The 144,179-nt window shown below is 40.8% G+C and overlaps 4 protein-coding genes across 4 annotated transcripts; 2 read left to right on the top strand and 2 right to left on the bottom strand.

Annotated features, from left to right (window-relative positions):
- The first annotated feature begins 3,957 nt into the window (after positions 1-3,957).
- On the top strand, positions 3,958-52,962 carry LOC149288207 (A-kinase anchor protein SPHKAP-like). Its single transcript, XM_089491968.1, has 11 exons — positions 3,958-4,056; positions 6,796-6,906; positions 37,992-38,051; positions 38,813-38,947; positions 41,911-42,163; positions 43,231-46,807; positions 47,422-47,595; positions 48,064-48,150; positions 49,740-49,789; positions 50,444-50,628; positions 52,819-52,962. The coding sequence occupies exons 1-11, from the start codon at positions 3,958-3,960 to the stop codon at positions 52,960-52,962; spliced, it is 4,875 nt and encodes a 1,624-aa protein (XP_089348094.1).
- A 7,016-nt stretch (positions 52,963-59,978) lies between these two features.
- Positions 59,979-81,822, bottom strand: DAW1 (dynein assembly factor with WD repeats 1). The gene is made up of 13 exons (XM_089492080.1): positions 81,783-81,822; positions 80,231-80,303; positions 79,573-79,717; positions 73,695-73,753; positions 73,062-73,184; positions 72,441-72,540; positions 68,902-69,009; positions 67,390-67,496; positions 66,840-66,942; positions 64,552-64,666; positions 63,349-63,425; positions 60,767-60,929; positions 59,979-60,013 (listed from the first exon to the last, which is right to left on the bottom strand). Exons 1-13 carry the CDS (start codon positions 81,820-81,822, stop codon positions 59,979-59,981), a joined length of 1,248 nt encoding a protein of 415 aa, XP_089348206.1.
- Positions 81,823-89,195: 7,373 nt separating this feature from the next.
- LOC149288205 (thiamine transporter 2-like) lies at positions 89,196-95,628 on the top strand. The gene is made up of 5 exons (XM_089491967.1): positions 89,196-89,345; positions 93,099-93,873; positions 94,238-94,430; positions 95,242-95,383; positions 95,509-95,628. The coding sequence occupies exons 1-5, from the start codon at positions 89,196-89,198 to the stop codon at positions 95,626-95,628; spliced, it is 1,380 nt and encodes a 459-aa protein (XP_089348093.1).
- Positions 95,629-97,490: 1,862 nt separating this feature from the next.
- Positions 97,491-137,252, bottom strand: LOC149288204 (arf-GAP domain and FG repeat-containing protein 1-like). The gene is made up of 14 exons (XM_089491966.1): positions 137,086-137,252; positions 117,763-117,856; positions 111,977-112,092; positions 110,948-111,110; positions 107,996-108,161; positions 105,949-106,071; positions 103,609-103,797; positions 102,342-102,420; positions 101,789-101,862; positions 101,256-101,339; positions 100,090-100,191; positions 99,214-99,381; positions 98,024-98,115; positions 97,491-97,550 (listed from the first exon to the last, which is right to left on the bottom strand). Exons 1-14 carry the CDS (start codon positions 137,250-137,252, stop codon positions 97,491-97,493), a joined length of 1,677 nt encoding a protein of 558 aa, XP_089348092.1.
- Positions 137,253-144,179: the final 6,927 nt, after the last annotated feature.

Here is a 144,179-nt window from a genome sequence, read left to right as displayed (position 1 = left end):
GGCAATCCCCAACCTGACACCCTAGGCCCATTCGGACAGAATATGCCACTGATCATAGATCTATCATGATTTAGCCTGCTTGGAACCAAGTTAGTTCTATAATAATATAATATAATAGTTCTATATATAATTTAACCCTCACCCCTCATAGGTATCATGTTTCTTTCCTCAAAACATAAAGCAGGCTAAAGTGATAGAGGAGCGAATAAGTGGGACATTAAAAGATAATGTACTTTTGTGCTGCTACTTATTGCAACATTTTGGAAGCTTTATTTTACAGATCAGTTATATAATTACCTGATATAATGGCACCAAGGCAGCCTCTGTAGACATTGATCATTGTGTAATTACAATTTTACAGTTAAAATGAAACATTTCCTTAACTTTTACAAGCAAGCCAAACCCGATATTACTGAAGATATATGAACCAATCCAGATGGTTATCTTATCATAATGGTTTTAACACAGAAATCCAAATTAGTCATTTTTTAAAGATATTGTTAACTAAATTACCTTTGTATGGATTTTCCAGTGCTTAGTAGGGTGCCATTAAAAAGTAATTTTGGAATATTATAAAATCAGATCCAGACTGTATGATCTGTATTCCCCCCAACAACCTGGCAAATGAATAGAAACCCTACACTGTGCACAGTTGAATGAAAAGTTACTTTACCTACAGTCTTTTAATTATTTGTTTCGGCTCACTTGGCCCCATTCCTCTCCTCATTCATAGACTTGGAACCTCACCCAGACTTTCTGGGATCACATTCAGCACTGAATTAATGTCCGTATGAATCTGTATGCACAAGTCTAGTATCTGCCTCTCCTGCATACTCTCTAGTCTCATAATGGTAATATCCTGGAAATCTCTTGTCAAAAGCCTACTACTTTATGATAGTACACAGAATCTTTTTGGAGTGTGCTGCTTTATCAATACCACACAGAACAGTGTTCTTGTTTTCCTTGTTTTCTTGCTATTTCTATAAATAATTTCAATTAAGTCTTCAGATCTACGCAGTTTCCTTTAAGCTATATGGATCTTTATGTCTTTTTTTTTTTACTTTGCTTCGTAAGACTACAAGTATGCTTAATTAAGTTCTCTTTGAAGGAGTCATGTTTTCTTTTTTGCTTTGTTTTTGGACATGCTTGATTTCCAAGTTTAAGCCTTAATGAATTTAATTGGCTTTATTGGTCCCATATGCATTGCCTGCTTCAACCTAACCTACAATGTAACAGTGTTAGTTCAAAGGTCTCCTATATTGAAAGGGAAACTAATCACGTTCTATCCATGTAAGCTATGAACTGATCACCCAAAGTAAATCACCTCGGAGTACTGCAGGCACTGTGTTAATAATAGACTTATGACAAATGCAGTAACCAAGGCCTGCTCATCAAACAAACTCCTCCAAATATCGATGATGTGTCTCATAAACTGGCTCAGGCTAAGTCAGTTGCTCAGTAACAAGGAGCCAAGTATGGTGTGCTATCTAGTCTTGTCTAAAACATATTTACTCAATATGAACCCAATCCCTACCATTCCTGAACCCAAATACTATATGGTTTAAATTCTAGGAAAAAAAACATCAAACCACTCAAGATACAAACAACTTTTACTTATTCTTAATTTGAACAGGGAATAGAATTCAACTTTACGTCTGCATTAGCATAAACAGACTACTTAGTTTCACATGACTGATTCTTTTTAATATTTGCTGCTGTCAAACTCATCAACCTTTGGAATGAATACAGACAGAATTCCTCTAATCGGTCACACTGCAGTACATCACAGAATTCCTCTAATAAAATGTATAACGGTGTAAATGGAATCATTGCATCAGAGAACAGTGAAAGAACTACCATTGTTCTGCAAATTACCATCATTGCAGAGACTAAAAATGAAGAATAAAATATATTTTATACATATTGCAAAGAACATAGAGATTCCTTAAGGTCATACAGTATCTATTCTGATGTGCTTAAGTGGACTAGCTAATTGGTATGATCAGCATATATTCCATATTTGTAGCAATAATATGTAATTTGTGCCTTGATCCACACTAGAAATAGAAATATCCCAAGAAATATTTGGGGGTTTATTTAAGATAAAATGTATGAGAAATTGGTTGATTATGAATAGAACAGGGTACGAAAAATGTTTATGAATCTTTGAAAAGTATTAATAACATAATTTTTTAAAGTGAATTTTATGTTTAAAAAATATTTCCCTAATTTAAGTGGAACTGCAAGTTTAGAACAGAAAAAAATGCCAAATCTTTAAAATGAAAGTTATTTGGGGGGTAGGTATTTCCCCCCTTCTAAATTGACCCACTGATGGTAAGACTGTAGTTTTTAGATAGTCTCGGTATACAAAAAATATTAGAGATATGAGGAGCATTTAAAACATAAGAAACAGAAACATAAACCACACCGTATTTAAGTGAGTCTCTGCCTAGACGCTTACACCGGGCAGCACCACCAACACCCTCAGAGGTACTGTCCCACAGAGGACCTTCTCCTCATCTGTCGGTCTTCTATCACATCTTATCCTGCAACTGTACATTAGTAAGAATTAGTTCACATGAAAAAGATAGTATAAAGGGCTGCAGTAGTAAAACTGGCTCCGTTTCAAGCCAGATCTCCCCTCTCGGCTGATTTAAAGCTGTGATGGACTAGGGAGGCCAATTGCCCAATAGAGCAATCAAACCCTTATGAAGCAGCCCAAGGGCAATCCCCAACCTGACACCCTAGGCCCATTCGGACAGAATATGCCACTGATCATAGATCTATCATGATTTAGCCTGCTTGGAACCAAGTTAGTTCTATAATAATATAATATAATAGTTCTATATATAATTTAACCCTCACCCCTCATAGGTATCATGTTTCTTTCCTCAAAACATAAAGCAGGCTAAAGTGATAGAGGAGCGAATAAGTGGGACATTAAAAGATAATGTACTTTTGTGCTGCTACTTATTGCAACATTTTGGAAGCTTTATTTTACAGATCAGTTATATAATTACCTGATATAATGGCACCAAGGCAGCCTCTGTAGACATTGATCATTGTGTAATTACAATTTTACAGTTAAAATGAAACATTTCCTTAACTTTTACAAGCAAGCCAAACCCGATATTACTGAAGATATATGAACCAATCCAGATGGTTATCTTATCATAATGGTTTTAACACAGAAATCCAAATTAGTCATTTTTTAAAGATATTGTTAACTAAATTACCTTTGTATGGATTTTCCAGTGCTTAGTAGGGTGCCATTAAAAAGTAATTTTGGAATATTATAAAATCAGATCCAGACTGTATGATCTGTATTCCCCCCAACAACCTGGCAAATGAATAGAAACCCTACACTGTGCACAGTTGAATGAAAACTACACAAGTTACTTTACCTACATTCTTTTAATTATTTGTTTCGGCTCACTTGGCCCCATTCCTCTCCTCATTCATAGACTTGGAACCTCACCCAGACTTTCTGGGATCACATTCAGCACTGAATTAATGTCCGTATGAATCTGTATGCACAAGTCTAGTATCTGCCTCTCCTGCATACTCTCTAGTCTCATAATGGTAATATCCTGGAAATCTCTTGTCAAAAGCCTACTACTTTATGATAGTACACAGAATCTTTTTGGAGTGTGCTGCTTTATCAATACCACACAGAACAGTGGAATATCCTCTTGTGTTGTTAAATTATGTCTGAATTTGTCCACCCATGGGCAAATGTAGCAATCAGCCCTTTTACGATGCCTCTTGACCTCTACAAAGGCCTTACTAGTGCTGCTATCTGTACAACAAAAAACCTATCTATCTTGCATGTATTAATCCTATATATGTTTTTGTGGATCTACAGGGATTTGGTGAGTTTGGGGACATTTTTTTTGAAGTTACATTTCATCTAATACTAATCTCTGCTCAACTTTCAGTAACGTTGACCTGACTGCAATGTATGGAAAGTGTGACAATTATGGGAGCAGCGGGGGCAGCAGCATCATGGATACTTCCATTAGTAACCTGGGAAGCTCTATCACAGCTTGTAAGAAGGTAACTACTACATTTCCACACACATAATATTTATTAGTTTATGCTTCCACACACATAATATTTAATCTAGCATAAGAATTGTTAACATGTAATGCAATGTAAGTTTGTTAAGGTCCAAACATTTTAGGAGCCATGAATTTAGGCTCCTGGAAGAAGTTGTGGTCTGATATACCTGGAGTGGTACAGGTATATGGTGCATGGTTTCTGATGACATGTTTTACATGTAGAATTTTCAATTACATGCTTATTGTAAATGACTAGTCCATCAATTGATAGGCTTAATTTGGTTAGAGAATATTTTTTTATCCATACATATGTATAATAGACATGTGCAACTGGACCAAAAATCATTCTGACATACATTTTGTTTCATTTTTGGTCCATTCCTTTTAGGACAACTAAATTTATTTCCTGTCCTTTTGGGTTCGGTTGAAATTCAAAGGGCTTTTTCCAACTGGAAATAACATTTGTTGTCACTCATCCTCACTCACACACTCTCACACTTTCATTCACTGTCACTCACACTACATTCACTCTCCTTCACGCTCTCTATAAATATCTCCCTACCTTTTCCCTTGACCACTTCTGTGACTCCTGCATTCTTTTGTCATCCACATTATAATCCAGACAGTTTTGCTGAGAAAGAGAGTTTCCGAAACACTTGTCTTTCTCCACAAATCCATCTGCAATATTCTGTCCTCTTCGAGCACTTCTGCAAAAGGGTGGAGCCACAGCACGCCCCTCGGGAACAGCCTCTCCCCTATCCTCTAATCAGAAGAGAAAGGTGTGTGCAGAGGCTCTGCCCCTTTGCAGAAGCCCTCCGGGAGGCTATGTTGACAGAGCTGATAACATGAAGAAGTGGATGAAGAAAGAGCAAAGAGCTGTGGAAAAAATGACAGGGACACAGAAACGGTCAGCGGGTAGGGGGCCATTGAGAGAGAATGGTACAGGTAGGTCTCAAATCACATACCAGAACAATGACTTTACATTTCAGATTATATCTTCCTAGAGGCAGTTTACAATAAGAAATATGCTTTTTCCAGAGCTGCTTAACAATAATTGTTCCTACAAAAAAAACCTGTAATTCCATCTCCATACCTTGCACCTGTGTATTCAATGCCACTTATTTAAGTATCATGCGCATGGAGAGACGTTGACTATATATAGTTGAAATAGCCCTGGGGCCGAAGCTTGAATTAGCGTGTGTGTCTTGTCATTTTGGACATGGCTCCAATCCATCCCAAGCTTATTTGCTTTTTAATAACCTGTAATTAAGCTAGAGTAATTGAGTTAGATGAAATTTCATGCCTGGGTATGCAAAGTTCTTATTTGGAAGGCAAGCCACAATTACCGTATTTACTTCTGTTAAATATCTGTAGGATGTTTCTCCTGTCACCTCTTTCAACATCATGTCAGTGGTAACTGTAACAGGACTACATTTTTTTAGTGACCCATTTTTGATTTGGTAATCTCAAATGTGCAAGCTCCCCTTAGTTTGCACATTCTAGATTACCCAATCAAAATTCTTACACCTATAAACAACACAGGCTATTTTCTCATTTAATATTTACTATAAATTACTTTAGTTTTTCTGTTGTTCTTGGTGGGAAATGCAATCCTATTGCGTCACATTTTAACCCCTTAATGACAAAGCCTGTACATGTACGGGCTCAAAATGCATTGTTTTCAATGGGTTTAGGGACCGCCCATTGTCCTTACTGCCTCGCTATTATACAGCTCTTATAAGAAGATGTCCTACCCATTAAATAACGATAGAGACACAATATAGTAGATCAATGAAGAGAGAGTTCAATGTGATGACAAGATTTCAATGAATTCAAAATAAACGTTTTACTCAGCAGTCGTAGTGTCTTTTATTTCACAAGTGACAACATGTCAGTCCTCAAAAGGACATTTATCAAGCCATCAAAAAGTATAAAGAAAACTGTGTAATTTTATAGGCAAAAGCATCATACATCTGATAATTAGGGCTGGGATATCACCAAATTACCTACCTCATTCTAAAGTGACATTGCAATCCTTAAAGTGTATTGTACAGCGCTACGGAATATGATGGCACTATATAAGACAATAAATAATAATAATTAAAGTGACAACAAGAACTCAAAATCACAATAAAACAAATCAATATGAATAAAGTGTACAAATATATCAAAATAACAAATAATCATGTGTATACATTCAAATGTCAATCTCATATCCATATACATCCAATATAGTGTAATTGCGTTTGTGTAAAACGCATTAAGGTTCATTAAAAAAAAGCAAAAAGAAGATAATAGTGTGAATTAGCATGTTTTGTGAAAGAAAGGCAATTCATGAACAATCATTCAAGTGGTTCTAGAATTACACTTAAAGGATTTAAATATAATAAAGCCCAAAGGCCACAGCTCATTGGAATTTCACGTAGATTTGCTACCCTGGCTGCAGCCCCCTTGGGTGGCAAGTGGTGCTCACTTAATAGAACAACCTGCCCCATATGCAATGATATTTAGGCATTTATTGTGTAATTTAACTTCACACATAGTGCTGGGTATCAGGACTGACACATAAAGGCACCATTTATTGCCATGTCTTCTGATCCATAGACAGAGTTATAATGAATGATGAGAGGAGCTGCCAGTTATTTTATGTTTACTATCCTCAAGCTGTGACATTCATGTTCATTCTTTTGACATGTGGAGTTGATAGTCCATCTCCTCTTCTTTGCTTGCTCAGGTTTTATGCACCAATCGACCTTCAGAGTCTTTGGAATACTGGCTGCAGAACTCCAGGAGCTTGTGTCGGGTCGGCCTGGTAGAAGAAAGGCTAGAAGCGATCTGCCCGTCTGTAAGAAATTCTCATATACATTTTCAAAATATTTATACCATCTGTAATTTATTGCACAATTATTTTTCACAAATTTTTAGTAAACAATGGAAGCATTAAAATTACAGGTCGACATGGCTAGTATACAGCTTAACACCGGGGGGGTCCACTCAATATTTCCCCCTTCCTGATTGAGGAAGGCATAGAATACGGTGCCTCTGTATCTGCAGATCTCTCTTCTCCTGATCCCCGCCAGCCCAATTTAAACACATGAAAAAAGTGCATTAGTATCAAACAGAATGGGTAGCATGGGATCTGGTAGCAGGGGCGTAACTAGACGCCTCAGGGCCCGGGTGCGAGAATCTGTTAAGGGCCCCCCCACCCCCCCACCCCCCCCAAAAAAACATGATTTTTACCCAACAATTTTTTTTCAACTAATTCAACAAATTCAATTTACATATTGAATCATAACCAAAGAAAAAGGGGCGCATGTACAAAGGGCATAATCCAGGGGTGTCCAAGTTTTTTCTGCAGTGGGCCACTTCATCAGAATTGTATATGTGCGCGGGCCGCACTCATTTTTCACTGTGACAAAAAATATGGCCTTTAATAAAATATGCAGATTAAAATAAAGTAAAATGACACAAAACCTTTACTCTTCCTCTCACTGATTTCTGGGCCTTGAAAGTTTTGCGACTACAAATTCAGGATTCCCTAGATTTATTCTAGGGATGAACTAAAATGAAAATTCTGGACCAAAACATTCAGGGTTCACTTAGCCAAAACCGAAAATGACCCCCACCTTTAAAAATAATAAAAACGCACATGTTTAATAAAAGTAGGTAACACGCAATTGGACAAAATTAGCAATATGACTTGGCATGATAGGAGTGTGATTGCTGTTAGCCTAGGCAACCAGTAAATGCTGGTACCTAGGCATGATGGGACTGTGCTCGCTGTGATTGCTGTTAGCAATCACACTCCTATCATGCCAAGTCAGCCAGTACATGCTGGTACAGGGTGGCTGTAAGTGATGTGCAGACCCCATACTGCTGGCAGCATCAATACACAAGGGGGGCAGCTAGCCAGGTTTCAGCATGTACTGGCTGACTTGGCATGATAGGAGTGTGATTGCTAACAGCAATCACAGTCCCATCATGCCTAGGTTCCAGCACTTACACATCCATCCAGTAAATGCTGGAACCTAGGCATTATGGGACTGTGATTGCTGTTAGCAATCACACTCCTATCATGCCAAGTCAGCCAGTACATGCTGGTACAGGGTGGCTGTAAGTGCAGACCCCATACTGCTGGCATTATCACTACACAAGGGGGGCAGCTGGCCAGGTTTCAGCATGTACTGGCTGACTTGGCATGATAGGAGTGTGATTGCTAACAGCAATCACAGTCCCATCATGCCTAGGTTCCAGCACTTACACATCCATGCTATCACACACACACACACATTTATTCATATAATCATTAATTCACAGATTCATTCCCTCAATCACACACACTCATTCAAACACCCTCCCCACCCCCTTACCTGTACTGCAGCTCCCTCGATGCCGCTCACAGACTTCAGCAGGGGGCGCAGCCTCCCTCTGCCTTCTCTGCTAAAGCACAGAGGAAGTAGGAAGTCACGTGAACTCCGCTTCCTCTGTGCTGTCCAGAAGACCCTCCCACAAGTAAGTAGCAGGGCTTGAGGTGCGGCTCGTGTAAGATCGGTTGCCCTGGCTGCCGATCTTACGCGGGCCGCACCTCGAGGTCTCGCGGGCCGCATTTGGCCCGCGGGCCGCATGTTGGACGCCCCTGCCTTATTTAAAAAAAAAAAAAAAACGTAAAAAAGATTTCGGGCGGCCCCTTGGCTTGGGCCCCCCTGCCGCCGGGGCCCGGTCGCAGTCGCGACCCCTGCGACCCCGGTAGATCCGCCACTGTCTGGTAGTTACAGTAATTGTACAGTAAATGTTATAGCTATCTACATTGGCTACATGTAAGCAAGCTTGCATTGGAGCAGATGGATCTTGGGGAACAGCATATTGTTTTCCATAGCTTTAATCTGTCCATATTCTTTGTCATTTCCAAAATATATTTGTATGCGTTTTTGCGTCTTGTTTAGCACACACAAGCAGGCACATCTGTTCTTTCAAGTTCAAGGGTGTGGATTGCATAGCAAAACATAACAGTGTTTGTAGTTTACCCCCCGTGTTTCTCACTTGCACCTGCAGATATAGTGGTGCAGGGCCAGATCCTGGTGGGGTATCAGCCTAAGGGACTTTTTGTGAAAGTGGGACCCTAGGCTTGATAATTAGGGTCAGGTTCATGCTATGGAAGGTATATAAACCCTCATATCGACCTAGTTCACTAACAATAAATAATACCCCTGGAGTGACTTATTACCTTTGGGAGATAATTTCCCCAAACAGTGCCAGTTATAAAGAAGCAGAGATCCTCTAACCATCCCCTAGGTTTTAATTCCAAAAGGAAGTGAGGACTTCTAGACTATGACCTCTAGGTAAAGGTCAAGTACTTATGCATGTTAATGGGGTAACACCACCTTTCTTGTCACTTCTCAGTCATGTCATGATGGAAGTTTCACAATACCACTTTAACTTCCTATAGATCAATGGAAGTCATAATTATTATTGTGGTATATTGGCAGAGGAAACAACAAGTCACTGGCCTTGGTTCCTCATCTGAATCTGTTGTAGACTGATAATAAAAGATATTCATGAGGCTTTGTTTTCATTTTGTTAGCTAAATCCCTTTATGATCTCTGGGAATTGTATGAAGATAGAGACTTATTAAGTACAGTGTTGGAAAAATGGTCTAGCCTAGACTAGGCTTTATATAAATGATTCATGCTGTACGCTTCCATTAACACAACTGAGGGAATCCTCTAGGAATACTGGTGGAATGATCACTAGTAAAGTAACAGTAAGCAAAATATGTTTTGTAATGATCACAGGATATACAACAGCCCTCCAACTACAAAATTGGAAAGACAAAGGGGAATACTGCATTCAGCGTGTTAGGTAGAGTATGGAAATTGTGGATTGACTATTTACTTATGCAGCTGTACTCTGGTCAATAAGAGCCAATGTGCAACATTGTATTTCATGGGAGAGGATGGAGATGAGGGAGTTCTACTTTGAGGTGCGGACCATGTTCTATGAAAAATATTTGAATACTATTTACTAAATACTGTTAAATACTATGGTATACTAGAGGCTTGACACTATGATATAGTAGATCAAACGCTGCTGGATACTGTGGTATACTAGACAGTGTAAGCATGACATTGATGTACGACCTCCCTCTCATACTTACCCTCTGCCATGGTGGTCCAGTGGTGTGAGAGGGGAATCTGTGCCTCTTGTGGGCCATACAGTGGTAATTGCTAGAATATAACCTCATAACCTGGATCTCTGAATTGTTTAGGGCTGCAACTAACGATTATTTTCATAATCGATTAGTTGGCCGATTATTTTTTCGATTAATCGGATAAAAAAAATGAATGTACATTTTTCATTTATTTAAAATAATTTAATAAACAAATTATGTTAAATACAAACAGCAGAATATTTCTTGTCTTTATTTCCCAACCAGCCCCCCCAATTTATGCACATTTGAGCCCAGGCTTGCCACGCTGCCTCCCCGACATGCCACGCTGCCTCCCACATATGCCACTCCACGCTGCCTCCCACATATGTCACTCCACTCTACCCCCACATATGCCACTGTGCCTGATACGCCTTATACCCCCTGATACACCACTCCATCCTCCCCAGACATGCCACGCTGCCCTCCCCACATATGCCTTATATACCGTATATGCCTTCTACCCCCAGATAGGTCACTCCATCCTCCCCAGATATGCCTTATACCCCCCTCATAGTCCCCTCATAGAGTCACAGACCTGTTCACAGCACACTGAAACCATACTTTTATAAATAAGTACTGGGTTAATCTTCACTGCTCCCAGGATTTAGATTCCCCTTAGTCTGCCCCCCCCTTTACCTCTAACTGCCCCTTAAGTTAACTTTATTAAATTAATTAAACTAACCCTCAGTCCTCCTCATTAAATTAACCCTAAACACCCCATTAACCATAACTACCCCTAAATTAACCCTAAACACCCCATTAACCACAACTGCCTCAAATTAACCCCAAACACCCCATTAACCACAGCTGCTCCTATATTAACCCTAAACACCCCATTAACCATAGCTGCCCCTAAATTAACCCTAAACACCCTATCAACCATAACTGCCCCTAAATTAACCCTAAACACCCCATTAACCATAGCTGCCCCTAAATTAACCCTAAACACCCCATTAACAATAGCTGCCCCTAAACACCCCATTAACCATAACTGCCCCTAAATTAACCCTAAACACCCCATTAACCATAACTGCCCCTAAATTAACCCCCACCTCCCCTAACTTTCAGCAGCCCAAATATTAATTTTATACTTACAGTTAGATGAGTGTCACAGCCATGTGGTTCTGGCCTTCTGGGAGAAGGAAGGGGCGGGGCCAGTTGTCACAGTGATTACAGAGAGGGACTGGTAAGTAGGAGCTGCTGCTGTGAGTCACTGAAACGGATTATATAATGAGGAGTATTTTTCAGAGCGTTTGCTCTGAAAAAACCCTCATTTTATAATCGATAAAAATCGATTCAACTAATCGATAATGAAATTCGTTGGCAACGATTTTCATTATCGATTATTATCGATTAGTTGTTGCAGCCCTAGAATTGTTTGGATTCATGATAGGTAGCAGGTGCGGGCAACTTTCTGCCCCTTTCAAAGTGACATCCTAGGCCAGGTCAACTCCTTTCAAACAGTTATGGTAAACACCATTACAGAAAGAAAAAACTAAACCTTAATTTGTTATTGCTGCTTGAACTATTCAATGGTGTCTGTGGTGACCGCTTGTCACATATTACACCAAAATAACTTTATACGCTTGTCACATATTACACCAAAATAACTTTATACACAACCGCCCTTACGAAAAAAAATTACTGCAGTTTTTCTGAAGTAATACTGCAGTTTTTTGGACATGAAAAAACTGCAATACTGCACTTTTACTGCAGTATTACTGCACATTTACGGCAGTTTTACTGCATTTGTACTTCACTGTACTGCAGTTTTACTGCAGTTATTTTTGTACGGAAGTACAAATGCAATAAAGCTGTAGTATATTGAAGTACAACTGTAGGTTTGCAATATAAAAAAAAAAGTGCAGTAAATGTGCAGTAATACTGCAGTACAGTGAAGTACAAATGCAGTAAATGTGCAGTAATACTGCAGTAAAAGTGCAGTATTGCAGTTTTTTCATGTCCAAAAAACTGCAGTATTACTTCAGAAAAACTGCAGTAATTTTTTGTAAGGGCGCCAGTGTGTTTCCATTCAGTTTACAATGTGCTAGAACTCCAAATGGTAGCTCCTAACATCTGTCAAGAGTTCTCCTGTGATACCATCAAAATTTATGTATTTTCATGTATATTCATGTATTTTATGTTGCTATACAACCAGGGCCGCCATCAAGGGGGTACACCCTGAGAGAGCAGCGAGACCGGGGCCCCTGCTTGGCCACAGGACACACCCAGTGGGTCAAGTAATGTGCGTTATGAGACACCGTAGTAGTAGAGATTGGAGTAAAGGAGGCCCTTACAACCCCTCTGTACATACTGATAGGCCGCGATGTGGGCCGCAGTTCCTCAGGCCCAAACACGCCGAGTCTGAGTGTGGAATGTGATGTTGTTTCCCAGCACTCAGAGAAAGTGTGTGAGGACCTTGAGGGAGCAGTAGAGCTGGCACCGGCCTTCCCCCCTCCTGAGCCAACAAGGGTAGATTGTGCGTGTGTAAGTATAATTAAGTGTGTTGCTGTATCTGTGTATGTTAGTATGTGTGTGTGTAAGTATGATACTGTGTGTAGGTGTGTTACAGTTTATGTGTATGTTAGTATGTGTAAAAGAATGTTAATATATTACTGTGTGTATCTGTTTTTATGTGTGGTAGTATGTGTAAGTATGTTAGTATGTGACTGTGTGTGTGTAAGGATGTTAGTAAGTATGTTCGTGCATTTAACACTTGTATACTTTTTTTTATAATTTATAACGTGGTAGATTACACGACACAGTACACAGTTTGTATTTCTCTGTTATAGCTGTCCGCACCCATTTATTTATTACTTGCCCCTGAAAAAATAGGTTTAACACTAACATACTGCGAGAGAAGTCATTACCAACATAATAATGTTGTTACAGAGGAAACATGTCACGTTTAATAGCAGTGGGTTTTTTTGACGTGTGGTTCCTGTTAGTCGGTGAGAATATTCTGTTCTCATTAAAACTGCTTGTTAAGTAACCAGGTCTAAGCATTTTGCTGATTCTGTATAACATTAAACACATGCATAAAATGACACATTACACTTCAGCACCTTTAGGGAAATTAAGTACTAGATGAGCTATTATAGCTATATGCCACAGCATAGGAAACTTTAGTTAGAATCACCCATCTTCACCCCTCACCCCATGTTTTTTTTTTGTTTTGTTTTTAGATTTTGGTGATGGCACATTTAAAATAGAACTCCCTAGGAGGTTACTGTTCTCACTGAATGCAGCAGTATTTTTACACAAAATAAATTTACTTCAAAAATAGCGTCTTCCTGCGTCAAGGAAGGAAGGGGCATCAAAAGCGAACAATACAAACAAATCACCCCTCTGTCACTGAAAGGGTTATATTGCGCCGTCAGGGGACATTGGGTTATGTCAAAAAATGGTCTTATGACCATACTAACTGGTGGCATTAACAGCTGGAAAATTCTATAGGGTGCTATGATGATTAGATGATGATTATCATGAGGCCCCATTTTTTTATTAGTATCCCGTGCATCTTTTTTAAAGGGCATCGTTAAGTACTGGCAAAATTTGATTAGTTTACAATGGAAACGAGATGCAAATAATGTTATTTAATACCGTTTTAGTGGCTCTCTCTGATTCAACTTGTCGGAAATATGAATGTCAACAGTGATATGCCCCATCATTGATGTAGGGACATAGAAACACAGCAACATCGAATTTGATGTTTGAAGTGAGAACCATTCGGCCCGTCTAGTCTGGACATTACTTTCTGATGTAGAGAATCAGACCATAATCAGTCCTTGGTCTCATGTTAGATTCAGGACAGCTTTATGCCTATTATGCTACATTTTGATAATTACATTTTTATAAACTCCATATATACTGTATGTATATGCACTCAGTTCATATATTCTAGTGTTCTAGAATTTCTTTCTATGACTTAGTCATTACTTTTATGGTTCATTGACACCAGGGACTTAATGCTGTCATCATGCGACCTCCAGACTCCCTGACATGTCTGGACCTTTGCAAGACAGATTCCCCCAGTGGCCATAACTTTTATCACCGACTGAATAATAAGAGGTGACAGGCGGAAGTTATATGTAAGGGCACAGCCCTGAAAAATGTCACCGTGATCTTGAGACCAAGATAGGAGGGATCTACATTCAGCTTTTAGACTTTATGGCTGGATTTTTATGCTGTAGGAATGAAATTGGAGCATCTACGGATTGGGGGATACCATCAAACTCTTAACTTTTCAGATATACACAAGTTGTTCTTTCAACTCCTTACGTTCACGATACGTATTAAAGGGTCAACTTTAGGGAAATTCATCCGCACAAGTAACTTCATTGGTCCTGTTTAATGCATAATGCATTAATGTAGAGAAATTTCTTCTATTCTCTATTAGACTATCCATTATACAGGGCCAGTTCACTTTTTAATGCAGTATGCTTGCCCCTCATAATGCATAATTAAGGGCGGTGGTATATTTGTCCACCCCACAGCATGCAACCTTGTGCATTGTAGAACCAAATCTAACAACTATTACTTGTCAATGTCAAATCCGCTGGTCATAGAACAGATTTTGACATAAATACGTTTCCATTATGATTCCATTAAAATGTAAATGGGGTCTTAATGTGTCCTCATAAAAATGAAATACAGTAATATAATGTGGTAATATTATTTAATGCAGGGTTTATTTTACCATCACTGTTTACAGGCAATTGTGCATATTTAATTGTATCAAGGTGAAAGGAAACCGCCAGTATATGTGCTCACGTCTGATGGTATAACGCACACACTGAGCACTTCCACCGTAGTGTTGCTCTTGAGGTAGTCAGCTTGGAAACTGTGATATAAGTTAAGAATTTATTCCATATTCTGTGGCATGTTTGAAGTGGCATATGACATTTAAAGCTTTTCAAATTAATTATATAGAGGCCACTTCAGTATGGATGATGTATGGCTTTGTGATGTTGTATGCAACGCGTGTATAATATTTGAAGTTTTGCGTAGGAGTCAGGCCCAGACTGGGACAAAAAATAGGCCCGGGCATTTAAGCCAGAGCAGCCCATTTTTATTTATTTATTTATTGTTAAAGCCCACCCTTCATGTACCATCTTTGCACTTACTCATTCACACAAATCATTAACACATTCATTAATGCAGTCTCACAAATCATTCAAGCAATTCATCCACACATGAATTCATTATTTGTCATATGCATTCACACAATTCATCCACACATTTATTCATTCATTCATTCTCATACGCATTCACACTACCCCTTCTCCCCATCTTATCTGCCCCTTCTATGTTCCCCCTTTTCACTATGTACCCCTTTCCCTACTTCTCAATATGTATCCCCTCTCCCCATTTCTCACATCTAACCCTCCTCTGCCCCTTCTCACTGCACCCCCTCCCTCACCCTACTTACCTTGTTGCTGGAGCAAGCAGCAACTGCGACCGGGACCGCGGCAGGGCCGGATTGACTTAGGGGCAGACGGCAACTAAGGAACTGGCAGACAAACTCAGAAAAGCCAAGGTTATACACTGTAAAATCAAATTGAGGTACACTAGGGTGAGATGGAGGCATAAATTAAGAACAGTCCTCACTCATAAAAAAGGATGATCAATAGTTCTGACTGGGTGCCAAATCAGGACACATTGACGTAAGTCCAGACGGAGTCCAGAGCCGGGTAAAAAAACAGAATACACAGATAAAGCAGGTGCAGGAAGTACAATGCTCCAGCAAGTGAGCCTGGGAGCACCCCTGGTTATTAAAAGGCCCATAATTACCTGATGGGCCTCATGTGTGACAGGAACCAGTGGCAAAATGGAAAGGGACATGAAGAAGACATAAATCCCATTGACCACAGAGCCTCCTGTAGATGAATAGTCAGCCATGCTCAGTGTTACTAGTTCAAGCCCAGTGGTTCCTGAGAACAGTCTTACAATTTATCCTAAAGATGTTCAACAGGGTTGAGTTCAGGGCTTTCTGCAGCCACTTGAGTTCCTTCACAACAGACTCGTCCAGCCATATCTTTATGGACCTTGTTTGTGTCTTTGTATGTTGGATCTTTTGGTGCTTCATAAATATATCAATTATTCTGGTACTAATAATGGTCCACTAAATTGTAAGAACATTTAATCACAAGTAAGTTTAATCGGGACCTGTAAAAAAGGTCCATATTAAGAAAGTGAAGTGCAATGACATTATTCATTTCTAAGAAATTTGCAGAAATTTCAAAGTGAAACTTCTGATCAGCAATTTATATTTAAAAAACAGTGAAAGCTGGTGCATTTTATTGTTGTAAGGGTGGCATACCAGCTGTTGGGTTTGTGCAACCCACAAACTTCCTATCACCCTAAATGTGTCCCTGGTATAAGACTCCAAGGGTTATAGATTTCAGAACACACCATTCATTCTCTGTAGCCCCCAGGCAGATCTCTACCTCTAAATTATTAACAAAGGTTAGAGTCATGGTCGCTGCAGATCACCAAAAAAGATCACCACGGGATACCGGCATCTAGTGCCGCCTTCTAAATATTAGCGTCACTTCTCTTTGTATATATGGTATATGAATTCCTAACTTTCTCACAGGTAATTCAAACTGGGATATCTTTCAGCCTAGCATGTTTGGTTCCTATAAATATTGGTTTGAGAACAGTTTTACACATTTAAGGGATCATGTAGCATCTTTGTGCTAATATTCTAAAGACTCAGGTTTTCTTATTTGGATGGCTTGACTATATACCTTTAAGCAAACTCGATATTTACAGAAATATAGAATTGATGCGTTGGAGTGAAGAGGCACGTGACATCCAGGTGGATTTAATGGCACATTACTTGAGCATAAAAACAGGAGAAAATCATGTGTTTTGTAGCAATCATCTTGTCTAAAGTGACTTTTGCGTGGGAAGGGCTTTACAATACCTTGGTCTAGCAAACTAAAAGGTTAATTTATTTCCATTCTTCCAAAAGAGGGGTTATGGGGTCTGTGTAGCTCGATACATACAGAAACGCATGAATTTATGCACAGGATTTTCTTATGTTTGATGTTTTTACATAAATTTCGCAATAGCAATTCAGACGTGCTTAGCATCAGCATGTTGGTTATGAAGACATAATGGCAAAATAGGGAACATTTCATATGATTGTTGTGTGCGAAAAACTATGTTGTTGCTTAGCCCCGGTAGGTAACGGAGTCAAAATGCATCGTAGCTGGAGTGCCAGCAGTTCCATGACACATAGAATTACATAGAATTACTAAGTTATTAAGATCAGAACTTTAGTGATCCCCCAACTAATCACATGCTGGGAGATTCATCAACCAGTGAAAGGGAGAAGGCAAAGAAGAGAAAATATGTGAAGGATTGCATTGTTGGGGCAGCATGAAGAAATTGGGAAAAGGGGAAGAAAAATCACCCCCTTGGCTCCTGGGATTTAAGGAATGTGGAAATCCGCACTGAACGAGATGCAGCCAGTGTTTCGGTCTGGCTGGATTTCCCTGACTCCAGCCCCCCCCCCCCCCCCGAGTGGGCTTATTGAGTATCATTTGGTGTATCTTAATGTTTGATGTTTTCATACAGCCAGTATGCTAAACAGGCTGGAAAATTTCTTACGCCATATTGAATATTTATGCCAGCTAGCAGCTGCAATGTGTTATGAAGGTTTTGGTATGGCACTATGAGACTGTATAATTTACTACAGAGCTATGTCTGGCAGTATTATGTGAATCTAAGCACAGCTTTAATCATACATTTCAAGCAGGATTCACTCTCTCATTACCACTAAAGCAGTAGAGAACCTGCAGGGTTCCCCAGGGTTGCAGCTCTCATGTGGACCTTCATATCTTTCTAGTGGTCTAGTGGGAGGGCAGAAAGAACCATGACTCGCTCTGCTCCTTCATTTATTCATGTAGTGAAGATATCAATGCGATTGTAAGACCGATTAACCTGTTCCTTGCCACCAGACTACCCATTATCTGCTCAAGATACCTCCACCCATTATTGATTTTGGTATACGAAAGACAGCAGTGTTTGGGAATTTGAAATTGTTCTTATATGGGAATCACTTAGTTACACATCTTAGTATGAAATGCAATCTTATTTTATAGGATAAGACTAATAAATTGTGACTACTAAAAAATTACAAATTTAAATTCCATGATAATTCTGTTCATTTCCGTGTCATCGTTTTCAGAAGCTCAGGGCCAGCTTATTACAAGAAATGTTCATCTTCTAACATACTTGGTTTTTTTTTCTCCTGTCGTAAACACAGTGCGCAAAACCAATTAGCTTATGTGGCTGTGTGATGCATTTTAACGAAGATCGGTTCCAAATCTGTGTTTGGTTCTTATCGCATGCTGAGTGTCAAAGTGCCGGGCCTGTGATTGATGATTTTTCCAATGCACATTTGAATGTTATGGAGTAAATTTAGACATACGGAAAAGCAGAATAACAGGCTGGGAAAAAAAAGCATGACAGAAGAAAGAAAGGGTCCTAAAAAAAATGCATATTTCTAAAAAGAAGGAAGATTGACTTTTAAAATGATTATTCAAATGAGGAAAATGCTGCATAAAGGTTAACGATGGCCTCATACAAATTTCTTCTTTTGCGATGAATTTCACAGCTGACGTCAACATTGCTATAGTTTGCAAAAGATCGGCACAGCTGTTTTTACGCAAATTAATGTTTAATTAATGTATTACAGGCTGCACTCTGTAGGGGACCTACAAGCCAAGCTAAACAAATAGCAAATTTCATGGGAATTGTGTACTAGTCTGCTAGTGTAATTACACAGATGTTTCTCCCTGAGTAAGAATCTCGAATGAAATGTATCATGATTCGTACAGAAATCTGGTGACCCTTAGGTCAGAGATGTATAGCTGGTGATTGGCAAACTTGGAAAAAGGAAAGCTCAATTCCTACATAAGCTTGTCCATCTTTAGTATAATAGGTTACAAAATGTCATTGTATAAAATTAGAATATTCTATTTTTTGTAAAGGAATGGTCCTGTGATTTTTTGGTTTTGATATTACGGTACTTTTGAATGGCCTACCAGCTCCACCAGCAAATGCTCTACAGAGTGTTTTTGAATGAAGCATTCCGCAGACCTGGTGCACCTTGCGTGCCAGATGGATTCCAGCACGTTTCAAGATGTGATAAAGCGTTCAGTATCAGAAATAACACCTACAGTACTTCTATTTGCATCTTTTTCAGTTCCAGAAACGTAGACCCTTTTGATGGAAATACATGTAGCATTAGTTCATATACATTGTTCTCCTCCCCAGTGACCTACAGGATACCTACTGTGAATTCCAAAGTCCATGTCTTATTTAACCCTTTATCCCTTGCTGTTGGGGATACCTGTTACTTCATGCAGCTAGTGAGATTGGCCGTGATGACATGCATGGCATGTCCGCCTCCATAGAAGTTATGTTATATGAGCAGCAAAGGATAATTATGTCAATCTTGACAACTAAAAAGGCAAGCACCAGAACAAGGTGCAACTATAGTATACAGCACATTCTATATAATTTAAGGTGTGTAGCATGATATATTATTTGATTATCTGTGGTGGACCCCTTTAATGTTGATATAGTTCATTGATGCCAGATAATGATAAGTAAAATGCTTTGTACTTACTGACGTTAATTATCATGTGTTAGTTATCTCCGAGGTTCATGCTCCAGCACTATATAGGGGTGATCAACATGTAGAATTAAAAGGACTACAACTCCCATGATGCTCATGTAGTACATTTTAAGAACTGTTTCGATGTTGAGCTTCACAGTGTCGAACATTGTTGTTGAAATCCTGTACTCAATCTTATTTTTACTTTTCTAAGTAAGGAAGTTGATGCAGTTATATAATGCCATTGATTTAATAATTGCATCTCCCTATGCATATCTCAACAGGAGACTTACGAGTTGGTTGATGCTTGACGTGAATACTTAGTGCCCAATTTTCCTGTGCTTAAGACTCAGTTATGCTAATTAATATAAGAATATGAAGGTCCTAGGGGGGATTATATGTAATCCGAGAAGGGATTCTGTAGTTTGCCAGCATTTTAATAGTGAAAATACTTCAAACCCGCTTGTCCTGCAGGATTAAATGCTACTGATAGTCATCTTAATTAACAATCCATTTTACATCAAGAAACATTAGTTGTTTAGGGTTACAGACGATAGCAGAATCATGTGACCTTCTCAGTCGCCAAGAAATACTTTCTCTTTATTACAAGACGATCGCATCCTGTTATATTTTCCATGTCTATCTTAAACTGAATCTGCATTTGCATCCCTTGACCAACACAGCTAGCCTTTTTAAAAGGTTTGCATGACCTTACCAAAGCTAGCCTTGATTGGATGGAGCCAGTCCACTTTTCGATATGTGCTTTGATCCATTATGCCTCATGTGTTTTGCTTACAGTATCTTCAATATAATTAGGACAATATGGACTTCCATCTTTATTGGGCAACATTTCCCATCTATTATTCTTATATCAAAAGTTTTGTTATTTACCTGTAAAACATGCAAACAAGTCAATTGTCACTTTAATTGTTAAAGTTCTGAGCAATAATTTTTAGTCTAACAATGGAATTGGGTCATACTTTGTATTTTTTGTTGCCCCCGCATTGCTTCTCATCTTCCCACCAGTTCCTTTGCGATAGATATGAGGAGGTATAGGATACTGGATTAGCTTGCAAGCACCAACATTGACAGCTAAATGAAGCCTTTGCCTTACACACTAAATCTCCTTACTTGTCAAGTGGCACACAGAGCAATTGGATTTATTTGATTTGATGATAGAACAACATGGATTTCTAGTTTTTTGTTTTTTTAATTGCTGACATGGTCAGCTGGCACCAGTAAAAAGACTGCAAGTCTATAAGCTATAACTCTTTGTCTTTTTTTTTGGTATGAGGTCCAGGGCTTGTTGGTGGTTGCATGTGTGTATGGATGTGTGTGTAAGTTATCCTTTAAAGCTCCAAAACCTTTTTTGTGTTCTAACTCTAAAAGTTGACTTGTTTTTTTCTCCAGAGCTACTTCAATTGGCTTGATTCCCTGTTGCCACCTTTAAACATTTCCCTATTCCTGAAGATTTTTATTTGCTTTCTACATTCTGCATTTTTGCTTTCGTATACACAGATGAAGGGCAATGACCTATTGTTTGATAAAGATGTATAAATTATTATCATACATCATTATTCTACTTGCTGTAACACCACACATTAACATGCAATCTGGTACCATACAGTTATGAAAACACGTACACACTCTCCCCCTTCCGCTAGGGGCCGCTAATTGTAGGCTCACCCCTGACACCATACGCTGACACACACACACACATGCTCATACCATACATTTTAACAGGAGTAGGGCTGCAACTAACGATTATTTTCATAATCGATTAGTTGGCCGAGTATTTTTTCGATTAATCGGATAAAAAATGAATGTAAATTTTTCATTTATTTAAAATAATTTAATAAACAAATGATGTTAAATACAAACAGCAGAATAAAAAAAACTTTGATAAAATGCATTTCTTGTCTTTATTTCCCAACCAGCCCCCCCAATTTATGCACATTTGAGCCCAGACATGCCACGCTGCCTCCCAGACATGCCACGCGGCCTCCCAGACATGCCACGCTGCCTCCCAGACATGCCACGCTGCCTCCCACATATGCCACGCTGCCTCCCACATATGCCACTCCACGCTGCCTCCCACATATGCCACTCCACTGTACCCCCACATATGCCACTCCACGCTGCCTCCCACATATGCCACTGTGCCTGATACACCTTATACCCCCTGATACACCACTTCATCCTCCCCAGACATGCCACACTGCCTCCCAGACCTGCCACGCTGCCCTTCCCACATATGCCACTCCACTTTACCTCCAGATATGCCACTGTGGCCCCAGATATGCCTTATACACCCTGATACACCACTCCGTCCTCCCCAGACATGCCACACTGCCCTCCCCACATATGCCTTATATACCGTATATGCCTTATACCCCCGGATATGTCTCTCCGTCCTCCCCAGATATGCCTTATACCCCCCAGATATCTCATAGTGCCCTCATAGAGTCACAGACCCGTTCGCATCACACTGACACCATACTTTTATAAATAAGTACTGGGTTAATCTTCACTGCCCCCAGGATTTAGATTCCCCTTAGTTTGCCCCCCTTTATCTCTAACTGCACCTTAAGTTAACTTTATTAAATTAATTAAATTAACCCTCAGTCCTCATCATTAAATTTACCCTAAATACCCCATTAACCATAACTACCCCTAAATTAACTCTAAATACCCCATCAACCACAGCATCCCCTAAATAACCCTAAAGACCCCATCAACAGCCCCTAAATTAACCCTAAACACACCATTAACCACAACTGCCTCAAATTAAGCCCAAACACCCCATTAACCATAGCTGCCCCTAAGTTAACCCTAAACACCCTATTAACCATAACTGCCCTTAAATTAACCCTAAACACCCCATTAACTATAACTTCCCCTAAATTAACCCCCACCTCCCCTAACTTTCAGCAGCCCAAATATTAATTTTAAACTTAGTTAGATGAGTGTCACAGCCATGTGGTTCTGGCCTTCTGGGAGAAGGAAGGGGGCGGGGCCAGTTGTCACAGTGATTACAGGGAGGGGCTGGTACGTAGGAGCTGCTGCTGTGAGTCACTGAAACGGATTATATAATGAGGAGTATTTTTAAGAGCGTTTGCTCTGAAAAAACCCTCATTTTATAATCGATAAAAATCGATTCAACTTTTGCAATGCCTTGCAGAATGGCATGTGTTTTCACACATATATTTTGCTGTAAGTAGCATTACTCTTAGTTTTTTAGTGTATAGAACTGTAAAATGTACTAAGAAAGTAAACAACAAAGTCTTGCTTGGACACTAGTGGAGAGTAACTCTATTCCCTGGGAGAATTTTACATATAAAAACATATAAGAGACGGAGAACAGATACACATATTTTAAATATACTTTTTGTAGGACATATGAGTATGTTCTTCTATGTATCTACAATTCTCCAAGCTACAACATGTAGCATTGCGCTATAGGTCATATTTCCCTAGATCTCTTAATAAACAGACCAATAGTTTGAACTGTTAGGATCCCCACCCTTGTATGCTAACTCTCAAATAACATTATCAGATACCAATAACTTCTGATCATGAAATCAAAAAGGCAGAATAAAGGGGGACAGTGCCCTGACCAATCTGCCCGCCAAATATATGTGCACTTTAGAGATGAATTAACCCAATCCAGGAAGAAGCAGGTTGAATCAAAATTGGCCAGCTACCAACTGAATGCCAGGTTTAATGTCAATATAATTAACCACCAATCTGCAGTAGGCAGTGGCTTATAACAATATAAAATATCTGCTTGTCGATATCATTCCGTCAGCAGATTATATCAATAGCAACCCCTTCTCCACAATGTGTTTTTTCATATTTTAAAATTGATAGGAAAGTCAAATTGTGTTTAATGCATTCATAAATGTAAAAATCTAATCGTTGTAAGGAGTGCAGTTCTGCAAGCAGGACTTCTGTACAGCGTTCGTGCTGCAGCTGTGGTTTTGCTAACGTTCATGTCTGACTCTGTCCATGGTGCTGACAGGAGTGATGTATCGCTAGAGAGATATGCCTTGAATATATACAATGATAAAGATCCTTTATGCTTGAAAAGACTTAAAAAATGTAAGTTTTTGAATAATTGAGTGTGTATGTGTGTGTGTATATATATATATATATATATATATATATATATATAATCAGTACCGTGGATGGGGCTAGATAGGGCGGATTATTGGACAGTCTATGGCACCTGCGGTCTATGCAGGATAGTTTCTAGCATTCAATGTCATGAACAGGGCTAAAATGATCAGGGGCAGCTGATTTTAGCAGATAACCAAGTAGATCTATCCCTAGGGTGGATTATTGTGATAGTTTATCTATGGCCCCTTAGTTTGTAAGTGTAGTACATTCTAGCACATCACAGTCAAAACTGAAAGCAGATGGCAAATTTAGGGCAGTTTCCCAGAGGGATGAAGTTTATTAGATTCAAGGGGGAAAACAGTTGTCCGGGCTTACCAAAATTATTTCATTTATCGTATTTCTCACGTATCATACATATATCCCTCTTTCAGTGCTGCTACAAATATCCAAAGGGAAAACCCTTGCTTGAAAAGCATTAAGTCCCTGTCTCATCTTTGTTGAAGCATTGGGATTTGCCTTGATCTGACCATATAAAAATAATGTAAATAATTTCAATTTAAATACAATAAAGATATTTGAGTATTTCTGAGCTTCAGCTTTTATATTGTTCTTAAAATGCCATGTCTGTTTTTTGACGTGTATCTGGAATCTCTCTAGAGCAGAGAGTTAACAAAGTCAATTCCTATATAAGTCATACAATCAGTCTTTGAGTGACAGAAGAGCCAAAGCACCATGACAGGTCACGGTTTGTCATTTATCAATGTGATACATGTCCCGACTACCAGGATAGCAAACGGTAAACAGCACCATTATTGCAGCCGTGCATCTCCCAGCATACAATCTCCACAACAAAGATATAAAAGGCCTACAAATATAACTGCAAAACCCTTATAAATGTCTATATAGCTGCATTAAAATGTGTTCTTTTTGCCACCAGCTGGCCCATGTGATGGGAAAGGGTTAAATGGTTCACAAAGTAGGCAGTAGAGCACTATGGTTACATAATTCTTTCAGTTAGTAACAGATTTGTGCACGTTAAGGTGCCAGAACGTCACTCATCGCAGTCTGTGTCCCTGTACCTTTCTCTCTGAAGATGTGTTTTGAAATCTCCCCATCTGTTTACACCGAGGATGGGGAAGAACGCCTGCTGCCTGCAACCTCTCCTGGAGTCATAAGAACAGAGCCAGAGGTTTTGTATGTCTGTGGTGGGGAGCTCACAATATCAGGTGGCATTTGTAGCCCTGGGCATGATTGTTTCCAAGATCTGCTGTCGTTTCACTCCTTGGCACACGTACAATTAAAGATTTTTAGGGCATGGAAAATAATTGTAGCTAGTAGCCTCCAGCTACTTACCTACTCCGTTACCCTACCAATCCTTCTTTATGGCATCTCTATACCAGCTTTACTACTCTCTTTCTAGAGATTAATGATCACAACATCCGAATTCCATTGTCAATTAAATTAGAATAACAGTGGCTTTTGACTGCAAAATTGAATGTTCTCTGTTCAGGCAACGCTTTGTTCAGGCAAAGTAGTTACTGGCTTAACTATGGCTATGAGTGGGTCCCTGGGCTAATAGTCATTACAGTTACAGTTCTCTCTCTGGAGTTGCAAATAAAAATAATTACAGAGCAAATGAAACAGTGAATTTGTGAATCAGGAGTGGACTCACCACAGCTTTAAGAACCTGGGTGCAAGTAGGTTACAAGGTATATATATATATATATATATATATATATATATATACACATATATAATATGAATATAAAACCAGTCGCATAACAAATGCCGGAGGGGCCTGCGAGACTTATGGTGGGAACACCCAAGATCCTTTTTATACAGACATACCAACATACACACATCTGCCTTTGTTGGCTGAGGAGAGTCTAGTAGCATACTTACACACATGCACACACTAACATACTAACACTCAGATATTCACATACACACAGACTTTAGCATACTTACACACAGTAACACACTTCATACATTCAGTAACACTCTTCATACATTCAGTAACACATACCGTGTAACACACTTACACACACAGTAACACGTACTCACACAAAATTACTAACATAAACTTATGCAAAAATATTCATACATACACAAAGTAACACACTTACACACAGTAACATACTTACACAGCGACACACTAAGAAGAGAGCAAACCACTGCCCCCCCACACACATCATGGTCCTGCTTCTGAGCGCTGTGAAATTACATCATATTTCAGGCTCAGTCATTGTGTTTGGACCAAGGGAGTTTGGCCTTCAGACCCAGCACTATGCCCTGGATTCTAGCTTTTTAAAGTTTTTGTTCCACTTTAATTGCACTTTGACATTAATTGCACATTGGAGTAAAATCAAATGAACTTTAGCAAATCTGGCATAATGTACAATTGTTTTCCCTGAATCTTTTATCACATATTTTTTTATATATATAAAAACCCATCAGTGCCTGTTAGACTTTTGCACATGGGCCAAATTCAAACACATTTTTCATTTGATTTTGGATATCAATCTCATTTCCTGACATTTCTGTTCTGATAAAGTTTGGAAGTTTTTTTAAAATTTGGAAGCGATCTTCTTTATAACGCACTCATGCTCTGGCATACTCTTTCTCACACTCTTTCTCCAAATGTATCCCCACCTTCTCCACAGCTCTGCTTCTTTTATCTTTTGTGATCCACTTCTTCCAGATGTGTTCCAGATGGCCAGGGTAATGCAGTGGATCACCAGAGAAGAAAGGTGAACGAAGACACAAAAAATAAGAAGAAAGAGAAGAAGAAGAGAACAACAAGCAGAGCTGTGGAAAAGGAGACTGAGAAAGTAGGGAGACATTGAGAAAGAGAGAGAGAGAGCGAGAGAGAGAGAGAGCGTCACAGAGATTCAGTGCAGAAAATGAAATGCAAATGAAAATTCACAGCTTTCCTCTTAGTTGTTTTTTTGAGTTTTTGGTGAGGGTTGTTTTCAGACCTTCATATGAAAAAACTAATTTTTCCAGTTTTCTTAAAATTCATACAAATCTGAATGCACAAGCTACTGCCTGTTTTTGTGACACATGACAATTAAGTAATCCCAGCAGGGGCTTGAGCTTTCATCAGTACTAGGATTGATGCTTCTAATACTTTACTGAGTGTTAAAGTCAGCAGTGTATGCGTGTGGTATATGCTAGGGACTTCAATTTGTTCCTTTTTAGTCTTTTGCTCTCTAAAATTGAGAGAGTTTCATAAATGTTTATGCAATGCCTCGGCTAATAAGTACAAGATTTCATACCCCACTGATTATGTAGCAGATAAGAAGATCCTGCTGAAACCTCCAATTATCTGCAATTATTTCTGGTACAGTTTCTGCAATTTCTCTTTTTCTGTTTTAATGCTGTGTAAGAGGACTACAGAGTGGGTAATTTTGTGTTTTGATTGTTCAGCATTAATAAATTGCAAGCCCGTGATATAATGGCAATTCTGGCCTGACCAAAGTAATTTGATTATCCTACAAGCAACTTACATTTTAGCTTGGCTTCTACAAAACAGAAAATCTGCCGTATTATTTTAGAAATCAAAACTATAAATCACCTAGTGTTTATAGAACAGAATTTACTTCGTCTTTGACCAGCAACATTATATTGTTTCCTGTATTTTCATACTGAGATACAAACCAAAGTAGAACAAATTTAGATGGTATGTTTATATTACAATATGAAAAATAATGAACTGTGGCAGTTTTTCAAAAAATACTGCACATTTTAGTGAAGTCACGCTTAGCTATATGTTTTTTTTCTATTGAAATGGTACTCTTCGACATATAAAGAGATAGCGAAATGGAATTATGCCCATGTGATGTGAGCAGACCCACACATGACATCGCATATCATAGCTGTCTTGGCATAAGGGACTCAACTGCATATCACTCAAGTGTGCTGTTTTAGGAGGGTCAGGGCAGATTTTCAGGTACAGTCCTGTGTTTGTGGGCAAAGGGGATGATGGCGTGGATGGAGGATGAGAGGTAAACATAAGGAAGGTTGATTTGTGTCGGGTTTAGTAGTCGGAGCCCAATATGCAAGGCTTGAGACGTGGATGAATCAAAAGCGAGGTACCGATAGGGATGAGACGTAAACGAAGTCAGGATAAGCAGAGGTCGGTTCAGGCAGCGAAGGTTCAGACACGATAAGGAAAGCGAAGGGTCAATATCCAATGAAACAATGATAAGGAAGCACTGACGTATATACGTAGAGAGCACAGTTGTGTTCCGGCCGTCCTGAAGATCACCAGGCCGGGAAGAAGACCGCGGCATCGTCAACGGCGGGGAGTGAGCAGTTCTGCCACGTCGGACCCCTCTTCGTACGTCGCCATATCGGCGGTGTGGGTCAGAAGGGACCAAGGTGAGTACAGCGGCGGGGACCTGACAGTGCCCCCATCCTAGGATGCCGCCTCCGGAGGCATGTGGTACCCGGTTTGTCCGGATGATGGAGATGAAAACGATGGATCAGTTTGGGAGCATGGACATCGGTGGCGGATTCCCACGTTCTTTCTTCTGGTCCGTATCCCTTCCATTGTATGAGATATTGTAAGGATCTTCGTCTGATACGTGAGTCCAGAATCTCCTGCACCTCATATTCGGGTTCCCCTGTTATGATGACCGGAGCCGGAGGCGTGGAGCCCCTAGAAGGATAGGGATCGGGAACAGCCGGTTTCAAGAGCGATACGTGGAAGGAAGGATGTATCTTGTACCAATCAGGAAGATCTAGTCGGACCACCACTGGAGAGACGAGTTTCTTTATTGTGAAAGGACCGATGTACTTGGGACCCAATTTTCTGGATGGACAAGACAGTTTCAGATGCTTAGTGGATAACCACACCTGTTGGCCTATCTTGTACTCGGGTGGTGTTTGTCGTTTCCGATCGGCATATCGTTTATACGACAGTTGGCTTTCACGTAGTGTTTCATGTGCCCGTTGCAGGTGGCGAGCCAGTTGACGTAATCGCTCTGTTACGTCAGGAACAGAAGTGAGCGGTGGAAGGCCAGGGAGGCTATTGGGATGGTATCCATAGTTGAGAAAAAAGGGGGAGGCACGCGTGGAGTCATGTCGTCTGGTATTGTAGGCAAACTCCGCCGTGGTGAGCAGTTCTTTCCAATCGGATTGGAGGTACGTACAGTAGCAACGAAGGTATGTCTCCACGGTCTGGTTTGTTCGCTCTGTTTGACCGTTCGACTGGGGATGGAAAGCAGTGGAAAGGTCTACAGAGATGTTCAACGAGTGACAGAATGCTTTCCAGAAACGGGAGGTGAATTGCGTGCCTCGATCGGAGAGTATGGATTCGGGTATGCCATGGAGTCGGAATACGGAGTCAAGGAAGAGGGTGGCTGTTCTTTTGGGCCATTTTTGTCAACCGATCGACCACAACCATGATTGTGTTGTATCCTTGTGAGTCTGGGAGGTCTATGATGAAATCAACCGTGAGATGGGTCCACGGTTGGGATGGAATAGGTAAGGGTTGTAACAGTCCCGCCATTCTGGAGGTAGCAGTCTTGGCACGGTTACAGATGGCGCAGGAAGTGACATATTTCCTTATATCGTGGGAAAGAGAGGGCCACCAGAAATGGCGTTGAATGTTATAGAGGGTTTTTCTTTGTCCGCCGTGCCCTGCTGTGAGGGCATCGTGACAATGTTGCAGCACAAGAGGACGTATGGGTTCAGGAACATAGATTTTCCCATGTGACAGGGGATATCCTTCTGGTGAGGTCGGGAGATCAAGGGAGGAAGCAGCTTTTTGGATATCCTGCAAGAAGTGGGTCGTGACACCCATGAAGTGATGTGTTTGCAGTATTGTCTCCTCTTGTTTGGGTTTTGCCTCTTCTGGGGCATGCATCCTGGAGAGGGCATCTGCTTTTTGATTCTTTGAACCAGGACGATACGTGACATGAAACGTGAAGAGGGAGAAAAACAGAGCCCAACGTGCTTGACGGGGATTGAGACGTTTGGCGGTTCTGAGGTACTCTAGATTCTTGTGGTCTGTATACACCGTGACGGGGTCTTTGGCACCTTCAAGAAGATGCCTCCATTCTTCGAAGGCTCTTTTGATGGCTAGTAGCTCCTTATCACCTACGTCGTAGTTGGATTCGGCATCGGTTAATCTTCGTGAATAAAAGGCCACGGGATGTAGGAGTCCTGTGTCGCAGTCTCTTTGTGATAGCACGGCCCCGGTTGCTATGTTGGATGCATCCACTTCGAGGAAGAAGGGTCTTTTGGGATCTGGCAAATGGAGTATGGGAGCCGAGGTGAAACGATGTTTCAGGGTGTTGAACGCCTTTTGGGCGGCTGATGACCAACACCATGTGACGTCCTTTTTTGTGAGATAAGTCAAGGGTTGGATTGTCTGTGAGAAGTTCCGGATGAATTTCCGGTAGAAATTAGAAAACCCCACAAAGCGCTGTACTTGCTTTTTATTTTGTGGTATCGGCCATGAGAGGATTGCCTCTACCTTGCGGGGATCCATTTCAACCTTGCCAGGTCTGATTATGAAACCCAAAAACTCCACACAATCCGTTTCAAAAATGCACTTTTCGATCTTTGCGTATAGGTTATGTTGTTGTAACCTTTTCAAGACCTCTGTCATATGGAGAAGGTGGGTATGTAGGTCCGGGGAGAAGATGAGGATGTCGTCCAAATACACCACTACGTACTGATCGAGGAGATCTCTGAAGATGTCGTTAAGGAAATGCTGGAAGGAAGCAGGGGCATTACATAGTCCATAAGGCATGACCAAATATTCATAGTGCCCATATCGGGATCGGAACGCAGTCTTCCACTCATCGTCTTGGCCGCATTCTAAGCAGATTATATTCACCTCTGAGGTCTAGCTTGGTGTAGACGGTTGCGGTTTGGAGGCGTTCCAGGAGTTCAGGAATGAGTGGCAGGGGATATTTATTTTTTATGTTAATATGATTCATCTCTCTGTAATCCACACATGGACGTATGCTGCCATCCTTCTTCCCCACAAAAAAGATGCCGGCTCCTGCTGGGGACGTAGAGGATCTGATGAACCCTTTCTTTAGATTTTCTTGAATGTATTCCTTTAAAATGTGTAATTCCTTTTCTGCCAATGGGTATATTTTGCCATATGGTATGGGTGCTCCAGGCAGGAGATCTATAGGACAATCGTATGGTCTATGAGGTGGCAGGGTCTCTACCCCTTTTTGTCGAACACATCTTTATATTGTTCATACGCTTTGGGTAGCATGATCTCTTGTCCTTTTTTCATATTCATTTCCAATATGGAATTTATGAAACCATTCGGTGATTGTCCTCTATGATAGTTACAGACGGATGAGGAGAAGGTTAAGGTGCCTGTTGACCAGGTAATGGTAGGGTCATGGAGGCGCAACCAGGGTATCCCAAGGATAACAGGGAATAGCGGTGAGGGAACCAGATCAAATGAGAGCAGTTCGGTGTGCTTCCCTATGGAGACTTGGATAGGTGCGGTTTGTTTAGTGAGGGGACCCGTTTGCAAAAATGACCCATCTACGACTTGTATGCGCAAAGGATTTATTTTATCATGCACAGGGATGGACAAGGCATTGGCTATGTGGACGTCGAGGAAACATCCGCTGGACCCGGAGTCGATCATAGCTTGACATTCATAGGTGTTCTTATTCCACTGCAAGGAAAGAGGAACAGATAAGGGAGGCGATATGGCGGTCAGAGTAGATGGCATGATAGCAAGGTCATCTGGCTTACCCCTGTTTCTTGCCTTTCTAGGGCAGGATTCAACTGTGTGTCGACAGTTACCGCAGTAGAGACAAAGATTCTCTTGCCTTCTGCGCTGTAATTCTGCTGGCGGAAGCTTGCCTTGAACCAGACCGATTTGCATTGGTTCTTCAGTCTGGACTGGAGAACGAGAAGCAGAAGGAGAGTAAGTAGCCGAGGAATATCTCGGTGGTGCAGTAGGTGTTGTGGCTTTTTCTTGGCGTCGTTCCCTAAGACGTCGGTCTAGCTGGATCGCTTGTTGGATAAAAGACTCCAATGATTGCGGAATTCCAAAATGAGCAAAGTCATCTTTCAAGGGTTCAGACAACCCTAAACGAAACTGGTTGATCAATCCATGTTCATTCCAGCGTGTGTCAACAGCATACCGTTTGAAGTCGGTGATATAGTCTTTTACGGGTCGACGACCCTGGCGTAAAGCCCTGATAGCAGACTGAGCGGTTTCTTGTCGATGCGGGTCATCATACATGGAGGACATGACTGTAACAAAGGAATGCCAGGTCGAGACACATGGATCATTACTGCGTAGGAGGTCGTGGGCCCATTCTTGTGGAGGCCCAGATAGGAGGGCAATCACAGTGCGAACTTTTACAGCATTGGAATGATATGTGCGAGGTTTCAGTTCAAACAGGACTTCACATGCCATGATAAAAGTCCGATATTTGGTTCTGTCACGCGTGAAACGTTCTGGCAGGGGCACCTGTGGTTCTGGGTTGGTTGTCAGTTCCTCGAGTGGGTTTACAACCCGCACAACCGGGGGTGGTTGTGGGAATCCAGGTGTAGGGGCCGCAGCTTGGGCCTGCAGATCATGGACGGCTTGGGTGAGGGTGGATACCTGTCGTGTCAGGTTATCCAGTACGTCAGCCAGCTCAGCGAGCTCCATGGTATGGCTCAGATATTCTGTCGGGTTTAGTAGTCGGAGCCCAATATGCAAGGCTGGAGACGTGGATGAATCAAAAGCGAGGTACCGATAGGGATGAGACGTAAACGAAGTCAGGATAAGCAGAGGTCGGTTCAGGCAGCGAAGGTTCAGACACGATAAGGAAAGCGAAGGGTCAATATCCAATGAAACAATGATAAGGGAGCACTGACGTATATACGTAGAGAGCACAGTTGTGTTCCGGCCGTCCTGAAGATCACCAGGCTGGGAAGAAGACCGCGGCATTGTCAACGGCGGGGAGTGAGCAGTTCTGCCACGTCGGACCCCTCTTCGTACGTCGCCATATCGGCGGTGTGGGTCAGAAGGAGGACGCGGCGTGGGACCAAGGTGAGTACTGCGGCAGGGACCTGACAATTTGTGACACACATACGCATGCCTAGGAAACTGGGACAACAGTCTAGGAAATTAAGGGGAACTTTTAATCTTCCCCAAAGCCAATTTCTCAGGTATTCTGAACTTTACAACCCCATTGTGTGACACACTATGTGCTATGATGTATTACCTAGACCCTATCCTATGGGTGGTTGTGGTAGAGAGAGATGCTTGACTCTGCCACTTCCTTCCCAGCACCAAGCACCTGAAATGTTTTGGGGGAAATGTAGTAACTACCGTCGTTTACTGTTCCAGTCAAACTGCTTGCAAATGTTTATATATCAGTACAAATATTTTATTTATGTCCTGCCACCACAGGCTACTTCAAGTTTTTACTGCCCCAGTATAGGTGCCCTAGCATACCCTACAGATGCCTCTACATTGACAGCAGGTACAAAATATGCTTAATATCTGAAGATCTACGTTATAGGAAGCAGTATAGGGAACACAATATTTATATTATGCTTTAACTCTTTTGCATAGGATGGTGTTGTGTATACCAGTTGGTGGTCTCCACTATTTGCTACTTGAATGTATGTGTATGTCAAAACCAGCATTTCTTTAACGGAACATAAAAAGTCTATAAAAAGACTAGAGCCTTGAGCTATAGAAAAGGCATAGCATATACACAGAGTTCATGTACCCCTTTTAGCGCATTAGGCAGATGTCTCGCTCTCTATATGAACAGTTAGCATATGTCACAATGTACGCCTTCCTAGAGAACTGGTAGTTCAGCAGTACTTCTCCCTTAACACATTTTAATGCATTTGCAAAACTCTCGATTTTAATGTTCTTCCAGGGGTGTAAAATCTTAACATTCCTCACCCGTGCATACGCTCATTGTTCTTCCCCCTGGTAATAAGGTAATAAGTGTGAGGGTCACGTGCACCGCCATCAGAGTGCTTAAATCACCATATGTCATTGGGGCCCCTGCAGTGAGGACGGTATTACTACGGATGCTCTTGCTATAATAACAGATGGTCCATCTCGACTTGCAGACGTTTGCTAAAAGAAGATTGCATCTATTTGCAAAAAAAAAATCATTGTTATGTGGAATAAATTACCTGTACTCCTGCTAGTGGCACCTATATTTATAGCTTACTCCTTTTTTTATTTTTGACAACATTTGGGGCTTATTCCACAAAGTAAAAGTTAAAGTATCAGCACAACTGATTAAATGCAGATATCTTACAAGGAAATCATGTGAGTGACCTGACCATCACCCTGCATAAAGAAGGTGATCTTCCAAAACACAAGCATCAACTTAGGCAAGAATAGTGTCCGTCTTCTACAACTCCTGCCATGCCTTATAAGTGTAGAGCAGGCTGTACATGATGAAAAAGAAAGAACAAACAGTGAAGTCATGCTCATTGCTCAATAGTATATAGGTATAGGAAAGGCTGAACTTGATGGACGCATGTCTTTTTTCAGCCTATATAACTATGTAACTATGTAACTATGTAATTTCCTTTTAATTAATGGTAATCTCTGTCCATGCAGAAGAAAGCAAACCAACTGCAATTAAAGTAATTCAACAAGTAGGTTCTGTTAAGCTAAAGTAGCTAATTTGTATCCTGATTCCCTTGATACAAACTGATAGAAAAAGTTGTCAGTTATGTTAAAATGTATACCCAGGTATAAGCAATGACATTCCTAGTGTATTTATGCCTAGCAATGCCAACCAAGTACACTATCTAATGCCAACCCTTTATAATACCCCTAAAATGGGTTCTGCTTGTGGAATATCCGACCCGGCTAGCTGAGTGATACCTTTTATATTGAGGGGTATCTGGCTACCTGCAGCCACATCTAAATGTTAAAGTCAAAATAAATTCAATGAATTTACCCTTTTTTGGATTTCCAGTAGATTTGCTGGATATAAAAATTAGCATTTTTATATCCAGAACCAAGATGACATTATGTAGAAATGTTTGTTACATTCTAGCATAGTTTATTGCTTAGAGGCGCATTAAATTTTAAAAAAACAGAACTTAGTGAGCCATAAACATTGTGCCTATAGGCACATAATATAGAAATCTGGCCCTAAAACCACTGAACAGCAAATTCTACTCTGGGGCTCTGTAACTTGCATTGACTTGCCAGAAACTCAAAAAGAGGCACCAAAGACTAAAGCAGAATAGCACACAAAGAGACTGGTAGATTTTTTTTCTACCTGTTTAATATTTATTTGCGTTATATTAAACCTTGGGTAATTCAAGATTATACATTCCAATATTTTTATGGAAAATATAAATTAAACCAGAGGACAGCTCTTGAGCGATTTGAAAGTTCAGTAAAATTACTAGTGACTACATAGATCTATGAAAAATGAGGTTATACAATTACAGCCTAACAGTGTAATGTAACATTTGATCATTGTCAGGAAGGCGAGAGGGCACCATCCCGGCGTTAGAGAGCTTCAGAGAACACCAATTAAAATCTAATCAGTGTCAACAAATTAAATGTTTATACAGCTACTGCAAAAATGTCTGCTGACAAATGCTGTACACTGTTTTCATCAAGCACCTTTCTTTAGGGGAAAAAGATTGGGCTATCTGCGCATGGCGGCAGGAAGAGCTGGGAAGGAAGTGGCAGAGCCAAGCACCGCTCTCCACCACAAGTGTCACACAATGGGGTTAAAAAGTTCAGAACGCCAGAGGAATTGGCTTTGGGGAAGATGAAAAGTTTCACTTAATTTCGTAGACTGTCCCAGTTTCTTAGGCATGTGTCACAAATCTCCACGCTAGCGATAACATGTGATAATATACGTGTAAACAGCGGGATGTGTATTTAACCTGCCAACAGGCCCTCAACAGTCTTTGCCGCCGGCCTCCTCTAGTAATACCAAATGGTCCCTTTTGGAGGGACATATAGGTATGGAGGGGAAAATGTGTCTTATTTAACCCCAAAAAGACATAGACACACATGTGTGTGTTAATGTTCTATATATATATATATATATATATACGTTTATAGGCCCTCTTCCTCCCAGTTTCCTCATGCTCTGCAAAGTGTTTCTATGTGTAACATTTATCAAGGATTTATCAATCTTCATTCTGCTTAGAAGGCTAACATGCCAAGGGCCCTTTAAATGTAGGTTAGTTTTTGGATTATTGGGATTATTTAGGATTATTATACGGTGAGGTATTTTGCATGAAAACAGAATCTAAATGAAATTGTGCATTTTAACTAAATTCATCTTTTTAATCCTAATAAGTACATTGTAATTGTTGTGAACATCCTGGTTTTTTAACAGTTTATGGTATATAAGCCACTCTGCTTAGAGGTGATGCTGTGTACCTACCACATTTTCCTTCACATAGCCTTTCCTTGCATGTTTTCTGTGCATATATTGAAAGAAATAAAAAAGGTTCATATCCATTTTTATGTTAAATATGGGGTTTAATCATAAAAAATAACCAGATAAGTGTACTTCCGGAGCAAGTGGTGAACACAATTTGCATAATGACTTGGTGGTTGAGATTGCAGAGCACCTTACAGGAGATGTGACACGCGGGGAGGCTTTCATCATGTAACAATATGCCACTTTACATATGACAGGGGAGTTGTATGCACATGTTTAAATCTATGCACATTGTATCACATAAAATGTAACGGCAGCTTTTCTGTGGCTAACAGAGCAGTACGTGACGCGCAGAGGACAATATAATGCTAATGTGGCTCAGTCTGTAACACACAATGTAGCAGTGCTGGGAATATATAACATTACAAAATGTGTGTCTTTATAACACACAATAAAATATAAGGGTAGCATTCTAACACATGCATTTTGGGTTACACAGTAGAGTTCTAAAATAATATAGTGTTGCAGTGTCAGTGTGTGATTGTAACATACAATGTTATGTTGTAGTGTCTGTGTGTGATTGTAACATACAGTCCTATGTTGTAGTGTCTGTGTGTGATTGTAACATACAATGCTATGTTGAAGTGTCTGTGTGTGATTCTAACATGCAATGTTATGTTGTGGTGTCTGTGTGTGATTCTGACATACAATGTTATGTTGTGGTGTCTGTGTGTGATTCTGACATACAATGTTATGTTGTGGTGTCTGTGTGTGATTCTAACATACAATGTTATGTTGTGGTGTCTGTGTGTGATTCTAACACACAATGTTATGTTGTAGTGTCAGTGTTTGATTCTAACATACAATGTTATGTTGTAGTGTCTGTGTGTTTCTAAGACACAATGCAGTGCTAGTGAGTGATTCTAACATATAATGTTATGTTGTGGTGTCAGTCTGTGATAGTAACGCAACATCATTGTGAGACACTAGTGATGGTAATATTTTCTGTCTAGCTTTGTCCCACGCTTTGACTACATGTACGTGTATCAAACATCCCTATCCACCTTTTCTTTAGGGGGCACACATTTCCCTTTAATATTTCACAGCTAACTCAGGACTCAAAGCCTATTCTGCCCCTTGTCTGCCCAAGTGAAACAACATTTGTTTTAGGTCATCTAGGCTATGCATAAGTGCCAGGACTGACATCCTTTAGCAAATGGCACTATCTCATTCTGGCCTAAGAGGACGGCCTAAAACCAATACCATGAGCACAGTAGTGACCCAGACATAGTAGAAACGTTTGAGACCTTATATACCCCGGTGGCCACATGTGGGATTGCAAGTAAAAACACAAGAAATTTGGCAGTCTCCCATAAGTTTGAATCATAGCAGGACTTTGGCGATAGTGACCCTGGCCCTCTTGTCAGTCCTCCCCTGCTTGTTCATTAAATGTACACTTTAAGAATAGTGCGGAGTGAACTCTCCATTTAACTCTTTCCACTCAGAGCTTACATCTTGTGTTATTATCTACTTTCTCAGCCTGCAAGCATTGAAAAAACAAAGCCATTCTCTGATTTCTCTTCTAGATTTGTTTTGTCAGCCTCAACATTGCAGAGGAGGATTCAAGCAATCCAGCTTTACAAAAGGTAAATCATTTTATCATACCCTACTAGAGTTAAAACCTTAAGCCCAAGGCTGTGTTTGGATATAAATTTAATTAAACCAAACTGTGATTGCAGATTCACTATAATGAGAGATGAAATTAAAAACAAGATGTCACCAGGTAGAATGTATGAATAATGTGTTATGAGCAAAGAGAACTCACAAAGGAAGATAGTTGATAAGAGGCCTGGAATCCCTGGATTGTTATGACAGTATAGACATCCATTAATGGATTACAAACTGATGTTAAACATGGTGGGAATCCCAAAGTATATATATATAAATCTACCAATTTCAACCAATATATAAGGAGGTAGTAGGCTTGAGGACTTCCTTGGGTCTCTTGTTTCCAAGGAAATATTTGCTTATTACCTATCAAGGTAACAGCAGAGTGGATATCATGAAAGTGGAGAACAGAAGCACCAGAACTGTAGTCTTCTTAGAAATAAACCTTATCCAAAGGGTCCCGCTGCAGTAGTCACTATAACCCAACTACTGGTTATAAGTCATAAAATTCATGACTCTTATAACTCTCAAAAAATAAAAATTGTTACAGAAAGGCAACATTAATGCCATGTTGTAGAGAATGTCATAGAGAATGGAACAAGCTGTAAATGTATTCAGTCGGTGTAAAATAAATCATTTTAAACGGTGTATTTGTTACACTTAAATCATTTTCTACACTTTTTATAATCTGTGCAGTCCACAAAAATATATTTAATTAAGATGCACATTTGTTGTTTAGAAACTGACAGAAGTATCTCCAGATCTCCCCAAATTAATGAAATCCGTGAGAGGACAAGAACTGAGGGAAAATGAAATTGTTCTGTTGAGTGGGCTTACATCGGGGAGACTTTGGCCAACCGTTGAGAACCAACAAGTAAGTGAAACTTTTTCCCCATTAGTTCATGGCCTCCGATCATCCTGTGACAAAACATGTTCTTTTTTTAAAACAGGACAGCCATGTTTATATTGCTCACCCACCCTTTATCATTTTTATTTGGAACACCACTCCAATTTGCCTACCATTCTTCAAGCATTTAACATTAAACTGTACCAGACGTTCACTTAGACCACTTTACAGATGCTTGTAGTAGTTCTGTTCGTTAAAAATATCCTAAAACTGCTCACAAGCTGCATGTTGCTCCTATTTTATTGTGTGACCCCTTGGCTATACGAAAATGTATAGGTCCTACAAAAGTAATTATTTCTAGTAACGTTTGCCCCTTCCAGCATATGCTTACAAAAAGTATGTAGCTGTCCATCTTAAATACTTTACCAAAGCTGCTCTCTATAAAATGCAAAAGCATTGATGATTGCAAAAATGTTTGAAGATTTTAAGATGAAAACATTTGTACATCATTGCATATGCCTGACTCCAATTACTTACACGAGTATATGGATTATAATAGAATATAGATTCATTTATAAAACTGTATCATGCCATGCCTCCGAACATATTAAAGGGCCAAAGTGCTTCAGTCGGTGTGGTTAGAAGGACTGCTAGGGTGCAGATGCTTTCCTTGGACTTTTAATGTGATTTTGTTTCCTATGGATGGCTATATATGAAAATGAGTAAAGCATTCTTGTGTCTATGGGCTGTAGACTACATTAGATAAACCTAGAATTCCTAGGAAATCTTAATCTGGCCTGACAATGAGCATGATGATCAGTTGATCATTATTATTTAAACCTGGTGACACATGTCTCAGGACACATAGATATTCTGCTAGTTGTGATACAAAACCACTTTGACCCACGTCTGCGGTCATCTACAAAGAAAAATACCTCTAAAAGGCAAATGTGCCTGCAGCAAAAGAAGGGTTAAAAAGGCAAAATACCTCCCACGTGCAGCAAATACAGCGCAGAATACACAATAGCTTTTTATTCTAACCTTTACTTTGTGCACCAATCCACAAACATGCTTTATCTGTCACAAACATGCTAGTTTCATCTAATCATTTGTTCTATTCCATTTCAGCAAAATCTATTCTTCACACCTCGTAATTTCCCGTCAATAAATGCCATTATTTATTTATTTATTTTTTGAACGCCGGAACAGACCATTACAGTTTATTTTCACATGCAACACTGCTCTAAAGCCATCACATCAAACAAAAGTGAATTCCCTAAATAGCTTCCGCTAAACACTGGCCCATTATCATCTTCAGCTATTTATTTACCGATTAGGTAAGACGTTTTTATAAATATCCCCAGAATGTTTACAAAAGGTCCATTTTACTTTTATCTTTTTGATTAGCGTAATTAAACATAATTCTCATGGGAACAAATCATAAAGTACACATTTTTAATATTTACTCTATTAAAAAAAAAGCAATTGAGAAATATTTGTAGGAAGCGCTAAAAGGCTGCCCACGCATTTGATTGTATTTACAAGAGAAAGCGTGTGTGCTTGTGTACACATCAAGGTGCAAAATATATTTTCTCTGAAAAAGCCTCAGATTCAAGATATCTTCATCAAACTGGGCCAATCTGGACCAGGTGTGATGGTGGACAGAAGGTCATCCAGTGCATTGTCATGCATTTGATTATCTTGTTTCATCTATCCAATTTATGGTGCCCTGCTGCAAAAAAATGCGTGGCACCAAAGGGTTGTAATGAGTTTTTTTACGATCTATGGATTGCTGAAGTTTTATTACCGTCTCAAACTCTAAGAGGGATTTATCGGAAGTCTCATTTGAAGGGGAATGTCCATCAACTGCAGTTTGATAAATTCAAAGCAGCTTGCTGGAATGGCATATTTACATTTTTACACGTATCACTCTATCGTGACATATGTAGAGAGATGCAGAGTCTGGAAAACTAAGACGCGGTGGGCTTGATTCTATTAGTTTTCATTGCGTCTGGCCATTCTAATTTGGAAACTGCCCTTGGTATTAGTAATTCTTTTCCAGTCTTAGACATAGAGGTCAAAAGAACAGTGTAGTGTTTTTTTTATTTGGCACTGCAAGGGATAATTTCCACATGCTGTTACATTAAGAGTTAATTTATCCGTGCTGCATAGTATTGGACGATATGCACTTGTGATTTTTAGTGATTGTGATCACGCATCACATGCATGTAGATCTGCTTTGAGTGGGTCTTAAATGACTCCCAGAAATGTACCGATTTAACACGTGTTAACTTTCAGGTATTGGAATAGGATAGCAAATGCTTTCTTTACACGTTACACGTTAGTACTGGGGATAGTTTGTAACAGCATTGAAAACCGACAGTTCACAACCATCGTTGGCTGGCTTTTTTGCCAATGATGGTAACAGAGTCTAGTGTAGTGTAAGGGAGACTTGCAGATCCTCTAAACTCGAGATGCTAAGTTTCATTAAAAGAAAACATACATATTTAGAAACATATACAGGCAAACACATATAGAAACAAGGCACAGATGGCCGGTAGGATTCTGCCACCAGGGGCTTTACTCCCCAAAAAATAATTGTGATGTCAACAAAAAGCAGCATCTCGCAGACAAGATTTGTTAATCTGCTGGCTCAAAAACTTAATCTACCCAAGTAATTCAATTTTATATATATATTTGCAATTGACATCACACTGAGGAACAAACACCCATAATATTGATAAAGCAGTGTTTCTGAAGCAGGTTTCAGTCTTTGCAGATAGAATAAGAATGCAATAAATTATCCATCCCAGCGAGATCCTCTTTTGTTCATTAATTATCTCAGCGGGATCACTGATGACTTTTGTAACGAGAATAATAAAGTGTAAATGAATATGTTACTAAACATTATTTGTGTGATTATGTAACTGAAAGAGAAAAACATTTTCACGAATGGAGTTTTAATTAATGTACGTACCAACCTTTCCCAGGTTCATTGGCCGACTGATGTCTGCTTGTCGCAGTTTGGGAAGGATCTCTTTGAGAAAAATCCTAGCTGCATAATCTTGGAACTGAATAAATTTATACTGGGTCTGGAGCTGGCACAAGAGAGTCACCTGCAGCCTGATACTTCTCCTCTCCAAGCCGAAGATGATACAAACTGCTCGGTATCATCTATAGAGGAAGATTTCCTGACTGCGTCTGAACAGCTAGAGGAAGACAGTGAAGGTGAAAACAGGAGAGGTAATCTCAAGATTTTACTTTTTCTCCCATGCTTATATACAGAAAAACATTTTTAGCAGGACATGCAATGGTCGGCTTCAGGGTGATTTTTTTTCTCTTTTAAAGTAAATGTTACTAGGTCTTGTGACTTTGGACTGTCACTCGGAGTTGAGGAGGCTTAAGTATCCTAGGAATTCCCCAAATTCTGATATATGCTGATGAGTGCATTAAACTCTTTAGAAGGTCATCAGGAAAACAGAGCGATACTCAGCTGCATGCCAAGTTAATTTTATGTTTAGCCAATGAAATGCACATTTTGTTGAAGAAGGCGACACAGTCAAATGTCAACCCATCTTAATATTTATTAAGCTAATACAGTTCCCAATCAGTCCTGGCTGTCACTGCTAGCCTTAATAAATAATTTCTTGGTCAGATTGGTGGCCGGTTTTTCTCCTTGCCTGTCTGAAAACAGTAATCATATTATATTCAGGCATGCAAGGGAGCTATACGAAATAAATACACGGAATGTAAAATAACAAAGTGGGCAAACTTAGCCTATTTTGTAGAAAAATGAGATAAGAAATTGTCCTTTAGTGTCATGTCACTGTTATCAAGCTTAAAACAACTGCTGTTACCTATTAATGTACAGTAAATTGCCATCTTGACCATTTTCATCACCTTTTATTCGGTGTTATGTAGACTGGTATACATTTGAAAATACATATATTCACACATATACAATATATATATATATATATATATATTGCTATCTTTAACAAATAAAGCAATTATGACACATGATCCAAGTATTTAGTATTGGAGTATTTCTAAGATCACATGCCAAGAACCTTTGCTGTATTTTTTCTTTTCATTCCATGTTCTACAGCTTCTTTAATGTCAGTATTATAATATTTATGAATTTTAGGGCACTTCTGAAATACCAACTTGAAAAGTCAAACCAAACAGAAGTTTAAAGAGAAAAATATGTAGAGTGCTTTTTGTGATCATGTATTACCCTTAAAAATATAAATCCTTCATTACCAGAAAAGTTTTCTGCTAATTACTTTTTTATGTATGTTTAAATTTAGATGCTCTTGAAGAACTCAAGAATAATATACACAAAGGAGAACATTTTCAGATTGAAAAGCTTAAATGGATGCAAAACCAAAAAGAAGACAAATCAGAAAGTCGTCACACAGATGGCAATGTCCTCTTTGAACAGGACATTGAGTTGGATATGACTGGAATCAAATTGGAATCAAATGCTGAGAAGCTCATGCAACAAAAAGAGTGTATTGGAGAGCATCATGTAAGAAGACCTTCTCTTCATACGGGGACCCCAGGTGATACAGATTGTATAAATAAAATAAACAAAAGTGTTCATGAGCTGTTCAAGGAAGAAGCACTCAACAAGAAGTCAGAAGACACCAATAATCAACATGTCAAGGATTGTAATGCTGATGACTGTACAGAATCTTTTGATGATCCTGCGACCACAGGTCAGTACGCAACAAACCTGGCGGAATGTGTCTTACAGGATGCATTCATAAGGCTATCTCAGTCTGATACTACTTTCACCAAAGAGGCTGCTGTCAGTATCTCAGCAAATGACTCTGTGCTCAAGTCCAAAGTACAGTCTCCTGTTGCCTCTCGCCCATGGAATGAGCTTCCCAAAATTGTGATAGTACAGAGCCCAGATAGCTATGATAATCCAACAGAATGGACTGATGATACTCACTGGCAAGAGCAAGAGAATCCTATAGATGTTTTAGAACATTGGTCAGATAAGAATGTATCTCACGGTCAAACACATAGCACTTTGGAAGTGGCTTTGGCGTGTGCTGCATCAGTTATTGGAACAATCTCCAGCCCTCACACTGCTGATAGATTTAAAATGGAACAAGGAGAATATGAGAACACCGATGAGAAAGACTCTGGAGAGGAACAGCCTCTAGAAACAGCTACATTTCCAAGTGTTGTTCTTGGCGAAGAATATTCTGTGCCATCTGCTTTATGTGGAATGACTCAAGTGGCAAGTGCTGTAGCTGTTTGTGGTTTAAGTGAACAAAAGCAAGCCCTTTATCCGTCAACATCCAACGTATTGTTGGCAGCAGCTGACACCTCTACAGCAGTGGCTCTACACTGTAGCATTGCATTGGGTAGCAGCATGGAGAAACTCAAAGACAATATTGCAAAGGTTTTGCTTAAGGAAGCAGCTTTGGTATTAACCAGTCCAAACACATATAGGAATGTTGGGGAGTTTATAGAATCTATCAATGAGAGGCTTCTGAGTAGTGTAAGCTCTTCCAAATTGACACATGTGGATGATGTTATTAACCATGATTTGGCCCATAATTTATCAGATGCTATACTGCGGCATTCTGCAGATGAAGCCAGCCAAAGGTTACAAAGTACTGACAGTCAGGCTTGTTCCAAAACACAAGGTGCTTTTGTGGCAACCACCACTGAGCTACTGTTTAATGTGATGCATTTTACCTGCAAGAAGATGAGCGATCTTGTGCAGTCGGGGGACTTGCCCTTTGACCTGGATGATAAAAGCAAACGTGCAATCTCAGAGAATGGAGAGGGTCATCTTGATCATTTTATGAATTTATCAATGGCTCACAGTCCATTGGATCAGTGGAATGGAAGCCAGTCAACAGAGAAAAATAATGAACATAGTGCAGATAAATTTCCTAAATGTGATATGGCCGATGATAATACACTTCCAAAAGAAATGATTTGCAATAACAACCAACTAGAAGTGAATGCAAAAAACCCATGTAGTAAACAGTACATGAAAAGGGAAAGTTACAGACGCCGCCATAATGAGCACAGAGTTGTTTTAGGCAGGGACAGCTCTTTTAATCTAGATGAGAGTAAATGTTCTACTGAAGACCAAAGCTCCATGGAAGGAATGATAAATTCTGGAAGCCAGGAAAAGCTGTGCTATGATATCAGTGTATCTAAAGACTTTCCATCAAATTTATCAACATTGAATAATTACATGTTGCATCCCTCTCAAGCAGCCATTACACTGAAACACCCAGCCAATAATTACTGCTTGACAGACTTTGCAGATGATTTAGCAGAAACTGTTGTCTCTATGGCCACTGAAATAGCAGCTGTTTGCCTGGAAAACTCTCACGGCAAACAGCCTTGGTTTTGTGCCTGGGCGAAGGGTAGCGAGTGTCTGATGACATCTTGCAGAACAATGAAAAGGAAAAAAGATGTGTCATCTGGTGGAGCAGTAGTCAGAAGACACCGGCCACCAAGACTTAGTGAAATAAAAAAGAAGACAGATGAACATCCCGAGCTGAAGGAACGACTGATGAACAGAGTGGTAGACGAGTCCATCAACCTCGAAGACACCACAGACCCAGTCAGTGCATTTGCTAATGAAGTGGCTTCAAAAATTCTTAATCTAACAGAGTCATCAGTGGGAGAGACCATATGGCAAGGACAAAATGTATCAAGAAACAGATTACACTGTGACAGGTGGAGCAGAGGCAAAGCTTCTAGTTATGAAAGCATACCGGAAGAAGATCTGGATGCCAAGAATCTTTTCAACACGTTGGGCCCGGGAAGCTTGTTGGGACAACCATTTAGCAGAACCAGTTCAGTTTCTAAGCAGTCCAGCTGTGAAAGCATCACAGATGAATTTTCAAGATTTATGGTCAACCAAATGGAAAATGAGGGAAGGGAATTTGAACTTTTGTTGGACTACTATGCTGGAAAAAATGCAAACAACATCCTGAACTCAGCATTGCAACAGGTCTCCAGGAGAAACAGCCACTTGAATGTGAGATCAGCCTGCGTCTCCAAGCAGTCTAGTACAGAAAGTATAACAGAAGAATTCTACCGATATATGCTAAAGGAAATAGATAAAGAAAACAAGGACATTTTAGGAAGCCAGAAAACTGCCGAATGGACAAGCAATCTTATGCCTCCCTCACCACGCACACCATTTTGTTTTCGCCAGTCTTCCATGCCATGTAACAGATCTTCAAGTGCACGGTTAACCGTAAATGCTCCCATCAAAGCAAACTCTCTAGATGGCTTCTCGAGAAGTGGTTCTCGTGACTTCCTTCACCTGCAGCCGGTCAGTGCCATTTCTTCCACAAACCTGTGCAAGTCAGATTCCTGTCTGTATCAAAGGTGCCAAACAGATCAAGCCACAGACCTGTTAATCCATGAAACATGGTCCAACTCCATTGAGGCACTAATGCGCAAGAACAAGATCATAACAGATAGTACTGATGATGATGAGGTAGACCTATCACCCAAAGGATCACCAGCACACGTGGACAGTTACGCTAACAATCTGGCTGCTGACATTTTTCAAAGTGGAAAATCTCAGATTATCCTTCAGGATTCCTTTGATGGCACAACAAATGGAAATGTTAATTGTAAAAGTACACCCCCAGCTCAGTATAAGCACACTGACAGCTTTGAGACGGTAAACATAACGACAAATACATCTCATTCTGTCTGCCAGCCTGGCCCATATGCTGGCCATAGGGGGGTCCCGCTGATACAGATAGAAACAGACCAAAGGGACACAACAGAAGAAGATGCGGAAGGGGGCACTCTGGAAGTTCTCTGCTCCAAAGTCTCTTCAGAACAAGATGTTGAGAGAATCACGCCTCCTCCTGCAAGTGTCAGGTACCAGCACTGTCTCTGTTCGTTCATGCTTTGGCCTAGAGCTGAGCAAGCTGGGGTGGCCATGAGCTCAATCTGGATTTACATGTCAGTAGTGGTCGAGTACTTGCAACTAAAACACCTCCTCCCTTTCTGTTTTTGGTCAGACACACACAAGGAATCTTGCAAAGTTTGTGCCTGGGGTCAAGTCCATCCCCTCTTCCACTTGTGCCACACCACAGCCAGCTTGCTCACCACTTGATGGCTATTAAAGAGAGAGGGATAGATAGATAGATAGATAGATAGATAGATAGATAGATAGAATATCAAAGTTCCACTGAGCTAGAGGGAAAGAAATGGACAGTTGGTATGCAACATTTACTACTGAACATATATTCCCATGCTTAGCCTATCTTTAATCAGCCAAAATCATCAGTAATGACATAGACGAGAGTAAAGAATGTGGTAACCATGGAATACATAATATAAAGCATTCTAGAGCTGTTCAAATCACAGTTAACAAATAAATACTTTGTATATACTGACTAAATCAGGTTGGGGTAGCATACTGTATAAGTACTGCTGAGTGTCTCAGTCCATCTGACTTAGTTCAAAATATGTGGCTTCTTTGAGCACAGGACTCAGCAGGTACTAAACACTCAGGTTTCACTAAAAGAGAAACCAAAACCTGATGTCCCCATCGTTCTGAGCAGCAGTGAGGACAGTACAGGCAGCTGGTCTCAACTTGCAAATGAAGAGGAAAACCCAGAGGACACCAGCAGCTTCTTGCAGCTTAGTGAAAGATCCACCAGGTGTGTGTGTGGTCCACTACTCCTATCTCCATATTTTATGTTCCAGTCTGTGGTATTCTGTTATAATAAGTAGAATTCAATGTGTAAGAACACCTTGAAGAAGAATTGACTTAACTATACATCTGCTAGTACCAGAAGCTGAGTGGGGTTGGACCTTCATAATTTATATTGAGATCAATGAGTTAAAACTACAGCTCTCCAGCTAACTTTCCCTTTAGTGAATAAACCCTAAAGTAACTTGCTAAGCATGTACACAGGGTTAAGCAGTTAGTGCCTGTTACTTGACTGTGGGCCCGCTGAGTTGAATTTATGATTTCTGTGTAACAATTAAGCGCTTGTTCTTTTTTCCTGTAATAGTGTCTAGAAACTAGATAGGGAATTTAATCTGGTCCCATGTTTCTTACTCCCCTCTGGCACTCATAGGGTTAGGTCTTTGCCTCTAAAAGTAATTTTTTGCTCCACAAACAGCAAAGGTAACAGCAGCACATCCAGCAGCATGGGAGCCACAGACTTGGATTATCTTGAAGTTATTTCACCCGCCATTCCTGCTGATTTGTGAGTACAGATTATCTACTGAGTCACCTAATCAAATAATTAGATCCTGTCTATTTTATTATCTCCCCCTCTCATGTCTAAGCCTAAAGAACAGTTTCCTATTCAGAGGCAGGAAGGGAATTGACCTCTACTTTTATGCATTAATACCATGATAGCGGACTTGTACCTGAAAAAGTAAAAGAAAAAAGAAACATATGTATAATTTAAGTGATGGAAGTCCTTCAAGAAGAAGCCGAAGTTATGTTACCGGTGCGCCTGGATTTTGAGAAAGACAGCTTGTACGTTATTAACCACTTATAATCACGGGCGGGTTGGAGTCTGTGGCAAGATGGTGGCTTGCAGAGACCTTGTGGTGTTACAGGAAAGCTAGAAGGGGTGAAAAATTTATCAGAGAATGGGCTGAGAGCTGTGGTTTCAAGAAGTGAGAGGGGGGAAAGAATCAGGATGGAAATAATGTGGATTTCGAAAAGTAAGCAACATTTTACAAAAACTACATATTTGGTTCATATACAGGAAAAAATGCATAATATGACAAAACATGAATAAATAAACTTGGTAGCAGTATTGGTAAATATGGTTAAATATCTTGCAATGTTAGGTTGTGAATTTTGCATAAGAGATGTTTCTCCTTTAAGTGTCCATCCAGCAACAATCAATGACAATCTTCAGACTAAGAAAAGGATCCATGCAAAAAATAAAGTAAAAAAGCTTGGGGATGAAGAGAGAGGCACAGAATCGTGTCCATGCCTCCCATAGAGGCATAACAGAGCTGAGCAGGCGATGAGAGTACGGAGTTGTAGTTGAGCAGGACAGTACTCGGAATGGAAAACAGCCGCATATTAAATGGTGTCATTATTGTGCAAGCAGGACGTATATGGGGTCCCAGACCCAATATTTTTTGTTCAGAATAGAGACAAACGATGTATTGTAAAGTATATTTAAAGATCACGTTAGTCATAACTAATATACACATGATAAAAACACATAGTTCCTAATATCACCGTGGCCCATGACATCATGTAATACGTTGGGACCAATTGGGAGAGCACCTGTTTGGTCTAAATAATGTGAAAAAATATTCCATGAAATTTTAAGGGTTAAAATGAATTACTGAAAACAAAGTTCTTTAAACCATAGTAATGTACATTGTCATTCAACCCGCGAGCCCTTGCCTCAAGCTCACAAAATTGAAAGTTCAGGCACTTGCTAACAACTTGAATATTGAATATTGTTTTGCAAGCATTGGCAATGAAGGGCTAGCAACCTCCATCAAATCTTTCAGTCAAGTAAACTGTTAACTCAGCTGACCACGTAACTTCTTTGTGAATGGACCTGGATAATGTTTCCTTGGTCCTTCTATGTACTAATGTGGCAGCAGGTTCCTGTGTTATGTGCGGGCATATCAGATGGTGTTCTCCAAAGGCCCAGGCAGGTTTTTGCTGCCAGATTTTCCAAGTTAAAATACTGGGACATGGAGACCTACAGTACTGAGTAGTAGGGTATGGGAGTACTGGGTATACCAAATGCTCAAGATGTAGTTTTATACAACTGTTAATCACTGTGTTTGCTGTTCATTTTTTTTTCTTCAGAAAATTAGAAGAAGGACACCAGACCAAAGAAATCCAGGAGAATCCTGATGGTGAGAAATTATCCACAATAATGAGAACACGGGGTGGGGGAGAGGTTACACAAAAGGTCCACAATTACTTTATGTATTTCAAACCCCTAATTCTGTGACAGTGTCAGAAGTTTTGAGTCACCAAAAGTAGAAACTTGACTTGTACAACCTGGCGCAGCTTTCGCACCACAACTCAACATGCAGCTGAAATATTAACTAACTTTTCAAGTTTTTATAAAGTCAGTGCTCATCGTATTTTTTTCAAGTTGCAGTTGTGTTCGAGTGACCTTGAATGTCAGCTTCAACTTGATATCCAACCTCAACTGGAATTGAAATCAAGTTGATGATTTCCTAAAAAATAACAAAATAAATTATGAAAAATAACCTAAATTAACAGGGGACCCTGTAGAGGGAACTCACAGAGTGTGTTTCACTTCACCAATCACCTGCGGAGTCAAAATAATAATGTGCTGGATGAAGACAGAGTATTGGACTGAATAGTTCTTTACTTTACTGAGCAGGTTGTACAACAGTGGAAAACTGAGCAGACTAGAATGCTGTGAAATTCTATGTTTCTCCTATGCAAAGCCCCATTCTATAACCATAATGTGAATTCTTAAGCCGATCCAGAACTCGCTACTTGACTCTCAGGCCCTCTGTGTTGCATTTTTGCAGAATGCACGTCTGGATTATCAGTGGGTACAGCTAGCTGTCAGCTGGAGATCTGCATCATAAACGTTGATCTGGAGTCTGACCGATACAATTCTGAGCTTCGCACAACATTACAGTGGATTGCAGCATCTGAGCTGGGTATACCTGCTGTCTACTTCAAGAATTCTCAGGAGCACAGGTTTCAAAAGGTAGTTTTTTGGATTAATTTGGTATGATACAATCTTCCTTTTAATCCTCAACTTGCTGGAGAGGTCTGGGATCCACCGCTTCACGGACGCGCTGGTATATTTCACATTTTTCACTAGTTTGCCTTTACTAGCCATATAGACTTTATTTTTAATTAATGTGCTTCCGATGTTATTTTTAAAATGCATTGAGGATACGATTGAGTGCATCAAATACTAACGTGTGAAATACAATGGCATGTTTTATAAATATATTTTATATGCATCAGATGAATACACGCCAATTAATCTGTCAGCTTTGTTTGAAGACTTTAAACTGTCCCAGGGGACAATTGGACCTGCCTTCAAACTTGGTTTTTCTTCAACTTGCCTAAAGAAATGTTAACTTTTGCAAAGAGATTGTTACACTATAAGCAGTTGTGTGAATAAATATGTATATGGACACGTGTATGCGGGTGTATGGATGTACATGTGTGTAGATATGCATATGTAGGTATGTATGTGTATGTGTGTGTATATATATATATATATATATATATATCATGGTTTCTGTTAATACTAGTTAAATCAAGATGCATGGGAGGTGGCCGGGAATGATAAATATTTGGGAAACCTTTTGTTTAGTTTAGACAACACTGATATGTGTGATGAAGGGTGTGTGGAAGAAAGACAGGTTTTCTCATGAAATAGATTGAATCAGGTCAGGAGATCTTTGGGTTTTACTGCCCCATGATTGTAAAGACCCCAGGGTGTGGTGTTGGCCAAAGGGAATAACTTCAAAGGGTAACTACGGCAACCAAAGGGTCCAATCAGGGATCTCCCAGTAGACTCAATTGGGACCCTCTAGTATATCAAGGGACAGGTAGTGAAAGAGGAGAGGAGGAGAGAAAGTAAAGAGACAAAGGAACATCACTAACCTGGAGCTCTCAGGGAAGGTAACTATGAACATGCATGTTTGAATATTGTAAATAGGAACTTATATATATGTATTTGTTGTAAGTGTGTCAATTAATGTGGGGATTATTGTTATTGTACTGTTATTTGTATTGTTTTATATTTGGAACGTTCTAGTAAAAGTTTGTATTGTTATATCATAGCCGCATTGTGGATTCTTGGATATCCTGTTGTTGTTTCAAAATATTCTGTTGCATTCTGGAAGAAGCGAAAGTTTTCAGTTCAAACCTTAAAAGTTAGAAGAGATAGAACAGGGATTGTTTAACTTAATAAGCCAGTGGGTGGGTTTATCGGTGCATATTTCATAAGTGTATCCATACACCCATTCACCTGGATAAGTGTAGTTATTGTAGCTAGAAAACACATTAGCCTTCAGGAGATATATCCGAATACATATCGTGATTTCATTGATATGTGTTTGGATGTATCTGTTGTTGGATCAGTTGTAATCTTAAGCACATAACACATTCATAAGTCTTTTAGATGGTATGCTGTAGATAAAGAATTAATCCATCTGATTGATATTTTAATAACACAATTCCCTAGTTCCCTCAAAAGAAAACTTAACAAGATGAACACTCAAGCCAATAGAATCCAGTGCACAAGACACCAACACCCGATAGCTTTCCATGATTAATATAACTAAATAGATCACCACTGCAGGCAAATACATTTAGATAGGAAGCTCTTCTCTTAATGAGTTTTTCATGTACACTTCATTAAGGGTATATGTGATTGGTAAAGCTCTCTTTCTAGTTAGCGTCAGTTTATATCTATGGATTTCCATATGTATCTGTTGTATGTGCAGACTGAGATCTTTATTCTGGGTAGACTTCTCTATTTACTCAATGAAGATATTTAAATGCAAGAGGAGGGCAGCTAAAAAAGGAAATGCCCTTCATTTGCGGATATTCCTACAGCACTGAATTACTGGAGCTAGATTAGGTTTTTGGAATTATTGCTTAAATCTAAAATATATATATACTAATGAGTGATTTTTAGGTTTTTGACATATTGATAATTAGCCAATTAATGCTGGTATCTTCCTGTCCTACAGAGATGAATACGATAATAGACATTTATAATCATTTTAAGCATCTTGTAACACCTTCTTGCAGAAATGCATGTTTTCCTTGAACTTCATGAAACGTTAAACTCCTTTTTATTCCTTTCTCTGCCTTTTTGTTTTCATTTTCTTCCCACCATGACCCATCTTCTTCCTGTCCTTTCTCTCCTCAGTTCCTTGAAGTTTCCCGCATGGTACAAGCTAAATCCTGGAAAGTGGGAGATATTTGGAGTGCCCTGATTCTTCATTGCAAGATGCAGGCGCAGGGGAGCAAAGCGTGCCCCAGCTTTTTCGACTGGCTGTTGGAAATGGGATAAGTGACCCCAAATCCATGCAAACACCATGGGACAGTGATGGATTTCTGTATTCCGCTCCCACACTTCAACTTTCAGCGCAAATAGACTGCATCTTCCTTTTTGTACAGTGTTGGATTGACAGATTGTATATTTAGAATGTATTAGACCATGTTTTTTTAGGCAAGTGGGCCATGCTTAATATTTTTCTAGTATGTATAAATATATATGTATATATTGAGTGGAATGCCTATAGTATGGCAGGGAATTGCGGGCATATTTTGAGTGTGTAATACTGGAGATTTCAGAGTATAGGGATTGGTTTTGACATGGTATGGAATTGGCACTAACTTGCCATGCACTGTGAGGAGTGAATCTCTCTGTTTAATCCAAATGTAATATTATTGGCGCCAATCTTTTCCTCGCTTACCTTTCTGCGAGTTTGAACGAAATATTCTCATATTCAAAAGGTTAATCCAGTCATATGTTCATAATCCGGTCAAACTAAGGAATATGGGTATAATTTCAGGAATATTTGAAAAAAAGAAATATTGCTCAGCCAATAATGCACCTTAATTCCCTTAAATGTGTTTGCTGTTGTTATTCACTAATTCAGACTTTTTCATCTATATTAGCATAGTAACAGAAATGGTTCTTCTTATTTTTTATTTAATTTTTTTATTTTTAGTAAACCTCAATCCCAAATTATATTTTGTGACGATGTTGCTTGTAAATCGAGTGATTTCAGTTCCCTAAAGCAGGAGAAAGCACGAGAGTTTGCAGGTTGTGGTTCCAAGCTTATTATGTTTTATTAAGGTTCAACACTAGTGATCGTCTCCTATGAAATAATGCTGCGGCAGCCCTGTGTAATGCATAGTTCAATCAGTAAAATAACTTTCAAGAAGTCTAATTGATAAGCATGCTGTGTTTGCACCTTCATAAAATATAGTAAAGTCTGACAAATTCCTATAAGCTGTCCTATCAACAAATAACACCATTGATAATTGACAAGCAACCACTCCGCGTATAAAATGTTCACTTTATGATAAAATGGAGTTGGACTACGATACTGGATGTAAGTGCTGAAGAGTCGTGATAATAACGCTATATGCTTGTAAAATGACCACATCTTGTCCTGGCTATTTTTTGGGGGGCCAGCAGTGTTAGCGCACAAGATACTTTAGTTATAGGTCAGTATGGTGGCACCCAAAGCATGCTCTGGCTTTAACCATCAAAACCTGGAACAGATAAAAAGCAGCTCTTTACCAGCACTTTTAATACATTAGATCAATGTCATTAAACTATATGAAACTAAAGAAACAGACAGGTGTAGAGGTCAAAGACCAAGTCATTTTAAGGTTAACATACTGTAATGCAACTTCTCTATAAAGCAACTTATCAAACTGGCTAAGTGATGAGATCTTGCTGGCTAGTTTGGTCCCTGAGAGTACCGACATAGGCGTAACCACAAGAGTAACGTCCCTTGCATGCCAGAGGCACAGCCCACGGTGCATCCTATGCCACATGAATTAGCCATAAATTAGACATCTAAGATCTGCACTGATGCCAGAGCTCAGGGAACCCCCACCAACACTGATCATTATATCTGAAGCTAGAGAAAAAACAAGTAAACCAAACGAGGTCTGAATGCCATAAAGCTTTTTCTCAGCTCCCATGATCCCTGCTCGTAAATCTCCCCTTCCTTTATCACTAGTCTCCTCCCAATCCATACTGATATATGAACCCTGAGTGCTGTGTATGTTAATGATCTTCCATGCCCCGTCAAGTAGCTCTGCTTAGCCATCTAAACTTTGAGCCCAACTATCCTTACCCTGAGCCCATGACTCTTTGGTAATGCTAATTCCTGGTCTGTCCTTGAGGCTACCCGCTCAGCCTCGCCAACCTGAACCTAGGGACCTGTATATGTTAATGTGCACTGATAGAGGCTTCTTTTAAGATGTACTTAAAAGTTTATTCTCTAAGGACTCCTGTCCTATAACAAAAACTGAACCCATCCCATGCACCACCCGGCAGTCCTTATATTAACGTTTAATTCTTTAGGAAAGACGGTATGTATTGATATGTGACAATAATACAGAGAATAATTGAATGTGTCCTGTAAGCTTATAAGCGGTTTTCTTTATGGAGGAATAAGAGGTATTATACAATGGTATAAGCTGCAATATAAAAGCATAGGTATGCGCAGACTACAATAAGAAGAGATTGCATGGAGCAGATACAACATATAGAGAGCAGTTTAAATAGCTATAGGGAGCAGCTACTCGTGATAATGGAGTAATAAATCTTTCTTGATATATAAGATTGTACAAATTAAATTCCAACATTGTCAAACAGGCCATTGACACCATGCAGTTTAATGCCATAATTATTATTAATGGCATTTCACTTTCTTGCAATCAACCCCTCGTTTGCTTTGGTTTGTGACGAGAGCAGTTATCTCTACGAGCACAATCTGACTATGAAAAAAAGATTTATTCTGTATGTCAAAGAGTAGCTCCTGGCAGCTTTAATGGATATTTGACCTTTTTTAAGATGATCAAACTAGAACTGTAATTCTGTTTTTATTCCATTAACCTTTACCTGAAAGTTCAACTCCCCGACATACATTTGTAAATGAATTGCAAGTTAAATAGGTATTTTATTTTACTAAATATTTAAATATAAAAACAAAGCAATCATAAATCAGTTTGTTATTTTAAATCTGCTTTGGCATTCAATGTTCTTGAATTAATTTTCTTATACACCCGTTTGCCTTCTTAAAAACAAGCCATAGTCTGCTTTAACAGTACAGCAAAAGCAATCTGCTTGGGCTATTACGCCTCCCGTTTCAGAGCTCAGTACACTTAATAAGCGATTGAAATCATCAATATATATGTATATATATTATCTACATATCACATGATCAGAGTGGTTATTTCTCCCCTATTAAATGTGCCCTCCTGCTGTGGTAGGGTTGATTGTGGTTGTCTGAAAAAGGATGGACGGGGAGAAGACTGCAGAGTTTTTGATAAAGAAAGTCACTAGTTATGTAGGTTTTTCTTTGTATCATGGGTCTCCGAATAAATAGCTCCTTACTATAAAACAGATGGATTGAAAAACAAAAAGCACAAGCTGTAAAGACTTTCTTTTGGGAAACTGTTGCATTGGTGCCCTTATTTCTGTTAACCAGTCAGCAGTGTCACTGGGTCTACATACATACATATCTCCATTGAACCTTTTATTCCTCATTATTTTTAGAAACCTTTATTTCTTTAGTTAAGTGTTTTATTTTTAAGTGAGAAAAAGCAAATAATTTTATGGTCCTTCTCCTAAGTGCTTCCCTTTCAGCACAGGGAGAGGGACTTATTGCTGGTGGTCTAGCGGAAGTCTATGCATGTTGTGGATCTCTTGTGATGTGCTCTGCTTCACGGTGGCACAGACCTTATGTTCTTCCCACTGCGGCTTTGTCTCTCATCCCCCCCAAACAGCCCTGTCTCCCGTTGTTTATTACTGCAGGGCTATTATATATTACTATCTGGAGTAAGACTATTTAATTCCTTACTGTAAGGGATCAGATCATTAGAATGTCACTAGGCCAGCCACTAGTCAAGGCTGGATCATTTGCTCTGTAATGAATGTCCTTGCTTGGGTGGTGCAGAAGATACATGCTAGCCTGTAGGGTTTGCAGAATAATGGTGATAGCTGTTGGGAGCTCCAGCTCAAAGCACATTCATCTTTGAAGAAAGGTGGATCCTCTTATCGCTGGCTCTCTGCCTCCAGCAAAGAGAGAAGTTCACAATTCCGATGCCAGAAAGGTCATAACACAAGATCCAGCCAGCATTAAATGGGGATGAATTGCCACAAGTCACAGAGGCTGATTATCCCCCCCCATGCATTTATTTCCCAGGAATACATGGGTGCATTTATTGTTAGCAGCGCTAGAAGCGATTAATCAAATGCCCAGCAGTGCTTTTGTCCGTAGCAGGTTTATTTTGTGATTCTGTTAATCTCCGTTAGGCAGGTCAAGGTTAACGGTTTGGCTGCTGCTTTTCCATGGGATGCAACTGTTACAGATAAATTAATATTCAAAAAATAAATGTTGTGTGTTTCCATGTACTGGATAAACAATGTGTGTTTTATTACTCAGTGTTACAGATATCTGATCCTGTAGGGGGCTTTTAATAAGGTATAGTATAGGTAAACGGTGAAAGTGCACAGAACAGAAATATATCACGGGATAGAGAGGGGTTATTGATTACATCATTAATTGGGTGACATTTTCATTGAGCACATACACGGGGGGGCAATAGAAACGGTAAAGCCAGAAATTAGGGGTAGTAGCATGATGTATACAAAGAGGTTACAGAGAGCATTAGCGATAGATTCCTGGCCAGGAGAGTGGGCCGCCTAAGACACAAGTGTATGGGTCAAAAAGGACAGCACGTTTGGAGAACAAGGCAGGATTTGAGTAGGACTGGAAATGACTATCCCCCAACCCACAATAATCCGTCAAACACTGGGAGTCCAGGGTGTTCTTACATATAAAATAATTATGCAGATTACCAAGGAGGTATTTTAGATAGAATTATAAATCTAAATAAACCCAGATGGATTCCTTTTTGTGTCTAAAAGCAATACATGAATTTGATCACGTACGATTATCTGATGTACACAATTTCATTATTATTTGTGATAAATGTGTCCGGATATAGGAAACTTCAATGGTCCGAATCAACATAGAACTCCTACTGCGTCCGAAAACAAACAGAATTCACCTCCCACGCTGCTTTCTGCTTTAGCTAAACAATGCGTGGAATATATTGGATGCAATCTATATATTGATATAAGCAATGCCTCTGGATTTTGGTTAAGGAGGTTTATTTTCCACATGCTGGAAGGGAAAGGGGAATTAATGACATGGAAAGGCCTGCCTGCTGAAGGGGTTAGGAAGAACATCAGCAACTGCTCCAAATGACTGCTCCTTCAGGATTTGCATAGCTTATATTATGATGGCTGGCCTTGATGGATGCCATTGTTCAGTAATGAGTGAATGTGAGCATTGGCGTATGACCCTTTTTCTGAATGCAGTCTGCATGTTTCATCTTATGTCAGACACAGGGAGGCCACGCGACACTAGAGGCGTTAGAACTGCAGTTCACAACCTGCCAGCCCCTTCCCTACTGGAAACCATTAAATCCATGTGTGCTGGAGTTTTATTTTAATTTACGTATAGTTTCTCATTTTGCTGAATATTCTTTTGTTAAGTGGAAAAATAAAAGAGGAGATAAATGGTCATGTTATTTTATGTGCTTTGCCACTAGAGAACAAAATAGAGAAACCACTGAGCTGGGCTGTCAATCTCAGCAAGGAGGAATATTGTTTTATTGCACCAATTAGACAAACTACAATACATTGGCCCTTTATATTGTGTTTTTCTATCTGCTGTATATGTCACTCGCTCTACCATCATCCCACTGGAAATGCTTACATTTTAACAGTATAGTTGTAGATATGTATTTACGAGACAGCGTAATATTGAAAATCTGATTAATCACTCTTACCCTTCTATATGAGATCCAGGCACATGATATTAACCGTAGTGATTTGCACAAATCAGCATAATATACTGCTGAGTGCACAGTTTTAAACACCTAAATACCACAGTTACATTCTGCAATACATTCCCGTAGAAAAAGTGGCTTCTTTCTGCAGAAGAGGGTCCTACGCACGTTTGGACCTCCCATGGCTTCTTGCATTGTGAAATTTAGCCCTGGCTGTACAAATCTTTTCTTCTCCTTCACTGGGATCTACTGCTTTTGGGGCGAGGGTATTGGAGCATGCATGGCCAGATTAAGGAACTTGGGGCTCTGGGGCACTTATACAAAAATGGGCCTCTCTTTTCTTGTGGTCAACTTTTTTCCACATCAGCACAAATAAAACATAATCAATGTAATATAAATCCAAAAAGATTATTGGGATTTCTCTGCATTCCTTCACGTCACACTCTGTTCATATTAAATGTTGGCATCGCCAGGGCTGGAATAACGGCGGAGCACATGGACCATTTGCTCCCGGGCACCGGTGTTCCTATGTGTCCATACCTCTAACCTGTCCCATGAAGCGGCAATCTGATGGGGTCCCACAATGTGCAGCAATCATCTTCCCTCCGTGACACTGCACTCCTAGAAATGATATAACTTCTCGGCGCGCAGTGTCAGCGAGGAAGGATGATTACCCCATGTAGCGGGACCCAATCGGACCTCTGCTCAGTGAGAGAGACGCAAGATCACACAGGAAAGAAGTGGAGGATTCGGTAAGTACTGTGTGTAATATTGTCATAAACGGCAGACACTCAGAGATGACTTTTAAACAGCAAATTTCTTTATTTTGTTTCTTAACATCACCATATCCCTCCTTCCATGTCCCAGCTCCCAGCAAGCCAATCCCCCACTTCCTGTTTCCTGTCCAGAGTCCTCTTCCCTTAAAGGGAGAGAGATGCTTACTGTATGTTACACTGTGTATATATCTGTGTATATGTATATGCGTGAATATGTATATGTGTGTGTATTTGCGTATCTGTATAAATGTATGTATGTATATATATATATATATGCATATTACTTCATGTGCCCCTAGGTAAATCTAGGCCTGGGAGTATGAGGATATCATTTCCCGATATCACTAGTCCACAATGTCCCCTTATGTAGTAACAGAACATATTTTTGTATCAAAAACAATATTTAAAATCTAGTAATCCAAGAATCAAATACTTGGCACAACTGTATTTAAATGAAAAAATTTTATTAAAATGTAAAAAATAAAAACATGCAGTAAACAATGCATGCTCTCTACGTGCCTTTACAGTCAAACCTCCCAGTTGGCTTGATTTCTTCAAAGTCTGGAATTCACAGTGGTTGTGAATTGTATTTCTCACAATTTGGACCTTGTCTGTGACAATTCACAGTGTGTTGGAGCGGTATGGTAACACATGTCCTTAAGAGGTTGTCCACTTGCCATTTAGGCTGGCGAGGAGAAGCCAGTTAACGCCAAATCCGACAAGTGTTATCTTTACTCCCTGGGAAAACAGGCAACAAAGGAATTTATTTGCCAGAATATCAGAATAATCTATAGAATATAAAACAGCCCGTCCATCCAACAAGATGTATTGGAACATAAAAACATTTTATGGTGCCTTAAAAAAATCATTATTAAATGAATGATGTGCCTTTTGGTAGGGGAAATGGTAATGTTTATTGCGTTTTATTGCCAATGGATTTTCACATTTTAGGTCAACTCAGCCCTTCTCACTGACCAAGCTTTCCTGTGATGGTCATCCATGAAGAATAGTCAAATGTTACAACTTCATTTTTAGGGAATAAGCTCCCTATAGTGCCATAAGCACAAAATCATTTCTGCACTGTATACTTCAACTTATAGTGTACAAAATACACACTTCATGTTTTACTATATTTGAGGTGAGCTATAACAGCTTAGAAACCCCCTAACCCATAGGGCCAGGAATTCTGTGCAGAAGGTGTTGTGGAGATGTTAAGAAGTTTAAAAGCCCCAATTCATTTGGTAAAGCCTCGTGGTGAGATGAGTGGATAATACATAATGTATGAAATGTTTAGAGGTTATATGTGAGGTGTGTTCACAGTGTACAATCTATGTGACGTTCTAGCGATCTGGTACGGTTTTTTTTTTACTAAAGCTTATTTTTAAAGATTTAAAGCACATTTGTCCTCATTAATACATTTTGCACACGTTCCACAAACTGATGTAAATTGTTAAGCGTGCTGTTTCGCAGGGGTTCGGGAGTGTGATTTACCTGTGATTATTGTGTTGCCCTCATAGTTAAACGCACAGGAGAATATCTCATCCGTATGTCCCTCCAGCACCTGTACACACTGCCCCGTGATCGGGTCCCAGAGCCGCGACGTCTTATCTGAACTGGCTGTTAATATGCGGTTACCCTGAGCATTGAAGCAAATCTGGAAGCAGAGGAAGAGACTTGTAGAGGTTACATACTAAAGCCAGTGCGGCAACACAATTCACTTGCACGTAGTCGACATTTCATTACTGCATAGTAAAGAATCAAAGCAGATAATGCTTTTTTCCCATCACGTGCCCCCTCATTATTGCATTGTAAGAATAGTCATGCTGTGATGCCGTATCCCAGCACTACAGATCCGTCTACGCTCCTGGTCCACCACGTGAAGATATATTATATATATTTATACTAGTAAGCCTAATAGACGTCACCCATGAAAACTGCTTGAGGATGGAAATGAAGGGTATTAAGGGAGGAATTTACCTTAACTGCAGATAAACATGTTATTCTTCAGTACGCGATATGTACAATTTATACATTTCCTAAAAATATCCATTAGCTTTTAACTTGTGCATGAAAATAGATAAAACTTATTTGGATATCTTTATTCTGGAGATAATTCAGGAGGGCTGCTAAAACGGTGAATGGTTTGCATGGTTATGAATGTGCGGGGATTTGAATATGTATGGCTTGGAAGAGGGGGGAGTGATATAAATATTTAAAGGTATTTAACAAAGTACAGGAGGGAAGTTTATTTCAAAAGAGGAGAAATGTTAGAACAAGAGGTCATAATCTCCAACTAGGGGGCCAGAGGCTTAGATGTAATGTAAGGATGTTTTACTTTAATCTGAGGCTTTTACCCTGACCTACAGACCCTTCTATAGAACCTAACCACCCTCTTCATTCTTCCCATGACTTGCATCTCTCTTCTACACACTGATCAAGCCATGTAAACGCCCAACAACCTCTGCAGATCACCCTGACTCGATCAACTCATCCCCATCCAAGCCGTCCTCTCCTACTGTCTTACTTCACCCATAACCACCAACTAGATTGTAAGCTCACAAGAGCAGAGCCCTCCTCTCATTTTGTTATCCAGTATGTGTTAATTTAAATTATTTCTTTTTACTGCCTCTTCTTTTAGCAGCGCTACGGAATCTGCTGGCGCTATATAAATAAATATAATCATAATGTGGAAGGTAAGAGGTATAGAGACCAATACAGTGAGGGAATGTAAATATGCATGGGATAAACATAAATCTATAATCAAGACCAAGGAGTAATTAAGGTTTAGACACACAATACGGTTCTTCTATTCCATTAAATGCAATTTGTTTTATGCACATGTGAACATAAAAAGGCACAGTAACAACAGCCACATTGCATTCTTCATATGAATACAGTTACAGACAGAACAAAATGCATGAAAGAGAATATAATATAGAAAACGAAACAGCCAGAAAGGGCCGGATCCTATTAGTAGGCTTCAGATTCACACTAAAAGCAATATATTAAATGTTTTTCCAGTAAAATTAAAATATATATATAAATAAAAATGCCGTCTTTACGGTGGTTCCGTGCCAGCGTCAAGAACCGTGTCTGAAATATCTTGCGTACGCTGCGTTATATAATCTGTCACATTTCTACACGTTTTCAGATTTAAAAAGTAACATTTGGATATGAAATGCCATGTTCACGCTCAGCTGGTAAATCTGGAATAAATCTGGAGTCCCTACAGGGCATCAACTGACTGCGCTAACACGCAAAGCGGCTGTTTATTTGCGGAGTACCTTTCCTGCCGGGATGAATATGACACGATCATTTGAAAGCACTTAGAAAAAGTCATTCTGCTATTCCAAACACGAGGAGCAAAAATCAAATCGGGTGTGAGTGAAAGCGTGTTGGTATGCACGGAGAGTAATGGCTTTCACCCGCCAGGGACCTAGGTTTGTATAAATACAATATTCATATGCAGACTCTAAAAAGGTTAATGGCACCGGTGCCGCCGATATATGGGGAAATCGCTTGGAATATCGCTGCCTTCTTGTAATTGGTAAGAAAATGTCTATGAACACGTAGTTTAATACCATAGATAATATCGATTCTGAAAATGAGCCAGAGCTTCTCAACCTGCTATGAAATTACTCTGTATCTACTTCCAAAAGGTTTGGTGTTTCAAAGGCAGCCTTTACCATTACTAGTACCTGCTGAACCCAAATCTTAAAATCAAGGAAATTAAGCGTTTTTACTCTTTGCTGACCCCCTGTTGGATTCCCATTCAGGGAAGGAATGAGTTAACCTTGTCCGATGCACAGTTAAGTTTCCTTATACAGGGCATAATGCATAATTAAGTAAATTAAAAAAATATATAATACACTTTCTTGATCAAAAAAAGAGCAAAAATCTGAGTGACAAAAGCGGAGACCCCCAAGGTTTCAGCCCACAGGCCTTTCTGTAGGGTGATCTCATTGCATTGGGATGACATCAAGGAGCTAAAACGATGAACTCTCACAAACTCCCGGTTTTGTAAATAAACGCCATTGTGTACAAAACCATTAGAAAGAGCATAAGGAACTCACCTTAGAAATCTCTCCTTCGTGCCCCTCTAATTTGGCCAAACATTTCCTGCTGGACGCGCTGTAAACCCTTGCAGTTCCTGTATATTATAAAAAATATATATATATTTCTGATTTGTATATGAATTCCACAAACATGTAGAAATTACACATTTTATGAAAGAGCAATACTTAATCATTTATAAACCTAATAAAACCTTTTCTCACTGGAACCCCCAACAAAAAAGCCATAACCGTTTTATTTGTGATTAACAGGATCAAACCATTCTAAGCCACAGCTAAAGATGAAGAAAAACAAAATAATCGCAGCAATGTTTTTCTGGCCCAGCAACCGGCAAAGTGTTTCGTTTTAAGACTGTAATCACCGTATGAACATTTGACTCCAAAAGCAGCAGATAACGGCAGAGAAGATGAGGCGGTGATAACGCTACTCCAGCGGAATGAAAATGAGACTCATTCAAAGGAACAATAAAACTGTGAAAGGGACCATGCTCCAGGAAGCCTCGCCACATCCACTTCTCTGCACAAACAGGGACTACAGAGTCATTAGAAGAGGATCCGCAATGCAATAATTACATACATGACTGTAAATGTGTAGGAACACATCATTACGCTTTACCATACATGTGGAACAGCATCGTATGTACGTGGTGGAAGGGGAGAGTTTAGATAGATGGTAACTGAAAGAATTTATTCACAGATACATTGCCATTTCACATGTTGCTGAGATTGATCCAGAGACCCGGAGAAGCTATCCTTCACCTGGAGACTCCGGGGGGTTCCCAAGAACGGCGATTAGACAGCAACATGTGAAATGGAAATGAGAAGTCCTCTCTTTCTCCAGGAAAGAGAAGCAGCCTTTAGCCACCTGCCTAATTTCCATCTCCAAGTTATATAGTTTGCCCCACCTCCATTTGTGGCTGGCCCTGCCTATATGACTGAGACCCCACCCCCTCACAAAGACACACCCTCAAAAGGGGGTAGCTCAGGTAGCCTAGCTTGGGTAGTACCCAGGTATACTAATCTCTTAATTATATACCCCACATATGGCAGGGTAGCATTTTACATGTGCTGGTCATGTGACATGTATATGCGTCCTGGAATAAAACGGCCAACGTAGTCTCCCTACTCCCGACGGAAATCATTAGAATATTCACACCACCCAACACCTCTTGCGAGTCCTCAGCACCCGCGCAGGTCACTTACCATCTGCCGAGGCTGTCGTAATAAGCTGGCCAGTAGAATCAAAGGTTACATCCAGGACTTCATCTTCGTGCCCAGTCAGGGTAGCTACACATTTCCCATTTAGAGGATCCCACAACTGTAAAGGAAGCAAATAGAGGAAGTCATCGGGTGATGGGCAGTCCTAATGAAAAAGCCTTAACGTTCTACTAGAATCAAGGCAAGTAGAAGCTGCAGGTCTCAACTGCGGGGGTCTCATTAGTGTCCCCCCCCCCCACAATGTTTGCCAAGCCAGTACTGGAGCTGACTGGTGGTCAGTATATCATGTGCATAAAATAGCTGGGGGGGGGGGGGGATTTTGCAGGCCCCCCATGCATTTACAAGGGGGACATCACAGCAATTTAGAGGGACCTCTTAGCTATCATAGGCATGAAAGTGCATATGATGGCTGGAGTGTCTCGTTTACGATCATACTTGGTTTTAGAGATTCTTGCTCTGAGGCTGATGTGTTTGTTAACTAAATTGCTGCAATTTGCAAATTCATTACCTCCACTAAAATTAAAAGCAGCACAGTTGGTATGAGCTTTCCCAGCCACGGTTACTGTCTTTCCAGCCTCGTTACCAGAGGGTTATTATTGCTTGTAATTAAAATTTTTAACAGTCTGCAGCTTAAATGCCAAGTACGCGGCAGCACTGTACACGGCACTGTACGTGTACACGCTTACACTACAACCATAAAAAAAACTTTATTAGTTTCAGTGAAATCTTCCAAAAGACAAAGTCCCTTCCCTGTGGTTTATTATCCCAAATCTGAGTACTAAGCTTTATTTCCGTGGTAAAATGCAACTGCTTATTTTAAATGCATCTGAAATTCAGATTCATGTTTTGTATTTTATATGGACATACAAAAAAATGCATTATCTCTCAGTATGGTGTTATTATTTATTGGGAAAAGAAAAAATGTCGGTGCGCTAAGCTAGTCTCAGGCTCAAATAATACAAATGTATAATATGAGGCCTACCAAACAGTGTGAGCATGCTGCAAATACAGTGTGTTGGCTGTACAATGTATACAAAAAACAAAATACTGTCTGCGCTTCTCACCCTAATAAAGTTGGCAACAAATATATAAACATAATATAAATGAGAGGTTTTGGTTATATGAATTGGCCAAAGCATAATTAAGCTCACCCGCCACGTCAAGGCGCACTCTCAATAGGGTGAGAACCTACTCTCACCTCCTACATAGTGGGCACACAAAGCAGTTTATACGGCTACCAAAACCAAATTAATGTGTTGGGGGAGGTGCAATTAAACCTCCTCCCATTTAACCCCTGGACAGCAAGCTGCAACCAGACTAATGAGGAGCCAACAACCTCAAATATGTGCAAACAGGGAAAAGAAAAAATGTCGGTGCGCTAAGCTAGTCTCAGGCTCAAATAATACAAATGTATAATATGAGGCCTATTTATTATTATTTATTTACAATATTTTCTCAAGAAAAGACTGAGATTTATACCCCTGGGACTCAGAGCAGAATTATGATGGATGTGATCTAAAGGCAAGCGCTAGATTGCAAATAACGCATGTTGAAAAGTATTGTCGGCAGCATGTCTGTGACAATTCTGCTCGCCTTTAATGTGTTCTTAAGAGTTGCTGGTATAATGAAAAAAGCTTGAGCCCTGTTATTTTTTTTGACATGATGGCTCCACCATCCATAACACCGGCCTTGCATCTTCCCTGACTCCATAGCCAGTTTGCCTGCTCCCATCCATGACCTGGCAGACAAGCCTTTTTCACAGGTTAGCTTGCCAGTGCCACAGAAGGGGCACAGCAAGGTTCAATCCTGACTTTTTCGTCTTGGGAAAAGTGCACCTCGATTCCTGTGCAGATGCTCCGCACTGAACAAGCATGCGCAGGAGACCACACAGCATGATCTGTGAACATAATCTGTTTGCTTCATTGATGCAGGGCAGAAGTGTCCCTTTAAATCAACCACTAAATACTACATCTGTACTTCTATTCAAGTGGCACACATTGAAATTCTGAGCTGGGGAGGCACTCCTTTTTAATCACTTATAAATGATAAAAGGGCAACAGTCACATTTGAGATAAAGCCATAACGGGATGCAGCAAGCGTAGAATATTTATTAAGTTAGTTATTCTAATACTGGCACCAGTGGCAAATCAGGGGGAGTTCATGCAGGTTAAAATAAACCATGATTCATATGTTGCATGTAGGTATATAATCGGTGACAGTATGGAATGTGACCGATCCCCTTCAATCTAAAGCTGTACTCTTTACTATCATACCCTGCAGGATTTGTCCATCGAGGCCGTGGCAATCAGTGAGCAGTCCCAGTTAAACTGTGCGCTGCTGATCTCTCCTCTGTGTCCTATTAGAGTTTGGACCTTCCTGTAGACGAAAACATAGACATGCATTAGATTTATTATCACGGACTTAAAACGAGCAACCATATCAGTGTCTTCCTTTAAAGACATTAATCACAAACAGGATCTGGAGGTAAAACCAGTGCTTCGAGCGTCTGGCGTGGTTCCCAAGCTTAGGTGACCCCATTGCAAACGCAATACATTAGTAGGAGCAAGAACAAATAAAAATTATGCTTGCAGGGAAACAAAACTATACTATTACTGTCATTTGTTCATTAGGGCGAAGAAAAATCAAAAAGGACAGAAAACACAAGATTTAACCCCTCCATGGTATCTTTTCTTTTTTCCCTAGATTAGAATTTACATTCCTTTATTTATTTTTTAGGGGTTGTGAGTTTTCCACGAAAAGGCCACTAATAATAAATAAAGTGACTAGCGTGTGAAAGCAAATAATTATAATAAAGAACCGCACCTTCCAGTTGAAACGTCCCACAGAGCCACCGTGTGATCAAATGAGCCGGTGATCAAGCGTTCTCCCGTTGTGTTAAACGACAAGGAAATGATTTCAGCTGAATGACCCTACAAATAAGAAACAAAATCATAAAGTTAAGTTGATCTAAAGCATCTTTACATTAACCAACAGATCATACAAATACTTGTACACTGCTGAAGTCTTACATTAAATGTTCTTATATTTTATTATTTTTAAAAACATCATTCAGAGAAGTAACCCTGTTTGTCACTGCAGACCTTGGTAGCCCTATATAGCTAAATAATAATAATAATAATAGTAATACACTGACTCAGGGCCGCTAGAACACAAAGTGCTCACGTTTAAGGGCTGTACGATCGTTCCTACAATACTTTGACACTTTTCTGACGGATCCTCACCTAGGTGACCGTGTGAGAAAAAAATGCATTTCTCTGGTGAAAGAGAAATAAAGAACTTGTTTTACTTTATGGAATGGAGGTTATAAATAATGAAAAAATAATGGTTTTGTGTCGGGGAATAATAAAGACATCTTCTGTGTACTAAATGTTGTAGTAGGTTATTGCACTCCATCGTGTTGGCATGTTTAGGCCTAACCCAAGTCTATATTTTTTGATTTAGTTATCTGCTGTCACAGACTCCGGGTACAGCGGCGGCCGCGGCAGTTGCCGTATTAATTGCTCAATTACTTACACAGATTCTTGAGGGGGTTATACGCTGCCATTATTTACTGTGCCGCAATGTACACAATATCACTGTGCGAAGGTTTGTTTTATGAGCCTAGGCCTTCAGCTCTGGTGAAGTATTGTTTAAAGATGCTGTTCCACTTGCACAAAACATTAACTTAACCTTCTTGTATGTTAAGCAAATAGATTTTGGCTCTGAAGGTTTAATCACATGAAAATACTTAAAAAGAAAACCTCTCTCTTCTCTTTCTCAGCGCGTTTGTCTGCAATATTCTGGGAAGAAGTGGAAGGAGACATTGACAGACATAATGAGAGAGAGTGATTTTTTTCCAACATGGTCGTCTTATATTCAGGCCTTTCCTTTTTTTCTTTCATTAAGATCCAAGGTCGCTTTATAATCAGGATTGTCTTATAAGCATACCTGGGAACTTCTGGGCTCCGGCTACCCGGAGCCTTCCCTTGCGGGGCGCGGCCAGGACTGCACACTGACGTCAGCGGGCGGTCCCGTGCCGTCGGTGGGAGGTACTGCTGACATTAATGGGCGTGTAAAGGAAAAATGGGCCGGAAGCAGGGCGTGTCAACACCCCGCTCCCGCGGCCCGGAGAATTTGGGTCTTGACCCAGAGAAGCAGCGCTCACCCGGCAATCTCTGGGTCAAACCCGGAGAGTTCCCAGGTATGCTTGAAAGTGAATGGAACGGCACCTACTAGATCGCCAAATTCTATGCAGTTTGTGGATGACAATGTTGTTCAACCTTTTGTTAACACCATGTTCAACCTGTCTCTACAATTGTGCTTAATGTTACGTACGTTCAGACTGAGAGCCTCCTCCCCGCTCTGTACGCTCCACAGTTTGGCTGTAGTATCCATACTTCCAGTTGCTACCAGCGTGCTTTGTGGGTTGAAGGCTAAACAAACCTGAAAAAAGGCAGGTGAATTGGAGAGTGAATTAGAAAACATGGCAGTGCTTCCTAAAAAAACATCAAGTTTTATAGATACAACAAGTCCTCTCTTTATATTTATTGAAAGTTTGTGGCTTTTCACAAACTCACAACAAGGTGGGCTTGGAAGAAATGTGATTTAACGTATTCCTATGACATTTCCAAATGTATTTTGGTGATACGTTTCAAAGTGGGATACTTGGGATAGGAGAGTGAATTATCATGAGAAAGATAAAACGAACACATAGCGCATGCACAGAGACATCCAAATACATTTAATACATTAACAGATTTTCCGCCTTCAAATATGATCTGAGAAAGAGAGAATAGGAAATCACATCTCAATCTTAAAGAGACGACAAGCAGCCCAGCTCAGCTCCGTGCTCTGTCTCGTTTGATGGCTATTCAAAGTGCTGATTAAGCTTGCGGTGTTTTGATGTCTGTATTTGGTGTTTTACAAAAAAAAAAATGAATAGTGGAAATTTGGATCTGACGGTTGTCTCGAAACCATGAACGCGCGTGCAGAATAGAATTTTTCCTCACATTTTTTTTTTTACTTCACAAATTTTAAAGAAATCCAAGACTGCCAATATATGTTGCTTGCGCGTTTATATATATATATATGTCTATCACTGTGTTATGTATGTCCTGCTGTCAGCGTGTGAATTCCCAGCTAATATTCGTAAAACACTATGCTGGAATAAAAAATCCTGGGAGATTATTAATAGTAATGAAGCAATTCCCATTTACCCCACACTGCTTACACACGCCTGCCCAAAAGCAATGCACGTGCTTCATGAGAGGAGAGACTGACATACACAGGCAAAAACGTGCGGGGAATTGTTTATATGATATATGCACAACTTATATAAATATAATGATCGTACATGAAGAGATTGTTCTTTTCAGAAATAACGATTCATCTATATTAAACCTAGAAATAGAGAATTTGATGGCAGATACGACCCATTCGGCACATCTAGTCTGCCCATTTTCCCCCGATGTAAAGACTCAGATCTTAATCAGTTATTGGTCTTGATTCGGGATATCTTTATGTCTATTCCACGCATGTTTAAATTCCCTCACTGTATTTGCCTCTACCACTTCTGCTGAGAGGCTGTTTCATTTATCTATCACCTTCTCTGCAATATTTCTGTCTACAAAAATATTCTCACAAACAATTAGGAGTTGACCTAAGTTCCTTAAACCTTCATTTCTGGAGTAAAAATTATTATATCGCAACCATACAACTACAGATCTATTAGTTTTAAACTGTGCAAAGCTAAGATAGCATGGTCACATTGGAGTAACTACAGGGGGCCCGATGCAAACCGTGGGCCCCCTTGTTCCTGTATCTCCGTACCACTTCAAAATAGTTTAGAAAGGGCTTTTTCGAAACAATTTTGAATTGGCACCAGGAGTGTGTCGGGGGCATGTTATGTCACATGACCCCACGGTGAAACCGAGGTTCCCCGCACAGTGTGTAAGCAGCCGCATAGCAATCTGCAGGAGCGGCGAGAGGAGGGGGTATGTATGTTTATGTGTTTGTATTTATGTATGTATGTATGTGAGCATGAATGTGTAATTGTGTGTGTGTGTGTGTGAGCATGGATGTGTAATTGTGTGTGTGAGCATGGATGTGTAATTGTGTGTGTGTGAGCATGGATGTGTAATTGTGTGTGTGTGAGCATGGATGTGTAATTGTGTGTGTGTGAGCATGGATGTGTAAATGGAGTGAGATGGAGTGTGTGTTAGAGAGTATGAGTAAAGTGTGTGTAATTTGTGTAAGTGTGTTTACATATATGTGCCATTCAGGGGGGCAAGGGGTAAAGAAGGCACAGACAAGTTATTTGGGGGCACAGACCAGCTGTTGGAGAGCACTGGGGCAATTTGCAAACCAGGGCCCAATGGTTTCTAGTTACACCCCTGCCTGGCCATTACCTATAAACAAGTGTATCTAGTCTTCAGTAGGTGGTGATACCTTTAACTGGGTCAACACAGAAAAATAAACTTTCGTGCCCTTTCGTCAGATGGGGTGATGCTGAAGAAGGGTCTCTGAGCTTTTTAAGGTCCTGAAAACACGTGTCACTACATCGTTTTCTATGTTGGCCCAATAAATGATGTCACCATTGACTAAAAAATACCCTCTTCTCTTGGACCAATACAGCTATTTACATCTTCACGGCACTAGGGTTCAACATCCCATTATTTATGTCAACAGAGCTAAAGAGATGCATGTAAAATTTAGGAGTCACATGGAAAGTGTTAAAAGACAGCTTATTTTTTTCTTTTCAAGCCTAGAAGGGTTTCATCCAAAAATTAAAATGTTTGTGACCTACTATTTTGTCCAGTCTTGTGGGTCACTATCAACATTATGTGCAATCTTGTTGTTTTAACCTTCCTTGGAAATAGACGCCCAATTTTAAATCTAGTTTTAGACTATTAACATTATGCTTTTCCCTGAGGGGAAAGGAAGCCAACAAGTCGGATGGAGGAGAATGAAAATAGAATGTTCTTTAGTCCAGGAAAATAGCAAGAAAATATGAATAAAGCATAAGGTTTCAGATTCTGCAGAACGGATTCTGCAGGCATTGCCAACCCACCCAATTTCATATGCAAATTATTCTACAGTGGGAACGCTGCTAAGTAAAACGCTGGCAAAATGTAACAAAATTACCAATTCTATTCAAATTATTGAAAGCAAAGGGGAAATAATTATATATGAAGTTCAATTGGCCCAGCTTTTAGCTGGACTAGCCATGTAGCAATGAACCTAAAATAATTAAAAACAAAAAAAACTAAAACATATGATATGGGAATCACAGATGTTCATTATATGCACATATGTTCGAGAATAGATTCTTAATCATATTAAAATCAATACGGCAAGAAAATATTACTGGAGAGGGAGGAAAGAATATTAAGTAGTAAAAGAGGGCTCGTGGATTCTGTAATAAAGAATTTCTGACATTTTTTTACCATGATTCTACAGGCATGAATTAAATGGCCATATCTGGAGTTATTAAATAACGTTGTTTTGATTGTATTTGCAAAAATATTTCATTTTGGGAAAAGTGATTTTTGTTCGTGCCTTAAGTCTTGTGTTACTCATATAATAATGTCTGGAGAGGCGTAGTGTAATTTATAAGAAGCAGGCAGAAAATTCTAGGAGCCTGTGTTTTTGGTTTTTTTGTGGCCAGGATGGAAATTGATATAAAATGGTAATATTAGCTAATTGGCAGAGATGCTAATCTGCCAGTGATGACATTTTCTACAAGAAAACACAGTTTTTGCATGCACCAAAGGCTTAAGTTAAACATATTGAATTCATGGACGTGATGAAGCATGATCATGCGTGGAGGAATGAATTAGGTGACAACAGCACTTGAACATGTGGGATGCACTCACTATTTCTGCGGTATGGCCTCGGAACGTGTGATAACACGTTCCTGTCTCTGCACTCCATAACTTGCAGGTTTTATCAAAGGATCCAGTGGCAATTTTATCCCTGTAGGAGAGAAAGATGTGTAACTACAAATAGAAAAACTCATGTGGCCTTTTCTGATGACAATGCGCTAGTCTGGATAATATTTAGGCCTTCTGTATGATATATTTTCGATGAGGATCAAAAATGGGGATCAAGGTAAACCTCTGCTGGAGAAGCCTGTGGAATCTAAAATAAAGAGCTATCCTTCTGAGAGCAATCTTCAGTACGAGCAAAATCTGCAGAATCTGTCTGGGACTTCAAGGGGCTTCAAAGTAGCTGACGCTTGTGCCACACCGACGTGGATGAAACTAAAAAAGTGAAGCAATGATTGTGGGCGAGGGTAAAGGGGGCATTATGGGGTGCTTGCAGAGGACTTCCCAGGGCTTTTGAGTAGGGCTTGGATCCCCCTCCATTTCTTAATGACCATGTTAGTTTCTTTGTATCAAGAACCCAGCTTTCAGCTCTGATCTTCACTCAATAAGTGCCCCCAATAACACATCCCTTCCCTAAATTATTGTATGATATTCCTGAAATGTTCTTACCCGTACGGGTTATTAAACTGAATTGCGTAGACCACATTGCGATGTCCCTCCAAGGTGTGGAGTTCCTCTCCTGAGGCTGTGTCCCACACTTTGCATGTACGATCATAGCTTCCGGTGATGAAGCTAAAAGTTTAACAAAATACATGGTAAGATTTCTTAGCTGCTGTAAAATATCAGATATATATTGACTCTGGGTGCGTTTAAATACTTTGTAGGAACATGTTTTAACCTGTATTAACGTGACACAGCTACATAACGTGACACAGCTACATAACGTGACACAGCTACATAGATCATGGAGTAGGAACCGATATAGTGAAAAATCTAGGTCCAATATAGGAAGCCTGCACTAGCCTTTGATAAATCTAGAACAGTGATATAAATGTAAGAAACATCTAGACTTGGGACAGGCAGCCCGTATGAACATGTGATAAATCTAGATCCACAATAACCAATCTGTATTACTGCGTGATAAATCGTGATCACAGTAGGCAGCCTGCATTAAGTGATGAATCTAGATGAGTTTTAGGCAGCCAATAGGTCTCGATTTAAGGAATTACAGCTGCCATGGTCCTGAATTTGTTAACGACTGGAAGCTTACAATTTAATTAATTCAATGTGATATCTGCTCACCTGGATCCAGACTTATTAAATGCTACATTTGTGAGAGGCAGTATGTGGGCACGAAGAACCTGAAATAAAAAATGAGGAAAGAATTAATTTAAGTATTTATTATTATTTTGACACATATTGCTATCAATCTTCAACTACATATTCTCATTTGGAAACAGCACAGTGAAAGATGTTTATAATAACGTCCTGCCTCGGGTCACACCAAGCACATACATGTCACATGTGCCACGGTGTTCCATTTAACTCAAAAGATAAATGGCAACACATAATCGGTCCTTGGCCTTTTATTATATTTAAGATCTCCAGATATCTATTCCATGCATGTTTAAACTTAGCCAAAGAAAAGCCCAGGCAAACAAGGTATGGTAACGGGCTGCATATTATCCAAAGAGGGTGGCCGTTTGCAGAGATGGAGATTGTAACACTGCTGGTCTCGGCTTAAACACTAAACAGTCATAGAGGTTGTAGTCCCATTAACTAGAATAACGCAAGTCAATGTAACTTTAATACTAGAGGTTAACAAAAGAATACAAAAACTGTTTCAGGGAATCTGAAACCAAGCAGGACAGCCGTATATAAATACTGAAGAAATCACTCATTGAAGAATACAAAAAAATAGATAAAACATATAAGGTTCTGCTTCTAGAATTTCTAATGTAATGCTCCTAGTGATGCGGCCAAATTCTAAAACCCTCTCAGTCAACCTACTTGAAGTAAAAAATATTTTTCTCCCTAAGGCATAAAACACAGTGCTGTATACAGAAATATAGGTTAGCATTGAAACAAGGTCTACCTCATCCAATAAACTTTCTTCACCTGTGGACCTGGAGGCTGCCGTTGTTAGAATTTTATATTTTTGGGTGACTTTCCCTGCAACCAATTAGCCAATTCTTTATGGCAATGCTAATGAAGTCTGTTCCTCCATATATAAGCCAGAGTGCCATACTGGGAGATAAGATAACCACCACTACTACCACCTAGGAGCCTATACATCTATATGCGAGTGCATTATATAAAAGCACCCATTTTATTATTCCAAAACTAGAAAAAAATAAAACACCGCAATAGTTTTAAAAATGTATTTCAAATATGATATTAGTCTGTATGTTTATATAGTTATATATATATATATATATATATATATATATATTCCAAAAAGGGTAGCATCAGAAGAAAAAGGAGAATTTTGGTCCCAATGAGCAATATATTGGTCCATCAAACTTTAAAAAAACCTCTAATTTACTTGAACCTAAAATGGCTATATTTTATAGGAGACTGTCTTTGTGGTCTATTTGCAAACCTCTGAGTTGAGAAATGCAACTCAGCTAGACTCATAAAGTATTTGTGATTCTCTTCCCAAACTTCCCAAACACCCCACAAAGGTGTATCGGTCATCATCACATCTGGAAACTCTGTGCGTTTGAGTCAGGACTCTCAGTTTCCTCTTTCTCCAAGCAGAGAAGGAGCATTTGGTCCTCCACTCGCCACCTACTTGCCTTTCACCCCCCATTAAAGGACCTACATGTTGCTACGCTTAACGATGCTGCTTCCCCAGAAGAGTGAGAGCTCCGGATGACCTGCCTTGTGAAGTGCCAGATATGGTCACCATAGATTTGTTGGCTCAAAAAGTCATGTCTACGGCCAACCTTATCTCTCTGCAAGGGTGATTGGTTTCAACACTAAATAAAACATCTCCATGCAATCCACAAACAATAGCTTTACTCCAGGAACAGAGATATAGTTTAATAACACGTCCATGACCTTTCTGAAGGTCCTATTTATGTACTGAATAATCATTAGTTAAATTCAGTGTATAACTTACAGCGTGAGAACAATCTGATCACGTTAGACCAACTGTTCTACCAACATACCTCACTTAATGAGAACAATTAATAATTCACTACTGGAACTGATTGTTATATGATGGACCTGCTGTGTTAAACATCAGCATTGAAACAACAGATTTGGAGTGGTAGATTTAAGCTTCTGAGCGCTGCAGAAACACAATACTGTTACTACAACATTGAAGAGAGAAATTGTTTTTTGCCTCCTCTTTGCCAAAGGGATCAGGATTACAATTCAGAGGATTAAGGGTGTTTCCCTTTTCGTGCGTAATGAAAGCCCGGCGTTATAGGCAGCAGCCTTCTCCGTATGGCCTTCTGGCAGAACTGTTTAAATCAATTCATCGATCCCAGTAATTAGTTCTGCGTGATGCTTAAAACCATGTCAATAACATAGTCGATAGCATCCTACTATTAAGACGAAAAAGCTACCCAGTTCAGGAATACGATTCCTTTCATGACACATACAATACATGTCTGATACGGTCCAATGTAACGATGTCTGTTATTTGCTGCCAACACAAAGTTATGACATCACTGCAAAATACGGCACTGTTTGTAGAAGTACATTCATTAAATGAGCTGTGGTCATGCACCAAACTGGTGACCATGGTCATTCTTGGCTCCAAGTAAGTTATAAAGACGGCATCATTAAAACACATCATTACTACACATGAAATGAAATGACAGGGTCCCTCTGATGTGATCTACTGAGAAATCCCACCACACTAGTCCCTATTATCAACCATGGAACTGTGGACCATGGCATTTAGAATACCATCCATGTTCATTCTAAACGCAAGTTTTATACTGGAGGGCCAGTTAAAAATTAAAATTGTATCCTCTGTGAGGTTGTGTCATTTTATTTTAATTATATTAACCAAAACAGCATCATAGCCTTGTAAGTAAATCCTAAAATATTATTATTTATTACATATTAAAAATGGTAAAAGAAATGTAAAAAAAAATACCATATTGTGTTTGCACCGCCCTATGAAAACCTTTTTATTTTAAAATGTACACATTATATATATATATATATATATATATATATATATATCATAGACAGAAAGCCATCAGTACATCGTATGCTTTGCTGTAGCATGACATTTTAATTCATTATAATACCCATTAAGCTCTGTCAACCAAACAGTTAAATACAATGCAAGTTGTATTAAACAAAAGCCTAATTTATCATTCAGATTCTGGGTTTTTTTAAGGGAGGTGGTGATTTTACAAATAGGTAATTCATAGGCATTTAACGCCGTTACCCATCTTCCCAGGTCTAAGGTTATACAATGTTAAGTAATTCACCAGGTGATTTTACTGCAGTTGCTGTCTGATGGCAGATTAATTAAAAAAACCTGATGAGCTATGGAACCACCGGTCCTCAATAACCACAAACAATTACATGGCCACCAGCTGACCCAACAATCGACAGAGGCAGTTCTACAACAGAGAAATTACTGTCTAGCAGTTACAGTAATAAACACATTACTAGTTAAACACAAATCAATTAATATGGATTAAATGACAAAAAACCAACAAAAGTAGATTGGTTGTTTTATTTACAGAAGACCAACAGCGCCCTCTGGTGTGCAAGTGCAGCATTACACGAACGTTCTCAGGAGCTGAAAAGTCATTCCATTAAATAAATGAAAAAGGTTATTTGCTTCCTGACATGCGTTTTCTCACTGGCTCAGTCAGCAGGCCGCTTTTGGAATGGCAAACGGGCATGTGAGTACAACGCTCCTGTAGCTGATCTGTCAAAGTTAATCTAAGACGAGGATCGATTAAGGTTTGAGTCTTAACAGCAAAAAACCCTAAAACAAATCAGGCAGACTAGATGGCCCAAATAGTTCTTATTTGACGTTAAATTCTATGTTTCTATATTAAGTGCTATAATGAACCCAGATTTCTGATCGCTGTGATCTCATCTTGTTATCAGACTGACAAGAAGAGACAACACAGTATCTTCAGGGACTTTATTACTTCACAAATCGCTACCTGTGTATCAATGTTAACTGCTGTAAAGTTGATTTACAGATTTTTTGGGGTGAAAACTATCTTGCACTTAACATTGATAAAATTATAGTAACTAGTGCAAAAACTTTGACACAGTAACAAAAGGTTTTAAATTTAACCCCTGAAATGTTGTCATCTATTTAATTTGTAATTTAAAAAAAATTAAATCCAGTCTGCCTCTTGAAATACAAATATGAAAACTATAAACATTGAATTTGCATTCTGCATTTCCAATAATATGATATTGTGGATTATCATTAAATTAACGATGTTTAATGTTTTGTTCTTTGATGCACCCATTTCTAATTTTTCAGATGTCCGGTTTTAGTAGTCCTACCTTTATTATTATTGTCACTTACTTTATATTACATGCATCCATATTTAAATTACCGTATTTGCTCGATTATAAGACGACCCCCATAACTTGAATATTAATTAAGAAAAAAAGAAAAAACCTGAATATAAGACTATCCTAAAAGAAAAGTTTTATTAGTAAATATTAATTCACATGTAAACAATTTTTTTCATATTTACTAATAACTATGATTGAGAAAAATATATATATATATATTTTTTATTTCCTTTTATTTGCCAACCTGCCCCCAGTTATGCACATCTGCCCCAAAGCTTGCTACTCTGCCCCCCCCAGATATGCTGTATACCCCCTATATGCCATTATGTCCCCCCGATATGCTTTATACCCCTATATGCCACTCTGCCCCCCCCAGATATGCCTTATACCCTCTAAATGCCACTCTACCCCACCAATATGCCACTTTGCCCCACAGATATGCCTTATACCCCCTATTTACCACTCTGCCCCCCTGATATGCCTTATAATCCCTATATTCCCCCCCCCCCAATTTACCGATGCCTCCCTAGACTTGTCCCCCGTGCTCCAGACTCCCTGCTGTCTAGTGGGGGCAGCTGGTGGATATCTGCGCGATGCATGTAGACAAATTCTGCTGGGGCTTCTATGACTGAGCACGTAACACCGGTGATTCGTCATTGAAGCCCTGGCAGAAGTGTTGGGTAGCAGCGGAGATGATCCAGCTACAAAAAAGCATCCATTTCCTCTGGATAGAACTAAACCGATACAAGACAACCTTTACAAATATGTTTAAATCCATACACATTATTAGTTATATGAAACATTTGAGTAGTACCATATTTGCTCGATTATAAGACGAGGAAAAAAATGCTCTGAAAAATATATTTGAGGTCGTCTTATAATCAGACTCACACAACGCTGCAGGAGACCTGGATCCTCCTGTTTGGCAGCCGGTGAACCTCCGCTTCTGCTGGCCGGTACTTCCGCCAAGGCTTCGGTGGTGGAGCGCCGGAAGGTGATGTCACGCCGTCGCTCCGCCATAGAAGCCCCAGCACAAGTGTCGGCAGCAGCGGAGGTTGTCTGCGCGCATCGCACAGACGCCCACCGGCTGCCAGGGAGGAGGATCCAGGTCTCCTGCAGCGTTGTGTGAATCTGGATCTTAGTCTTGTAGTCAGACCTCTATTTGAGGTCTGATTAGAAGATGACCTTAAATATATTTTTCAGAGTATTTTTTTCCTCGTCTTATAATCGAGCAAATATGGTACTACTCAAATGTTTCATATAACTAATAATGTGTATGGATTTAAACATATTTGTAAAGCTTGTCTTGTATCAGTTTAGTTCTATCCAGAGGAAATGGATGCTTTTTGGTAGCGTGTTTACCTTTATTGAACAGAATTGTTCAATCATTTGGCTCTTAATTGGCAAATCAGAGGGAAGGTTGCCAAGTGGCTAGTGGTGTCTAAGCAGCTAATACTGGGGTATTATGATCAACACAGGATTTAACAGGATTAAAGATCACAGCACTCATTGTGGAAATTCACATTCTTTTTTTATAAAACTCTGTAGGTTATCTGATGAAGGATGGGATCAAGATCAGAAAAATAATGAAGAGGTTCAGTACTTAGAGCTGGCTATGGCCACAGTGATGTTCAGCATAGAACTCAGATTGCACACCCACCTTGAACAGATAGAACTTGTGGTGATCTTGTTGTGAGAGTTTCTCCTGCAGCCTGAGAATGAGCTGTTTGACTTGCTGGGTGCGAGAAGCTGTAACAAGCGGTTCACTTTTCTGGATTTCCTCTACTAAAAGGTCCACATCAGTCCTGCAAAAATCAAGAGGCGTGTAATCAACAAGAAAGTTGTAGTGCTTAGAATGGATTAAGGGTTTTCAAATAGGTTAAGGATCTCAAAAATCCTGGGGCAAGCAATGTTGCACAGGCCAAGCACCCCAAGCAGGAAGCCCACTTTTTTTGTTAACATATAGAATGCCAGCGCAGGCATTGAGTTCTTATGGACGAAGCATTGCAGAGCTGCCTGTTGCACCCGCGGGAGCCACCATTCCCGATTCCAACAGTTTCGGCCATTTTTTGCGGTAACAGACAGACCGCCTGGTCCCCCATGGAGTCTCCTTACACGAAAGCCAGCTCTATTGATGTCTACTCCCATCACGTGACTTTTGATTTGTGCATTTTGATATTTAGGATACACCGATACATTTTCAGACATTCTTTCTGTTTTAAGAAAATGTATTTAAGCGCACTGGGATTTTCTTCTCTTGCCGGCTTGTGTTGTAAGGATCTATACATTAATTATTTGCCTATATACTGGGGACTTACTGGGGTGATAGGTCAAGTAAATCGATCGACTTGGTCTTCAGTTCGCCTCCTTTTTCATACTCCAAAATAATTCCTGTAACAAGAGAAGCAAAATCTATATACACCTGCTTATAGTCCTTATTTCAATTCTTGTTTCCACTTGAAGGCTATTAATTTCTACTGGCCTGCTGGGGTCAGCATATTTAACCATTTCAAGGTGCGCTATGTAGTTTCATCCATTCAGCAGACATAGAGCTGCTTGCCGACTCTCCCCACTTCCAGGAGCAATGACCCAAGCAGGTCGCAGGGCCGGTGCTCGAGACTCACATCACTGGAGATAGCGCTGGGGATAGCACTGGTACTGGCCATGGGGATAGCGATGGGGACAGCACTGGTACTGGCCATGGGGATGGCGATGGCGATGGGGATAGCACTGGTACTGGCCATGGGGATGGCCATGGGGATAGCGATGGGGATAGCACTGGTACTGGCCATGGGGATAGCGATGGGGATAGCACTGGTACTGGCCATGGGGATAGCGATGGGGATAGCACTGGTACTGGCCATGGGGATGGCCATGGGGATAGCGATGGGGATAGCACTGGTACTGGCCATGGGGATAGCGATGGGGATAGCACTGGTACTGGCCATGGGGATAGCGATGGGGATAGCACTGGTACTGGCCATGGGGATGGCCATGGGGATAGCGATGGGGATAGCACTGGTACTGGCCATGGGGATAGCGAAGGGGATAGCACTGGTACTGGCCATGGGGATGGCCATGGGGATAGCGATGGGGATAGCACTGGTACTGGCCATGGGGATAGCGATGGGGATAGCACTGGTACTGGCCATGGGGATAGCCATGGGGATAGCGGTGCTGATTTGTTCTAGGCAGTCTTCTGCATGCTGATATTTTTAAGTAGTATGGGCTCACAGAGGACCATGCAAAGTAGATGTGGCTGTTTATAAATGGCAGTGGTGCGATATTCCTTATCCCTATAATGAAACAGCCATTAAAATATTTAACAGAAATCATGTCAAAGCAGCCCCGGAGGGTATAGTAATGGGGCTGCCCAGGAGAGGGAGTTGTGGCATAATTGCACCCCCTAGGCCAGGGCCAGCAGGTGGGTCTCTAGGCCAGAGCCATCAGGTAGGTCTCCAGCTGTTGTTAAAGAGAGGAAGGCTGTGAACAATGAGAGTTGACCTCTACTGAAAACCTAGACTTACCCCTCCTATATTAAAGCGTGGAGTCTAGCAGAAGTAGCACATTGGAGTTCGCTGCATTACTATTACTTTGTTATTGGGTTGGGTGTGGGTGATGGGAGTTTCGATTATACAGCTATGAATTGGGGGAAAACCGATTGCGTTATTGGAAGCACACTGCAGTCTAGCAGAAGTTTTTGCGCATTACTATTACTTCCGTGATCGGATTGGCTGCGGACGCTGGGAGTTGCGATCACATAGAGATGCTCTGGAGTAAGCGATGGCGCTATCTGCAAAGGCCCGTTAACATAATAAGAGCAGGCGGACACCCTCCCTCACTATTACTATCCCACTGTTATGCTCATACCTGGCGGATAATACCGGAGCAGAAACCGCTTCAGCCGCATCGTGTCTTCTGTTCAATACTGTACCGTCGTTACCAGGGCAACGCTGAAACATGCCCTCGGCGCATGTGCGAATGAGCGTTCTCATTCAGGACACGCCCCCAGGCTTCTCAAAGGCTCGTTAGAAAATCACCATGGCAACCATCCAACATTTGTACAAAAATGGCTGTAAATGCGCTACAATGGAATAGCTTTTGTTTACCATGACTGGTTTCTTTTCACACAGTGCGAGTGATTGTGTGACAGCCCAAGATATAATATGTAACCATCATCTTCGCATTTGAATGGAGGGTTAGGTTAATGACTTTATTTTGTGAACACCACGTAGAGCCGTAAAGCAAACCAATTCACAGTGAGAGCTGTCGCAAGAGACTGTTAGATAGAAGGAGTAAAGGCAGATAGTAGATCGTACCTCCCCAGTGTCACTGTATATGAGGGACAGTCCCTCCCCCACTTCCCACTAGAGCAGCAGAGGGGGGAGAAACAGTACCCTTTTTAGGATTACTAGACATAGACAACAGAAAGTTTAACTGTAGTCAAAGGAGGGCAGCATAAAAGTTTTTATATAATCCTGTACACCCCTGCTCTCAAAGTGGGTTGGTCTGCTCTCTTCTTCCTTCAGAGACAGGGACACAGTTTGCAGGCTGCAGACACAAGGTAGTTTATTTAAAAGGTGTATTATAGCTAGGGTTAACTAATACTCCAGCTGTTGAGGCTACATTTCCCATGACTCTCAGCCAGCCTGGTATGTTAAGCATTATGCAAAAGTGGGTACTGGAGTGCCAAAGGTTAGCTTTTATATAGGGCTGCAACTATTATTATTATTATTATTTTAATAATCGATTAGTTGGCCAATTATTTTTTCGATTAATCAGATAAAAAAAATGCAATTTTTTTTATTTAAAATACATACATACACATATTACTGTATGTGTGTTATTTTAGTATGTTACTGTGTGTGTAATTAAATATGTTTGCATGTGTACGTATGTTAGTGTATATATATATATTGTATTGTGTGTGTAAGTATGTGTAACTATGTTACTGTGTGTGTAGGAGGAGCTTGGGGGGTCCCAATAGGGTTACCACATCAGCCATGTGTGAATGTCGGCAAGAAATCTGACGACACCAGTTCAATGAGTTGAGTAAGCAAGAGCTTCTTTATTCAAGTGCGCACAGGGGAGAGTCCAGTTCGCAGACTTCTCTCCCCCTCCTTAATTTTCTAACAATATATAGGCAAAGAAGCGCAAACAGTTATTAGCATATTGTCTAGCCATCTGTTGGTATATTTACTTTAATTTGCTGACACACACGGTTTAAAAAGGTCAAGAAAAAATAGCCCCCCCCCCCAGACATGTGAAATCTTTACTTACAGAAGGTCAAGAAAGGGACAACTTGTCCTTTGTCGTGGTGGACTCTGATTCTTTGCAACAAGGCACTTAGAGCAAAGAAAACACACAAAAACATACCATACGTACACATTCTTCCAAGACACAAACAAGACATAAGTAAACTAAGAAAGGTAGACAGGTGATTGTAGTGTTATCTGCTATCAGCAGAATAAGCAATGAGGTAAAGATCATTGTGCTGACATCCAGAATCAGCAAAATTCTTCAACTTCCACACATGTTTTCCAGTACACATAATTTTTACATATTTTACAGCAATATGTAAACATGGCCGATGTGGTCACCCTAGGTCCCAACTATACATCTCACACGGTGTGCGTATGGTGTTGTGCATGTGTTACTGTATGACATTAGCATGAGTGCGTATATACTGTAGGGCTGAAACAACGAATCGATAAAATCGATAATCGATAACGGAAATCGTTGTCGACGATTTCCGTTATCGATTAATCGAGTGATCGATTCGTTGGTTACTTACCTCCGCGAGCGTTCCCCGCTTCTGCAGTCTCCGCCTTCTTTTAGTTACGTGACGCGTTCCGGAGGTAAGTATTCTTCATGTCTGTGCGAATCGCTCTGTGAGAGTGGCTCCATTCGCACAGAGCGATTCGCGGGGGTGGGGGTGGGGTTTCAGGGGATGCAGGGCAGGGTGTGAGTGTGGGGGCAGGGCAGGAGACTGGGTGCAGGGCAGAGTGGGGGTGGGGATGCAGGGTGTGAGTGTGGGTGCAGGGCAGAGTGGGAGACTGGGTGCAGGGCAGGGTGTGAGTGTGGGGGCAGGGCAGAATGTGGGGGCAGGGCTGGGTGCAGGGCAGAGTTGGAGACTGGGTGCAGGGGCACAGTGCAAAGTGCCAGGGCTGGGTGCAAAGTGCCAGGGCTGAGGCAAAGTACTGAGTGCTGGGTGCAAAGTGCTGGGTGCAAAGTGCCAGGGGTGGGTGCAAAGTGCTGGGTGCAAAGTGCCAGGGCTGGGCGCAAAGTGCCAGGGCTGGGTGCAAAGTTCTGGGTGCAAAGTGCCAGGGCTGGGGCAAAGTGCTGGGTGCAAAGTGACAGGGCTGGGTGCAAAGTGCTGGGTGCAAAATGCCAGGGCTGGGGCAAAGTTTCTTGAACAGTAATAGTCCACCTCTTTTCAGAATGTTTGGGGTTATTTTGTTTCATAAATATTGTGTTTGGGTTCTTGTACTTTGAAAATATTGTTTTTTATTACATCATAACAAAATAAGAATGTTAATGTAAATTTTAAGTTGTTTTTTAACATCCAGTTCATTAAATTATTTTAAATAAACGAAAAATTTGCATATTGTTTTTTTTTTATCCGATTAATCGAAAAAATAATCGGCCAACTAATCGATTATTAAAATAATCGTTTGTTGCAGCCCTAATATACTGCATGTAGTGTTATATTGTGTGTGGATTGGTGTATAAGGTTAGAATGCTTATGCATGAGTGTATGGTGTGTGTTACTGTAAGGTGTTAATGTTTGTGAGCATATGACATAGCATGTGTGTCTGTTACGGTATGGTGTTATAGAGTATGTAAGTGTATGGTATAAGCATGAGTGTATGTGTGTTAGTATTTGGTGTTAGCATGTGCTTGTGTGTGCCAATTTATGATGTTAGCATGAGATTGTGTGTCTGAGTATGGTGTAGAATGTCAGCGGTGAGCCTAGGGTTAGTGGCGCATTGGGAGGGGGAAAGGATGGGCAGGAGAAAGAATGTGTGTTTAAGTGGTGAATGGGTATTATAGCAAGCTTGTGTGTTAGTATGAATGCTTGGTGAAATATTGTACCCAGGCACCACTAACCCTAAGCTTGCCCCTGTTCTCATAAGGTGTGCTTATGGGAGGATCTTAAGGTGGAGTGATGGTTGGAGCAATGGGGGGTCACTGGGATGGACATGCTGCGGGCTGATGGTAGGGGCATGGAGGCCCTGGCATAAGCATGTACTGGACCCAAGATTTCTGATGGCAGCCCTGCAGAGCTACACCACACTACATAATATTAACTTTTCTTAACTGCAACCCCCATGATGCAACATTGCTAGTAAATTATTATAGGAATAGTAGCTAGAAGCTGTAGATTGTGCCTTGAGGGTGGGGGTCAGGGCCGGCCCAAGACAAAATGCCACCTGGGGCGAAGTTTAAAATCCCGCCCCCCCCATTATCTACCCTTCCTCTCCCTCCGTCCCTGCCTCCCCCCCCCATTATCTACCCTTCCTCTCGCTCCCTCCCTATTATCTACCCTTACTCTCCCTCCCCCCTTCTACTTACCTTTCAGCAGTCCTGCAGCGAGCCTCCCTGTTCGGTCTCGGTGCCAGCTTGTAATGCTGAGCGCCAGAAATGACGTTATCTTCCGCCACTCAGCATTATAAGCAGGCACCGAGACCGAGCTAGAGGGCTCGCAGAGGAGAGAGAGAGGGGCGCCGAGCGGGTACTGACAACTTGGTAAGCGAAAACCACTCAGAGCCCCTCTCTCTCTATTCCACTTTAAAAAAAAACAAAAAAAAAGCGGGCAAAGTGCCGCCCCTTCAAAAGTGCCGCCCCTTCAAAAGTGCCGCCTGGAGCAGTTGCCCCACTCGGCTCCATTGTCGGGCCAGCCCTGGTGGGGGTATACTAAGTCTGCTTTACAAATGCTTACTTTTGTTGATTGCATCTACCATATTGCTGGCAGAACTTCATGGGAATTGCGGTTATAGACTGGGGTTATGGTGACCTGCACTACACACTCATTTTTTTGTTGTTGACTGCAGCTCCCATGATGTACCGTCAGCCATTATCGGCTAAACTCCATAGGAATTGTAGACAGTTCTGCACCTACAACATACACACGTACAAACTTTTAACACCTTACATATAAATACACACACAGCCACTCTAACACACACATATACTGGTACATAGACATACAAGAACTTACACATATATACACACATGCATAACCCCTGAAAGTTCAGCGATATTTAGCGTCGGGTTAGCCTTTCTAGCTGGAGCTTCCTGCCATTGTTAATCCTTTCTAATGTATAGTGAAGTGAGGAGTTAAAATGATCCCTCCACAGCCATGCCACTAATTGTACCTCAAAAGGTGTTTGTTTTTTGGCCAAATCCTTCATTATACTAGTAAAATGAGAAAAATACAAGGTTTAAATGGTTTGAAGATTTTTTTTCTGTTTTTTTTATTTCTTAATTCAGACCATTACACGCACATCAGTAAATTATGCATTGATATGCAAAATCCTAATCCTTCTTCCATGATTCGACATCCCCTGCCACTGATTGGCTCCTTAAGGCTGTCAATTAAGGGCTGGTAAATACTTCTATTCCAAAGAAATAATTTATATGAACAGAACATTCATAAGCAAATAAACGTATTACTCTCAACAGGATATGTTAATACATTTTGTGGTAATCTGTGCTAGAGGCAGTTTGGAGTTATCTACAAAAACTAATATCAAGCACCCGTTGCCAACCGTCACCCACCCCCCTCCCACTTGGCATCATGGTTGCCCCATTCATGCCCCAAATTAAAGATTATGTGATCGATAGAGGTGGCCTACCACTAATATCTCTGGCGCAATACCAGGAGTTGTATTGAAACATCAGTTTTATTTTTTTGTTGTTGTGCGTCCTAATTTTGTAAGTTAATAAATGGCTGTCAAACTATAAACATTGGACCGATACATGTCTCTTTCTGGAAGCTAGCCTCCAACCAGGACATTCAGGAACACAAGCGCTGTAGTAGGACGTCCTTGGGAGATCTGTTGATGCAAAACCATCATCCATGCACTGGCTAATGCTATCTGAATACATTCAATACAACTCAATAGGTTGGGGGTGACAAGTTTTGCCACAGTAGGCGTAAGTGTAATATAGACAGGTTTCCTTGGGTAAAATGTAGTCTTCTTTTATTGCCTAAGTCGAAAAACTGCAGAACTATGAAAATTGTCCCAGTCACAAACAGGGAAAATGTGTTTCAACCCCCAGCATTCAAAGGTTAAACCTCTAATCCCTGGGAGTGAGCTAAACTGTTATAACTGAAAAACCAGCTTGAGTTGAAATGTTCTACAACAGTACAGAGACTTCGGATCAAGCAGTCGATTGCTTATTAGCTAGACCTTTCCCTAGTATTCCCTGATTACAGATCAAAGGCTATTACAGGCCATACATGTATTTGCTCGATTATAAGACAAGGTTTTTTCAGAGCAAATGCTGTTATAATCGGGGGTCGTCTTATAATCAGACCTCAAATAGGTCTGCAGGGGACCTGGATCCTGCTGTCTTATTCCCCCCCAATTTACAGGTGTTTTTGACTCCCTGGTGTGTAGTCGGGGCAGCGGGTAGACGTCTAGGCGATTCGCAAAGGCAGCTTCCGCTGCAGACGTAAGGAGGTGCGGTTCACGGGCTGCAAGAGAGGAGGATTCCCCGCAGCGCAGTATACTCCTCTCTGGCATTGGTAAGTCGGGGGAGGGAAGTGGCATATCTAGTGAGTAGAGTGGCATTTCTAGTATCAGGATGCATAAAGCATTTTAGGGGGGCAGAGTGGCATATGAATTAAGGGGGGACCTTAAAATGACTATTGGTTTTTACATATTTCTATAAATAACATATGCAGACTAACTGCAAAAATGTTAAAATACACGTATTTTTGTGTGTTAGGTATTACCATTCCACTAATGTGTATTTTTTCTTTAAAAATACATTTTTCTTTAAAATAGCACCAAACTTTAAAGGTGCGGCCTATAATCGAGCTAATACGATATATATAAATATTCAAAATATGGTGAAAAATTTGGGGGAAAAAGGACTTTTTCTAATTTTACTTGAAAAATATTTTACTCTTCTCCAAATTTAATGAAAAAAAACTGCTAAATAGATTCTAATATTTATCCTAAGTTTAGAAATACCCAATGTATTATTTTTTTTTGCCTTTTTTTCCTAGTTATAGGGCAATAAGCATTTCTTCAAACTGCCCCCACATCCTGTTTGGGGCATATTTGCAGCCAGTCAGTTCAATCTACCCATCAAACCATATATATTTGAAAACTAGACAGAGTGTTTAAAATTCTACCACCAGCCTTTGCAAAACATTGTGGTAGAAATTTTTGTGCATTTTTTTCCCACACACATTGTAACTCAGGTATGAATTTATAGTTCCTGCACCCCAATATGTTTTCAGCAACATCTCCTGTGTACAGTGATTTCATGCATGGGTTTGTTGGTTTAATGGGGGTGTAAATGCCATATTTGGGAGGTGTGCAATTTTTGGGAATTTTGACATTTGTTCAGTCTGTGCCCATGTCCAATGTTTACATTTTGTTGAAAATGGATGGTTCCCCTGATGATGACACCAGCGGGGAATTATTTTTACATGTTACCACATTTTAAATTATTTTAATTTGATTAACTTAAAAAAAATGTTTTTATTTATTTATTTTTTACCGGGCGCCGCCATCTTGGGAGAGGCAAAGTTTGTGCTATGGCGCTTGTGTCCTGGGATGGGTATTCAGTGTTAAGTTTATTTTAAACAGGTGGCCTATGCCATACTTGCTTTGACGCATAGGTAATTGTCTTAGTTTCTTAGTCTATCCATTGTAGTTCTATGATACCCTTTGAATGTTTTTACTGTAATTAGTGCTGCGTGAATTGTTTGCCCTATGAAAACAACATGTGGGCATGTTTTATGCTCCAGTGATTCACTCTTGGATCACATTGAAAATCTGTGGCAATATTGACTGAGATTACCATAAATTAGTCTGAAGTGCTCAGAGCTCCTTGGAACTGGTAGTGCCAGCTGTACGTTGTAGAAAGGGAAATCCCTTTTAAGATGAAAGCCAATTGTAATTATCTTGTGTACCTGGGCACCTCCTCAAACTGATGCATGACAGTGTACTTTAACCTCATCAGTATACTCCAAGATCTCAGTGCAGCGGGGAAGAGGCAGTCTGGATGTTGTAATACCAGTTGTGTTCCACGTTAGAAGCCATGAGACTCTGTTTGAAGAAGGAATATGGTGGATGGGTTTACCCCACAGTTCTGCTCTGTATTTATGGCTTCTTCACTTTTCTGAGGCCTTCAGAACCCTTCCTGGCCCCGTATCTTACAGGACCAGAACACAATCTGACTGTTGAGCAGGTAAGTAACAATTTTTTCCTAGTGTTTTTCCTGTTAACGACAGAGTTAATTTAAAGGGACAGCATAGTTTCAAATTCCAAGGCTTTTCTGTTAAGGTGCTAGAATTCCAACTAGCTGAGGTATAGAAACTCTTCTAATTTTAGCTATTTAGACATTCAGACAATATTACTAACTTTTTATCTGTTTTTTATTTATTTATTTTTAATTTTTACCATTATATCAGGTGATTAGATTCACCTTAAAGAAATTATCCATATCTTAAGTTGTACTGGGAAGACCTTTCCCTAGGTCAAATGTAACCTTCTTACATGGTCAGTGCTGTGCTTCACTTTTACGGGGCCCCCACTGGCAACAATATCATGTAACTGCCATGCAATTTCTACACATCCTATCCCTTTATATATATGTGTAAACGTGTAAATATTGTTTAACACATATGGTATTGACAGCTTTACCCAGCTGCTGTTCAGCTCACTTGCATGCTTGTGGCTTCCCTGCGTGCACCAAAGCAGGGCCACTTGTATCATAGGCAGCCTGCAGGAGGACCTGGGTGTCCCTTTCTCTACAGTGTCTTGTGTGAGCCACAAACGCCATATGCTTTACCACACACATGCTGACAACATTCACACACATGCAAACAATAAACACTTACAAATACTGTCTAACACATGCAAATACTCTCCCTCTCCCACAGCTCTCCCTTTCTCACAGTCGTCCCTTTCCCTCTCTCTCTCTCTCTCTCTCTCTCTCTCTCTCTCCTGCTCTCACAGTCCTTATTCTCCCAAAGCTCTCCCCTAACACAGCCTACATTTTCCCTCAGCTCTCACTCACAGTCCATGTTCTGTCTCAGCTCTCTCCCACTCACAGCCCTCATTCTCCCTCAGCTTCCCCTCCATCACAGCTCTCATTCTCCATCAAGAGTGTATATTCAGCCACATAGTATGGGCCTGAATTTGTCCCAAAATTGGACCAGTTTTATGAATTGATACCTCAGAGTAGGACGGTGATATATAGCAACAGCGCTATATGGTGTAACTTTGGGGAGCTTAAGTTGTACACATGATGGAATCAAGGCCCCAAACGGCTGCTTCTCCAGTGCATCTAGTGCTGCCGCTCTGCCAAGGCACTACACCAAGGCACTAGCATATGACCCCTCCATGGCGTAACTTAAATTGCAGCTTGTTTTGGTAGGTGGCCAGGACCTTTGCTAGTATTGCTGCTGCTGCGGCTGCTGCATGCAGTTGGGACTGGTGTAGTAACGTTTACCTGACTGCTTTGTCGTACATGCCTGCTGGATCTGTTTACACCATGAAAAGTTATCTCTCTCTCACAGACATTTTCAAATTTTCACAGACCACAAATGTACAAAATGTATAACGTTGAACACAACCAGGGAACAGTACAAAAGAGGCAGCCACAGAGAGCATGCAATGGGGGAGCTGGTTCTGGTGGACACAAAAGAACTTCTGATTGACCACTTGGACACACCATGCACAGTCCCCTGTCCTGGGGTGCCTGTCTAATTTGTGCACAATATATTTTTTGTGTTCTACTGGCTGCAGTCTAGCAAATCTGTGCATCTTCTACAATCCACAGACCAGCACTAAAAGTATACTAAAGGCATTTGATAATTGGAACCAAAACCAACTAAACTAAAAGATTAGATCTTAGTCAATTTTCTGCAATAGAAGTACACTACTTGTAGCTGTAGTATAAAAAATGAGCTGACAGCACTACAGCCAGACTGACATTGAATCTCACACTTTATGTATTGTCTGACACTGTCTGACAATCTGTTTCTGGCTGCTACTGACAAGTTAACCCATACCAAGTTTTTTTAGTACCCTACATACAGTATGTTTTTGTTATTTTTACCGTAAGTTGGTTTAATCAAGATTCCCTTTCTTGTGTTTACTGTACCCACTGAATAATACATCTTTTATTTAGAAGGAATAGGGCTTTCCTTTGTAACCATAAATATATGCAAAAAAAAAAACTCCTATTGCCAGTATGTAAAAAAAAATTTAAACTGAAATTAAAAAAAACACATTTTGTAATTTTGCTCAAAATTTTTCTTCCCAATAGGTGTGATTGATGGACAACAACCCAATTTATGTTCGGTAACATCCCCTGATTACAGACATAGTCTGCATACGTATTTTTTATGTTTGAGAGGGCCACATCCATTCCTTACATAATATCCTATAGGGTAGTAATTTTAATACTAGCTTCACAATGACATCGCTGAGCTCACTGTATTGTTTATTTTTATTTTTCATAAAAAATAAAACTTTCTCCCTTTGTGGGAAGAGGGAGAAATGTTGTTTCTCACTTTCTCACTGATCTCTTCTCCACTAATCATACTGTACTAAGCAAAGCTCCATAGTCATGCACGTGAGTAGCCAGCAGGGGGAGCAGTCTGGATGTTGTAATACCAGTTGTGTTCCACATTAGAAGCCATGAGACTCTGTTGAAAGAAGGAGTATTGTGGATTTAAGATCATTAAGATCATTATTTGAGAACTGTGAGCTGCACAGCTTCAATGTATTTAATTAAGGTCTGTAATGTGCGGCAGCGCAGTGAAGGATTGCAGTAGTATAATACTACATCGCAGAAACTGTAGGCTACTTCTGGCATTCTAGACGGTCTGGGTGCTACAATCCATAGCAACACGCATTCCAGCTCCTTTCCTTTCCAACTTTACCATCAGTTGTGAAGTATAGCCATTGTCCAGGCCCAGCAGTTGGTAATACGGGACATGACAGACAGAGAGATCAGGAGAAGACTGGTAGATTTAGGTATCATCTGCATATAGATGCTACTGGAGGCCAAATGAGTTGATTAGTTTGTCAAGAGATGAAGTATAAAGAGAGAACAGCAGAGGGACAAGGACTGAGCTCTGGGGGATGCCAACCAAAAGTGGAAGGGGTGATGATGTCTTCCCAAAGAAGTTGACAGAGAAGGAACGGTTAGACAGATATGAGGAGATCCAGGAGAGAGCTGTATCTCGAATGCCTGTAGAAGCAAGCGAGTCAAGAAGAAGGTGGTGATCAACAGTATCACAAGCAGCAGAGAGACCCAGTAGTATTAGAATGGAGAAGTGACCTTCTGCTTTGGCAGAGAGCAGAGACTTTTGTTTGAGCCGTTTCAGTAGAGTGAAGGGGTTTGAAACCAGACTGTAGCGGGTTAAGGAGGGAATTCGAGGAGAGGAAGTTTGATTAGCGCATGCTTGAAGGCATATTGGAAGTGTTTACTAAATACATTACTAGAAGAGGTAGAATTGAAAGAGGTTCATGGGTTCAAGCAGCCAATTAGTTGCGTGATTCATTGGCCCATGTAGGAGGAGGAGAGGTTGTCAGGGTCATTATTTGAGACATCTTCATCACAAGAAACAAGCCTTCCAGTAAAGTATGTGTCGGTTCACTCCCCCGGTTCCCATGTGTCAAGTCCCTACCTTGAAAACAATGTTCAGAGTAGGGATGTGTATTTGTGTTTTACAACACTGTGAAAGCACAGGGGCGCCGGGAGGTGGGCTTGCTCTCCGGCAAGAAACACCAGTCCAGGTGATCACATATCCCAAACCAGACATGCCTGTTAGATATGAGAGATAGCAGACAAGTTTCAGTTCTGGCGGTACCAGGGAAGTTGAAGATAAATTCTAATATAGTTTCTTTGACAAGTGAAATGATTTAAATATGCTGATACATAGTAATAATGTTCTTAAGTCTAAGTATTGAGCCTTCCTTACTTTAGGTGACCAACTCCATTTTCCCAGTATGGACATACAGTTACCTGGCAATTCTGCTCCCAGTATTCCTTCTCACAGACTACCTGAGATACAAACCTGTCATCATTCTCCAGGGTTTGAGCTTTATCGTCACATGGGTCCTTCTGCTGTTTGCCCGAGGTGTACCAGGTATGCAAGGTATGGAATTTGCCTACGGCCTGGTTACTGCAACTGAAGTGGCCTATTACTCCTACATCTACAGCGTAGTTGACACCGAACACTATCAGAAAGTCACCAGCTACTGTCGGAGTATAACTTTGGTTGGTTTCACGGTAGCTGCTGTACTTGGACAAATCCTAGTGTCTTTGGCTGGTGTGTCATACTTCTACTTAAATGTGATTACATTGGTATCAGTCTCTGTGGCTTTCATCTCATCTTTCTTTCTCCCGATGCCAAGCAAAAGCATGTTCTTCCACAGAAAAGCAGTGGGAGAAGTTGCACCAACGTCATCACAGCCTAAATTATCCAGTGAGCAAGAGATAGGAATTGAACCAATAACTGAAATGGGACCTGACAAAGCAGAGAACAAGGATTTTTTCCAAGTGCTTTGGCTGCTGTGCAAAGACTTAAAAGTTTGTTACTCTTCAAAGCAGCTCATCTACTGGTCGCTGTGGTGGGCACTTTCCACAGCTGGATATAACCAAGTTGTAAACTATGTGCAGGTTTTATGGGAACATGTGGCGCCTGCCCATAACGCAGCTGTGTACAATGGAGGAGTGGAGGCTGTGTCCACATTTTTGGGTAAGAGCTTTACATCTTATAGGAATCATTGATTGATTGGACAGGATAATTGAGGAAAGAAGTAGAGAAGAATGTGCTTCTGTGTATCATAAAAGAACAGCCTAGTCATCAAAATTGTATAATTGTATTATTTTTTTTTTAATGTTTTGCATCAGCTCCCATGATGTTTACCGCATGCAAAGCATTACAGGCATTCTGGAGCTAGAATTTAGACGTTGGTCTTATTTAACTTCTCCCCAGCTTCCGCTGGGAGTGCTACTGAGCATGCAAAAAGGACTCCATTCTGCTTTCAATAAAGGCTTCATAATAAATGGAAACCAAAACTTTACCCTACACTCACTAAGAAAAAAACATTACATTTTAGGAGCTCTGGCTGCTCTTTTGGTTGGCTTTGTGAAGGTGAATTGGGAGCTCACTGGGGAATTGGCACTTGCTATTTTTTCTGCCGTGGATGCTGGAGCCCTGTTCCTCATGGATTACACCAACAACATCTGGGTATGCTACACCGGATATCTGATTTTCAAGTCTTCATATATGCTCCTCATCACAATTGCTACGTAAGTAGAGTCACCTCTGAGTTGTATTTACATAGCAGGCATCGGCTTCCTCTGCAAAGGACAGATGAGCAGGGATGAGTATTGATAGAGCATAAACAGAACTAGGCTAACCTTAAATGTAACTACAAATGTATAGATGAGACATTATATAAAAGTTATACTTATTTGATCAATGGTGGCACTGGTCCTCATCCAAAACGGCCACTCAGGAGCTCACACTTACGGGAATTCTGTGTACAGTTGCTTGTATATTATTGTGAGATATGTCCGGTGGAACATGCGGTTGTCTGCATGTATGTGCAGCCCACCTGGCACCCATTTTTGTACTTTTTAGATCAGTACCTAATGGCGCAGAGATTTAGAGTGGATTTACTAATTTAAGTAACTTCTTACCTACACATCTTTCAAAATCTGCAGTTTTAAGCAGGTTATCCATAAGGCACGTGACCAGTAGCCCCCCAAGCTCCAAAGAATAAACTGTAGCTGGAAGTCAGGAGTGGGGTACCGTGTGTGCAAGGAGTTCACTGATGTTTAAGGGGTTAGAAAACTAGTGCTCATGTATCTCGGACTGGGTTGGCCTTGGCCTTGGTGGTGACTTGAATTGCTGTATGGGTTAATTCACAAACCATAAAGTAGCTATGAGGTATAAAACATTCCAACCCACAAAAGTACTTGGGCAAAATAAAAGAGCCAAAGCCGGGACATTTCTCCTGCGATCAGTTCAATCCACACAGCACATAGTTAACGAAACCTAATAAAATTGAATTAACATTCATAGTGCCTGCGTATAAGTTATCTTCCCTGTCTTCAGATTCCAGATTGCTATTAATTTGAGTATGGAACGTTACGCTTTAATGTTTGGGGTCAACACGTTTGTAGCTTTAGCACTTCAAACAATCCTGACTGTAATCGTGGTGGATCCACGGGGCCTTGGACTGGATATTGTCACACAGGTAATATTTTATTAGTCAATTATAACATTCTTTTAAAATCTGCAGCCAGATAATGTCAGCAAAGAGTTTTAACTTTTCTTCAGCCTTTGTTACCCCGAATAAAAGATTTCCTGGTCTCTTTGCAGTTTTTGATCTACGGAAGCTACTTTGCAGTTATCGCTGGAATTTTCTTTGCAAGGAGTCTGTACAGCCTGATATCGCTGTGTTGCAAGGCACGAGAAACCAACACCCAAACACAATTTTAGAGGCTCAAACTCCAAACAACCGTTCCAATGGGTGTCCAAGAAAATCATGCTTGGTGTATATAGGCTTGTTACGCAACATCCTGAGACAGACAACCAGAAAACAAAGCCTGAAACATTGCAACATTCCGGACTGTGCTTGAGGCCTACTGTTTCTACCTAAGAAAAGTCTCTCCCGGAAGAAGGAGGAAAAAACTTTCAAACCAGCTGATGTAACAATCACAGGACTATATGTAGAGTTCCTCAAGACAAACAGACAATGCGTCAACATCCTGGATTTTTACAATTCTTATTTGATTTACAGGCCTTTAGGCTGTTGTATAGGTTGCACGCAGGTCTCATGGTACTCCTACGGAGGCTCGTGTGTAGGAACCAACTTGAATTCTTCTAAAAAAAAAAGTTGCCTAAAAATCCATACAGCTGCCTAAGCCTATTGAACTTCAGGCTCAAACCCTTCGACCAGACAGGAAAATGGTTGTGGTGCATGGTATCTACCTACATAATTACCCAACTGCCCTCCATTGTGGCTACTGCCCAAAAACGCTTATTTATTTATACTTAATATGTACCAATATCTTCTACCACTACCTTCTACTTCACATTTAAGACTATGTGGTAGAAGTCTACTTACGTCTAGGAATAATTTTCAGTATCCAAGTAAAACAAGCAGATAGGAGTTAAATCCAAAGGCCGTAGACTTTCTCTTAATAGACAATGCCATTTACCTTAAATCAGTGTTCCTTCAGTAAAATGAGTCACTTTATCAGTATTTTTTACTGTTTAAGAACTTTCATACAGGTTTATCCGAGTGATAACCGTTACATCATGTGTGTATTCCTCAATAGGAAGACAAGTGTATGTCTGTACCGACGAATGTCTCATTCAGATATTGTATTCCATTGCATTTGAATTTGCACGTATACCTCAAGTACACATATACGTAGTTTGTATTGTACCAGATCTTTTTTCTAAACCAAAAGAAAATGGTTATATACAGAGTGTTTAAATATATTTAAAGCTTAATTGCCCGAAAATCCTCCTTGACATGTGAATTTGTCTATAGTGGTTTAAGTTTGTATAATGAATATGTATAAATGAATCGTTGGTGCTACATTATGGCTATCTGCAAAAAAACACAGAATTCAGCAGAATTTTTTTCTAATATTTTAATATTTCTTTTTCACCTGCAAACTGTAGCAAAACATTTTTAGCTTTATTATGCAGACATGAGTCCTAAGTGTGGAGATTTCAGGCGCGTAGAAATGGGTAGCTTTATTGGGGAAAAAATAAAAGCTTTTGTTGTTCAACGAATAAAACATGTAATAGATATTTTGAAGTTTTGGAATCCTGCTCCCAATGAAGTCAGATTGCTAAAATTATGACCTTTTTTTGTTTACATTTTACATGGCTGATTCTTAAACAATTTTTGTTTTGTTCCAACACAGCACATTGGTGTTAAGAGTTAGAAATACTGATATGAATAATTGCCTAGTCCCTAAGAAAAAAAAATTATATACAGTACTGCAGTTTGATGAATATGGAATCTGCAATAACTTACCAAATTTAATATACATGATACGCCTCTGGTTAACACCTTGGCTGTCCAGAGGGCCTCCAGCGTACAGGTCTGAAACACACTGTCAAGTATCTGGGCAGCAAAGGAGTTAACGAAAAATGGCTCTCCAATTGCACATATTTCCTTGTTTTTCTTCCTTTTTTGTTTAAATACAAAAAAAATATATATATAATTGCAGGCTCTCAAAGAACTCCCTGTGTTTAAAGCTTACGCTGGTTAAACAAGACAAACAGTGCAAGAGGCAGTACATGTACGCGGACGCCCAGTAAGATCCCGTGTTAGTCTAAGGCTATAAGAATGGGTTGGTTGATGAACTTCCGGCTGGAAACTGCCCAGAGGGAGGACCGGCCTGTGGATGGAGAGACAAGGGATGAGAAGTTAGAGTAACGGCCATCAGCATGGCTATAATGTTCTTCAAAGAGCAGCTACAAGTATAGTGAACACAAGGGGAAAAATATATACTTATAATCAATAAAAAAACCTGGATCTTGTCGTAAGGGCAGACTGAGGATTTTAAGCACTCTATACGACCTATAGTCCTCTTTCAGCTTAGCAACCGCCAAATTATATATATGATGGGACATATATGAAGTCATCCTTTAGCCACAAAAAGACGATGTTTAATGGCGGCTACTTGTGGGAAAACACTGAACGCACGTGGCTTTAACGCATTTACGTCACCAGCATTCTATCATAAAAAGCAATATGTTTGGGGAACGACTGTAAACGGTTTTTTTTTGTTACATACAGTGGACCAGAAGATAGGTTTTCTTCTATTTGTATTCAGATAATGTATATATACACATTCAATGCCATACTCACCATGAAAGGATTGCTAGAGACTCCAGGAGCTGCAACCTGACCAAACGGGGTAACCACAGGCTTTGCCTGGCCAAATACAGCAAATCCGGCTCCTTTACAAAGAGGGGAGTAAGCAGGGATATAGTGACAGAGGTTTTTAGAATGTCTTAAGTGTATTTACAGAACAATCAGTTCAATTGTACAGAACTGAAGAACTGAGTCATGTTTTTCATGGTAAAAGCTGTAGTGTCCTTAGCCATCCACTTCGCATTTAAGTATATACGACAGGTAGGCTTTATGAAGTCTGAACCAAAAAACAAACATATTGCAGGAAATTCCCTGGCTGAGTAGGACTGTTTCTTCATGCCTACTGTAGGAACTAGATTTGTTTACCCTAAAGCTTAAATTATCTTCTGCCTATTGTGGCAACAGTTAGACGTTTAGGATTAGCTAGCAGCAATATTCAACTTTTTGATACAAGGCAAGCAGTTATTGCATCACCGGCCGCTATTGCTAAAGCCCACAATGATAAGCGTGACACTCCGGAATCGGATATCGCTGCCAACCTGCATCTCCCTGCACTTCTCTTTAAAATGACGGGTGTTGGTTGTTATTCACAGCTTACGTTCCTACCTCTTGGGGCATGTGTTAACCATATAAATTGGTTTTGGTCATAGCTAACTTCTTGGCATCATGGCTGGCGCTCAATCATGTTCTCACGCGAGGTAGGTTGGTACAAATAAATGCTGTGCTCTAACCAGAGCTCTATTCACTACTCATGAACTAAGAAACACACCAATAACGTATGTAACGCATCAGCAACTGAACTCTGCTTTCCTGGGGTAACCTAGTGCCTGGTTATTTAACCACATATTTCCAAAACATTTCCAGAAACTGGAAAACAAAACATTGTCATGACTCCAAAAGCTATGCACACGAGGACCCCCCTTAGAATTCCAGGCATTTCCTTTTTGATTACAGGCTTTATTTACAGTTGGCCTGATCACTTAACATAAGACACAAGAAATGGCTGAGCCGGCACCTGGAACTACTTTGCAGAAGCCATTCTGTTACATTCATACAAGCCACGTGAAACCTAAACACTAGTCAGGGGCAGGCTGTGTTTATCACTTACTATGGTCATGAATTTTCTAGCTTAACCGATTCCGTAGGAAGGCCATAATGGAACCTTCGTAGTACATGGGCTGTACCTTGTATATTTCCATTAGGCTGCTGGGAGAAAGCGGTCTGTTGGGGAAAGGCTGTCTGGGGAGGGAACGCTGGCTGGTGGAAACTGCCGCTGAAGCTGGTAGGAAGACTGTAGGCCGTCTGTGTCCCGAAGCCAGCAGGCATGCTTAGAGATCCTGTGCCGAACGATGCTGACAAAGTAAGGAGAGAGGAAGGATTACCAGCAAAGAAAAGAGTATTATAGAAACCGCTCAACTTATGAGTTTGTTGGCAAACAATGAATACATTATTGTAAAGCTGAAATGCAAACAAGTTCTCAAATTTCTCTTTGTTCAAAAAAAAACAACAAAAAAACGTTAGGTAAACTGTCCCCTTTACTCCATAGCGAGGGAAAAAAGTACCAATAATGTCTGGCTACCTTTGGTAAAAAGGAATAGTATACAGTACACCACAAAAAGATTTCTTTGGGAAGCCACCTCCACTACCCCTATGCACCACAACATCCTAATGATCCTAACAGCAAAGGGTTAAATTCCTTAACGATATCTCCCTAAGGTGAAATCAGAGGTTTTTCGTAAAGCAATGCAGTCTGAGTGTGGACTCGATCTCTTGGCAGCGCACGCAGTTCAGCAATGTCATACGAACACATGACAGACATCCTCTCACATACATCCTGCTTCATTACAATGCGGGAATAATAAAGATTAGCTGGGCGTTCGTGAGAAAAACAAAAGGCCGGCTCAGTCTGGAATCACGAACTACAGCTCAGCCTTTTCCCGGCAATAACATTACTTAAAACCTCAAGTCATTTCCAAGAACCTTGTTATCTGAAACGTGCGCGCTGCATGCATCCCTATCAGACCGCAGACTTGTTAGCATTCATGAAGTCGGCTACTCACAGACATCCACTGCTCCAGCAGCTGTGGGCAGACGTGTCGGATGGAAGGGGTGAAACGGAGTACCCTGATAGTCCATTTCTGCAGCGTGACCATCTCTGACTCCTAGCAAACACAATAACAACATCATAGAAATCAGAATGGGAGTATTGACATCATTCTATATAAGTATTAAGGTCATGCTTGGCCACCCATTGGCAGTGACATCATCCCATCAACATTCTTACTACACACACACACACACACACACCAAGCATTTATTATTATTTTTTTTTTTTTTTTAATTCTAGTGGGTTTCTGTTCTGATAACCACCAGCAAAAATCCTTGGTGTGCTCATTTTACTTTTTGTTTATGGACCTTAGTTTGAAGATGCCCCCAAGTATGAATCTATTCTCCAGAGTATGTGTGCATGGTTATATGGGATTATAGATCATTTGGATTATATTTTAATGTTGCACCTCTGGATTAGTATATATTGATACACAATTATCTTTGGGGTCTATTCACTAAAAGTAGAGTTGGCCCAGGCATTATAACACTATTCACTGGGAAGTTTCTCCAACAAGAATGGCTGTATAATACGTAATTTAATAGGTATGGAGACATCGGAGAGGTCTCTGATTTAGCTATACATTATACAAGTCCACCCAAGCTCTTCCTGCAGCAGAAGATTATTGGAGATTGTCTTTCATAAAGTATAAATGCTTTTGACTTGATAAAGGGAGGACTCCCGAAAGCTCGTCTATTATTTTAAATACTGTTAGTCCAATAAAAAAGGTATTACGAGATTCTGCAACATTCTGTTTTTTTGCATTCTTATAAAGTATAATCAACCACAATTCTCGGCAATTTTATTTATTTTTTTTTTTTTAAAACCCTTTAAGACTACAGCATATTTTGAGCAACTTCAAAATATGAACATTTTTTTAAAAACAGCCACATAGTTCCCATGACCTATAGGACCACACAGGTGATTTTCACAGTAATGATTGTAAAAAATAATAATAATTAAAAAAAAAGATCTTGTTAATGGAGGAAGCGAGGATATCAAATAATAGGTTATAATTATTTGGGTACTTTTCATACCATATCATTTCATATGTCATTCTCTACCACTTTTCAGTCAATTTTACACACTGGTAAAACACAGTCATCTCTTAGTACTCACCTGGAGGTACTCTGCCGTTGGTCTGGAATGGGTTAACGGCAGAGCCAACTGATGCAGACACAAAGGGGTTTGTTGAAGTAGGAACTTAAGGGTGCAAAAAAGAAAAGGGGCTGTCATACAGACATTACACAGCAGGACACAGAGGTCCTTCTTTTACTTATGGTTTGAAATCAGTTTGTCCCCCGGGTGTACCCGATACCCGCACAATGCCAAGACTGTTCGCTTACAGTGCTTTGCCAGGTATATAGGGTGGGAGTGAAGCAATGCTGATGCGCTACACTCAGCAAAACATCATCCGGCAATCTCTCCTGTAATCTATCCCCTCCAGGGATTCTAATTTACTACAATTCACCCAATAAACCCTCATTTTATGTACATTACATCTCTTTCTGGCATTAGCAGCGGGAGATCACACATTGTCTGTCACTGCAGTGACTATTCAGGACCTGCGCGAGCTCGGAGGAGCAGTAACCAGATGCTGGTGGCCACATCTTCAGACTAGCTTTGATTTTACAGCCACATTCTCAATTTACCTCCAAACGCTCCCTGGGTGGGTGCAGCCGGGTGAGCACGGGCCATGGATACGGCTGAGGACATCCCAAACACACTGCGGGGGACAAAAATCCAAGTAAACCCTCAAGACAATTTAAACATTGTAGTTAAACAAGGCAGTTACTCAGTCGTCACTATAACCTGTATTGATTAATGACTGTTTGGTATGACAGCCACAGTGAAAGTCACTGTAAGGGCCTTCCATATTGGCACAACTGCAGAAGAGACTCGCATAGAGCTTTCACTGAACGATGGTATCCTTAACACCGTCTATAACTTATTTATAGGAGACGTCCCTCCCCCCCATCCCAGTAACAGATATGACCAACAAATGCCAAAACCCAGCCTCTAAGATACATTACGGGCCACCTGAAAGTAATGGTAGAGGACATTTGTTAAACAATCACGTGAAAAATGGATATTATTATTAGTACTGATGTTAAGCCCTTGATGGCGGACCAAACCCCTGCCCCAAACTGTCGGCGTTGTCAGAGCGTTACTAGAAGAACGGAACAGCGCACTTTTGATACATACTTGTCTGTCGGAGCCGCTACCGCTGGGGTCGATGAAGGAGCCGTTGTGCTGCCGAATGGGCTGGGTTGACTACCGACACCTGAAAGAAGATACCTCCATAAGCCCAGTACTGAACACTCCACTACTCGTATTACTATTGGAATACCCCAGTTTACAGCTGGTTCCAGTGACAGAGGACCACAGATTAGGAGCATCTAAAGATAGAAGCTCCTCAATGATGCGGAGGTGGCCCCCAAACTGCACAATACTCCCGTACGTAAACCACATGTAACAAAGCGGCAAAAGGAAAGTCAAAGGTCCCACAGAAAATTAAAACATTCTCTTTGAGCATTAAATACAGCACTGTATAATGTCGTTTTACGTCATTTTGTGCCATTAAACTTCCTTTATCTACAGACCTGGGCGCCGCCATCGTTGTCAGTCGTGAAGTTTTGGGTGACGTTTCCTGCTCAAAACACCGAACTGAGCTCATTTTTTACGGCAATGCTAGAGTTGTCCTGTTTGTCAAATAAAATTCTTTCCTCTACAGACTTTCTTTAGCAGGATTGTCAATGACTGTGTGATTAAGAGCGAGCCATTCTACTGTTTACCACAACTTAGTCTGATAGGCAGTGCGGAGCTTGTGTAGAAAGCTAGGTTAAGACAACACAGCTAGAATACATAGACGTGATTAATACACAGCTGTCTGAAATCTCGCTTTGTAAACGCTACCTAAGTGTCCAGCAAGTTCCACTAAGTCACTTAGAGGGAACGGCCAGAAACTCATATGAATGAGCTTTGCCCTGGAGTACAGCTCCCCCCGCTGGCAACAATAGGGATTGAACGTGCAAAAGCTTCAGAACGCTCACTAAATTTGCTGATCCCTCCCATACTTTGTAGTCCAAGATTCAGGGCCGGTCTGGAGGCCGCTAGGCATCCCTGACACTTCAAGGCAAGCAGTAACTGTTACATTTTTACATGCAACGTGCGGTCGCGCATATCCATCCAGAGGCCACACACTGCACATGATCTGCTGATGGAGTGGCAGTAATGGTAAGTATGTAGCCCTTATTACCAGCTAGAATCTGCCCCCTGGCCTGCTAAGATTAGTAAACCACTTGCATGATAACTATCTCAGGGTTTAAATGCTTGTGTAGTGTTATTCTATGCTGATGTGATAAAAAGGTATCCATCTCCTTGCATGAGAAGAAGCCTACTTAGTGCTTTCATCTACACTATCCTGAATGGTGTTAAGTGATAACAGCTCTAGTTCAATCCCCCTTCTTACCTTGTGAACTGCCCAAGATACTGTCTAGATCAGCGAGTGCTGCGTATTTATCCGCTGAAGGATTGCTCGGCTTACCCGCAGCTGTTTTGCTAGCCGCACCACTGTGTGCATTTGAATTGAAGGCTCCGAAATCAGCACTCGAGGACTTGGGAAAGTTGTCAAACTGAGCAAAGTTTGGATTGGCATTTGCTCCTGTAACAGAAAGTACTGCTCTTAAACCATTGATGAATGAGTACATTGGCAAACATTCTGCTAGTAAACAAATAATATATATATATATATATATATATATATATATATATATATATAATTTTGGGGGAAAAACACAACATACTGGAATAAGACCAGGTGGATTCCCAACAGACTAATGATAATTGTGATAGAACCTTCTCCTTTACACTGGGAACAATAGATAACGCTACAAAAGGCAGCTATCTTAAACTTTATCAGACCTTCGGCAGGGGACATGATATATTAACTGCACATAACCTGTGTGGGTGTAATAACACAATAATGCTACTCAACACTAAAATGATGCAAGTTATTAGTAATGCAATTGTTTGCAGCTCAAATTTGCTTTCCAATGCATCCAGCCGAGTATAGAAAGTGATTTTACTGGAACACTATGTGCTCTCATCCGTGATGACGTTCACTAGTAAGTAAGAGTTAAAAGACTGGGTGACTTTTGACTGCTCAGTTCTGATAACTAGACTTGTAGAGCTTTAACTAGCTGCTGATGGTTGTCTAGGTTAGATCTAGCTTAGTAGATTAATTCTGAATAACGGTTTTATAAAGGGTGAGGAAAGTGATCACAAGGACGTGCAGTACCCTAAAAGTTAACGTTCAAACGGCCATTAGAAAATAAAGGTTTAATGCTTGGCTCAACCACAACCACCAGTGTTCTCTATTCTACAAAGAGTACACATCGAATGAGTAGAGGGTCCCACGGAGGGACAGGAAAACTTACGGTGAGCGGCCTGCAGAGAGAAAGCAGACGTAAAGTCGCCAAAAGTGCAGCTGGAAGATAGTGCTCTGAATGCTGAGTGACCGTGAGAGGGGAAGGTGGAAAAGAAAAGAAGGTTTGCAGAGAAAAATCAAGATGCCATGTCTGAAGGAATTAAAATGCGGGTAAGAGGTAAAACAAAGTCTGAGGGAGGAAAGCCCCCCGAGAAAAACAAACACACAGAGACAGGTCAATGGCTGCCACATAACATTCAAGCTACACACATTCACTGGTGTCCACGTGCCACTGCCTGTGAATATAAGCCTAGACTGATATTTCCCTCTATTACATACGAAAGGATTGAAAGGATCCATGCTTGCATGATGGGGCTTTGAAGATCTTGGTATGATCCATAGATATTACACTACTAGCCAACAGAATTAACTACAAGTCTCACGAGGATCATCCAGCCACGAGGAGATGGGAATTTTAGCAAAATGGTCAAAAGAAGGTTTGTGATACCGTCTATGGGCCCTGCATTCATATGTAATGCTACATCATATTCTATAAACATTGGACACTAAGAGGTTTTGCAAACCTTTTCAGACTAAAGTCCAAGATCATTTCACAAGAAGTAAGTGTTACGGCTACTTTAAAAGCTAACTGAGAAAAGGAGAACTCTAGAATGTTTGGCCATTTCTAATACTATTTGAAGGTTTCTTCTTTTCCACGTCTGGCTGTTAATTTCTGAATGTACTTGGTTGGCACACATATCAAGTTTGTCACAAGTGTGAAACACAAAGTCATCCACTTGTTATACTTCATTGGACACGGATACATCGGAAGGGATGCTTTTACATAGTCCTGGAATTTACTTTTTAGGTGTAATATTCGCAACCTAATGCTACACAAGGTGACTAAAGAGCATCATGGAGACAATCTAGACAATTTCTTATGTGAAAAAGTGTTCCTTGGTCAGCAGAACATAAGACATGTCCTTCTAAAGAGAGTGGAAAGGCTTATCTCCTGCGCATGATCTCCACTGGCGGAGTCAAAGGTTCATTGTGGTGGCGTGTTTAGTATAATGAGGCACACAAATGAACGCATGGACACACTGTAAGGAAGAAAAATGGACACATTAAAAGGTGGAGCCTATATAATATTATATATACACACACACACACGCATACATAATATACACACACACACACACACAATTCAGACAAGCACTAGAAACAAGAAAGAAAAAAACAGTATACAACAAAAAACCAGGCTAAATAAATATGAAAATGAAAATAGCTGATTAATGAGCAAAGAGGTGGGATAATGCGGTGGCACCTTGCTTTCTGTCGGTGGACAATGTTTTTCATATGCAGGTTACAGTACCGAGGCAGGACTACCTGTGTTTAAGGGTGGGGTAGGTGTCTGACTTGATGCGGGTAAAGCGCCGAAACTACTCGCACCACTAGACTGTCCGAACGCATCAAAGTTTGCAAAGTCTGCATTGGCAGAATTGTGAGCTGCAAAATGAGGAAAAACAAAGAGGAAAATATGGTAACAGATCGGCGTTAATGAGGATGAACTGGCAACAACAGCAAAACAAACGCAAAGACTGCACAACTACATTATGACACTTCTGTATTGCGGCTAATACAGAATAAAGACAGGTGTTGAAATTAAACAACGAGAAAGCACCCACGTGTGAGCCCTGGCCTGTGTCGGAACAGGTTTATTCCTGAGCCCTATCGCTAGAGTGCAATTTATTTCCCAATAACTACAGTATAAACCACATGTCCGGTAAGTAAGTCTAGGTTAAACTATTTCAAAAACACTAAACTCTACAAGGAAAGAGGTCCTGAATCATCCCCCGCCCCAGCCCTGTGAGAAGAATGCCATGTGTGACCGTAAAAGAGATTACAAAACTTAGGGGTTTATTCACTAAAGGGAGTGTTTGCGGAGACGTTGTGATTCAGCTCCTTCACGTCAATGTACGTTACGAAGGTCAAACCCCAGAGAGCTTGGCTGGCCCTGTATAACGTCAGCTCTTCTCGCTGGAGAAACCCGTAAGCGCTAGTCCTTCATAATGAACGATGACGTGTGGGAATTCAAACCACACTCTCCCCTTGGTGAATTAACCCCTTTGTGCACAGAAACTCTAACATTACGATCAAATATTTTCAGTGTATACAACTAATATAAAATGAAAAAGCTTGCAGTCGTAGGTTATAATGTTTACAGGAAACAAACAGAACAAAATGCACTTATCTGAACCTTCAATTCGTTACTATTAATCCTACCCAGCCAGCACCATTCAGGGCACCCTAAATAATGCAGCAGCTCTTTACATTATTAAAACCATCCCTTCCTTTGATTAAAAGAAAAGGCTAGGAACACAAAAACAGAGTAATTAAAACCAATACTCGAGATCAGGACATATAAGCAGTGTAACACAAACCATTTCAATGTAGGTCACATGGGGCCGCCGTGTCTCAAGCAAAAGAGTTGTCAGTAGCTTTGAGGATACTTCTACTACGATCTACGACCGTTTTCATTTGTGCCAATGACTTTTTCCATCAGAGGAGACTTGGCAAGCACCCATTTTGGTTGGGGCACACATGCCTAAGCAGTGATCGACAGCAAGGAAGGGGTTAATGGCTCTCAGAAGAGCCTTTGTAATAATGTAATAAATGACCGAAGAAAAAAAAATTAACCCCTACAAAAATGTAGAAAATGCACAGAAATGCAGAAAAATTGCTGCTGTGCAAAAGCACGACCTTTGCAGTGATCAACGGCAAGGAACCAAACACAAGTCAAAGACAATGTTTCTAAGCGTTTGACAATGCAAATGGCGATTGCACTCCCGAGCGATCACTTGATAGCAACAACACCCTGAGCGACAGAAACAATCATTGATCGCTTCTGAAGCTCTTGCCAGCAGAAGGGCAGCAGCATATTTAAAAGGCATGCTCCGGAGAATGATCCTACAGCGTCAAGCAGATTTTCTGGTGTTGCTGAAACCCAAATATCTTGTCTTTGCCATCAATGTGACTGTTCAATACTAGAACCGTTTACACTAAAGAAGCAAACATGTATATAAAAAAAAACAGGTTCTGAAATGTGCTCCTGGCCTTCTCAATGTCCCTTCTGTTACAAACTTCACTCAGACTGGTTTCCTTGGAAACAGAAAACTAAATTTAACAACCTTGAGCAATACTGAAGGTTTGCCTGGTGGAGCTGCTCTTTGCTGCTTGACAAGGAGTGTGATGAGTTAACAATCATAAGCATCCAATACACCAAACTTCACATCGAGCAGAATGCCAGAACGGTTTACTTTGTAAATAACCTCCGCTAACTTTCCTGCCCACACCGTCAGCCGTTTTCCGCAATTCGAGCTCGTGCATATAGGATTGAGAACATAGAAATCCAGAATAATCATTCACACACCTGTATGACTGTTGAAATTTGCAAAATTGGCAAAGTTAGCAGTGGCTGCAGGCTGCGGGGCGGGTGTAGCAAAGATGTCGGCCCCAAGGTCACCCAGAAGGTCGAACCCTTTCTTCTCTGGTTGTTGCTGCTGCTGCTGCTGTAGGTTGCGAGCCACAACAGGAGACTGCAAATTAGAGGCTTAGCTGTTAGCTTCTGTATAACCGGACATTTCCCAAACAGGCAACAAAACACAGGCATTACAGTGCATTTTAAAAAAACATAAATCCAAATTACATTCGGTACCTCACAGAAATTCACAAATATTTAGGCACTAGCCTTCAATACAAGAACCGAGCTTGATGACATTTCAAACAAATAGCATCCCGACCGTAGTCTGCAGATCCGTTTATTCTTAAAACTTTGCATTTTCAGAAATTTTGGGGAAGTTCGTACACTTGAGGCTAGATGGCACCATTTACTATAGAGAATGTAACTCAAAGTATTAAAACTCCTGTTCCATATCACAGATCTTATCTTGTTAGTGTAAATGAGAGTGATTTACTGGAGAAGACGGCATGAAGTCGCCCCCCCCCCCAAATGTCTCTCCTTTCCTATGACAAATCCCAAAAGGAATGCAAACAATAGGGAAGCTAAGATATTGGCCCCAGAGGGGAAGTAAATGATAATGTAAAATGGCATCGTCACTAATGGAGACTATAAAAAGAACAGAGGGACAAGAATCTCTATCCGTTTTTTCTCCTCTCCTGCCAGTTCTGGGTTTTCTGACTGATCCTTGGAATAGGAGCCAGGGATGAAGCCTGGGTACTGCACAGCCAACGTGTTTCAGGACTCGGGACTGAGTCTGAATGTGGGGGTTTTCTACTACAACCCACAGCCAAAGAATCCCAGAAAACACAGTCAAAGAAGCAAGGGTAGGTTTTCTTTCCGGGAGTCATGGCTTCCGTGCTCCTGGGAATTGTCCAGCTTTGCTTTTCAGTGATAAGGACGAGTAAGACTAGAAGAAGCTTAAGGAACGGCTTTAACGCCAAGCAATATTTCACCATTATGTGAAGGAGAAAGAGTTAAGACCTAACCTTGCTTCCTTGTTTTTTTCTACCCAGGGAACACATAATTGTCTTCAATGTGACAAAGTGGAAAAATTGGGATAATTACAAAGTCAGTTCATTATTACTGCCCTGCTGGGAGTAAATTGCCAAGTCAGCGTTACGGTGTATGTGCTAAATCACGGGATTAAGAAGGGGGAAAAATGGTAAGAGGAGTTTTCAGAAAAAAAGGTCACTAAGGAATTAAGGGAAATCTACAGGAAAGGAAAGGCTGGTACAAGAGGTCGTGATCTGAAGAAACCGCGTGCAGGGAAAAAGGAGGAAGCATGATGCTGCGGACAGCATGGTAAGACCTGGATGTTCGGCTGCCCGACGAGTGGGTGAGACTACAAACATTTCATGATGTGAGGGTATATACTGCAATTAAATGTATATATTAATATACCGGGACTGTGTATGATTTAGCAAACCATATGGAGCTTCATAAAGGACTTTTACGTGAAATATGGCTTCTGGGACTTGGCTGCGTATGCCGGGCCAGTTCACCGGCTCTGAAACTCTAGTTATGGACCCTGAGTTGTCCCCCATGTATTCAGTGCAAGTAACACAAGGAAGCAAAGTTAAGCAATCCAAGAAAGCCCAGGATGTACATAAAAAGAATTAGTAAGTAAAGGGGAAATAGCCTAGATGGACCATATTTACTTATTTTCTGTCATCACTCTCTTCGCAGCAACATATTTTTGGTCTAGGTGGACTATTTCTAGGGTATCAGGGCCAAGGGGGAGGCAGTCATACTGCGTGACATATTGCATCACGTGCGTGACATATTGTAGCATCTTATGTACCGAGTTGCTTATGCAGTTGTGGACTACAATAGGAACTCAGTCTCTGGAACACTTTCCTAAACATATATTTTTACTTTTTTTTTTTTATTATTCCACATCGAGCATCCCGCAACGTGAAGATAATACGGAAATGTGGTGGGAAGCCATTACTGCATAGTGCTGCAAAGTGCACTCGCTACACTCACATTCAAACACCAACGTTTCCATTACGCACACGAATAGACGGGAAGCGGATGAGAGAGTTTGATCCATATACGGAACAAGAAAATGTTAGTTTCCAATTACCAATATCTATGCCAGACACAACCATACTTAACACGGAGTGTCGAAAAGAGTTAGCAGATTTGCCAGGTTTCATACAACATAATTCATGATTTCCACAAATCCAGATTTAATCTGAAGGCCCACATTTTAAATGTAATGGCATTGAATATATATTTAAAAAAGGACATCACATTTTATATCTCTGATTACAACTAGTACTACTAGTGTGTCTATAGGGAAAACATCCACATTACTACAATTGGTGATCTTTAGACCAAGTGATTTGGATGTTTTGGGGTTTTTTAACCACAGCAACAGATTGAATGTCCAAGACTGAATCAAACTTTGCACCAGAATCACTTCTTATACACATTACTGTACGTGTCATGGAGAAAGTGAATGAAGGATTAAAGGACAAAACTAAAGATTCAGAATTACATCGTTATGGTTAATCCAGCCTTTCTCAATTGCTTTTCCCCAAATGCACACATTTTTCAAACTGTTCTTAAACTATCCTTATGGTCATTATTTCCTAAAGACACATGAACTTTAGGAACTACATATGTATTGAATTATCCCAAGTGGCTCATATACAAAGAGTGTCCTTTTTCAAATTTTATTAAAAATCAGTGTCCTTGTGCCATGTTGAGTATCTATGAAAAAACATTTTTTACATAAAAAAAGTGTAGAAAAGATTTTGGGTATTAGAATAACTCGCTAGCTCTGATGGAGCATTATTTGAAATCTGCAGTCTTACAAATAAGCAGATTTTAGATAATTCGCACCTTCTGCCTCACCTGACTAGGAGTTCCTTTGTTCAAGTGAAGCGTTGGAGCTCCGTCTCCCAAGAGCGTTTTCAGCGGCTTGACTTCTGGGGTACTGCTGGCACTGCTGGCCGAGGACCCGGAGATTGACGCATGGACAGAGGCCACTACTCTTGCTTGCTCTGGGGGAACATACCTGGGGAGGAAAGGAGAAAACATAACTTACGCACAAAGGTTTTGAGTATGCTTGAGTGACGGATTCAACCATAGTGTAAAATCTACAAGTGGAGAAAGGATGTGGAAAACGTGGTTTACAAAGTTAATTTTCACCCAAAGAGCGAGCCTTAGGAACTGTATAGGTGAAATTAAATACCCCACACACAGTGAACTTAATTAAAGAAGTTATCCGACACCTGGATGAAACAAAAGCGTCAATTACGCTGAATTGACTGAGGAGACAGACAAAAAAACATTAATAAAACAGACCGCCTAAATGCTGTGTTAACCATCTTTTAATACACCATACGGCAGTTTAATATATCTGCAATAAAATATTTAAGCATACACCTTGAGAAACGCATTTTGCTTTGGGTACAGTTGGGCATAAATGCATTAAAAAAAAACATTGGACACCAATCCACATCCTTCCTCAGACACAGAAAAAATAAGAACATTAATAATATAAATTTTAAAACAAAACATATACACACACACACACACACCTTAGGGGCTGCCCTAGGATTATCACACTATGAAACGTTGGGATATGAGGTCATACCCCGGCAGCCGTTCACCGTGAAGGCTGTGCTCCATACTGTAAATGTGCCTACAAGGGAGATCAGCTATCCCAAGTAACCGCCCATTGAAAATCAGCACATTGAGGGGTCTGACCACCAATCTGTCCCAGTTTTGCAGCAAATGAAATGCCCCCCCCCCCCATTACCTACTGCCCCAGCCCAGAACACGTTGCTGACACGAGGAGGAACAGGCGTAGTGTCTGCCAGGAAGAAACATGTCATTAGACACAGAAGTTGGACATGGAGATGCTCAGTGGCCACTTACCACCGCTTCTTCTCATACTTTTCTTGAAGGAATTCTTTCACTTTTTGCGGGTCTCTGAAGTCTGGGATGGAAGATGATCGTTCATCAAATAATCCTAGCCAGATCTGTTTGCACACCTATATCAAATGTATTTAGAAAAGTTTAGACACCACTGCAATTGTCTAAATAACAATAGTCCAGTACAATTCAACAATAGCATGCAACAGATCCAGACAGTAATATTCCATAGTAACAGCGAGACAATCCGGGATGTTAAATCTGTGGCTGTCCAACGTTCAGATACTGCTGCCGTTAAAGGGGCTTCTCCAAAGAATCCCGATATAAACAAGATTAAAGAGAAATAGAGTGCTGGACACATCACTCATTATATAGCCCAGAAGTCAATTTAAAATAGTTTCAAAAGTGTCCCCATCCATATCTTCTCAGAGACTGCTTAATGCTACCCTGCAGTCATGTAACGCAGTGGACACGGGTTGAGGGGGATCTGCTCCTAACCAGTTTAACAAGCATCCGTGTTCGTGAAAAAAACCTTTTATAGGATTGTATAATCGATACCTGGCACAAGCCTGTGTTATAAGAATCTGTACCACGGCCATGAGGCACGTGTATTATTAAAGTAAGGATTATTAAAGATCAGCCGTTTGCAGTAGGCAGTCATGCTCGCGGTCAACTCTCAGCGTGAGATTATAAACTCTGCAGTCAGGACATTTGGCCTCTCCTGCTCTACCCCCATACAGCCTACTAGCCCATCCAGTCTGCCTATTTTTACCGATTTAAAGACTCGGACCTTAAAACAGCAATTGGTCTCGTCTCCAGGACAGCTTTATGCCTACTCTCATACATTTTTTTTGTTAAATTCCCTAATTGTATAGGCCTCTACCACGTCTAATGGGAGGCTGTTCCATTTATCACGCTCTCAGTAAAACATCCTTACATTTCATCTAAACATCTGATGCTCTAGTTTTAGACTATGACCTCCTGTACTATGTTAAGTCCATTTAAATGCTTCTCTCACATCCCTCTCTCTTTTCTTTCCTCCAAACTATACATACCGAGCACCCCTAGTCTTTTCAAACAATTCACCATTTTGGTTTCCCTCTTCTGAACTCTCTCCAGTGTGTCAATATCCTCCTGGAGATGGGGTCCCAGAACTGTACACAACACCGTAGGCGAGACCTGACCAGAGATCTGTAACGTGGCCGAACCACCTCCCTCTTCCGGCTACTAATGCCTCTCGCTGTACAACCCAGCACCCTGTCTTCCGTTTCCTATGCTTTGTTGAATTCCCTGAATACCTCAAGACCTCAGAAATAATTAATCCCAAGCCCCAGCTGTCTGACAGAACAGTACTTCCAATAGTTTGCCTTTGGATTTTATGGCCCAGCTGCATTACTTTATATTTATCAATATGAAACCGCAGCTGACACACTCTAAACCATTCTTTTAACTTACTAAAATCTACTAAATCTTACTAAAAGCACATTGCAGACCTTTGTATCATCTGCAAAAAGACATACCCTACCATTAAGACCTTCTGTAACGTCCCTAATAAAAAATATTAAACAGTATGGCTCCCAATACTGATTCCTGAGGTACCCCCTGTTCCCTGAATATATCCCTTTAACATCGAAACACTGTAAATGTATTTATAAGTCTTCTATGAAGGACAGCGTCAATTGTGTTACTGAAATCTTGAAATCTAGATCTAGGCTATATCAACAGCTCCTCCCTGGTCTATTGTTTCAGTTGCCAAGTCAAAAAAAATAAAGTTGGTAAATTTGACAGGATCTCTGAGCAGATTATTTTCTTTAGCCTGGTTTCCGTAAAAAAAAAAAAAAAAAAAAAAGATAGTCATACTGGTCAGAGAAGATTCTTTAGAGGTTTTTAGTCAAAGGTTGGGTCAACACAAGAAATGATGCAGTCACAAAAGTGTTTTTGGAACCTCAGAGGCAGATTCCATGTGAAGAAGACATCTGAGGTACAGAAAGCTATGTGACACAACGCAAAAAAGGGTAACAATTAAAAATAGATGTGTAGGGGTAGAGAGGATGTGAAGAAGATCCCATGATTTAGGGTTCAGGTAACAGTGAGGCTGTACACAGCAGGATGTTAAGGCTTCTTAGTTAACATGACATAGAACTTAAACGTAATAACATGATAAAGGCACATAGTAGAGGCGTAACTTTTTAGCATGGATTAAAAACACCGAAGCAGAACGCACCACTTATAACGTGATGGCAGGATCAACTAAGAAACAAAAGAAAATCACCTAAAAAGTATTTGATTGACAATCAAGTCAATTTAGTAGTCTATTACACGTGCTCCTCTGTACTACCGCATTGTATCAGTATTTTGTGTCATTATACTTTTACATAGTGTGACGGACTGTAATACTCTGCATGAAATCCTTGTACCCAAACGCCACAGACTGACTTACTGCAAAGGACACAAAAAAACAAAACAAACCATCCATCATATTTTAATTTAAATTAAGGGAAATAATCTTCACAGGAAACCCAGGTGTTCACTTATTTACTACACTGTGGTAAGTTAAGGACCTGAGAGGTTGGATATCGGGCGGAGATAAGATGGAGGTTTTATCCACACAAGGAAAAGAGGCATAAACTTCTAATATTGTTCATGTTAGAGAAGTGCTTTACAGGAGGAATCCACTGGGCTGTTAAGCCTCACTGAAGAAGAAATCCTAGCCTGTAACACTTGACTTTTAATCATAATATACTAAAAACGAAACACCTGAAACAGTCCCTAACTACGTCTCTCAGAAAATACCCATTCATTATAATAAATCAAGATCAGCGTGACACGTGTTTCACCGTAGCCATCGCTACAGTATTGTAGTACGGTATAAACAGAAGCGCCCGGAGCGACTGATCGGCTTTTAACAGCGTGCTACAACCTGACTGGAAGACCAAGCTACACCACCCGGATACCTGGCTTTAGCATAACTATATAACGCGCCAATTCAATCACCACCAGAGGTATGCTATACACAGCGTATACATCAGAGTAACAATAAGAAGCAAAGTTTACAGTGTTCCCTAATAAGCGATCGTATGGATCTCACAGGATCCTTATAAACCAACCCGAGAGGAGGAACGCCTTGGGACAGGAGAAACCAAACAACACAATTAAACGGATTCCACCGATTCATTATTAGACATCTCTCCTCTAGCCAAAATACATCCAAAAATCACGCCCGGGGCTTCTTCCACTCTTCCACTCTTTTATGGATACTTCAGCTCATATCACCCGGTAGTGTCGCTTGCACTTCCATCTGCTCATAAAAGGGCACCGCTGTTTGAACAGCACCAATCCTTCCTCGTATTGTCAGTCATGGCAGGGAATCCTTCCCTGCTGTTATTAGTCGTAGACGTTCCGTGTTGATAATCTTGCCAGGAACACCGTAATCACTTAATCATTCACGTCATGTACATATGATGAAGATTAAATAAAAGATCAAATCCCACATAGATCAAATGAATAGCCTTAGTGTAATTGACAAGAGTTGATGATAATGTATCTATGTCCAAGCATTTACTCATGTGCAGATCAAACACGCCAACCTTAACATGACTAATGAATGGAGCAAAGGGAAAAAGAATAAAAAAATATATATTTATTTCAATAATTACAATGTTTCCAAATAGATGTTGGTTTGCTGACCATTTTGGACAATGTTATGCTTCTACGTTTGGGATGAGCTGGAATGTAGATTGCGAGTCAGACCTTCTCACCCAACATCAGTGCCTGACCTCACAAATGCTCTACTGGATGAATGGGCAAAAAGTCCCACAAAATCTTGTGGAAAGCCTTCCCAGAAGAGTGGAAGCTGTTATAGCTGCAAAGGGGGGACCAACTACATTTTAATGTCTGTGTATTTAGAATCCAATGTCATAAAAAGCCATAAAAAAAAGTCAGATGTCCCAATACTTTTGTCCTTATAGCGTATGTAGGGCTTAGCGATGAGTGATGAGCGATGAGACGTAGTTAGGGACTGCTTCAAATAAACAACAGGTATATAGTTTTTAGTATATTATGATTACAAGTCTTCTGGGCTAGGATTTCATTTCAGTTGTTTAGCTTATGGCCTTATTACCTAGTTAAAGCCTTTCTTTACTTTATACATGTACAGGGCCACTTTTTTCAGCATATACATTATTATGGGTGTTTTAAATAAAGTTGCAAGATCTGCAACGAAAATCTTGCGATCAGGACCCTTAACAGTCTGAATCAGCTGGTATCTCTATGCATGGTCATAATCTGTTGATGAACAGCAGAAGAGATGTTCCTGGAACATGTTGTTATAGCAGGTCAGGGTAAGTCAGAGGTCATCCTTTAGCCATTTCCTTTTCTATAAACCAGCTCCTTCCTGATTCTTTTACATACGGAAAATAAATAAGTACAAACAGGTCAGACCAGACTGGTTGACTGATCAAGACCAGGCTACACTTGCATGTATTAAGAAACACAAGTTGTGTTGCCCTAAAAGAACACTTTTGTATAACACTGGGCCAAAAGGTAAGATGGCTACTGTAACACATCTTACGTTACTATATCTCAGAAGATCAATTACATACATTCATTCGTATAACGAAGCAGACTGTTTACTGTAGCCAGAGAGTCTCAGTATAAGAAGTTTAACACGTGTGCTAAAATCCATCAAAATTAACAGCGTGCAATATCAAATGCATTTGAACCGAAACAAAGGGTAAGGGATATATACATACTATCGGGTGTTAATGAGATACTCCAGCTATCATATACACTTTAAGCTATATACCAGCCGAATATAACCTTTAAAATGAACATCCCACCGCCCCACTCAAACGCAGAATCCCTCATGCATTAGCTCTTTCCCTGCCAACCCCTGTTCCTTGGCCTGCAAGAGATGCGTTTGGCCAAAGAAATCTCCGGTTTGCCAACGCACATGGACAGTATACTCAATGCCAGGTAGTTCCAGTACTGGGTCATGCCAGCCAAAACTGCATGATGGATATTAGATGTACCTTTCCTGTAACACCACAAGCCACCATCTTGATCCAGGCTTCTAACGAGAGTCAAAATAGGTATTCTTTGGACTACTTTAACAGATCTGCAGATCTGACATCCTGCGGTCATAACCCCGCCCCCATCTGGCCTCCTACAGCCATAACCCCGCCCCCATCTGGCCTCCTACGGCCATAACCCTGCCCCATCTGGCCTCCTACGGCCATAACCCCGCCCCCTTCTGGCCTCCTACAGCTTTCCTGAAACACCACAAGCCGTCTGCTAGCCACCATCTTCACACAACCACTTACCCTCCCAGCACTTTGTTCGTTTTGTTAACACATCCTCTTTTGCGTCCTGAAACCACCTACCTCTAATTACTGCTACATGAGAGCTACTACTCCCTCTTCTCGTTTCAATTACCCATAATATTCCTTTAGATTGTAAACTTATGTGCGGGGCCCTCATAAGCCCACCATCGTTGCCAGTGTTGCCTATGTGCGTGTTAACTTCCCTATTTAAATTGTACAGTGCTGCGTAATTTGTTGGCATTTAATAAGTGCTGATAATAATGGTAAGTGCTTTCATTTATTGTTGCTTCCCCCAACCAGGTAAAGAATGCCTATTACAGTCCTCATATGTCACAAAGTACCTTAATAGGCATTGTTCTTGGTGGGGCTGTACGGGGTCCCCTAGAGTCCCTTTAACGGCAGTATGCAGTGTAAAAGCAGCATGCTTAAAAGCTATTGTAGATGCAGAAGAGAAGTGATAAAGCTTACGTCATTGCCGTGCTTCTGAAGGAATTCTATTTCTTGCTGTGTAAATGTGGTCATGGAGATCGACTTCACTCTGTGGGGTGGGTTCAGACCACGCCTGGGAGAAGAGGACAAAAGACAGGGATATGAGACAATGGCGATCAGAAGAACAAACATTTCCTCTCAGCAGCAGTATATCACCCGAGTCCCGCACAGAAGAGCATAAGCCCTTCGTATCACACTTACAAACACTCAAAGTATACACTGACAGCTAGGACTATCACGTTTACAAACACACAATACACTTTTATTAAACATCGTATAACTTCCGCTAACCTATCACACCTGCGCTTTGAATTCACATTAAATTAAACTCTTCTCAATAAATAAAACCAAGGAACATATGCACCAATTTGCATTCAATACAATGCACCCGACGCCATGCAAAGTAGAATTGACATATTTAAAGCCGATGGCACAGGAGCTCGCTGGGGTAACAAAAACAAGGAACTCAGCAGAGGGAAGCTTTTTTCTATTAAACCAGTTATTGGGAGTTTTTTTTTAACAAGGCTGCTCCTTTAAACGCACGGTTCTGCAAACACCCCATAGAAATCCCCTGGGCAGGGGACTTTGCACCTGTACCAATGTGCAAGTGTGATTTCATCAATGGACGCGCATAGGGGTGAAAGTGTACTGGGATGTGTAAACAGGTGCATGACGGTTTACAGGCACAAGGTATTTTTTTTTCTTTTATGCCTAGGATTGCAAACTCCAACAGGTCTCCATAATATTAATTTAATGGACTTGTCAATGTATTAAGAAGGGCTGCTGTGGCCCTGAATAATGCATTTCTAAAAGAGATTATGTTCCAGAAACGTCCGGCTTCCTCCTGGAGAAGCTCACTGGAGTTAATAATTCAGTTGAAAGGAACCTCTCTGCCATGCACACGGGTTAAGAACAATAGTTACTCCGCAAAAAAAGGTACCGCTGATCACGCATGAAGTCAACAAGAACATGAATCAATGAGTCAACCCGAGTTGGTGGAACAGCACGTCATCAGCCCTCTAACCCCCTATGAAATAAATACGGCGTGGGGGCTCGTTGTTTTACTATATATCCCAGAGCTGTCAGTCTGATGTGTGATTTTTTTGATGGATGTGAATGCACACTAGACTCGAGCAGCAGAGGCATGGTATGGCTGACTCACATGCATGCCAGCTGCTCCTCTCTGTACACACGCTATGTAGCGACGCGCTTTTTATTCAGGTAACATCGTGCACACACCATGTATAGTGTAAGTCAGGGGCGTCCAACCTGCGGCCCTCCAGCTGTTGCAGGACTACATCTCCCATCCTCCTCTACCAGCCCCTTAGCTGAATGAGCATTATGGGAGATGTAGTCCTGCAGCAGCTGGAGGGCCGCAGGTTGGACACCCCTGGTGTAAGTATTGACAATGACATCGATAAAAGGGTTAACACAAGAATATGCAGTCTAATGCAGAAATGCAGATTTCATTCCTCTTCAACCTCCTCACAGACTCAGGGTCCTCTTCTCCTTCTGTGCCAGTGTGTCTTAAAGGCACACAACAGCCACCATATGCACTTTATTGCGTATAAATGAGCAGCCCCTACACAGCACCATTTCTTCCATCTCGGAAAAGCATGGAGGGATTCGGCAGACTTGCATCGCTGTGCATGTGCTCAACATCAGGCTCCTTCACAGCAGCAAACCACATCTAAGAGGCAAGCAGCGACTTGCCGGTGCCGGGGCAGGAGATGGAGCAGACGAGGTGATCCCGAGGAAGCGGATGTATTCGTGTACAAAGCAGGGTTTAAGATAAGCCAGTGTTAACTGCATGCCAACATCAGAGAGATCTGAGAATTAAAAGATCACTGCGGCTCTGGCAGCACTTGTTTTAGTGAATGCAGACAGCATTATTATCGATAATAAAGGGATGGGGAGAGCGTCTTGACAGGCTGAGTAAAACCAGTACCTACATATTAACTCCGTGCCAAAGCAGGATACATGGTTGCGGTTTCCAGACATTTGTATTAAGAGGATACAGACTGATTTCCCAATTATTACTTCCGCCTTGAGATGCTACATGTGATGGAGTTTTAGCACGATTGCTAGCGTTATTTCACATGTGGCTTCTGGTGCCGCAAACAGAATATTCCTGCTGATTAGACCCTGCTTGGGATGACCCCCCATTGAAAATGAGATTCCTGCACCGTGGGCCCCTCTCAGCACCACTCATATTGTCGGCTCTGTCAAACCTACTAACATGCACTCAAACACATATACCAACCATCAGCCACACACATACCCAACTTACTAGGGTCTATTCACTAACACGGCATTCGGCAGGAGAGCTGGAATTTCAACTCCCTGACTTCATTACACATAATTGAAATAAAAACCCAGTGAACCACTGCTCCAAAAATAGCTTGGATGGCCCCGTATAAAACAAATCAGTGACGTGAAGCCGAAGAACTCGCTGACTGAACGGAGTGTTACGCAGGACCCATTCGGCATTTTAGCCCTTTACAGTGAATTATGAATTCAGGAGGTTTAAAGTCACTATTAGGTGTTTTATATTTTGAAAAAAAACATGTTCTCTGGTTTTACCAAACATGTTTTGAAAGCATTAGTTTGGTAAAAAAAAGATGGAGTGATGTCATTACACAGCAATATGATTACCTCCAAAGTGAGATGAAATGCCAAGCTCTTAGGAGACGGCATCCCTTCAATGAATCCATAAACTCAATGCTCCAGCTGATGCAAAATCACTGATTTCATACACAGTCTCCATGGGAATTAGGCAAAGACATTTTTACTGGACATGAATTATGCAAGACCCTCATAGGACCACCATTCTTGTCAAGAACTTTGTATGAAAGTACCATAAGGCTAGGTGGCAAGCTCACAGGCAGGGTGGTAAACTCCTGTTATAACTGTATTAAATGCATTTATGTATTTGTCATCCATCCCATAGTTAAATTGTAAAAAATTATTTGATCCCCTGCTGATTTTGTAGGTTTGCCCACTGACAAAGACATGATCAGTCTATAATTGTAATGGAAGGTTTATTTAAACAGTGAGAAACAGAAAAACAACAAAAAAAAATCCAGAATAATGCATTTCAAAAAAGTTATTAATTGATTTCCATTTTACTCAGTGAAATAGGTATTTGATTCCCTATCAGCAAGATGTTTGGCTCCCAGGTGTCTTTTATACAGGTAAAGAGCTGAGATTAGGAGCACGCTTTTAACCCCTTCGTGACAAAGGCTGATTTTACTTTTTGTACCCTTCGTGACAATGGCCGTTTTAACATTTCTGCGCTGCTCGTGTTTAGCTGTAATTTTCTTCTTTCCCGTTTACTGAACTCACACACATTAGATATTGTTTTTTTCAGACAAGAAGGGCTTTCTTTAGATGACATTGTTTTGATTGTATCATATTATTTACTATTAAAAAAAGTATAAAATATGGTGAAACATTTAGAAAAAAATGACTGTTTCTAACTTTTAGTTGAAAAAACTTTTACTCATCTATAAAAGGTAATAAAAAAACCTGCTAAATAGATTCTACTATTTGTCCTAAGTTTAGAAATACCCAATGTTTTTATGTTTTTTTGCTTTTTTCTGCACGTTATGGAGCAATAAGTACAGGTAGCGTTTTGCTATTTCAAAGCCATTTTTTCCAAATCTGGTAATTGTTCCCCCCATGTGCCATTTCGGGGATATTTGAAGCCGGCCAATGCAATTTACCCCATCAAGTCATATATTTTTGAAAACTAGACAGCCCAGGGTATTCCAAATGCTGGTATTTTAACCCTTTCCAAGCACTTATTCTACCATCAGCCTTTGTCAAACTTTATGGTAGTAACTTTTTTCCATTAATTTTTTCACACACATTTTACTTCAGGTATGAATAAACAGGTTCTGGTATATGTCACTATCATAAAACACCCCAATATGTGTTTAGCAACATCCCCTGAGTACAGCGATACCTCACATGAATGATTTTGCCTGGCTGTTTGGGGGCAAAAAGGGCCACATTTGGGGCATGCGCATTTTTCAATGTTGAACTTTGGCATTTGGGGATCCACTGCCCATGCCCTATTTGGTACATCTTTGAGCCAGGCCATTTCAGTATGCCCAATAAAACCATATATTTTTGAAAACTAGACACCACGGGGTATTTTAACTCTTTGCATGCACACATTTTACCACCAGCATTTTTTCAAAGTTTGCAGTAGTATTTTTGTGTGTGTACTTTTCCCCCCACACACCTACTTTATGTATGAATTTACAGCTCCTGGTATATGCCGCTGTCACACGACACCCCAATATGTGTTCAGCAACATCTCCTGAGTACAGGGATACCCCACATGCATGGGTTTGTCATTTTTGGGGGGAACTAAAAGGCCACATTTGGTACGTGTGCATTTTTCTAATTGGAAATTAGATGTGTGGCCATCCTTCCCCCCCGTGTTAATTGGGACCTTGTTGAACCCGGCCAATTCAATTTACCCCATCAAATCATACATTTTTTAAAAGTAGACACCCCATGGGCATTTAATATGCCAGTATTTTAACTCTTTCCATGCGAGAATTGTTTTAAGCTAATATGCTAATTTTAGGACTTGCTGACAAAAATATATTTTATATATATATATATATATATATATATATATATATATATATATATATATATATATATATATTTATTTTTTTTGCCTTTTTTTAAAAAAAAAATGTAACTTTTTTTTCAACTTGAAGGTTCCCCTGATAGTGACATCAGTGGGAAATTTTTACATTTTACTGTTTTTTTACAATTTTTTTCTAATTATTATTAATTTTAATTTTATTTTTAATGTATTTTTACTAATCACACTGTGATTAGAAAGCTGAGCTCCATTGACTTGCATGGTTGAATGCAGTACCTGTATTCAACCTGCAAGTGGAGCCAGAGTTCCCGGGCCGCCGCCATCTTGCTGGTGGCGAAGATCACCGGCAGCTGCGGCTGTGACCGCTCTCCGGAGCGGTCACATTCCATCCCCAGGTAAGTGTTTTGTGTCGCTGGATGCCTCCTGATCGAGGCATTCCAGCGACACCATTTTAAAATGGGCGGGATGTTGAGGCCCCGGGGAGGGGCCAGAGATGGCCCCTTTGTGCCGATCATGGCGTTGCTGAATGCCTCGAGGTCGAGGCATTACAGCAACGCCGTTTCGGAGCAGAAAGCGAAAATAGATCGCTTTCTGCACCCGTTTAAAGACGTGCCGGTCCTGGCACGTCAATTGTCGTTAACGACTTGAATTTCGGCGACGTGCCCGGACCAGCAATTGTCATCAAGGGGTTAAAGGGAGTGCTCCTAATCTCAGATTTACACCGGTAACAAAGACACCTGTCCTCAGAAACAATCTATCAGATTCCAAACTCTCCACCATGGACAAGATTGTAGACCTACTCAAGGCTGGAATGAGCTACAAGACCATCCCCAAACAGCCAAGAAGGTGACAACAGTTGGCGTGATTATTTACAAATAGAAGAAACACAAAATAACTGTCACTCTCTCTCAGTCTGGGGCTCCATGCAAGATCTTATCTCGTGGAGTTTTAATGATCATGAGAACGGTGAGGAATCAGCTCAGAACTACACAGGAGGATCTTGTCAATGATCTCAAGGCAGCTGGGACCATAGTCACCAAGAAAACATTTGGTAACACACTAGGTCGTGAAGGACTGAAATCCTGCAGCGCCCACAAGGTCCCCTTGCTCAAGAAAGCACATATACAGGCCCGTCTGAACATCGCCAATGAACATCTGAATGATTCAGAGGAGAACTGGGTGAAAGTGTTGTTGGCAGATGCGACCAAAAGCAATCTATTTGCCATCAACTTGCCGTGTTTGGAGGAGGAAGAATGCTGCCTATGACCCCAAGAACACCATCCCCACCGTCAAACATGGAGGTGGAAACATTATGCTTTTGGGGGTGTTTTTCTGCTAAGGGGACGATGGATGGAGCCATGTACCATCAAATCTTGGGTAAGAACCTCCTTCCCTCAGCCAGGACATTGAAAATGGGTAGTGGATGGGTATTCCAGCACGACAATGATCCAAAACACACGGCCAAGGCAACAAAGGAGTGGCTCAAGAAGAAGCACATTAAGGTCCTGGAGTGGCCTAGCCAGTCTCCAGACCTTAATCCCATAGAAATTCTGTGGAGGAAGCTGAAGGTTCGAATTTCCTTGAAACCGCAATGACTTGGAGAGGATCTGCAAAGAGGAGTGGGACAAAATCCCTCCTGAGATGTGTGCAAACCTGGTGGCCAACTACAAGAAATGTCTGACCTCTGTGATTGCCAAAAAGGGCTTTGCCACCAAGTACTAAGTCATGTTTTGCAAAGGGGGTCAATTGCAAATCAGTTTATAAATGTATTTGAAATGCGTTATTCTGTATTTTTTTGTTGTTATTCTATCTCTCACTGTTCAAATAAACCTACCATTAAAATTATAGACTGATCACGTCTTTGTCGGTTGGCAAACATACAAAATCAGCAGTGGATCAAATAATTTCTTCCTTCACTGTATATAAATACCAATAATTCTAGACTGTAAGCAGGACAGTTGTACAGTGTGAGGTTCACCGGTGAAAGTAAGCTGGGGAGAGATTATTAAGAGTGCCTTTTTTTTTTTTTTTGTAAATACAGAAATATAGGCTTCTTTACAAAATTTGTCCAGGACTCCCAGGGGGAACAATCAAGCATAGAAATGTAATATCCTGCACAGAAAGAATAGGGGACAATAAGTAGACTGGTAGTGGTGGCTGCTTTCCACTCCACCGCCCAAATGGTCAAATGTATCCAGGCAATGTCCCACACAGGTAAAGAGAAGCCCACCAGCAGTGCATAGGAATAATTATGTATTGTTTTATATAGCGCCATCACATTCCGCAGTGCTGTACAATGAGTAAGGCTTCATGTATATGTTAAAGGCGTGATAATAGTAACGAGGACCTCAGCTTCAGTTTGACCCTTGTTCTTGTTTGAAATTCATGTGCAAATCAGTTACACCGTATTACACCATTACCTGTCCAGCCCGGTTATCACAGGAATAAATGGCTTATGCAGTTCTTTGTGTTACCCCAGAGAACAAAATGCTTTCCACTTTTAATCCATGACCTATTGCTCTAATAACTCAATTTCCCAAGAGTGCCAATTTTAATAGAAAAATCACAAATAACTCTTAACCCCTACAGACATGAGATGAAAATACATTCCTATGCAAAGCGTTCCTCTCCTCCCTCCTTCATAGGGTTCTCTGTCCTGAGATTACAAGACATACAACAGTTTAGCGCTGTGCAATATAAAACAAATAATAATAGGTTATAATTCATGTAGTTTGCTAAAAATGTTCTGATGCACAAAAACGGGGGTTGGGCACTATATATATTTCTGAGTACTTTTGGGCTGGTGGGCAGCAAATGGTTTAATTTCTGGCGACATCTCTGGTGTCCCTTTAAATATTTATTCTTATTTAAATAAAATGTGTAATTATTTATGTTCATCTTTGAATGCTCGGTTTCTCTCTTAAGCTCCCTATGTTCACATAGCGATGAGGAAGCAGGGCTCTGTGATCAGCAGCAGGCGGGGTTCATTAGAAACTCCAGCAGGGTCTGTACAGACCCTACAAGGTCTCCATTATGCTGACAGATCCTTCCTAGATCCGTGCTGACGCTCGAGGAAGGGAACAACGGAACGGAAGCTCAGAATTCAGAACACTCAGCACCATTACACTGAACATATCCGCTTGGAGTAGACGGCCTAATCTGCCAAGTGCCTCTTTGTATTCTTTTGTAGTGCCTGGTCTCAGGACTGAAATTGGTCACGCAGTCATATCAAGGACACGCTTGCCTTCCAGACAGCTTCAAACTTATGCGCGTGCAAAGATATTAATATGAAATATATATTAGACATATTAAAGATATTAATAGGAAAATGGTTTCACACGAAAGGAATCATCAATACATCAGCGTGAAACCTGTGCTTTGGGGATAATTCATTGCCTGTAAACAGCTAACCTATTTATAAAGCGATCTACCAGGCCGGAATTACTGAAGCAAACATCGCACTGCTTTGGGTCAAGCTGCTCTGTATAGGTGTGTGCGGGGGGCATGCAGGCCCAGCAAGAATTACAAAGCAGCTCTTGTTTGCAGTCAATTAAAGCTGTGTTTTTAATACACAGAGCACTTTAAGTTTACCAAACTGTGAGCAAGTAAAACTGTGCTGTTTATACCACACACTAAGCTAGTCACAGCAAGTATATCAGAACGACCCGGGTCATATAGAAACATAGAATCTGACGGCAGATAAGAACTATTCAGCCTATATAGTCTGGCCATTTTTCTTATGAAAGGGTTTTAACCCTATCAGTCTTTGGTCAGGTCCTATAGTGATTAAAGCTTTATGTCTATCCCTGTTTTAGCTGCCACCACTTCTGCTAGGAGACTGTTTCATTAATCTACTACCCTCGGAGTAAAGTAGAACTTCCTTACGTTACAGCCAAGCGCCTCTGACCCTCTAGTTTTAGACCGTGACCACTTGCTTGAACATTGCTCCTCGTTTCAAATAAGCTTTCCTTCTGTACCTTGTTAAATCACTATTTCTATTACTTCCCCCTTCCTCTTTCCTCCAATCAATACATATTAAGATCCTTTAACCTCAGAGTTTCTCCACTAAGAATGTCTACCCTGCTGCAAACCTTTGTATCATCCGAAAAAAGACATATAATACCAATAAAACATTCTATATTATCACTGATACTGACCCCCGAGTTATCCCACTAATAACAAGTTCTTCCTCTGAATATACCCATTAACTACAACCTTCTGCCTCCTATCAGTCAACCATCGGCTTATCCATTCAACTATTCTGGTATCCAAACTGAAATATGGCAAAGCTTGAGCGTAGATGGATCTTACAGTAGCATTAGATGGGTGCTTTCCCATTGTCCTGTATCACACGGTATTCTTTCACTACAAATGGTTAGAATGATTCCAACACACACAGGAAATACGGCGTATTTGCGCACGGTTTACAGAGTGTTTTTTTATTTTGTGATGCCTTCTCATTCACAAGTTTAATATTTAACATATAATCACATTTTGGAAAGTTTTGTTGCAAAACCATTTACAGATTCTCTCAAACATTTTTTCTACTTGCTTTGTGTTTGCAATATGTACAGCTCCCAGTATCTCCTTAGAAGAACGCAGGAGGACCAACGCACTTTAGGAACTACGATAATTCATGGAGTATTCTGGCCACAGCAGTCCAGCACTTTATCCCAGTTGATATAGGTATAATTGCCACTACTTCCTAGACCTAATCATAAACAAAATTGCTGGAAAATAACGAGAGATAGAGAAAGTGCGGTAAAGCCGCACTAGCCAGTGGGATCGTGTAAATAACCCCCCCGCTGCCGACTGCAAATAGTATGATCAGGAACACTGGACTGCAGAGCCCTGCTTACTGATCACAGGAATGGAAGAACAGTAAGAAAGTGTTTCTTGGTATACCCAAAGATCTGCTTTATGTAAAAAAAATGCAACAATAACTCCCATTAATCTCAGGTCAGTGCATCAGTAACAACAGTGCTCTCCTGCTATATCTAAGCAATAACATCAACAATTTTTACTAAGCCAGTGACCAGGTGTGGTGGTAATCATTTACTGTCACCTACAGACAGCTTTCTAGCTTGATGACCTCAACAGCAAAGGAGTGAATGAAATATTTGAAATACTTAAGCGGAATTCCCATATATTCCCGAAGAAAGAGACAGCTTTCTATGAGCGAGCCGAGCTGGAAGGTGCAATGCGAGGAGTGTCACAGGCTGGTCGATCTGTATGCGTGGGTGCGATGCCCAAGTCTCTGCCAAACATGATGAAGACAGAGCTAGCAGGAAAGTATGTGCTGGCGAGAACTGGCAGCAGTAGAACAGACACATGAATCTGCCTGATCCTGATCAGAAGGCTGCAGGGATACAGATGGAGGCAATATCAGAGCAAAAAGAAATGCAGCCTACACCCTAAAAAGTATCCACTGACAGAAGGTTATGACAGATCACCATAGTTATAAGATACATAGATACTATAAGTTGAAATTGGCGGACACATGATGGGAACCACACCGCACTTTAATTAGTATACGTTCACACAAATACGCCTGGGTAAAAACCAGGTTGATGCCATGTTGTGGATTATATATTATACTATTACCTTCTGCAGAATCTCCTATCTGCCTCTGTCCCACCTACACCCAGCGCCCAAGCTTGCAGGAGATGTTCAGGTGAACGCATTCCATGTTCGCTGAAGACACGCATGCTTTACTCACTGCGAGAAGGCGATTGCACAGGAGTTCCAAGGGTCTAACCAGACTCCCCACACGCATGCACTGAAAATAGCCCCCGCTGACCTCAATGGGAGCGTTTTCCTACCGCAAGTATGATGGCTTGGAGTGCCCCTTTAACTCGGGTGCCTTCACATCATTGTGTATGTGTAGTACTAGGATGCTAGTGCTAAAGGCTCTGTAACATCTGTCATTCCAGCATCAAGGGACTTCCAGTTCCAAGATACAAACATGCTTTGAAGAAATGCAATGTCACAATGTTTTGGGTGTAACCTACATTTTACACTGTGTAATCTTGTGGATTTAATTCAAAAACATTTACACCAGACTTTCCGTTAAACGACGCCAGTTACAATAAAACTGAATTCCTAGATTCCAGGCACAGCCTGTCCGCAGGAGAATACAACCCAGACTGTTTCCAGGACAAGCCTGGCCGTTCTGTAGAAAGGCTGTGTGCATGTGGTATAGAGAACGATGTTTCTAACCCCTGGAGACACTTATAAAAAAAATTTAAAAAAAAGAGTTGTGGATTTTACTAAAAAAAATAAATAAAAAAAAAAAGGCACACTTTGTGCAGGAAACAACATGAATTGCTTGAATTCCCAACAGTTCTCTACACCAGGCGTGAGGGTTAGGTGCATTGCTGAATAGTCACTTTTAGAGGAAGACAAGATCATGAGTTACGAAATCCGCTCAACACCAGTTGGTTCACTCGATGGTCAGAAATGGTGAGATATATACACAAAAAAACAAACAAACACTGAAAATATAAAACAATTGCACCAATGGCTTCATCTCCAGCGCAGACGCAGAGTAGTGCTTGGTGTCTTCACTTGCTATGACATATATAACATATCTTCCTAACCAAATACTCCAAGTAGGGTCTCTCCCTTAGAAAGTGTTCCAATATAATTTTTTTTTTTTTAATAAGGACCACACATTTATCTACTAATAAGTCAATGTTTTTGACACCATCCTTTACTGCAACTTTAAATTCTTCTCCATGCAGCTCTGCCAGGAGCCTGCTGAAAAATGCCACCAGCGTTGTAAGAGTGTTATTGCCATACATAGGTAAGTACATTGGACAATAGGGACACATTTTGTACGGGCAGAACTAGTAAATACACAATGAGATTATAGACAATGGGCAAGTATGTTCCATAATAAGAGGTAGCATGAAGAACAGTTTACAGATACAATGAAACAATATCAAAACAAGGAAAGCCTTAGATATATTTATCAAACATAAAATAAAAAGGTCTAGACCCATTAATGGACTCCACTCTATCTTGCCATTCAGAGTGGAAACATCGGGAGATTTGCAGTTACGGAGAATAAGCATAAGTTGGTCAGCTTTCCCCCCCCGCAAAAAGAACAGAAGAGGCATGGTGAAAAACCGTATATATAGCGAGTCAATAAATGAGGCATTACCACCCTGCGTGATAGTTAAAGTGACTCGCTGCCGGAAAGCCTGATTATTGGGGCAGGTGTGCAGAATTTCCATTAAGGTCTTGGATGGCACATGTTGATGGGGCTGCCAAGTGTCTGTAGATAAGCTTCAAGTCTTGTGGGGTCGTACAGTAGATTGTAAGAGTTCCTGAGACCTGGCATGAATCAAACATTTACGTGTAACAAGTGGACATTTTGAAACACTGTTCTGGGAAAGAGACAGCTTAAGGTTTCTGAGCCAAAGCTTTACGTTTCAGTCTGCACATCAGAGATGGAGGAGGGAAGGGGGATATCCCACCATCCTAATATATCTACTCAATATTGAAGACCAAGAGGCTCAAATAATCTCCAATTGTGTTAAAATTGGTTGTAATTTGTAAGTACTGAAACTACATTAGAAAATGAGAAGATTGAGAAGCTTAAGAGTCATTTTCTCCTAAAAAAACTGCAGCAATCTCAACAAAGGTGGTTCCTCAGGAAGGCATCGGAGATGCAGGCCATCGGGGAAAGCAAGTTTATGATTTGTTGTAGCTGAAAGCTGGATTTGAGATCGGTTCTCCTCACAAGCTTATCAAAATAGACAATCGAGCAAATGTAGTATGGCCCTGGTAATTGATGGTCAATACCTGCACATCAGTGCCAGTAAGACAGCCAAAGACAAGGCATTATGCGCATGTACAATTTAAACCCACTACCATGAAGTTAACGCAAACCCACTAAGAATTCGGGAGTGTAACTGATAATTCTGCAGTACCACTGGGGTCCCTTTAAATATTGTAGTATTTTATTTTTTTATGTTTTTTTTCTTCCTGCTTGCTGTGCTGCATAGCCCTTTACAAATCAATAAATCTTAATTCCCATGCCTTCTCATCACACAGCAATCAGGAAGCACAGGGGTTAGAGACCCTGGCAGGACCTTCATTTAATGACCGACCCTTCCCATACTGTCACCGCTGACATGGCAGGAAGAGAATTCCCAAACATCTTTTTGGGAATTCAAACACCATCAGCATAATGAGAACACATGACTGTGTGACCTCGGAGCCAGAGTTCTCCTTGGCAATGACAAATAGCACAGCATGTAATAGTAAGCTGTAATAATGTGTCTTTCGGTGGATAAATACATAGACAATGATGCAAAGAATAGGTTTACAATATTACGAGAAACATATTGGAAACTGCTAACCCAAAGAACCGGTTTTTCAAAATACTTTGCCGATTGCTAACACAAATATAGCCCATGAAATATCACAAGCAAGTAGTGCGGTTAAAGTGCACCTGCCATCGGAGCATCGCATAATGTCACCTTTCAAGGCTGTTACTTCAACGCTGGCACACCCTGAAACATTTGGACTTTTTAGAAGTGTGCAACCGAGATAAACACATTCTTTTTTCTGATCAACTTGGGTGTATGATGTAATATTAAGATCATAAATTTCCACTTTGTGTGCAACAATATTATTATTATTAACTACTTACCCAAAAAGGGTACTCTATGCCAGCGATGTAATAGTAAAACATGTACTATTATGTGTTGGACATGATGTGGCCGATATTTGTTTGTTAATGCCAAGCAAACTGGCTATTTTCAAAGACAAGGCAAGTAAATGAATTTATCAGTTTGACTTTTTTTCCCAGAAGGATTATGGTTTCACCTCCCTCACTTAACTGGGAATAATGAAGGCTAAACACTGGCAACTTTCTCCAGCAAGAAGGGCTGAGGTAGCCCTGTATAATGTATTACTAATTTACGAGAATGAAGACATTTCCTTGATTTAACTATACGTTATAAAGGGCCAACCAGGCTCTTTCAGTAGAAGTTGTCCAATGGGGTTGGCCTTCCTCTGCCTGTCTGTAAGGGGTTAACAGCCGAAGCTCATAGGCCCAGTTATTCTGCATACTGGCTGTCATTCTTTTTTTGTAAGGCTATGTCTGCAAAATCAACTACTTGTGAGTCGAGTCTACCCCACCGCACCGAACACTAAATCAGTGTGGCCTACTATTGTTACAGCACTAGCCTTCACACAAAACAAACGCGTAGCTTGATTGCATCCCAAGCACAATTGGCACACACAATGCATTGAGGAGGAAACCAAGGATTACGGCCGCTCAATGCCCAATTAGCACTTGGGGTTTTTAGATCGGTCGGGATGGGGAGGATGCACAGAGAATGGGCAAGGAACAGGTCCATGGGAACGAGCACATGAAGAACGTGGAAGAAAGAAAGAATTCTTACCTGGGAATTCCTTTTCCTTGTCCATTTCCAAGGTGGCACATGAGAAGAAGGCTCCGCCTACCAGGTAGGGCAGGAAACACTATAAAAAAAGGAGACCTCCCCCTTCTTCCCCAGTGTGGTTAAAAAGAAAGACTCAGACAAATAAAAACCAAAGTAAATTTAATGGGTGGGAGAAAAAGTGTGCCACCTTGGAAATGGACAAGGAAAAGGAATTCCCAGGTAAGAATTCTTTCTTTCCCTTGCCATTCCAGGTGGCACATGAGAAGAATTAGCAAGATAGGGAGGGAAGGATTCCAGTCTGTAGGACACAACGACCAAATTGAGACTCATCTGAGAGATGAAGATTCAGCCTGTAGTGCCTTACGAACGTATGAATCGACCTCCAGGTCGCTGCCTTACAAATGAGAGACGGAGACACCCCGGAGAGTTCAGCCCAGGAAGTCGAGACGGATCTGGTCGAGTGTGCCTTCAGGCCGGAGGGAGGTACTCTTCCCGCAGAGACGTAACACAAGGTGATAGCGTCTTTAAGCCAGCGGCTCACGGAAGCCCTGGATACTGATCTGCCCTTGCGGGTTCCCGCAAAGGACAGAAAGAGAGAATCGGATTTCCTCCAGGCAGACGTACGTGAGAGATAAGACAGGATACATCTCCGCAGGTCTAGCGAGTGGAGTTCCAGTTCTTTGGGATTCTTGGGATCCGGACAGAGAGTAGGCAGAACGATCTCCTGATCCGAATGGAAGGGAGAGACTACTTTAGGGAGAAACTCCGGAGGCAAACGAAGGATAATGCAGTCCGGCAGAATCCTGAGAAAAGGTTCTACCCTGGAGAGAGCCTGGAGCTCGCTCACCCTCCTAGCAGAAGTGAGGGCTACTAGGAGGACAACCTTGTAGGTGAGCAGCTTGAGAGAGGTATCCTCTAGAGGCTCGAAGGGAGACGTGGTGAGTTGGTGCAACACAAGGTTAAGGTCCCAAGGCGGGACCGACGGACGGAGCCTAGGGCGAAGTCTACACATACCCTTAGAAAATCTGGAGATCCAAGGATCTTACCCATTCTGGCGGTTTTATAGCGGCATTTAGGCGCCCAGGCCCGGAAAACGTCACATCCGGGAATTCCCCGTCAATTGACCTCTCGTGACCCCGGACGCAGTGCCGGAAGTAAAGCAGATAGGAGAAATAATGAAAAACGGGTGCCGTGAAACCGGCACAGCCGGCTATAGAGTCCCGCTCGCAGCGCCTCCGGAGCGCTCTCCTGCCGTGACTCACGCTGAGGATTCCTCCTCCCCGGGACGGAGAGAACCGGAGCCCGGGGATGCACCTCCCAGTGAGCCCCCTGGGCTGTGGGCAGCATATAACGAGGACTGAGCCTCGAGTAACCGCGAGGACGCGGAGTTACAGCCTCCGAGGCTGCCGCATCACCCTGGATCCCCCGGGATCACTATCGGGGATCGGAGAGAAAGGACGCCCCCCCGGGGCTCCAGGAAAACAAAAAAGAAGAGAAAAAGGTAAGCTAAAGCCTAACTGCTACCTGAGTAGGGCAGGAAACAACACTGGGGAAGAAGGGGGAGGTCTCCTTTTTTTATAGTGTTTCCTGCCCTACCTGGTAGGCGGAGCCTTCTTCTCATGTGCCACCTGGAATGGCAAGGGAAAAAAGCCACAGCGGGTTGGGTATGAATACACAGTGTAGGAGGTCATCAGCTTCTGCAGTCTAGGACCAACTACTTCATGACTAATTAACTATTAGCAGTTCCTGCTCGTTAACTCTTTCAATGCAGGGAATGAGGCAATGTCCTCTGGAACACAGCCGGCCTAATGGAATTCTGACCAAACATCCACAGATATATTAAACAATTAGTGTATTTATTGCAATTCTCACAAATGACAGCACACTGACACTTCAAAGGTCTACTGCAGATCTCAAGTGGATGTGTCTCCCACACTGCTCATTATTATCATTAAACATTTTCTTAAAGACCAGTAGCCAGGCCATGCAAATCCAACAGAAGTACTCAGTCTCAGAAGAAAATATAATGGCATGGGAGACAAAAGCTTACCTATAAACTATTCCCACGTCTCAACGTCACCATTGTCACCCCCCATTTATATGGCTTCCGCTGAAGGGGCAGCATAATAATCGTTTAGACCATGTGACAATGTAATATATAACAACTTTTACTCTATTTCATTTTATACATTTTATTTCCAATGTACTTTTTCTTCTGTAAACATCACGTTGCATTATTAGTTATTGACCGAGAAATACGCGATGTGAAAAGGTAAAAGGGTCACCAACAATTTTCTATTAACTTCATAGACGAAATGACTCGTCGTAGATTACAATGTTGCAAAAATGAACAATGCCTTTCGTAACATGAACCACTGCTGAAACAAGATGAGAAAGGAACACAGGCAACACTGCACGATCATAAAAGAATTCTGTATTGGGCCCCGGAAGATGAGTTCTGTACTGCGGTCATGATAATGCAGGGGCCAAGCAGCCAACGTGCATTAAAGCAAATATGACTGCTGGAGTACCCCTTTAAAACAAGTACAGATATCCTAGAACTTAAATAATAAACCAGGGCAAAATAATGAACTTTCCTCATAGAAGACACACGGTCCATACTCGATACATCTGAGCGAAATGTCACTTACATTCAAGCCTATGTGATATTTAACCCTTTCTTTACTGAAGGTATATGGTTCCCTTAAACGTGGAGAACTTTTTCAGAATTTGTTACCATGTGTTTATTAAACCACGATTCCCTTTTTTTTTGATGGTGGACCCCCATAATAGATTTTTTATTCTCATATGGATAGTCCAAATTGTGCACCACATCAAATAATGTAAAAAAATAACCCCCCCAATATATACCCCACCAAATAATACTAAATACTTTATAAAATACCCAAAGCCCACTTAGTAAAAGGTACCATATGGACGTGGTAGGGCACCCATGCTGGCTTCACGCACAGCCCACATAGATGACAGTGCAAACCATATGGCAGGGTAGACACATATAAGGCAGGGTTCTATGCTATAAATATACCATACAAACAGTTGTGGGAAATAACACACACTTTCACTTGCCACATGTTTTGCACCACAGGTGCACCTACTTCTGTGGACTACAACTCCCATCACCGTCTTCATTAATATGGCTGAAGAGACATAAGTTAATATGCCTTGTATGTATATAAAGATGTATCAAAATTGTTTTTTTTCTTAATTTTTTTTTATTATTTATTAAAGGGGAGGCAGGGCACTTGGTGCGGCACAATGTCTGATCCCCTGCATGATAGTAGGAATCAGACATTTTTTCCTACAAGTCTAGATCACTATTTAGACAAAACATTAATTGCATACCCTAGTATGTTAGGGAAATAAACCTAACTCACTATAAAAGCGCTACTAAATCTTCTGGCACGCTACAAATAACAAGGAATTATAATAACGACAAACCCTACATGACTAGTTTGCGTATTTGTTTCAGCGAAGATATGAATCCCAGCCAACCGGTGACTACATAGCAGCATTGTGAAAAAGAACAACATTCATGCTTACTATGAGCAGACTGATGGGCAAGATACCGGCAGAACCGGTGCTCGTTTCTAAAGAGGTTACACTGACAAAGCAGCTGACCGGTTACAAAGAATACCCACATTATGAAGCCTAGAGTTCTACAAAGAAGTCCTGCATCCCCTTATAAGTTGGCGAGCGTTTGCTGAAAAGCTGACATTTACCAAAAAAGAGATCACTAAAGTAATGGCTGTCGGGGCCAGCAAGTCTGCAAAGACCCAGGCGCTCTATACCCCCTACTGCAAGAGTATACTAACACGCCACCACGATCGGACAAGAACCCAAATCTGCTCCATCAGGAAAGGCGAATACCTGCCGACACCGCCAGAAATGGTTAATGATCTACCCAGCAGTGTGCTCCAGACATGTTTGACAATTGGTAGGATAACATCAGAGAAGTAATGAACCCTTTTTATTTCCTCATAACCAGTGACAGACCCCTGTTTATTTCAGATCACTCCAGTGCCTTCACGGAATGTAAACATGTTACTACGCCACGGCCATTGTTATAAAGTCCCCTAGAGGTCCCTTGAGGACTGCTTTCAGAAACAGCTATTTGTCATGGCTTACATCACTAATGCTGAAATCACCATAGTGCATGCGTAGGATCCTGAATCGCCTGACGCCCAGATGTCATTATATACATATATGCTGCGATATTAAAGAAATGCTGTGTCAGATGCACCAATGTCAAGGCCACGCGTGCTGTCGAAGCCAACGGAAGACGAAGGCTTGCTTACATTTATTTATAAACCAACGTATGCAGACCGAGACAAGCTGATACATTGGTTAAGGAGGGACCGGCACATAAGCTGACAATCTAGAGGCTTTACTGAAATTAACCTCCACGGGTTCTGTCAGAGCGGATAACTACTGCATTGTATCTGGGACACAAGCCCCAGGGACACCGAGATCCCAGAGACTGCTTGTCACTGCTCAGATGGCCACATGTTGCAGAGCTGTCACACCATGTGGCGCGTGTGACAGTGACTGCGCCATACAGCGTGCGGCAGTGACTGCGCCATACAGCGTGCGGCAGTGTGTTACACTGGCTGCACCACACAGTGTGTGACAGTAGTGACTGTACCGCACAGTGTGTGACAGTAGTGACTGCACCATGCAACATGTGACAGTGTGTTAGTGACTGCACCATACAGCGTGACAGTAGTGACTGCACCATACAGCGTGACAGTGTGTGACAGTGACTGCACCATACAGCGTGTGTGACAGTGACTGCACCATACAGCGTGTGTGACAGTGACTGCACCATACAGCGTGTGTGACAGTGACTGCACCATACAGCGTGTGTGACAGTGACTGCACCATACAGCGTGTGTGACAGTGACTGCACCATACAGCGTGTGTGACAGTGACTGCACCATACAGAATGTGACAATGTGTGACGGTGACTGCACCATACAGTGTGTGACAGTACCAGGACACCTTGACAGCCACCTACCCTCCACCGCCCCTCAGACACCCGCCCATCACACTGGTTTCAGGGTCACACACAGGGACCTGTGCATCATATGGACATTACTAAGCACAGTACATGAGAGGGTAACCTGACAGCCACCATTAAACACTCCCTGCCGCCCCTTAACCCCTGACTGTGCGTCCGCTGAATACATCGAGTGTCACCCGCAGCCTAACCACAGAGACCGGCGGCTGAATACTCACAGGATCCCGGAGCAGGACGTGCAAACGAAGGCCCCCGCCGTCATATTGGCGTAGGTCGGGCCGCGCTGATCACAGTCGAAGCACTTGCGGTTGTGAGGGAGACTGGTCATCTCGCGGAGAAGCTTCAGGTGCTTCTCCTCCTGCTTCCGCTTGGCGCTGGCCGCCATGCTGGGATACAGGGATGGGGGTTAGGGGACGCACACCGGGATATACCGGGCAGCACCGAGAAGGCACAGCTAATGGCCAGTGACGTGTACAGGGGGTGGGGAATGGTAGTGACGGGAATCCGAGGCGGGGCGTGTAGACTGCTATAGAGTGGGGTGACAGGGCCGGATATGGGGCAGGCTCAGTCAGGAAGTAAGACTGACGACGGCACATTAAAGGGGTGGCTCGCTCCGCGCGTGGCTTTGCTGGGAAGAATGAAAAAGGTTCGACGTAGAACTAACATCATGGGCGGTGACCGTGCGCTTGGAGCCGGAAGTACAGCTACCGGCTTCCGGATTCCTGTAGTGGTTGCCTGGCAACTGAGTGTGAAAGCATACTGTCAGGGCGGAAGGTAGAACGCTGCGTGTGCGAGCTGTGAAACTGCGTGGCGGTATCTGTCAGTATCGTCTCCGAAAGTAATTCGGTATTTTGCTTTAAATGTTTCAATATGCATTTATTTGGAGCAGGGCTGCCTTCAAGAAATCTGGGCCTCAGAATACAGTTCGGATGTATGTTGCTGGGCCACATCTCAGCGTCGCAACCTCATATTCTGTGAAACCACTACTATTTCCCGGTCTCCTTTCCTCCCAGTGTCCATACCCCTCTATTACCCTCTCATTCAGCGTCCTTACTCCCCTCCCCCCATATCTCTGCCCTTCTGTGTCTGGTTGGGGTTTGAAGCTTCTTTGACACAGCCTCATTGCCCCTCTGTCTTCCTTTCCCCAAAGTGTCTATACACATTTGCCTACCCCCCAAAACAATGTCAGTGCCCTTCTGTCTTCCCAGTCACTATACCCGTCTGCCTCCATCCCCATATCGGTGTACATACATCCCTGCTGTCCCTTCCCGAGTATCTCTAATCCTGTTCCCCATATCCCCTCTGCTTCCCTCTGCCCAGTGTCCTTTTACCTAAGTCCTTTTCTCCCCAGCGTTCGTACTCCTCAGTCCCCAGTCAGTAAAACCCATTAGCATTACCCCCTTCCTAGCCCCCTGTACCTGACTGTGTGTTTTTAAACCCCACATACAAAGTGTCAGTCAGAGCTGTAACAGACAGCACCACTACATAGGAGTTTACCAAGTGATTTACTCTGCGGATACTCATCCCGTACCTAATTTGTCATCTCTCATTGACTGGCATTCCACTTTTTGCATCTAACTTTGCTTGTCACCTGCATCATTGCTGGATGTCCTCCTTATTTAATTATTCAGCTGTTTTGCATTTACCGCTCCTTGTCAAGTGCCAGTTTCCTAAGTGCCACTAAATAGGAATTTTAGCAAGGGAGTGCAACAAGGAGGTTACAAGGAAAGACAAAGAGGCACTTGGAAGCACCTCCTCAATCTATGCTGATCCTTCATCAACCTCTGCCATACTAGTTTAGTGCATTTGTTCTACTCCCTTTACTCTTTACTTCCAGTTCACTCCCATCACCATCATTCCCCAAGCGCCACAATCCTCGTATTATTATTCTCAGTTTCCTATATTATCAATAAAACATTGCTCCCTCTTCAGCCAACATTACTTACATTACATTACTTTCTTCTCCTGTTCTGTCTACTTTTCACCTTCACCGACTCTCTCTCACCCCCCCCCCCTGGCCTCAGGAATATCTCCGCTCCTACAAGTCCCATTCTCTCAAACTCACTTCTACTTTTAGCAGCTGGGATTCCTCCCTAAATCTTGGGCCGCTCTTATTGTTTCCTTACATTTCCTCTGCTACTCAACAATCTTATCCACATAGCCTGCCACTCCTCCTGGCCTTTGCTGTTTAGATGCACATTCTGTATCTGGTATAGTAAGGCTGGTTCATCCCTAAGTGTTTACCTCTTGTGTAATGAACTCTTACTCCTTCTAGATTATAAATTCCTTTAAACACTGCCCTCATTACCTCTTGTTTCTGTTATTCAAATTGTTACATTATACACTACTTGTTATGTCCTGTTTACCCATTGTGCAACGCTACGGAATATGATGGTGCTATATTAAACAATAAATAATAATGATGTTTGTGGCCAGGGTTGCTTCTTTATAGAAAATGAATGCTGTATCCATTTTAAGATACAGTATATCTTTTATTACCGTATTTACTCGATTATAAGACGCTCCCTCCAAAAAATATGAATATTCATTTAGGAAAAAAGAAAAGCCTGAATATAAGACAACCCTATAAGAATTTTTTTTTACTAGTAAATATTAATTCACATGTAAACTATTTTTTCATATTTAATGCAAACTATGAGAAATTCATTTTTTAGTTTTTATCTCCTTTTAATTGCCAACCTGCCCCCGGTTATGCACATCTTCTCCCCTAGATATGCCTTATACCTCCTTATATGCCACTCTGCCCCCCAGAAATGCCTTATACCCCCTATATGCCACTCTGCCTCCGATATTCCTTTTAACCCCCTATATGCCACTCTGCCCCCAGATATTCCTTTTAACCCCCTATATGCCACTCTGCCCCAGATATTCCTTTTAACCCCCATATGCCATTCTGCCTCCAGAAAGCCATTTAGTCAAATGCCCCTGCCTACCCCTGGGCATGTGTGGGGCCCACTGCAGTAGAAGGCCTCTTGAAGCAATGAACAGATCATTTTAATGTTATTTAGAATTCTGGGCAACTGAACTTACGACCTAATAGATCATAACCTTGTAGGAGCAATGCCCTGTTTTCCTTATGTACCAAACATTCTCAACTTTGTGCTGGTGTCATAAACTCTTGGACAGTAAGAACATTTTTTTATCTATATATTTACTTGCAGTTCTGTTAGCACCTTATTTCTGCTGCGCGCTCGCTCTGTTTAGGTCACAGAGTTCCCGTAAGTCAGTAACACGTTAAAGTAAAATTACAGTAGGGTGTTACATCGGTGAAACCTGCCAGCAACTTAATAAAAGGATGAATCTGCACAGATACTCCATCAAACATCATGATGAAGAAAACTTTTGTACTCCAGCCCACTTTACCCAAACCGGTCACTCCATATATGACCTTAAAATCAAAACACTGAGAGGTAATTTCAAAAACACCCCAGAAAGAAAGACATTCGAAGCCAAAATGATATATTTTTATGATTGTAAAAACAGAGGACTTAATGTGGATTTGAGCTTCTTAGCACATTATCAAAACTTCCTATAACCTGTGCCTTTTTTAATTTATTTTTTCTCCTACATGCTTACCCCTGCCCCCCCCCGCCTTATCTGTGCAGTAAATGCCACTATTTACTATTCATGACCCTCTTAGTTTTTTGTCTGCAAATTCTCTACCTTGTTGTTTTAACCCTGTATCAGAACATGTGTTCTTCACTTGCTTGGTCAGAAATGCTTTTGATAAAGGGAGGACTCCCGAAAGCTCGTCTATTATTTTAAATACTGTTAGTCCAATAAAAAAGGTATTACGAGATTCTGCAACATTCTGGGGGGTTTTTTGCATTCTTAAAGTAAAATTACAAATACAAGAATAAGAACTACTGCAGATACATGAAAAAAAAACATAGATAAAGTCATATTATCCCTTGACAAAAATACAGTCTTTAGCCAAAGGTGCTAAGAAATGAAAAACACAAAGCAAAGGATGTAAAGTTCCATATTATATATATATATATATATATATATATACGATGTCAAAAAATAGAGTATTGCAGAGTATGCGGTGATACCTTTTTTATTGGACTAACAATAAGCTTGTCTTTTTAATATTATGTTAGTCCAATAAAAAAGGTATCACCGCATACTCTGCAATACTCACTATTTTTTGACATCGCGTCTACTGGACTAATACAGCTTCACCCTTTTACATTATATATATATATATATATATATATATATATATATATATATATATATATAAACATCCAAGGTCTCTTTCTAGTATGGAGATTTTGCTTCCCCTGTAATTCCGCCTGGTACCGTCTTATTACCGGCTGCAGGTTGTGTTGTATACGTGAGTATTAGGAGAGCTGATTTGAAGTCGTGCAAAGTGTTGTATAAAGTGTTGTATAAAGGGTGTGAATATCTTGCGTCACTTCAGGCTTGATATCATTGCTTCTCAGAGGTATTCTGGTTTATCTCAGCAATGTTAACTTTCAATGTAAACCTCTTTTCAATAACTGTTTTAATGTATGATTTTGTTAATAGTGCAGTGACATATTCTGGCCTAGGCCTAAAGCAACAGGTCCAAGACTGCCTGCCACCCCATGTGTCGTTTGTTGCCAACAAGCGATGCATGAAGCTTACAACTACACTATTTACACTATGAAGGGCCTTGCTAAGTTGGCCCAGCCTCAATGACACAATTTTAAGACAGAGCACTGGCATATGACATCATATACCAGCTCTCAGCAGCGATGACAGTGACTGCAGAGGAGGCCTTGCACACAGCATGATGTAAACACACCACTGTGTGTATGTAGCTGTCTCATTTAAGTGCCAGGTTCAGTCGTACATTCTGATACTTTACAAACACTGGCAGCTGTTATCTGGAACCCTGTACGAAGGGTACAGTATATACTGCATGTACCAGACATATTAAATTTTATTTATTTATAAAGCGCCGGCAGATTCCGCAGCACTGTTAGTCAATTTAGAAACACATACAATAACAAACTAGTGCAAAGGAGAAGAGGGCCCTGCTCTTGCGATCTTATAATCTAGCCGGTGGTTGAGGGGAAAGTGGGACAATAGGAGAGGACTGCATGGATGAGTTGATCTGGTATATCAGATTCATCCAAACTCCAGTACAACTTCTGATGTTTCCAGACAATGTTTCATCTGAATTAATGTTACAATGTGATTACAATAATTTGTAATACTTGGTCTAATTTGAAAAACATTTTCAACAAAAAGGCATTTAAAGAAATAGTGTATGTTTTTTTCTGTAACTGAGAAAGAGGAAGTATTTTGACATTGGTTTCTGCTAATGTTGCAACTCCCATGTTTATTCATTTGTACTGTTCTTTCATTTTCTTGTTAAATACAATATAATAGCACATGGGAGTTGGTGTTTATTTTGCCGTTGTGTAGTGTTTGGTTTTCTGCACTTTATTATGTATGATTACTATTATATGTCAGTATTGTTGTACAAACAGTTGTGTGAAAAAAGAAAGCCCACCCTTTAAATTCTTTGGTTTTACATAAAAATCTGGTAAGTACAACAACACACGACATATTACAATGTGTCATTTTTTATAGAAAGAAAGATTATTTAAAAGTGGAAAACATTCAAGAAATTGCAGATGCTCAGTTAAATCTCAGATTCTATGGTCTAAGCATGTTAAATGTTAAAGTTCATGACAGTACAATTAGAAAAACACTGAACAAGTATGGTTTGTTTGGAAGGGTTACTAGGAGAAAGCCTATGGCAACACGGCTTAAGTTTGCAAAGTTGCATTTGAGCAAACAACAAGACTTCTGGAGCAATGTTCTTTGGACAGACAGACGAGACATGTTTGGCCATCACGCATAGCACTACGTTTGGTGAAAAACAAACACAGCATATCAGAACTCACCTCGTACCAACTGTCATGCACAGTGGTGGAGGGGCTTGTTTTGCAGCCACTGGGCCACAAAGTCCTCTGTATACCAAAGTATGCTAGAGTCAAATGTGAGGCCATCTGTCCAACAGCTAAAGTCTCTTCCTCAGAGAAATATAGAAATCAATGTTTGCATAACCCATTTTCTGTGAATCTTATTGGTACCAGTGTAACCCCTTTGCAACATGGCACATATTCTTGCGTCCTCCAGTGCCTTTCCGTTGAGGAAGTAGGACGTAATAGTATGTCCTGCTGTTTGATCCCCTTCAGCACCGTGCACCTCCGATAACCATCAGGTGCCCAGCAGACCAGCTTCATTCCAGTTGGAGTACTTATTCCCATGTTATCATTTTTTTTTTAAATCACATGCACAGAAACATTATTTTTTTAATGATCACAGTGATAATATTAGTAGTATCTGTGCTACGTTTTTTTTTTTCACCCCCTAATGGTTAATGTCTAGCCCGGTATATAGTGATGGGAGTTCTGCTGTACCACTGTTTGTGTACCACTTGCAATATAATGATAGGAGTCATGCTGTATCACCATCTGTGCATGGCTCACTACATGATGATAGGAGTCATGCTGTACTATCGTTTGTGTCTGGAATAATGTACAATGATAGGAGTTGTACTGTACCCCGCTTAGTGTCCGAATCACTATACAACAAGAGTCATGCTATGCCATCACCTGTGTCTGGATCATTATATAATTATGGAAGTTGTGATGTACTACTGTCAGGGACTGCCTGTACAGAGGAGGCTAAAGCTCAGTCATGTAAAATTAAGTGGCTCTGCCCCTTTTGTAGGCCCACCGGTTTGTGGCTCCGCCTTTTGTAACTCCGCCCTCACCAACCCACAATTATGGCTGGTATTTTTTTTAATTTTTTTTGAGGAAGAAATATCAACCCTAAATATAACCTCTCAAAAACATGACCTGTCTATGTATGTGGGGAAATGTTGTATAAAAATTAAGATTTTGTTCTGTATTTGCACATATTCTGTTCATAATCAACTGCAATGCTGTGATACATTTTTATATTAAGTTACAACATATAAACATGAGAATAGGCTCAAGAACACTTTATTGTGTTAAACATGATTTAATAATTTTATTTCCAGTTCTAGATGTGACGAGCCTTAACCAGTCAGCAAAGCCTTACGATGTTTTTTCTTTGGGCGGTGGGGCATCCCATGGCTACATGTAACTCCTCTGTCCCTGTTTGATTAAAATTTGGCACTTTTTGACACTGTTTAATTTTAACAAAAGGCCTGCACTATTTACTGTTCTATATTCAAATGAGAATCCATTAATTGTGAGTACATTAAATAGTTTACCTATTATCAAAAAGATGAATAGTTATA

Source organism: Sceloporus occidentalis, unplaced genomic scaffold (assembly GCF_023333645.1).
Source record: "Sceloporus occidentalis isolate IW3139 unplaced genomic scaffold, rSceOcc1.0.p SCAF_53, whole genome shotgun sequence".
Lineage (NCBI taxonomy): Eukaryota > Metazoa > Chordata > Lepidosauria > Squamata > Phrynosomatidae > Sceloporus > Sceloporus occidentalis.
This window is presented reverse-complemented; position numbering and strand designations above follow the sequence as displayed.

What these genes read in the sequence shown, in the direction of transcription:
- LOC149288207 (XM_089491968.1), top strand. Translation starts at nt 3,958, where the DNA reads ATGTATGGAAAGTGTGACAATTATGGGAGCAGCGGGGGCAGCAGCATC. An exon ending in CCTCCTCCTGCAAGTGTCAG is followed by an intron (nt 46,808 to 47,421) that starts GTACCAGCACTG and finishes CTTTGAGCACAG; the next exon opens with GACTCAGCAGGTACTAAACA. An exon ending in AGGAGCACAGGTTTCAAAAG is followed by an intron (nt 50,629 to 52,818) that starts GTAGTTTTTTGG and finishes TTCTCTCCTCAG; the next exon opens with TTCCTTGAAGTTTCCCGCAT.
- DAW1 (XM_089492080.1), bottom strand. Translation starts at nt 81,822, where the DNA reads ATGCGGCTGAAGCGGTTTCTGCTCCGGTATTATCCGCCAG. An exon ending in TGGGACGTTTCAACTGGAAG is followed by an intron (nt 66,943 to 67,389) that starts GTGCGGTTCTTT and finishes TTTCGTCTACAG; the next exon opens with GAAGGTCCAAACTCTAATAG. An exon ending in TACGACAGCCTCGGCAGATG is followed by an intron (nt 63,426 to 64,551) that starts GTAAGTGACCTG and finishes TATAATATACAG; the next exon opens with GAACTGCAAGGGTTTACAGC.
- LOC149288205 (XM_089491967.1), top strand. Translation starts at nt 89,196, where the DNA reads ATGAGACTCTGTTTGAAGAAGGAATATGGTGGATGGGTTTACCCCACA. An exon ending in ACAATCTGACTGTTGAGCAG is followed by an intron (nt 89,346 to 93,098) that starts GTAAGTAACAAT and finishes TCCTTACTTTAG; the next exon opens with GTGACCAACTCCATTTTCCC. An exon ending in GACTGGATATTGTCACACAG is followed by an intron (nt 95,384 to 95,508) that starts GTAATATTTTAT and finishes GTCTCTTTGCAG; the next exon opens with TTTTTGATCTACGGAAGCTA.
- LOC149288204 (XM_089491966.1), bottom strand. Translation starts at nt 137,252, where the DNA reads ATGGCGGCCAGCGCCAAGCGGAAGCAGGAGGAGAAGCACCTGAAGCTT. An exon ending in ACAAAGGAACTCCTAGTCAG is followed by an intron (nt 108,162 to 110,947) that starts GTGAGGCAGAAG and finishes TCTAATTTGCAG; the next exon opens with TCTCCTGTTGTGGCTCGCAA. An exon ending in AAATTTCAACAGTCATACAG is followed by an intron (nt 106,072 to 107,995) that starts GTGTGTGAATGA and finishes CTCATTTTGCAG; the next exon opens with CTCACAATTCTGCCAATGCA.